Here is a 144,179-nt window from a genome sequence, read left to right on the forward strand (position 1 = left end):
GAATGATCGTCTCATGGCGCTTCCACGCGCACGGATGGAAGATTATGAAGACCACGTTTTCAATCCACAGCGTGAGAGACTGGCAGTTTAACACGCGTGAACGCGCTTAGGTGACGAAGACGACGACATTGCAAGCACAGCTCGGGAGCCTGGCAGTTCGAACATTCAGCCTGAGGACATCAGTATCATCAGTTCGAACACTCAGGATGTTAAGACTTCTGTTAAATGATTGTTCATCTGAGCGAAGTGTATAAACAGACCGACTTTAAACAGCACGAGACGGTCCGATCCTGTCCTGACTCAGAGGCTGACGGAGTTTCGGCTTGGTGCAGACTACGGCCTCTTTGAGAGAGAGAGGCAGATTTCTCGCTTGGTGGCCTGATTCTGCAGTGTTCAGTCTGTTCAGTGCCTTCAGATCATCGATTGTACTTCTTGTGCTGAACTCTTGAATAGTCGGAGGCTTACGGGGATACCGATTCGCGCGTATACTCCGGCCTGCTTGAGAGTTTGAGTTTGTAGCTTTTACTGGGAGCACCTGCCGACCACTTTGTAATATAACTGTAAATAAACGGGTACAGTTGAATACAGTGTTGTCTTATCTGCCCGTCACAACGTGTCGCCAGGTCAGCATTAAAAGCGGGAACATCATCAATGAAGAACATCAGCATGATTGTATCATTACCTCAGTACTTGTTACGGTGAATTTATTCGAACAAGAGATGCTTCCAATAATACTGATACGAGCTTTGCTCTCGCAGCACACCCAGCTCCCATTCAAGAAACCGAATGGCGAGAAGTATTGCATAGCCAGCTGCTTCGCTGGTTATGCAATAGCCAATTGGTGCCAACAACGAAGGGAATAACTATTAATTAGCATCCACTCAAGTGCACCCACCCAAGTGAACCCACACGGCTACATACGAACGCGTTGCAGCCTTCGTAAGAACTTCGCAGTCGACAAAAAAAATCCTCCCGTTAAAGAGCTAACGAGTAAAAAGTCAAATAATTAAAATCTACTCTACTCTGGGGATTCCCCCATTCGCACTGCACTACAAACAGTACAACCAGACTCCTCACTCTTATCTGGCATGATTGTGTTACCGACCGTGATAGCGATACAGGTCTTGCTTTAAAAGCAAGCGACCTGCAAGCGACCATACATCTTGTTGCTCAACTCAGAGCTAACACGGCCAATGTTGTTCCCCGGACCAGGAACTTCGCGAATATAAGTGCTCTGCCCTGATTCGCCCCAGCGTTTTTTTTTTACCTCACAGTCAGTCCTGATAACACACTCCTTGCTAGCACTTTGTGAATGCCACTGCCTTATCTCACCCTTCCGGAGATAAGGCTATGCGAGATAACAATAGCGGTGACACCGAGTTCCTGCCAGTCCCCTCGCATGCGGGCATAAAACAACGGCGCGAGGTCGCCAAACGCGAGATCTGCGAAGCATCAGATGCGTACTTTCCGAATGCAGTTGCAGCTCTGTCAGCGAAGGTGGGGACCCTAGAAAATGAGAGAGCCGTTAGGTTGAGACAACAAAGGAACTTATGTTGCCAACCTGAATTCTTTCTTAGCTAGTGCGCAAGTACTTTGTGAGGTTTGTTTCGTTCCCTTCAGGATACCTTCCAGAGCAGCGGCGGAAATCAGTTGAGTTCAGCTCAGTTTCAGTGTTTTCACTGTAGTCATCATCGCCGCAATCACAGCCATCGTAGTGAAGTCCATTGTGGTGTACAAGAACCTCTGCTGGTGTCGTGAATTGTAATTAAATCTAAAAACACAGCTAACTTCCGATATGGGCTCCCTAACAGCGACAGCCTTCGTCTTAAGCTTCAGTCAACTGTGCATAGGTGGCGCCATGTCCGCATACCTGGACAGATCTTCGAAGTTTCCTCACGGCGAATGTCTGCCAGATGCCACATCACCGAGCATCGGCGACCGAGCTGTGTGCAGGTTCTCAAGAGTCATCGACCACGACCCGCAAAGGATACCAAGTGACGTAGCGTTCGTGAGGTGCCGGTGTCCAGGTGTCCTGTGCAGCGCCGTGGGCGACTTCCGGTGTCAGGAGGTCAGGGAGTCGCTGCGGGTCGCCTATCGCGGAGGTGACGGGACGCTGAGGAACGGGACATTGGTGGTGTCCGTGTCATGCGTGTGCGCGGTGGCCCGCAGTGCCATGGCTAGCCAAGATGAGAAGATCACGACGGCGGACTTGGTCGAGGACGCGCGGGCGAATGGTCAATCTGGGAAACTCAGCGCGATTCCGGTACGCGGAAGCTCGCTGGGGCGTGTTCGAGCCAGACGGTGGAAATTCCCGCATGAGTCGAAGACGTGAGTCGAAGAACCTGCCGAAGACGTTTCGGCGCAGCTAAGTGAACGTGCACTCCAATGTCACCAGTGTTGTGGAATTGACACGAACATACCCAAGTGCCCATTTCTGCTCTTGTATTTAAATGTAATGCATCAATATACTGGTTATTTATTTTTATTGTTGCTGCCGCTGAGTGTTTTGAAGCTTCTTAACGTTGGAGGAGACAACATTGTTTTTTTTTTTGCGAAGTGGACCTTGGTTATTGTGTACTCTAAACACAAATACGCCTATGTGGGAATAAAAACAAAAGAGTAAGCTGGCTTGTAGCTGCACTGAACAGCTGAGGGTCACGGGAGATTCCTTAGCCGGCGTCTTTTCAGGCAGCCTCAACGCATCGACTACACAGAGAAAAATACAAGTGAAGATGAACCCGGTACACTGCATGCTGGGACAAAGAGTCGCAAAGGCACAGGCTCTGCGCACTGTTCGGAAGGTCACCAATAATACTCGGTCACGGTCACTAATGCATCTCGATCTTCTGCTCAAGAGAGGTCTGTCACCGGCTTGCGCCTTTTTGTCGGCATTCTTCTTCAGCCTGATGTATCATCATCATCACCATCATCCTGACTACGCCCGCTGCAGGCCAAAGGCCTCTTTCATGTCTCTCCAACTAACCCTGTCCTGTGCCAGCTGCGGCCCATTGGTTTGTTCATAGTCAATCTCCAATGAATATCAGCAGGCATCCAAATGCCACGCCTCCAAGCTACGGAAATACATAAAAAAACTGTGTCTGACCTCTTGTTTGAGATGATTGAGAGACTGGATAGATAATACACCGGCTTTTCCCACTTTCCGGCTGGGTAGAACTTACTCCTTTCGGGATGGTGGTCCAACCTTGTCTTCGGTTGCAAGCGACAGTTTCGAGCATGAACACGAATCTAAACAAAACGCTTCAAAATCTGGAATGATTGCTAAAGAGAGACTTTAAGACCAGCAGCTTTTTTTTTTGTCGGAATATGCGTATTCTTCGCGCTAAATTAAGACAGCAAAGGGAGCGTAGCATTTTTCCGGTATTAACGGGTTGCTCGCCAACAATAGCAGTGCAACCTCTACCTTATCGCTGCAATCCGATAACTGTGCTCAGCTTCCTCGTTGTCCTGTTCCGTGTCTTCCGAAGCCAAAGCTCAAAGTAGCGATAAGGGATAAGCACCGTTGCAGAGACGGCAGAAATAAAGCGGGTGATGGTCTATTTTTTCCCAGACTGCAAACAGGCTGCAGAAAAGTGGGTACTGGACCTTGTACTGGGATGGCTAAAATCAACTACGGATCAGCGAGGGGCCCTTCGGGTTGTTCGCTGTATGTAAGGCGTCAGGCTCCAGAGAATGACAGACCATGAGGAAGACTGCAGTAGAAGGCTACAGATCAATTTACACCATCTGGCGTTCTTTGCAGTGACATCGCTCAGCACACGAGCGTTTTGGTTTTCGTCTTCATTGAAATACGACCGTCGCGAACTTGATTTGAGTCCACGACCCATTTCTCCGCAGTGCGCCATCGCGGCAGGAAGGCTACACGAAATTGAAGAAAAACGCAGATTTGCTTGTTTACTTGGCTCGAGTGCGCGCGAATGAGTGTGCTACACTGGATAGAATTGGGCACTGTATCGTCGCACTGCTTCCATCGTGACTCCTGGTCTTCCTCTTCCTCCTCCTCTTCCTTCAGTTCTGACGGCGATGCGGTGGCTACGGAGCGCTTTCCAGTCTACTTGCCAGCTCGTATTTTAGTCCCAAATATGCTGTTGCGACGTACAACGCAATACGGAATTGGTATGTCGGTTGAACCTAGTATGTCCTTTCTGGGATGACCGTAGTATGCGTCGGCTACACTGTTTGCAGCGCACACGCATGGCGTGGTTAACGTGACGTAGCCCTCAGCAACCGAACCAGTGGTGATGTTGCAGTAATGGACGTAAAACGTGATCTTCTCTTCTCGGCACGTGTAGTCTCCTTAGGAATTGCAGGGGATGCCCAGGCAGAAGCATACGAAACTAGGCAACTTGACAGGTATTCCGTAGGGATCGAAGTCGACGTTCACCTGGTGGGGACAGATGGAGCGGAAACCCCAAATCCCTCGCCTTTAGTTGCGGTAAACGGTAGCTGGAAAGGGAGCTGTTCCCAGCCGATGCTTTAGAAGCCGAGTGCAATGTTTCTGTAACACGCAGAAGGAGGCATGCGAAAAGGTGTCGTCTGTGCGGCATGTTAAGTAGGAATTCGCACAGAGCCCTGTACTCTGCACTGTTGCTATACTGCACTGCGGAACTTGGTACTCGAGCAGGGGCAAATGTCACGTTATTTGCCTTTTTTACCGCAAACAACAGCCACTGGCGTGTTCTGTCCGCTGATCTCTTTCTCTTCGAGTTGCCGCCTCCGTGATGAGCACCGATGAATAGACGAATGCAAGAGCGCACTCGGGAATAGGCAGCGGTACCTCGGCGTCTTGCAGGCAGGGGGGTCGAAATTTTAGAAATATGGCTCCCGGCAGCTCTCTACACAAGAGGAAAGTACGCCAGCTCTTCTTTTCGAAACAGTTCGCTCCTGTATTCGACTTCACGTCACTGTTGTGAGCACACAGAAAACAGAATCACATAGTTTCGACAATCGTCAACGGCACGTGGAGCTGGGTGCGAGGTGAAGCCTTGTCGGAGATGGGGAGAGACAGTCCGAAAAGGGAACGATTTTCGGCACACCACACGAGATTCTGCAGCTTCTACCTTGCGGTAATCTTTTTAGTGTGAGCATTCAACGTTTCTTCTTTTAGGAGAGCGAGTTGACGGGCTAGTTGGTATTGCATGGTGTAGGAACAGCGCTAAGAACAGGACAGAAGTCAAACATGGAAGCACAGGGACCAGCGCCCGTTCCTGTGCTTCCATGTTTGACTTCTGTCCTGTTCTTAGCGCTGTTTCTTCTTTGTTGCGAACATAAACTGGCCCTACCCTACTCTGACGCAAGCTCTAGACCACGCTAGTTTGATGCCAACCTTCCACTGTCTCCTTATCATACGGGTTCTCCGGACGTTGGAGGGACGAGTGCTGCCTATTTATTCTGCAAATAGCATCTGACTTCGTGAGTTTGGATTGCTAACATTTCGGCAAGAAGAAGAGAGCGTTATTTCTTTGCACTCTCTTCCTCTCGCAGCAACCCCGCGAAAGGCAGTTCATTTTCTAGTCATGTTCCTGGTTCAACAGAGGTTTTAAAGATTAGTCGGCAAGACGGTCTGCGCCACAGTGTCACCATTGTTACACGTCGAAAATGATATCGGGAATGAATTGCGCGAAGAAAAACGAAAACAGGCACTTGATTTGCGGTACTCTCCTCGAAGCTTTCTGGATGGCCAGCTGCATGCCACGAACAGTACCTTATAGAGCCGCTGAACTTTTCCGAAGTCGTCGCAATGCAAATAAATCAATAATGCCCGACGCTGTCGCTCGCTGTATAGGGGATCCCCATGTGAGCCACATCAACGATGGTCGACCCTTTTGGCCGAATTTAACAAGCTGGCACATACTAAAATAGTGGGAATTTCATAACAGGTTAATTTACTCGCAATGCTTTTTCTTCGCCTATTGGTTCATTTCGTTCTAGTTGCTGAGAGGGACCGGTGTGCAAGGAGACTTGAAACCTAATCGCACGCACGTGTGCAAAAGTAAGAACTTTTTTTTTTCTTATGTCAATCAACTGACAAATATAAAATTCCAACCGCCCGCTCCCTTGCGAAAAGTGTAGGAGATTTTCTTGATCACCTTAGGTACTGTTATTTGGAGAACGAAAAGTTATAACTTTGATTTCGGGAACCCCGAGTTTCAGAAGCTCGCTTGCACTGTAAGCGAGAAAGCATTGAAAATGACACATTGTTCAGTTGATTTGTTAGCAACTGCGTTACCACAACCATTAAGGTCCGTTCACACTTGCGATTCGCAAAGGGCATGCGACCAGGCTGCAGCTCAACAACACCATTGTTCACAAAGTGTTCAATAAAGCGAGGCAAACCGGCTGGTTTGCGCTCCACTCTATGTTCAATCACGTTGAAACTCTTCTGTGTTGTATGGTGGAAATAGACATGCTTGTTTCCTTTATGTGAGAGTAAAAGTAAATGTTACCTGTATTACATTGAACATCAATTACTTTTCGTTAGGTAACGCGCCTGAAGCATTTGACAGCCGAAGCGTTGTCTATATTCTGTCCGCAACTGTACACCTTGTTAGCTATCGTCAAGGAAGCCTGGTCAGCTTGTCACTTCTTTTTCTGTTCCAAAGTACACCGAACGTTTCTAAACGAGGGTGAACCGTTCCTCGGGCTGACGAACTTCTCAGCGAGAAATCAGCTCCCTGTGAGCTTCGCTTTGAAGTTTACATTGTCCGGAACTTCCTGCACATTTAATCAACGGCGCAACTGTCAGTATTCTTCGTGATCGACCCGTGCTTACGAGCTACGCGATTCCAACAATTTACGCAAATGCTCCGTCGTACCTCTCCAAGATAAAGCACTCTGGAAAAGGCAGTCGAGAAAGTGGATACGCGACAGCCACATGAAACTCTAGTGCTGCGAAGTGAGTGTCTCTTGCTATGGCGATCTTACAGAGCGCACATGATAAGGGGAGTGTTTGTGACCTCCATGTTTCTTGCTTCTGGATTTCACGTTGCGCCTGATGTTCAAAGATGCGAATTTCCAAGCGTGCATTGGTCCAGAATACGCACCGCTGGGTCTGATAACACGACAGCCTTCACTGTGTGTGCGTTAGAGGACCAGAATCTCTGCCTTCAAAAGGTAGTTGTCAAGACGTCAAGCAGCCATGTGATCGAAGCGGTGGTTATTGTTCAAGTCACCCATTTTAAAAGCGTCGGTCGATCGAGCTTACCGGTGCAAGAAGTATTGAAGACCTTCAAGAGGTAGACTCTCTTGTCCTATGCAAAGGCTTTGGGGGAAAAGGGAGTGTTCAATGAAAACTCAAAGCATCCAGAGAAAGCTAGTAGCATAAAAAAATTTGAGTGTGTCGCGTACCGGAATAGCCAAGGCATACGGGACAGCGTGTCCATAATAATAATAACACTGTGCCTCAGTAAGCTGTTATTAATCGGGCGCAATGCGAAAGAAGACCTCAGAAAACCCGAGTTGTAACACTTTCCTCCAAGCTCAAGGTACGCTCTAAACACGAATACACATATATGGGAGTAAAAGGGAGTCATCTCTCTATCGCACTCCCTATTGTAAAGAAGAGTGTGCTGGAGGACAGATTACTCCCTTTTTTACTCCCTTCTGCCTAGAGTGTACGGACAGCACAACGGAGGCGAAGCAGGCGATGCTTTAGGTAAGTGCAAGTTTAAAATTTTGAAAATGTAAAAATCAAATTCGATTTATCAGTGCTTGAGGATGTAGTTAGGATCCTACCGGTGCAGCAGCAGCAGCAGATGAGAGCATGATTTGCTGCTTCAAAAATCTCGGGTATCGCAATAGAATCGCGAGATTCCGCCCTAACGATTGCGAAGCGATAATCCAACGCTCTCGCGAGCTAAAAGCGTAGACTTTTAATCACTATACACCTACAAGTTCGCACTTACGCTTTTCACTAAGCGGCGCTGCAACACGCACCGGGAACTCAAATAAATGCAGGTTTTTAACGTGGTAGCGTTAAGAACCTCGTGTAGCAGGAAATCTAGCGTCGTCGTCGGTGTCGCAGACAGTGAGCGATAAATGTACGAAAAATCTCTAGGAAGTAGGCAGGCCTCCTTGGTCACGTGACCTTGTGGCGTCATCCCAATCTGCTTGCCAGACTGTGAGCAAACTGACCGAAAAAAGCAATATTTTAAAAACAATGTCTAGGTTCACGTGGAGATAGGAGTGCCTATGCCATGCCATGCTGGTTTTAACTGTGCGTTCTAATTAGCTGCCAAGAGTACGGCTGTATCAAAAGTTCTCGAGAAATTCAGACTTACAGAAAATAAAGGGATTTAGATTGTTCTGCACTCTTTGACTGTCCTTTGCTACTTCAGCTACCGTCCAGTAGGGTTTGACGGAAATTCTTGAAATTTTTTTATGTCATCAGTGACCGAAGACTGACTCTGCTATATCCAACTATACTGCATGCCAAAAATAGCACATGAATGCCTCGGCAGCCTGCCTCGAAGTGACCTGTTTAAAGCAAACCTTCAGACCCAGGGCGAGTGGGATAACAGATTATTAAAAAAAACACTAACCAGCTAAATAGCTATGAAGTTTTTATCATCAACATCATCGTCATGACAATGATGATGATATCAAGAACTTCTTTGTGTCATTCTTCCTTGCAACATGTTTTCAAAGAAAATATAGCAACTGAAACCTGTCCTCTCATTGCTGTTTATTTCCACATCAAGCTGTTTTTTTTTCGTTAAGCAAGGAACTGCACAGCAAAAACGGGCACGTGATGAGCAGAAGGACAGAACTTGAAAAAAAAAATTGGCAGACAATTACGATACACGGTGATGATAAGTTTGAGCGCAGCTCTTGACCTGCCACCGCTGGCAGGCGTGGTGTTACGTTAGTAGCCACCTTCCGCGATCTTCCAGGTGGCGTTTCGCTCTGTTACTTGGACAGCCGGTTACGCCGACAACGCCGACGACGCGGAGCACACAAATAGGTGCATAAAAACTGCGTCCGAAAAAAAAAATATCACAGTGCGAATTCTTCGGTAGAAAAAACACAGCCCATGGATTAGTCTAGGTTGTGCAGCTTCAAAAGAAATGTTGCAACCCTAACATTCCGAGACAAGCCACCGCTCTTTTAATTTTGAATTCTCTTCTTTGGAATAAAACTGGTGCCGTGAATGTCTGTGACACAAGAGAAGCATGTCCTGGAGAAATACACGCCCAGCTGTCATTATGGTGGTAATAAAGGCACACACTGACCGCCGTTAGCAATGCAGTGGGTTCGTGCTGACGCCACACCTCTTCTTTGCATTGCTCGGAATTGTCATAGAATTTCTTGAAGTACCATCTGCTTTGGCGTTTAGGCTGGCGTCACAAGCCTCACTGGGTGTTACTGGGAGCACGAAACGTGGCTTCTGACTCACTGCACGAGCCGACTAGTGGCGTTCCTTGCCGTGCGCCTTACCAGAAGCCTGAGATCCAGAGCTTCCAGGCTCATCTAATGACTCAACTTCCTTCCTTCCTTTCTGCCCTTCTTGAACCTTGCCCAAGCTGGATCCTCCTTCTTCGTGATTGCCAAAGCGAACCGTATGTCCTGACCACCGAAGGACCAGCACCTGGTATCCTGGACTGCTTTGATCAGCTCACTCGCAGACGGAAACTTCATCGCGACGCGACCGTCCGATAGCAAGCCGATCATTTGCCCGGTGGGAAAGAAGGTGCCCAGCTTCTCCCTGCGGCGAAACTCCTCCGGCACGCCGTGCAGGTTCAGCGTGTCGTGCAAAAGCTGCGGAGAGCGTGTCGGATCACTCCAGCGGCCACCGCAGTGGTAGACGCGGAAGGGAGTACCCCTGAGCGTGGCCTTCTGGAGAGCATCCGCGGCTTCCACCACACTCTGCTCACTTTCGTACCGCGCAGTGCTGCGCAGGAGACTGCCGTCGTGGCTAAACTTGTGTTCAATCTGGACGGCGTCCTTGCAAAGCTCCTGCACCTCCTCGGTGGTGACGTCTAATGGTAAGTCGGTGAGCTTCAGGCTATGCTTGTCCATGGTCTTGTAGTCGTACACGAGCCACTCCGGGATGTGGTCCTGGAGCCGGATCCTCTAAGGAGCCGCGGAGCTGGGCTTGTCCGTTGCGGGCCGCTTGCGGGCAGTGAGATCTTCAACGGCACGCTTCCTCACCAGTGGCCCCCAGGAGACTCCTTGGTGTTCGGCCGTGTGCTGAATCGTCGAAGGGCCTGGCTTCGAGGGGTCTACAGCAGGCCCGCCCTTGTCATGGGATTCCTTGGCACTGTCTTCTTCTGCCTGGTCCATTTGTGGTTCACGACTCGGACGCTTTTAACCATCCATCACGTCCTCGCCTAAATGTTGTTGTTGTTGTTAGCCTATCAAGAGATGGCACATACCCACACTGGGGGATCGGCCAAGAATCGGGTGGCTGTTGACCTGAACGCAGGTAATGAAAAGGAAAAGCACGTGTGAGCGCAACACCGGTGAATTGTTCCTCATGAACAGAAAAGGGATGAGAGTTTTGATTTCAAAATTATAAGAATAACAATAAAGAGAGGGGTTCTTGTCTTTGTCTTCGTCGTCAAGGCAGGACCCATCTTTATCTTCATTCATTTGCACTGATCAGTATTCACCCCATAATGGCCATAGTAGGTATTAGTAATTTTGCCGCACTGTTTCCAGAACCCCCTATTTGGGAGAATAATTCAAGCCAATGAACTCTGCACATATTCAGCCTTTCTCTCATTTCGAAATAAAATATGCGTGAACTGTCTCCCGTAGTTGGTCTGCACTATATTCCTGGTGGTGTGCCTGACAATAATTGCGCATAATTGCAGTTCTGTGAAATATATGCACACATCACCACAAAATTCCTGTAGGCAATCATCGCGCATCGCAACATTTTCAGAGGTGTACGCAACTGTTCACCAGAGCCCCATACAAACAAAACTACTGCGAATGCGAAGATAGCAAGCATCCTGGAAAAATGAAAATTTGGCATTAACTAATTTATTTCCCAGCATGCTGCTGAAGTTTATTTTATGTCCTTCCTATATTTCTCCGATCGCCGGCACACGGTCACTGTTTTACATATATTAAGGAGCCTAAATTAAATTTGAAAGGAAAAGGTGTGAAGAAGACGACGTGGATTAACCGAAGAATAAAGATGAAGAACAAGCATTCGGTGAGGTGGAGAGAGATGATTGGTGGAGAAGCATTCGGTGAGGTGGAGAGAGATGATTGGTGGAGAAGAGAAGAAGAAGAAGAAGAAGACGACAAGGCTTACCTAGACTAACGCCAAGGCTATATAAGGGCGAGGGAGAGCGAGGCACGGGGGAAAGAACAGAGAAGCGGAGGCTCCGGCGGGTCAGGGACAATTTGGATGGAAGAGAGCGACGCCGGCTACTGCTCCGGTGAGCTCGCGTTCTACGACATTGCATCGTGGACTTCCTGCCGTGCCTGAGCCCGTTTCGGGGAGTCAACGGAGGACGCTGCCACCTGCTACGGCCAGGGGTGTCTCCAGCGCTGTTGCCACCCATCCGGGTGGTGCCCCCCGACGCCAACAACATCGGCATAACCTCCACGGGCGCTTGGACTGGGAGCTTGTACGACGCAGCCAGCGACGCCAGCCCAAGCACGTCTAACGCCGCCTCGACGCCGGCTACTGGATCCATCCATACAACGCCGCACCGAACCAACCGTGAGCACGAACGCCGACCACTAGTAGTAGAATGCTAGTAGTAGACGCTGGTGGCAGTGTGCCCGGGTTGTGTGTATTTATAGTCTTTGTGTTTTGTGTTAGTTTTGTTAGTTTTGTGTTCTAGTGTGTGTGTGTCACGTAGGGTGTATTAAATGTGCGTTTGTGTGGGTACACCTGTCGTCTAGTCCATTCTTTCGGTCCGAGTGTTATTCGGGGAGATCCGTGACACACTGTCGATTTCGTTTCGCAACGAAATTTAAGTGATGTATGCTGCGCGACAGGACTGCAGTTTGTAGCACTTCAACAGTGGTTCGGGAATGGTAATTAAGCTTTAGCTGGTCGTATACGGAGCGAAGCTTGTCTGTTTTTTGTACGGCTTGTTAGTGCCTTTGAAGCAGAGCACTTTTCTTCTTGCGGCGTTGGCAATTATTTAATTACTTCACGCACATCATCATCATCATCATCATCATCAGCCTTACTACGCCCACTGCAGGGCAAATTTTTCTCCAATGTCTCTCCAATTAACCGTGTCTTTTCCCAGTTGCGCCCACCTTATGCCCGCAATCTTCTTAATCCCATCTGCCCACCTAACTTTCTGCCGCCCCCTGCTACGCTTGCCTTCTCTTGGAGTCCACTCCGTTACCCTTAAGGGCCAGTGGTTACCTTGCCTTCGCAGTACATGCCCTGCCAGAGCCCATGTCTCCCTCTTGATTTCGACTACGATGTCACTGACCCGCGTTTGTTCCCTAACCCGACACTCCTTTCTGCGAAGAAGTACGGCTGTCACTTTTTGTCGCGGATGAGAACAAAAGATTGTTTTCTTTAAAGACGAATACCCCTACACCCTCTTTAATTTCCCGGCATACTAAAATTTAGTCCATCTCGTCGTCTAGACTACATATAAGCATAAAATGCATTGCAGGAAAGGTGTGGAGCATTCTAGGACGGCTCATAGATGGTGGTATCAGCTTGTAGTCTCTTGTAGCCTCCAGCTTCAGCCATGGACTGCCCTTTTCTGAGGTCTTCACAGTGAGCAACAGGGAGCTTGTCAGTGAGTTCCATGCCGTGATCGAAAATACTCTCAACTGAACAAAGAATTTTCTATCTCAGACCCTTCCTTGTAACAACTTGAAAACTCCGTGAATTTGGAAAAAACGAGGCAATTTGGGGTCCTGAAATATCCTGACACTGCGTAAAAACACCCTCTTCGCCAAATTTCACCCTTCAAATTCCCCGAAAAAGGAAAAATTCTCCTTATGAAACATTACTGGCGTCCGGCTGCAGTCACCATTTTTGGTGCGTGACAACCCGCGCGTCCAGCGCCGGCCACCGAAGAAGCGGAGGTTCGGACGCACGCGGTCTCATTCGCCGCAACCGGCGAGTGTTAGCGGCCGTTTTATTCGCAGAAGATATTTCCATTTCTCAAAAAAAGAGGGGTTCACTTTGCATTGTTTGTTTATTTGCCAGTCTGTTATGTAACGACGACATTAGCCCGACAGCATGGAAGCACACTAAGACAAATGTCGCCTGCGTGACAGACCACGAGCTTCCCAGGTAGACAAGTTGGTCGCTACGTCCACCCTAATGACCACCCTAATCCTTAAATCTGGCTTGCAGTTATCGTGTTTCAGGGCAGACTTTTAAAAATGTTTTTTTTTTTTTTGTGGGGGGTAAAAATATGGCTTTTGCGGCATAGCATTACCGGCGTTGGCAGACACCGGAAATCAGGTGAATTGTCTTAATTAGTGAGATGGTTAAATGAATGAATGAATGAATCAATGAGCTGTTTAGTTAGAAAGGGAGGCTCAAGGCCATTTGTTGGGGAATTGAATTGTTAAGGAAGTTTCCAGAAAAGTGGGGGTCTATTGATGCATGAAAGGACGGCATGGGTGGTCTAGCCCCGCTTTACGCTGCTTTGTAAAGGCCACTTAGCATATTTGCAACTAATCTCTGATTGCTAACTTTTTAACTGTCACAGATGGGCAACTGGTTGCAATTAGAGATCTGTAGCCGGTCGCTAGTAATAGCCATATCAATTTTTAGAATTTCGAAAACGCGATTACTCTCGCCGCTGTGGCTAGATAAAATCTGGCTGCATCGTGCGAAAATACATGCGATTACGAAAGCATGGAGCCAAGGGACGTAACTGGTCGAAAAAGCCAAATTTTGTTCAGCCGAGGATAATTGCGTTTTCGAAATTCTATAAGCCGATATGGCTATTATCAACGACTGGCTACAAATCACTAATTGCAACTAGGCGCCTAATTCTACACTTTAATACGTTAATTATTAAAAATTCACCGGTTTTCTGGTATCCGCCAACACAGGTAATACTTTGCCCCAAACGCCATTATTTCACCCCAAAAAGCCTATTTTTGAAAATTTTTGAAAGCGTACGCTGAAACACCTATAGTATACGCATATATGAAGAATCTCGCGATAACTGCAGTAAGTGCAATTAATTCTGATTGCACGACGCTTGCATTCTTCTTTATCCAAAGCTGCGCGCCTTGGCTGAGAATCATGAAAGTTTTTGAAAGTGAGGTGTAGATGGCAGCACTAACTCGCACTCCCGCTATTGTCAAGCGCTTGGCTGCTCGAGTACGGCTTGCTTGTGCTCCCTGGGTATGAAATCACTGTCATCGCGCTATTGGACGCATGGTGACGCACAGGTGAGAACTATAGTGTTGCAGAGGCATCGCACGCGATATTGTGCTCTGGTAGGCAGCCGCTGTTATTGAGCAAAGCAGACCTAGCGTTCTCCCGCGACTGCCGTACGAAGAGTAGGTGATGCCGCCTGTGAGCAGTCCGACCAACCAGAACCTCCACTCCTCAATAAAAAATGGCGGCTCATACCAGGGCGGGAAACACAAACACGGTGTACCTGGCTGCGACAGCAGCGATCGAAGGGTACTTAAGGGCGAGATTCCGTTCAGGAACGTGGCAGCCGCAGCGAATGGAAAGTTTGTGTTCGAAATATGCCCCGGAATGGAAGATGTGGAATCCCGAACGGCACTACGTAAACGCCGGGCCTCCACAGCACTAGCAGCATTACTGTGGAGACACTGGAATTGTTGGTTCGGGAGCCATCAGCGAGCCTCAAACTGCCATATGCCGCGAGTGGGGACGAAACACGTCAACAAGGACCCGACCCTATTTTGAAGGAAACTGCAAACTCACCGTAGTCTACGGAGGAAGGTCTGGAATCCACTCAGCCTCTGCGCACGTTCCTGCTGTGGCACTGCACACCCTGCAGACACATGGCAATGATCACACGCACACCCCGCCGCGGTGGCTCAGTGGTGAGGGCGTTCGGCTACTGATCCCGAGTTCCCGGGTTCGAACCCGACCGCGGCGGCTGCGTTTTTATGGAGGAAAAACGCTAAGGCGCCCGTGTGCTGTACAATGTCAGTGCACGTTAAAGATCCCCAGGTGGTCGAAATTATTCCGGAGCCCGCCACTACGGCACCTCTCTCTTCCTTTCTTCTTTCACTCCCTCCTTTATCCCTTCCCTTACGGCGCGGTTCAGGTGTTCATTGATATATGAGACAGATACTGCGCCATTTCCTTTCCCCAAAAACCACTTATCACACGCACACAAACTTGCGACCGACGGTGCGCTGGAACAATCGTGGCGCTGGTCAGGCCGGAAGTTGAAAAGACACTGTGCCATTGGCCTCTTCCCTCCACATCCTCTGCCCGGCGGACCCTCCCCCGCGCGGCCTAGAGGACCACAAGACCTGGGAGACCCTGCTGCGCTCGGAGGACCCGGCCGTGCAGACAATCGCCACCGGCCGGGCTGCCAGTGTTATGGACCTTAAGGACATAAACACTTGTGTGTAGTGGGGTCGTGCCCCGACTTCCTCTCCAACAATAAAGTTTTTCTCTCTCTCTCTGTTCCCAAGAACAGCGCGCTACCGTGAACGATGTGGAAGCTCAGAGCGCCTTTAGGAGCTGCCGACAGTCCTTGCAAGATGCACCGAAAGGATTCACGCTGTTGACACACCGGGAGGTTCTGCTGGCACCTGGAGCGTTCAGCTCTCTTGCCACTAAATAGCCCTGGGAGATTCCCGCCAAAAACACGCAGAAACAAAGAGACCAGCGAGTAACTGGCCACAGCGGTTCCAACACTTTCGGTGTCCACAGTAAAAAAGCAGAACAGCAACAGAGTCCGCCACCATGACTGGCTGAACCAGTGTGGGACGCACCGTAAGTTCCAGTGTACAGTCCGCCTTTTATAACTGCTTAATATTTAAAATTTGTTTTCTTTTGCGCACTACCTACAGATGCGGATTATACAGCATTTTCTTTTCTAGTTTCTTCGAGATTAGCATGAAATGTCCAACCTGATTCTAGGTACCGGCTACCGAAAGGAAGTACTCATAGAAAGCGTCAGATGGAAAGGCTCCTTCATTGGCTATAACGGCGTGGTTGTTCCTCTTCCACGTGGGTATACACGTCCGTATAGCATTAAGTGAGGGAATGGATGCTTCATAAAGCTTCATTTAAGCAGCAGAGGTAATCGACCCAATATTGGAGATATATTGGTAAAGGTCGGTCCTACAAAGGGCCAGCGTAAAACTATCCATTCCCAATATTGGGCCTATTATCTGTGCTGCTTGAGAAAGTGGTGGTTTCGGTAATGTCATGATTGAATAGCCACGCCACACACTGAATAAATAGACTCATCTACGGGTGCCTCCAAAACGTTTTATTTTTCTCTAAACAGCATTCAGGCCGTGTTTTCGTGCGAGATGGCCTGAAAAAAAGAAGGCACTTAGCTTTTCAGTCACCTGAAAACATAAGCACATAACGGCTAATTTAAGAAGTAAAAACGCTCGCAATAAAGGCGGCATGCGTGAAACATGTATCTTTTTTTTTAAAGAAGGCAGGAGCAAAACACTGCTACACAGGAATGTGCAGAACGTAGCAAGGCATCTCCGCGTTCAGGTGACTAAACTAGAGACCAGTATACAGACGCCATAAATGGCAAACTGCCTATACAGAGTTGAAACATACGTAAATGCTCATTTTCGATGTTGAAGACTAAGTCAGGAGACAAATATGAACTCAACAGAAGTTGTAAAAACATGCTCACCAAGAGTGCAACGCTACTGAGGCTATGGCTGCACATGTGCTTGTTGCTTTTTTTCGTAGCTCATCTGACTGCTTGCATGACTAAAATGCTGTAATGTGTTGCTAGGAGCCGAAATGCATACCGCTGAGATGATTGTTCCGAGCTATATTAAAGTTGACTCAAGTTTCCTATGCTTGACTAGGCTTAGGTGGTGCACTATAAGCACTCCTCTTTGGCGTCACACCTCCCAGTCCTACGCTCTAATAGAAAGGATTAAAACGGCAGTAAGCTGTACTCTAGGACACTCCCTTTAATGAAAGGGAGTGCTCTAGTGGACCGCTTACTCACTTTTTACTCCCATATAGACTTTACTGCCTTCGTGAACGTCACCCAGGTGTAAATAACTCGCACCTCAGGAAATGGCAGGCGAGAAAAAGCAGCTACAAGGCCTAACGCCTATTTTTTTTGTACCACAAGAAGTATCACCCTCAACCCACAGGCGCCCGCGCAACTATGCGTACATTGCTCAGGCAGATAAACGCTACCTATAAAAGCCACAAGACGCGATAAAAGCAAAGATTATACGCCGTGAAAACATATCTGCCAGCGATATGCCAGTCACAGCGGGTAAATGTAAACCTCCCCTGCGTAAACACTGTTTCGAGGACAGCAGATTCTATACCACTGTTTTAATTACCGCGGCAAAGAATGCTGAATCTCTCCTCTCGGACTCAGATATGCGTAAGAATCTTTCGTCTTTTGTAATACTTGGGCTCTCCGCAAAAATGACGCCGGCGAAATACAAACCCAACAGCGATTCCTAAACAACCGCTAAAAAATTTGCGTGTTCACAGAACACGCTACCTATCCGTGGACGTATGATTCATGCCACAACATAACCGTCCCTACTTTGAGCGTGTCCGTTGCGAAATGACGCAACATGGCGGATTCCAGTGCATTGGTGATGTACCTATACTACGAAAATAAAATCATTAGCCTTTATAACGGTGACTTCCTACTGATATGCACATCTGTAATCCTCATTTGCCGTGAATTTTGCTCTGTGTGTGCCAGTTTCTAATCGTTTTACCTCCCTGCAGCATCCTTGAGCGCCAAGACACCCACACTAGCGAATATTAAGCCGGTGAGTAACGATCAGTGAACAATGCGTGGCCAGTCCACTGTTTTTCAGCACATCAGGAGATATTCCAGCACCCGGCTTCTGCACCCAGAGCGTCCCAACACGACTACTCTTTGAAACTGCCGTAAGAAAGTTCGTAATGTCCATTCAATAATGCCATTTAACCCCATCAGACCATGCGCCTGAAGCATTTCAGAGAGCCGTTAGGCGCCCCTCGGCAGCATATCTGGACGCATTCAACTAGCAATGAAGCACTAGAAATCTACGATACGCTCTCGGGGTGAGCTCTACAAATTGTTCTTTCCTGTGAAGGCAGTTGGGAATAAAAAAAAACACGTGAACGCATGAGCGAACAAACCGCTAAAAGGCACTGCAAATAGAAATGCCGGCCAGGACTAAGCGCTTGTCACGAAAAGTATTCGCTAAGACAAGATTAAAAAAGATGTGGCGCTTCACTTGCGTTGTTCTGACTTCTTCGATAAGGCCTCGTCGGCTGTTATCACAACGGTATCACATTATGCGTGCGCACTTTGTACTACCTACGAGGCCCTGGCGCACGCTAAGTACGAAATTCTCGCTACAACGAACGCGGCGATTACGTTCTGAGAGCACAGCAAAGTATAGAACACGGCACTGGTGATGTGGTGTAAGGCGATTCGTGGACGCGCACTAGAAGGCATCGATTTGTTCGTGAACATGTGCGTCGCCGTTGGATGAGCTTGCAGGCGCGATGGGAAAAAAAAGAAAATTAACGCGTTTGCCACACCCAGTCACTGGTCGTTGCGTTGAACCGCCATTCAAGTCCTTGGTTCAGCGGCGCCGACCTAACACGTCGATCACTGTGCCCTTAATGGCGGAGCCTTCCTAACACCTCCGGACTTTTTGATCATTCTTTGAGTCGGGGGACACTAACACCAGCCACGGCTTAAAGAACTTCGTCAAGGCATACACTCGGAAGGCACATGAGCACTGTCCAAGACGTGTCGTTGCGTTGACTCAGTATTGCACAGCTTCGTCCGCCGCAAGTTATCCTTGGTCCTTCGGCATCAGTGAAACGAGGAAGCTCGTGTGTCACATTTGCAGCGATTTCGCACGACCGTATTTAGCTGTATAAATAACCGTGCTAGGAATCACCTTCCTGCGGTTCTAGACCTCTGGAAAGTTCTCGCCGGTGCCGCCACGTCCCTGGCGGCGCGCTTCGTGGAATGCGCGCTCTTGTGTTTGGAGATGTACTTTCTTATCTTCGCCTCCTGGATCTTCTTGACCCGCTCGTGGAACTCGAGCTCGGTGAGCGTGAGGCTCTGGCACAGGCTGCTGTGGTCCTTAGCCTTGAAGGCCACCACGTCCTTGCGCTTGTAGTAAGGAGACATCTTCTCCATCGACCCTTCGGCCATGACGCATCGGTCGTAGTACTCCCTCTGCGCGGCCCTCAGCTCTTCCACTTCCTCGGCCATCCGGTCTTCGCCGAACGCCTTGACCCTGTCGTCGAAGACCTTGGCGAAGTGCTCGTACAGCTGCCAGTCGACCGAGTTGAGATTCAGGATCCGCTGCTTGGTCTCGTTCGACAGCTTCTCCTTGTAGGCGCTGTACCTGCGCGAGACAGCAGACGAGCGTTCCGCAAGGTGCGGGTTACACAAATACCCCAGTCTTGTTCTGTACAGGATGAAAACAATCTGATCAAGATGCCGTTCATTTAATTCAGTCCGACGCTAACTGTACGTGCCCGATTCCACTGAGCTTATGGTCCTCCATCGTCATTATGTGACGTCATCTGCCATCGCCACCTTGACGGCTCCTTTCCATGTGCGAACACCCCACGATTCTGATAGACCACCTAACTACCGCTCTGTGCATTACGTGTTGTTCATCCTACTCTGTATCGTGTGTTAGTTCTGCACATGTCCCTACCTTATGTGCAATTACCTCACAGGGGTGGGCATCGGCCGCAGATGTAGGGTAATAACTTTCCTTGAGGGTAACGGAATTGGTTCCGAGAACGCAAGCGTAGCAGAGGGCGGCATAAGGTTAGGTGGGCTGATCAGATTAAGAAGTTGGCAGGCATAGGGTGGGCGCAGCTGGCAAAGGCAAGGGTTAATTGGAGAGACGTGGAGAGGCCTTTGTCCTGCAGTGGGTGCCATCAGGCTGATGATGACGAACTTTAGCGCATCCTTCCCTTTCTCTAGGCACTGTTAATTTCTTCGAGACTACACGCAACAAGCTAATGCAACGTTCGTTATAGGCGTACCTGGAGTTGATCTTCAGGGCCACCATGTCGGTGGTGTTCCAGCAAAGCAGGTGCTTGAGCAGAACGAGGGACTCGTCCAGCCTCTCGGCCAGCATGACGAGGTCGAAGGCAGAGTGGATCTCCCCGATGAACTTGTCCACAGCTTTCTGCGAGGTGAACGGCCCATTGAAGCCCAGGTCGAACGACATCTGGTTGAGGCCGATGCGCCTCTCAATCACGCGGTGCCGAGCCAGGTAGCCCGTCAGGTTTTGGTCACGGACGAATGTGGTCAGATTCCTCTTGAAGATGGTGTCCAGCTTGCAGTAGGAGTACAGAGACTCGAATAGGGCGTCTGGCCTCCTCAGGATAGTCACGTACACGGAGTCCGCCGGCATGAGCTCGTGCATCTCGCGGCCGTTGTAGCGAGTGTGGTGAGTGAGGATGTTGTAGCTCATGTTGTAGGCGGTGATGTTGGCGACGAGACGCCGGCTGAAGAGGTCCGGGTGGCCGAGGTAGTGGGTGAAGTGGGACTTGGGCAGCACGAAGTTGAGGCCGTGCTCGGTGCCGAAGCGAAGGAAGATGTTCATCACCGTCGAGCTGGCGCACTTGTGCGTCTTGAGGAAGACGATGTTGGTGCGCGGTTCGCACGAATCGTGAGACGAGGTGTTGTCGGTCAACGCCTGGGCGGAGGTGGCGTACTGCTGCTGGATGCGAGTCCTGCGAAGATGAACCAATGGTGGGGGGTTTATTCGTTGTGCAGTGACTCAGCCAAACACGCTGTAGTGAGATCTCAAGCACTTCGAATTGACAGTCGACAATCAGATCTGACGCAATTGAGTTTGAGTTTATTTTTTCCACAAACAAGGAGATACAAAGGTTGTGGGGGATACAAGGGGGAAAAGCTGCTCAGGGGCAGCTTGACTAGCCCCAAGTACCGTTACAGTGGCTGCAGCAGGGCGGAGCGAAGGCTTATGAATCGACTAGAGTTAAAACAAAGGGAAAACGAGAAACCAAAAAAGATACAATTCAAACCGTAAAAGAGAAAATAAGACAAAAAAATAAAAAACACCGTACACAGCTTATTACAGAACACAGACACGCGTACAAAAATATTTCAAGCAGGTTTCTTACAGAAGTTGGCACGTCGATGTTACACTAAGGTCATTAAGTTACTTCGGCAACCTGTAGCTTAACATTTGTTGACCATAATTAGCTCGCGGATGAGGAACACACCAAGTCTCCGGAGGTCGAATAGTCTAGCGGGCTACGCGTTTTGTGAGATTCTTTGCGTCTTTCCGATAGGATAAAACCTGCGGTGATTCAATAAGGCGGGAAGTGTCAGGGTTCTATGATCACGGAAAAGGGGAGCAAAATGAAAGTCGTGAGGCTTATTGCATATGACGCGGAGAAATTTGATCTGGATGACAAGCAGTCTGTGAATGTTTGTGCAAGTTGTCCCCCGTACAAGACAGCAGTAATTAAGATGACTGAGGAAAAGTGCGTTATACATTAAGGGTCTTACGGAAAAGGGAAGACATCTGGCAGAGCGGACTAGACCCAGCACCTGAGACAGTTTACCGGTGAGGAAATTCATATGAGAGTGCCAGGACATATTATGATCAAAGTGCGCGCCCAAACATTTGAATGTTCGTACAACTTCGATTTTAAAAGTTCGCACAGCTCCTGAAGTGCCACTCTTCCCTGTGTCACTGTTACAACTGTTAAGGCCGGGATACATGGAGCGTTTTCTGGGCGATTTTCGCCCGACGGCGCGCATTTGACGCCCGGCCTCGATAAAAACGCCCGCCGCCGCCCTTCTGGCCCCGCCAGATATTGACGCGCGGCGTCCGGCTTGACCGGAAGCGGCAGCCGAAGCAAGCCAATAGCAGCGCAGAAAGCCCGCTCTTCCGGTTTGGCCGCCTCCGCTGCCGCCGCTGCCAACATGGCCGCCATGGCCGACGGGCACTGCTGTGTTTATTGCACGGAAATGTTATTATCGTGAAAATAAACGCTTCACGAGACATGAAATGTCACTTTTTTTGGAGAACACCGCCGAATGTTGGATCGAAATGACCACTTTTCCTCCCTGAAGCGAAGGTGCCGAAGAAAACCGCAGCCGATGGTAGCCACGGCTGAGCGGGCATCGAAAGGTACGCGACCGCACGCATTCGAGCGCGCAAAACCTTGTAGATATCTATGCACGCGTGCTGCAATCAGTACAGTGGTGTCTAAATGAACAATTTCGTTAATCTGAATAAGGAGTCAGCGTCGCTGCTCTCAAAGAGCTGCTCGCTCAATGGTATTTGCCACTTGTTGATCACATTGCTTTCACGCTGAGATACGCGGCGGCGGGCTGCCGCTTTTTCGCTCCATGTATCTCCGGCCGGGCGTCGCGCCGCCACGACGTTTTCTGCCGCGCGAACATCGTCGGAAAAAACGTCGCATGTATCCCGGGCTTTATCGACAGTTTCCCACCGCACTGACCGCTGATGCCTTTAACTGACGCCATAGTGGCTGTACGTTTACGGGATGCGTTTCGATCAGAAATTCCTCCTGTGACGTCACTTCTTAATTTTAGTCTGAGCAAAAAGGGGTCGGGATATCAGCCAGAGTCTTCGGTCCGACTGAAAGCACTGGGTTTGGCTGGTGACACAATGGGTCAGGCGTCAGATCGACTCTTACAGAAGCAAGTTCTCATATCTCTCATCTAGATAGATGCAATGGAACAAATAGCGCGCCACACTGAAGTTGCCACACTTTGTGTGAGGTCGTCCGTCGGAGGCGTGGCGCTACCTGACACGGCATTTCTCGGTGATAGCTCTAGAGAGACGAGTTTATGGCGTCTGTCGTCGGCGCAGTGTATGAACTAGCGCGTTCGCCTGCTAGCCAATGAGAACGCTAACCTGGGCCCCTTGGTACAATTCCTCGTTGACTTCTAATGGTGCGTTCCAATCGCAAATTCGGAGCACTTCCGGATCAACTTTTTCTGCTCTTTTCGGAGCAAGTGTATTCCAATGGCAGATTTGGATCGCTTGTTCCAAACGCAGATTGGGAGCATTCGCCGAGCAAAGATGGCTCCGCGAAGCAGTGCGGCCTGATCCGCCAATGTCGGCGGATTCGACCGCAAGCCTGCGTCACTTCCGGCGCATGCTCCGTAGCAGACGACGCTCGCAGGAGGGCGCAATGAACGCTGGGTATTTTTTGCTGTCAGCCGCGCGTGAGCACCCCCGGGTTGCTCCGGCCGGAGCAACAGTGTTCCAAACGCAGGTTTGGAGCTGGTGCTCTCCGGCGGATACAAGTACTATGTCGCGAAGCGGGAGGACCGCTCTGTGCCTGTGACTAGAATTCCCATGAGCTCGCGATTATACTAAATGGTCCCGATGTGTCTTCAGATATAAAGCAGTATACCCTCCAATACAATACAATAAACGCGGCGCCGCGGAGTTCGGTAAAAATTTCGAGAACACTATGGAAGCTTAAAATACCATGACTGGCACAGCGGGTCAGACAGCACAGTCATTGCACCGATGTGCGAAATTTTCAAACCTAGGAGTTTTTATTAATTGTAATGGGACCGACAGGCGCAGCGCAGCGATGAAGCGGACGAGTTCAAGCGGGACAACGAAGAAGCAGACGAAGTGCAGCTGGGTTTTTCGAACGACGCCTGTGAGTGTGCCCGTCGTGTCGCCGGTCAACCAAGATCAACCGACCTGTGCTTCAAATAAACGCCTTGACACTTGGTGGAGGTGCCTCGGTTCCCGTCCCGGTCCTCATCCTGGAACTTCGAAGTGGAACGCTCCTCGTCTCCGCCACCATGCCGGAAGGTCCGAGCGAACCATCGCAGCCCATCCCTGCCACCGTACTCTGTCACGGGGTGCAGCGCCAGCGTGACCCGTCTCCATTTAGCGGCACCGATGACCAAGACGTCGACGATTGGCTGGCCTCCTATGAGCGCATCAGCACTTACAATCGGTGGGACGATTCCGTGAAACTTAGCAACGTCCTATTCTATCTAACGGACGTTGCCAATCTATGGTTTCGCAACCATGAGGCCGACCTTCCCACCTGGTCGTCCTTTAAAACGAGCTTCGCCGACGTTTTCGGCCGCCCCGCCGTCCGGAAGCTTCGCGCCGAGCAACGTCTTCGTGCTCGATCTCAGCTCCCTTCCGAGACGTTCACCAGCTACATCGAGGACATCGTTTACCTGTGCAAGCGTGTCAACCCCTCCATGTCCGAAGCGGATAAAGTCAACCACATACTTAAAGGCATAGCCGATGACGCTTTCCAGATGCTGCTGGCGAAGAACCCCACCTCCGTCGCTACCGTCATCCAGCTGTGCCAAAGCTTCGACGAACTCCGCAAGCAACGCGCATCTACGCGGCAGTCCGGCGCGCCTGCGGGGGGTCTTGCTGGCTTGGCCCTTGGTGGCTCGTCTGCTGAGCAGTCCCTGTTCATGCAGCAGGTTAAAGACTTCATCCGCGAAGAGATCGCTCGCCAGCTTTCTCTGCTGCATCACATTCCCGACCCCGTCTGCCCTCCGCACGACCTGGCGCCATCTCTCACTCCCACTATCCGTCGTGTTATTCAGGAGCAGGTCGCTGCAGTTCTGCCATCCAGTCCCCCACCGCCTCCTGTGGCAGCGCCGCTCACCTATGCTGAAGCAGTCACCGGTACACGGCGCTCGCCCACCTCTGCCGCCTACCCTAGCAGCCCGGCCTTTTATGCTCCACCGCCGTCTATACCCCCACCGCAGGCCCCGGTTCGTCAACCCCGCCGAAACCCTACGAACCCCTGGCGTACCGAGGACAATCGACCGATATGCTATTCCTGCGGTCTTCCGGGCCATGTCGCACGCTTTTGCCGTCAGCGATCTCCTCGTTCTGGCGATTTCATGCGCAATTTCCGCTACGATTCCGGGCCGCCCGTGCCTAATGTCTCTTCTGCCTCCTCTACACATCGCTCCCAGTACCCTACTCGCCGCTCGCCTTCCCCTCGTCGACGTTCCCTTTCTCCGATGCTCCGCCGCCCGGACCCTCTCCCAGAGGAAAACTGACTGCCGCAGTTCAGGAGGCAAGAACTGCGTGTTTTGCCAACTTTTTAAGTCCTCCGTGTTCTCCTGCTAACGTGATTGAGGTGTCTGTTGAAGGCGTCCCCGTTCTCGCGCTCGTCGACACGGGTGCTGCAGTGTCCGTAATTAGTGATGCTCTTCGCCGCAAACTTCGTAAGGTGACAACGCCGCTGTCTGACTTTTCACTACGTACGGCCACCTCTCAGCGCATCCACCCCATCGCAGCCTGCACGGTCCGCGTTTCTATAAACGACGTCGCCTATACCATCGAGTTTGTTGTGCTGACCGCCTGCTCTCACGATGTCATCCTCGGCTGCGATTTCCTCTCGACCCACCGTGCAGTGATTGATTGTGCCCGTGCGGAACTTCAGCTTTCTCCCCTGTGTGATGTTTCGTTGCGTGACCTACCTGTGCGCTCCGCTAAGCTTCTTGTAGCTGCCGACACCGACATACCTCCCTCCTCTTCAGCCCTCGTTCCGCTCCGCCCCGACTCTTTCCTCAGCGGCCCTGTTCTTTTCACACCTACCGCAGCAGCCACTCGCCATCAGCGCCTCCTCATTCCATTCGCCGTTGTCTCGATTTCCGATGGCCACTGCGCCATCTATGTCACCAACCCATTTTCTTGCCCGTCGTTTGTTCTTCGCGGCGAATGCCTCGGCTCTATTGAAGAACTGGACCCTGCTCTTGCTTCCGAGTTCTCCGATACCCGTGCCTGCTCCCCAGTTACTGCCTTAGCCTGTTGTGCGACAGCGCCCGATCCGATTTCCATCGACGTCTTTCGTCGTAACATCGCTCCCGACCTTCCGTCCGCTTACCGTGACCAAATCTTGGAACTTCTCTGCCGCTTCCGCAACTCTTTCGACCTTTCCCAGCCCTCCTTGGGGCGCGCATTGGCCGTCTCTCACACAATTGACACTGGTACCCACGCTCCCTTGCGTCAGCGACCGTACCGAGTCTCGCCGAGCGAGCGCCGCGTCATCCGTGACAATGTTGACGACATGCTTCGGCGCGGCATAATACAGCCTTCTCACAGCCCTTGGGCCTCTCCTGTTGTCTTGGTGACGAAAAAAGATGGCTCCATCAGGTTCTGTGTGGACTACCGCCGTCTCAACAAGATCACACGCAAGGATGTTTATCCTCTACCCCGAATCGACGACGCACTGGATTGCTTGCAGGGAGCGGAGTATTTTTCATCCCTCGACTTACGCTCCGGCTACTGGCAGGTCCCGATGGCAGCGAACGACAGGCCGAAAACCGCTTTCGTCACCCCAGACGGCTTGTATGAGTTCAATGTGATGCCATTCGGCCTCTGCAATGCTCCAGCCACATTCGAAAGGATGATGGACACTATTCTCAGTGGCCTCAAATGGGAAACTTGTCTGTGTTACCTAGATGACATTGTCGTTTTTTCCAAAGATTTTCCTTCCCATCTGCACCGCCTTCAGCGCGTACTCACTAGCCTTACTGACGCCGGCCTCCAACTAAACTTGAAAAAATGTTACTTCGGTGCAACGCAGCTCACAATATTAGGCCATGTCATCTCCAAAGACGGCGTTCTACCTGACCCAGCCAAACTTCGCGCCGTCGCTGACTTCCCCAAACCAACCACCTTAAAAGAACTTCGCAGTTTTATAGGCTTATGCTCATATTTTCGCCGCTTCATCCGAAATTTCGCCAGTATCATCGCCCCTTTAACGCAGCTTCTTGCCGGCAGCCCGAACCTTTCGTCTTGGTCCCCCGCCTGCGATACCGCGTTCAGCACTTTACGCCGCCTGCTGGTCTCTCCCCCCATCCTTCGCCATTTTGATCCCGCCTATCCGACAGAAGTTCACACTGACGCGAGCGGTGTGGGCTTGGGCGCAGTTCTTGCCCAGCGAAAGCCTGGGTATCCGGAATACGTCGTCGCTTACGCCAGCCGCGCCCTCACCAAGGCGGAATCAAACTATTCTGTCACAGAAAAAGAATGTCTCGCCATCATTTGGGCAATTGGCAAGTTCCGCCCTTACCTTTACGGCCGGCCCTTCAATGTCGTCACAGACCACCACGCCCTATGCTGGCTATCCTCCCTCAAAGATCCTTCTGGCCGACTCGCCCGCTGGGCTTTACGTCTACAGGAGTTTGATATACACGTCATTTATCGCTCCGGCCGCAAGCACTCGGACGCCGACGCCCTTTCTCGTTCACCACTCCCATGCGAGTCAACCTCTGCCCTCATCTGTGCCTACGAATTCTCTTCGTTCAACATCCCTGATATGCTCTCCGAACAACTGAAGGATCCTTGGATCACCTCGCTGCTAAACTTCCTGAACACTCCCTCGCCGCATCATTCGACCCGGACCCTTCGCCGCCAAGCCCACCACTTCGCCGTTCGTGATGGCCTCTTATACCGCCGTAATTACCTCCCCGACGGCCGGAAGTGGCTGTTGGTCATCCCTCGACACCTCCGTGCTACAATCTGTGCCTCTTTTCACGCCGCTCCACAATGCGGCCACGCCGGTGTACTGAAAACATATGCTCGCCTTCGTCAGCGATTCTACTGGCGAGGTATGTACCGCTACATACGTCAATACATTCGGTCATGCACCGCCTGCCAACGCCGCAAGAAACCTCCCCACCCCGCCGCCGCTCCTTTGCAGCCGTTACCTTGCCCTGGCCGTCCCTTTGACCGCGTCGGCATTGATCTTTATGGCCCGCTTCCAACTACTTCGACTTCGGCTAATAATCGGTGGATCATCGTTGCCGTTGACCATCTCACCCGTTACGTCGAAACGTCGGCTCTCAAATCTGCTGCCGCAAACGATGTCGCTCACTTCATTCTACACAGTCTTGTTCTTCGTCACGGCGCCCCGAAAGAACTTCTAAGTGACCGCGGCCGTGTTTTTCTCTCGGACGCCGTCGAGGCCCTGCTCAAGCAATGCCAAATCGTTCATCGCTACACCAGCGCCTATCACCCTCAGACCAACGGCATGACTGAGCGGTTCAACCGCACTCTGAGTGACATGCTCGCCATGTACGTTGACACCGCCCACTCCAACTGGGATCAAGTGCTCCCGTTCGTCACGTACGCGTATAACACAGCTACTCAGACAACAACGGGGTTTTCTCCTTTCTTCCTCTTATATGGCCGGGAGCCTACATCCACCATGGACACCATCCTTCCTTATCAGCCTGACCCTTCCGAGACCACCTTACTCTCCGAAGCTCACCTGTACGCCGAAGAATGCCGGCAACTTGCCCGCTCTTTCACCACACAGCAACAATGGGATCAGAAGCACCGTCGGGATTCCCCGGACCCTCCAGCGTCATACCCATCTGGCGCCCTCGTTTGGCTCTGGGTGCCTTCCTCCACTCCCGGCCTCGCCACGAAACTACTGTCTCGCTTTCACGGACCTTACCGGGTTGTCCACCAAACTTCTCCGGTGACTTATATCGTTGAGCCGCTCGTTCCTTCTTCGGACCACCGTCGCCGGGGCCGCGAAACTGTGCACGTTGAGCGCCTCAAGCCTTACTATGACCCGCCCATCCTCACCTCTCCGTAAGTCGCCAGGATGGCTCCTTTTTCGGAGGGAGAGTAATTGTAATGGGACCGACAGGCGCAGCGCAGCGATGAAGCGGACGAGTTCAAGCGGGACAACGAAGAAGCAGACGAAGTGCAGCTGGGTTTTTCGAACGACGCCTGTGAGTGTGCCCGTCGTGTCGCCGGTCAACCAAGATCAACCGACCTGTGCTTCAAATAAACGCCTTGACAATTATTTGTTTTTCCACCACCAGTAAGCTTGTGCAAATATTCAAAATATTCGAATAGCGAATTGAATATCTTTCCCTTAGATTCGCAAAACAAATCGAATGGTGCATGTTCAAAGTTATTTGAAACGAACCGAATGCGTTCTCAAGTTTTCGAATAACTCGCGCGCAGTTCGAATAGGCGACGCTGGAGTTTTTCTTTTCATTTTTTGTAAGGTCTGTTTAAGAAACAGAAGAGCGAATTAGAGCACTAGCGGATAGCTCACTCTCTTTTTACTCTCATATGGGCGTATCCCGTTAGATGAGACGTGCACTAACAACATCTTGGGCACCACTCCTGAGAAGAACACACGACACCAAGGATTTGGTGTCACTCTGTACGAGCACCTGCGCCGGGCCCGTACACCGGACGCCAACTGTCGGGACCGCATCGTCAGTCCGTTGTATCGCTTCAAAAAAAAAAAGCTAAGGACAACACCATCTAATCTTTTTTTCTCAGTAAAAATCGAATACACAACTCTTCCCGCCTACGCTGACGTCTGTCCAGCATCGAAAGACGCATTTATTGCCGAAAAATAAAACTAAGATTTAAATTTTCCCGCCCTCAGTTCAACCTTGTAACGTCAAAACCGAGGATGACTGCGGGATCACTGCACTGAAATAAACAGCGGTGCAGCCCTCACTCCAGACGGGAACGTCAACCAAAGGGAGAAAGGAAGGAGGAGGACAGACGGAACGTCAACCAAAGGGAGGAGGAGGAGGAGGACAGACGGGAACGTCAACCAAGGGGAGAAGGAGAGGAGGAGGACAGACGGGAACGTCAACTAAAGGGAGAAGGGGAGGAGGCCAGACGGGAACGTCAACCAAAGGGAGAAGGGGAGGAGGAGGACAGACGAGAACCTCAACCAAAGGAAACGCAAGAATAGACTGGGAGGTTCAAGAGGACGCGGAGATGTCCAACCTTGTGGTCACGAAGAGGATGCCGACGAGCGAGATGGACAGGAACACCATGCAGGTGGCCAGCACCCGTTGGAAGTGGCGCAGCATCTCGTCCGGACGGGAAGCCTGAAAAAGTGCACAGGAAGGAGAACGTGCTTTCAATTCTTTTTATTTTTGGGTCCACAATGAGCCCGTATACCAGCGGGCAGCATTGGCCTGCTCATGCGTGCATTGTTTTAATTTTAATACGACAGAATCGGAGTTGCACTCACGCCGAAACCCCGCCGATATTAGAGACGAAATCGGTCGATTGGTCGAGAGAGGTCACGTGAATGTATGACGTCATTAGAAGCTGCTTTCATGGGCCAACCCTGATTGGTCAAAAAGGTCACGTGATCTTGTGACGTCATCACAACCTGCCCACAGGATTGTGCGCAACCCATCAACATTGGCAGGTGCCAATTAAATTGATTATTCGAGAGGGGTCACCGTGACCTTGTGACGTCATCACAACCTGCCTACCGGGTTGTGAGCAACCTACTTTCAGGACAGCATCGTAGATAGAGAACCGAAATACAAAAAAGAATATATGCAAATGTCGGCACTGTAACAGCATAGCGCATACCTGCTACTGCAGCTAGGAGTCCGAATATGGCGGTTGGTGAACCGAGAGTGGCAAAGAAATTGACGCTGACAAAACATAGAAGTTGCAATAGAAGCTACAGCGACAAATGTGAAATTAAGTGCTATCGCATTCCACTCTTGGGATGACTTAAAGGCCGTCTGGTTTTTATTTTTTTACATTTTGAGTTGATAATTAAATCATATTCCCAGTCGCCGCGGTGGCTCAGTGGTTACGTCTCTCGGCTGCTGAGCCGAAAGACGCGGCTTCGATCCCGACCGCGGCTGTGGAATTTCGATGGAGGCGAAATTGCAGAGGCCCGTGTACTGTGCGATGTCAGTGCGCGTCGAACACTAGGTGGTCTGAATTTCCGGAGCCCTTCACTACGGCGTCTCTCATAGCCTGAGTCGCTTTGGGACGTTAAACCTCATAAACCATAAACCAAACCAAATCATATTCCTTAGTGTGCCCTCGCTCCGGTGCAATAAACCAGTTCACAAAATGCCAAGTAGAAGTATTTAATAACATCAAAAACCAGTAAACAGAAACCGCAACTTAGTTTCCGCCAAACGGATTGTCCTAGACGTCACAGATACAGTCACAAAACCTATGGTGTGCGCGTTGATTGGCTAAACTGGCGACTCTAAGTGAAGTTGGGCCATATGTCTAGAATGACAAAAAGCCGGCTCGAAATTTCATTCTTCAGCAAACACACAACGAATATCAACGGACGTGAGTCCAGTGACGTCACACAGGCAAGGTTGCCCGTAGAAATTGAGGCCAAGAAATTAGAGATTTTGAAATTCACTTCCACTGCAACGAAACAGCGCCTCGCTGAGATACTCACCACAAAGTACTAAAAAACTGCAAAGGACGTACCATGAAAATGTAAGTAAAATCAAAGGAATTCTAAAAAACGCCGAAATCATCCTTGAGTAAAGCTTCGGAGTAACTCGGGAAAGTTCGGAGGGGCGTCGCGCAAGCTGCAGCCAATGGGAAGAAAGCTCGGGTAACTTCGGAGGAGCGTCGCACGCATCCGTAGCCAATGGGAGGGTGACCTTGGCCAAATCTTGCATAGGAACTGTTCATGCAGAAATAACCGGCCAATCAGGTTGAACACATTCTTTTGCGCGTCTACTGTGTTCCAATGCGTTAAAAAAATACAAACTTTTTTCCGGTTGTTTTCATTCAGTGGCTTCGATCAGCCAGTGTCGCAGAAAAGCAATACGTTAAAAAATACAAACTTTTTCGGGTTGTTTTCATTCCGTGGCTTCCATCAGCCAATGTCGCAGAAAAGCAAAATCGCCCCAACGCTTCTCAAAGAGCCTCGGAAACGATCCAAATCAATCCACAGTATAGACGACTGCCGTATAGTGTTGCTATTACTGGGCCGCAAAAGGCCCGACCGAATCGATTCGAAAATCGTTATCAGAGGCTCTCCACGCTGGAATACCATAAAAACGTGATATATATTTCTCGCAACTTATAGTGAATGCGTTTGCGGATGCGCTGTCGGTAGTGTTTGTGGTGTTTTAACCTGCTAACGACAAGCTAGACGACTTGCCTAAACCAAGCCAGGTTGGTTGGACGGTTCAGTTTGAAGCTCAAAACCGTGCAATAAGAACCATGATATGCAAGATAATCCGCCCTCCTCAGAAATCGGACACAATACGGCGCGGTTAAGAGTGCAACGTAACTAGCTTTTTTTATTGGCCTATGCAACAACAAAAAAAAAATAAAAAAAATGTACGGCGCGGTAACTGCACATGCAGAGATTGAGCAAGTGAAACACAACTTCGAAAGAAGTTATATATGCCGTAACAGAAAATGCAGTAAATTAGACCCAAAAAATTTTATTTCACGCCCATTTTTTCCTACAGCAGCTTGAAAGCTCCGGAAATTTGAAGAAAAAAAGTGGAGCAGTTTAGTTTCTTAAAATTGTCACACTCCGTAAAAAATTCCCTTTTCGCCAAAGTTTGCCCCCTCAAATACCCTGAAAAAAAGGGACAATTCCGCGAACTGAACATCCCTTGTTCCAAGCTGAGGCACCGGTGATGGCGGCAGTCACACATTAGCGCCCGTAACGTCTGTCAATCGATTGCAGCCAGTTATTAACATGGCTGAGCTAAGCGCTCTGCCCTAACGTCCCGGCAAACGATCTAAACTTAGTTTGCGTAAACGTATACACTGGTTTCTTTAAAAACTGCGTAGTTTCACAGATTGCAGAGCCTGCTTTCGCCTGCCAAATCGAGTTTGAACAAAAAGTTTTCATCGCATTTACTGAAGGGTTCTTCACGTTCAAAGGCTCCTGACTTTTTTTTATTTGGATGCCTTGCAGCGGAAACGCTGAGCGGTAAGCACAAGTTTTCTCACTTTGGGAAACAAAACACGCCAGCGTCGCTTTTCATTTGTTTTCTCGTCATAAGCGCCCCGTCTGCCTCGCGCTGTTCCTGTAGGGGTGTTTCTACGTCAAGTCGTGACAACATTCCATGCGCTGCCAAATAGCGTAGACCAGGCTTCGCTCCGACTCGTGAGCGAGATCTGACGCTGATAACTACCGGACAGGAAAAAGGATATTCATGGCGAACAGTTGACGAATCAAGGCACGCCAGAAATTGCTCGACTCATCCGGAGACCAAACGACGCCGAAAGTGTCTTAAAGATTGCAGAGAAGATTTAATCCGCGGCAGCTAAAAACGTGCCAAACTGAGGCGAAAAGCAGAATCGTCTTCATTATCAATTCGAGAACTCGATATTCAAGCGCATTTGCTGTCAGTCTGTTTAGATTCTTCGGAATATCAAGCCCGGCAAGCTTTGACTTTCAGAAGGCCGAACAGGGCACATAACAGGGTTACAAAACACCGGCATGTTTCCCTCTGTAAGAGTTCACTACAGCGTAATACCACATGCCCCAAAAGCCTAAAATGTGCGTGGCGAACACAGTTAGGACCCTGATCGATAAAGTTTCTCAAAAAAATAAGGCAAGATGGCATCAGACGATCACTATGGGGTCATATGTGGGAATCACCCTTGTGTTAAGCCTCGGAGTAACTCGGGTAAGTTCGGAGCGTCACGCTTAACCTCAAGGTGGCATGACGAAGCCTCGCTGATGTCAAGGGGCCGAGCTTGATGGCAGCTCTGCACCGAGGAGAGCCCGAATTTAATAACAGGACCCACTCACGGTTCCTCGAGGCCCCGCTAGAACGCGCTGGTAGTACGCGAGGTCATGCACTCTCGTGTTCCCGCCAAGCGTGGTTAAGATGGTACGATACCGAGCTCGCATAATTTTCGCCACGTAAGCTCCAACATCAGAAGTACAAGAACCTAGTGGCGTCCGAACAACATTATTTGACGAGCAGGAAATGAAGCTGACTCACTTAAGGGTTGTTCACTCGACATTCTAGTATTCCTTGCTGACTGTCAGTGCATTTAACGCGTTTCGAATCAGATCGCAAATGTGACAGACACAAGTAGACGGTACAATGTTCTTGCTCTGTGGTTGAACTTGATTCGCTGCACCACGTTAAACACTAAACATCTGTTCAGTGTGCTGCGGAACACTAGACGTATTGAACAATATGGTCGAAGTTTTTTCTCTGTATATGTGCAAGTAAAAAACAACCAAAGAAATATCTTTAACAGGAAACACGCGTGCATTCCCAACCTAGATCGCGATTTCCGGAAAATTGTAAAGCTATGGTCCTTGGTCAACTGTTGTCAACCACGTATTGACACCTCCGACACTATAACAGCCAATTCAATTTCCCCAGATCTGAAAAAAGCTTTATAGAGTTTCACGACAATTTCTATCGACGTCCCTTTTGTCACTGGTTTAACATCAACACACAAGTCGTGAAAGCATGTCATCACGACAGGCCAGCAGAAAAAGAATCAAACTTCCAATTCATCTCAGCGACGTCAGGACAAGTTGGTTCCGACTACTTCCAGGTACTTTCGCGAACTAACGCGATGTACACCCGAGGCTGTAACCAATGCAATGCATTGAGCTAGGTTTCTTTTCTCAACAGAATTTGTTTGCGAAAAGAACCATTTTCTTCACTCTGTTTCACTTCGTGACTTCGGTTCGTCACAGGGCCCTCGGGAGCTAATCAAACAATTACCAAGATAACTTTAGAATAGTGCAACTGAAGCCTCGCTAAACTCTCCAGCTGAACAGAGCGCGGGCCGTAGAAAAAAAAAATTGAACACAAGACTACTGGACCAACCTGCAGTTCTCAGAAAGACCAGGGCCAGTCAGTCGGACTCAACGTCATGATGCCGCGCTGCAGTTTCCAAGTCGCAGGACATAATGATGTCAACTGCGGTAGTCTCTCCTTAGCGCCAGCGTCAAAACCGGCGCTCGCGGTGCAGGCAGCGGTCCGTGACTGCGGCGTCGGACCACAGTATAAGCGGTTTGCGCTGACGCTATTATAAAACGCGATACTTCAGTCCAAAAACGAGTGAATACTTCGAACGCCTCACACGAGCAAGCGCTTCGAAAATGCTTCAACAGCTCACAGGAACTCCCAAGGTAAACCGTCCGCACCGCCAGCTTGCAATGAACCGGAAGCACTTCTGAACTGCGTCAGCACACTCTTGTCGCGGCTTCCCAGCGTTTCGCAGATAAATGCACTGTCACCACGCGCTATCTTTTAAGCCGTGACGTCATCCGCTCAGCACGACGCCAGATTGGTCAGCCGCCAGCGGCGGTGCGTGCAACGCAGAGACCCACCGCAGGGTTACTACTTCACGCCACAGGGACCATGCGAAGCGCCAAGCGGACTGTCGTGACGTCACCAGTAGCGCCCAGCCAATTGAGCTTGTCTCGCCACTGTGTTGTCGCCGCCACCGTGAAACTAGAAGACGCGCAGATGCGGGACAGCGTCAAAATACATCAATCCACTTGCTCGACAACCGTTTCGATATTTCTTGATCGGCGTCACACGCCTCACGACCAGAAAGTTTGTATGCCGACAGCCGCGCGCGGTTATCCCTGCGATGGTGTCCCTATATAGATCAACAGTGCCGATAGCAACAATTGAGCCCCCGATCCGTACCTTACTGGTGAAGAGTTGATACGAGCGTACGCTGCGAAGCAACACAAATACATAAAGGCGCGTGCTCAGAACAGAGCCCCCCCCTTACTATTCTTTTTTTCGTTGTTCATTTTCCTTACGGTGGTCAGATCAGCACGTCGAATACCAACTAGCCGCATGCAGTACACTCGCACCTGGTTCCTTGCAAGCTTTCCATTTCCGGTGTCACCGCAGGGGAGAGGAGGCAAAGGCAGAGTGAAAGGGTCACATTTTAGCGCGTCCGTCTCCGCAGCGCTCGCGTGTGTCCGGCTATTTAGCCTTCATCGTCGGCGAGCTCCAATCTCGACGGCTACGGGTGAGCGCGCAGCCGGATCCGCTGGAGCAGAGGGGTCGCAATCCGCGTAGCATCGCGCGCGCCGTCGGCAGCCACGCGCCGCCCATACAAAAAGCCGGTCGCGATCGAAAGTGCCCCGTGTATAAGCCGGCCGACTGTTGGACGCACTGGGCGATTAATCCCACCGCTAGGGGCCCGTCACTAGTTCCCTGCAGCGTTGTGAGGCTTGAGCCCGGGCGTGTTGCGCGGCTCTCGGTCTTGCCAGCGATGCGGTTGTGCTGCGTAGTACGTCGTAACCCAAAAAGACGCCTGTTCCCCTGCGCCTCCGAGAATGAAATCCCTTTTTGTCACCATGTGATCAACCTGGACGGTAATGCGCACTGTAAACGAAAATACGCCCGTGTGGGAGTAAAAAAAAAAGGAGTAAGCTGTCCTCTATCGCGCATCCTTTCTATTTATAGTGTGGGTCGTTTGGGGGGGGTGTTCGCTCTGAAAAACTCCCGCATCCGTGATATCCTGGACGACATCCTGGAGGACCAGACGGTGACACTTGGATGACTAGGCGCATTCGCGTTGACAAGCTCGTAGACCTTGTAGTGGTATACATTATCATTGGTCGCAAGGTCATCACGCGACCGATAAATAATTACGTCGCTCAGTCTTCCGCTGAAAGCCGTGATCGATCACAGACGGAAGGGTTGCCCCGAATCATCATCCAGGAGAGTAGGCGGTTAAGAAGTAATAGTTTGTGCAACCGTATACCTGACAAACCACCTCGGACGGACGGGCAGACCAGGAGTGGAAAGGAGGGAATAATAATGAAGGATTTTATTACCACGGAGATAAGTACGAGTTAAGGTGACGAGAGGCGTTGAACTGAGATTGTGGCTTAACGCTTTCGGTCTCTCTGCTTATCTAGAAAGGCATGAACCTGGGCTCCAAATTTCACGCTACTGTGCACGCAACTAGATATAAACGGATGGGAGTGAAGACACGGCTGCGTGGCAACACGGGCCCTTCGTTGCAGGTCCTCACGGTTGCTGCACACAACTATTTTAGGCAACGGTGGCTTCCACGCGTTAGAAGATAGGCGAGCTACTCAGGTCGGCGCTGCTCCCATTCGTGTTGCCGGTCATGTGCCGACATGGCCCTGTTGGCACGGGTAGATTGGTGCAGTTACGGCACAATATCCGTAATGGTCCGCACTGAAGGAGGATCAGGTCGCTACGAAGGCATTAGTACAGGTCGGCGGCGACGCAGGATCGGGAACAGCGAATGCTAACGCCTCATAGATGAAAGCGAGGTCCCGCAAGCTGTTCATCTGACTGGGGCGTAGTCGCAAGCCCGCGGTTCGAAAATGATAATCAAATGATGCGGACAAAAGGCGTGCTTTTACTGAAACACTGCCTGTATCACTGCACGTGGCTACGATATGCGCAAAAGTAGCACGCCAGGGCAGAGGCGCCAAAAGTTAGTTCCGTGTTATTTCCTTGCACTGATGCGGAGCAGTCGTGACGTCACGACGGCGGATACACAATGTGGTTTATAATCACTTGATGCCGTTTTGAATCGCTCGAACTCTTCCAACAGCCGTCCGCAAGAGCCGGAATTACAGAAAGTGAACATACAGCTATTATATCCCGCTTTTTCGCGCCGAAGGTATCCGCAACCTTACTTGCGACGTCATAGTCAACGTTCGGCTTCTCAAACCGAAACTATATGCGAGAAAAAAAAAAGAATTCAATTTTATATATTGCCGCGAATATATCAAGTGTTTATTTGTTCATTCCACAAAGCTGCCGGCACGCCACTTTATCGCTTGGTTTGCGATGCAAGACACGACCAGGTGTATCCCGATTGATCGCATCCAGGCGGAGCCGATTCCAGAATGTTGTTAACTTTCCACACCGTGTCACGAAAGTTCGCTATCAGGTTTAAATTGAGCACGGCCGAGAGCGGCGGGCATGATGTTCAACGACCGCAGAGCCGGCTTGTTGCTACGCCGAGTCATTCAGTTCTTTGAGGGCGCAAGTCAGCCTAATAAAGAGTTTCGTTTTGGAAACCCTTTACGTCGGACTGCCGTCACTACTACGTGACAATATTTACCTAGTGGAAACTATTTCCTCGTGAAGGTCGCATAAATGTTTTAATGTCTTGTCCATCAATCAATCAAACGAACACGAAACGAAAAACTGGCGGATACTGTTTTAAATCTCTTCAAACCCAACGCGTACATGGGCATACGTGATTTGCTTGTTGGATGAGGTAACGCACCATGGAATTTATAGTAATAAGATAATGCATTCTAAGGTCGGTGATGACATCGTTACTAAGTAATTGATACTTCAATGTGTTCCAGGAAGCGCCATCTTGCTGTCGAGGATGTCACCACTAAACGGCGGTTTTCACGCGCGAATTTGGCACCCGCAATGCATAGTCATCCAATGAGCCCAAACACGTCACGCGGATTACGTAATCTTTACGTAACACACATAAAAACAATTATGTTACAATCTTTGATATTGTCTTTGAACGGTTAGCATATGCACGCTAATAAAATTGCCACAACTTAAGTAAAACAAGAAAGAGCACTTGTAGAGTTTCTGGCTACCCCTATACCGCACAACATCGTCGCACCGCAGAGCATTTCTCACAGCCCAGCATCACTTTACCACACAGCACCACTTCGTAGCGCAGCACTGCTTCACCGCACCGCACCTCTTCACCGCTTAGTACCGCTTCACCTCATAGCACCACTTCATTGCACAGCACTGCTTCGCCACAGAGCACCTCTTCAACGCTTAGTACCGCTTCACCGCATAGCACTACTTTACCCTGGCGAAGACTGCTTACAAACACCCACAAAGAGTGCGTGCCGCTGGGAGCAATTTGTTACAGAATCTTGGTACACCGAATTAAATGATCAAAATGTTAGCTAATAAATGGCACAAATAGGTTAAAAATGAATAAAGAGAAAACATGTTGGCCAAGCTAGTGCCATCAAGAAGCTGCTGGTAAACGCCGGTACAGCCTTTGTCACAAGATCAGAGCCCATGGGGTTTGCTTCTAGGTCGTCTAGCGGGGCTCCTGTAGCATTCGCGGAAGACCCACCCTTTTGAGGAGGTAGAGCCAAAAATCTTACCTGCAGAAAATTTCATTACAAGCCACACAGTGTGGCTCAGAAGCAAATACTCTGGGCTCTAAATTTATGACAAAAGAGGTATTAGTGTGAATGGATTGAAATGGCACACTACGGAGTGGCAAAAAGCGCATCTTCTTTCTTCCTTTCTCAGCAATCTTTGTATAAAGAGCGAGACTGCTCTCCTAGGAATCTCTTAACTAAAAGAGTTGGTGTAAAAAAGTTAGACAGTGTTATACGTTTTGTTTTTTTCTAACCGAGAAACAAGACATTAAAGTCGACCCAAGTTTAGCGCTTTTGCAGTGCGTTCGCCCGCATTGTTGAGTACAACAAAGAACTCCGTGATCGTTGAGCTACACCTTTCGGCGAAGCCGAACCCTCATCATGTTATGAAGGAAGACGCAGGCGGAGTGCAACCGTCTACTTCGATGACAACCATCCGACCACAGACACGAAGGGAACAAAGTTTTCTGCCGTTTACACATAACATTGGCAAGCGATCGCTGCTGCCAACACAGACGCGCGGTCGAGTCACGTGTATGCGGTAGTAACAAACACTTGTCAACTCTGGTGGTGGGCTCACGAATACGGGGACCTTGGACGCACGGATCCATTTTCTCTCCTTACCGCGTTTCTCGTGCTCGCACTTCTGAGCAATATAATAGTGAGTATACAACACTTCAAATGAAGGTTCTTGCCGCCTTACCGACGGGGCGTTAAGACGCTGGCATTCAGGTAGTGTACAAAGTCCTTGGGAAAATGAGGCACTTCGTGACCAGTAGGAAAGTTTATAATAGACCCTGCCTTTCTGTAGTTGTTGAACTCAAGTCTGCAATGAAACTTTTGCCAACATCCATGTTCGCGAACCTTTATTTACCAGCGGTGCGAAAACAGACTGTTGTCGCACTTTTTTCGTTACCTAAACAGAAAGCTGATCATATGATTAAATTTTAAGCGCAAGACTTTCAACCAAAATCCAGTAGCAAGGTGAACTTATAAGAGCAAGAATTTTAATGCCCTGACTCGTTTAGTAGAGTAGCAATAGTGCTCTTTTGTGCTTTGATTGTGTTGTGATAAGTCCAACCTCGTTAAAACGAGACGGTTTATAACAAAATGGATATAACGAAGAAAGGACGATTCCCTTTGGAAGCTCGGTCAACACGGGCAATAACGAAGCTACGGCTATAACTAAGTTAGAACTTCGATGCCCTGACTCGTTTAGCAGAGTAACATTGGTGCTGTTTTGTGATCTGATTGTATAATTATTGTATTGTATTGTTATAACGGAATAATACAGCGCACCGCGGGCCATGAGATGCTGCCGCCAGCTGCCGCCATTTTTGTAACATGTATCCTGCTATGGCTCATCTGGCTTCCGTCTCCCAGAAGGATCCACGCTGGCGGCTGGCCGCAATTCAAGGGCGCGGACTCCTCCATAGCATTTCAGCCATGCCAGCGGAGGGCGCCACCTCATGACCCGGGGGCATCCATCTCCGCGAATCAGCGGCTCCTCCCGGCGCTATGCCACTGCTTATGGGTAGTTGGTTGCGGTGCTGAAGAAGCCGAGATCCCAGAGATAAGGGGGGGGGGGGGGGGCAGCGGAGAGGGTTTTCGTCATGCGCATCATCACAGCAGAGGACGCTCCAACCCCCTCATCTACTCCCCCTGGAAACAGTGTCACGGTCGGGCGCGAGGTCACGGCTGCGCACAAGGCGTCGCGCTGTGCTTATCGGGTCGCCAGTCCCCGCGAAGATGAGAAGAGCAGATGAAACACCACACCACCGCCCCCCCCCCCCCCCCCCGCCTGCAATGCTTGAGTTCACTCTCTATGAGCAAGACCAGCGAGGGTGGGGGAGGGTGGGGGCTGTCACTCTTACACTGCGGTGTCGTCCGATCGCCACGATGGCATAGGGCACAGAGAACCCGCCGCATTTAGATGTGGAGAGAACACGTGGAAGACATCATTATGCGCAGTGCACACGTAACGTTGTGGTCATGGGGATGTTGCGTAGCATCATCAAAGAGCCGACTGTTCATTGGCCCAACTCGCGGCATCAAAGAAAGCCGTAAAGAGAGAACCCAACAGTGGAAGGTGCTGGATATGAGAATTCATCTGACGCGTTTGGAGAGGAGTCTTGCAGCTCAGCGGACTAAGGGTTGACACAAATATTTTTTTCTCTGACCCCTTCTATCAGCAGAGTATTCAGCGGTCAAGGCAGTTTCTTCCGACCTTTGCTCGTAGCACATCGGTTACACGGAGGTCAAATCCGTGCATTTTTTTTGTTCACAGTAAGAATCGATTCTCTGGTTCAGTAATGATTGAACCTCGTTATAACAAAGTTGAAGGAGCCAGGCGACTACTTCGTTATAGCAGTAGCTTCGTTATAGTCCGTATTGACCGAGCTTCCAAGGGGAGTCATCATTTCTTCGTTATATCCAATATTTCGTTATAGTAAACTCAAGACTATGTCTTTCGGACAATCGCCCTAACAGGATGTGTTTCACTTTCTGCGGTAAGGTGGAAAGCTGGAATGGCTGATTAGATTCATTGTGGAACTGAAGTGAGGGATGAGGATGGCAGGATGAACTACGACACGACACAAGGGGGCGCTTGACATATAGAGTCAGGTACCAGGAGATAGACACGTTGTGCATTGCGTGCGGAGAGGAGGAGGAAACGGCTGAACACTTGATACTTTTCTGTAAAGGGCTTCACCCTACAGTGGAAAGCAGCGGGGCTGATTTACCCAAGGCATTGGGGTTTAGGGATAGTGAAGGGAAAGTAGATTTTAAGCGGGTAGAAGTAACCAAGCGAAGGTTATCTGACTGGTGGCTAAAAGCAAGACAGGAGTAAAATTTCACAAGACATGGCTAGGTGGCTTGAGCCACCGCCCGATTCAAAGGGTTCAGCCGTATTCATCCATTAATCCTTCGCCTATTTTACTTCCTCTCAACTTCGCCCCAAGAATGCACGTGCGTGTTTTTATGGAGCTCAATTAGAGCTCGAACGCTATTTAGGACGTTATTGGTCGAGTCCTTTGCACCTGCGAGCTTCTGTTCGATGAAGATCCACAAGAGATTACCTTTACGCAAAAAAAAAAAAATTGTTCGCCATGCCGGTAAACGTGTACGTCAAAAAGGCGAAATAATTTGCTTCTATTCACGGAACACGTTGGCGTTTCACTGAGGCCATAGTATTCCGGAATTAACGTGGAATGTGAATTAATGGAAGAAATTCAAATGAAACGAACATGCGCGAGACAGACGCATAAGCGTTCGTCTTGTTTGTCACCTCACGCGGCCCCGAACTCGAACAAAACATCGTGCCCAGGTCATTTGGTTCCCGCGCAAAACAGTTCCTACCGGACACCTTTGGTCACGCGTGATGTGCCTCACTAATAACCGCCTCGGCCGAACTAATCACCCACGCCGTCACCGCTTCCCCATACGACGTCCGGAGCTGTTGCGTATAGTACGTGCATATCCGCTCTGGGCGTCGTTAGTGACGGCAGCATCGCGCAACCATAGTTGCGCAAATCACGAGTCCCATTAAGCGAACGGATTGAGGGGCGGAAAGTGATTTCCTCTCCTGGCGTCCTTTCGTCGAACTCATCAGAGGGGTTGATGTTCTGTTGCTGCCGGTGTGCGTGAGGAGGACGCATCCATCGGTGCGAGAGTTGGGATATATATATACGCGCGCGCGGTAATACAGGACGTGCTACGTCCACCGCTATGGACGATGGTGGCGCTGGTGAAAACTCTCAAGGTTTGCTTACACCAAATAAACATAAATATCCACGAGAGCAGCAGATTGGACAGCCGTCGCCGTAGCTCAGTTGGTAGAGAACCGGACGCGATATTCGGAGGTCGTGGGTTCGGATCCCACCGGCGGCATGGTTGTTTCTCCAGCTGCTTTAAAAAGTAATTTTCTTTAAGCGATATATTATTCGAAGTAATATTATCCCACTGCTCAGCACTACACATTAAAAAATTAAACATTCCCCTATGCACCTTGGTTTCTTTGACTGTTGGCTGCCTTCATAAGTTTGTCAAACGAGCCCCCCTCATTTCCTTTACCTTGTGTGCATATATATATATATATATATATATATATATATATATATATATATATATATATATATATATATATATATATATATATATATATATATATATATATATATATATATATATATATATATATATATATATATATATTAGGAATGCTTTCACGATTCGAGCACGGACTTTCAACCAAATGTGCATGCGTTGGGTAGATAACCGCACAGTTGACGCCACGCGACATGATAAAACAGCTGTACAAACAAGATGCACCTCTGCCTGCGGAAGCTTGCGGGGTCGTCAGTTTCAACTCTAGCCGCACTTGCCATAGCAAAAACTCAAGGAACACGTACCGTGCTGTAGTAGCGCTTTGGGCTAGATGACGAAATGTAGTAAAGGGCCCAAAACAGCACTACAGGAACAAGAACAAGGCACAGGAACAAAAACACGAGACGAGTACTCGTTCCGTGTCGCTGTTGCTGTGCCCTGTCCCTGCCACGCTGTGTGCCCGTTACTGCGTACTGTGCCCATGCGAAGCAGTGTACCAGCGATGCATATGGCACAGCTATCGGCTTCTCCCCTATAATCAAGAAGTAGAGGAACGTATAAGGAGATAACGCCCTCCTTGCATTTATAATTCTGCCAGTGCCTGCTGTACCAGGCAACTTCGCGCAAGTCAATTCCCAGGGAAGCACATGGGAAGGTGATATGCGATGTTATCTTCAATACGGCGGCTTTACGTCGGAAAGAAACATGCAAGAGTGCAGGCTTCGGTCGAGCTGAGGCATCCGTCCGACTGAAATATTCGCCGTCGCGGAAAACGTTAAACCGGAACATTTTTGCACGTGACAGAATAGCAGAACTGCCGGGATTGATTAAACATTCACTCCTTCGAGGTATTCGTTAGTCTGAAAAACAGCTCATGTAAGGGACACGTACACAGCGTTCTGTCCTGCAGCAAAAAAATACATTGAACGGTGGGAAAATTTACGTTCGGAAATCTTCCCGCCAGTCGATTCAGACTGATGACGTCATCACCGAAAAAGGACGGGTTGCGACCGTTCTGAAGTAAATGACGACGTAGCGTAGCCTCCGGGCCCGCACAGAATGATTGGTGTAGACGCACACACTTTACTTGAGAAATCGGCCAGAGATGGCGACACCTGTGTTTTGTTGTTTTTATCAGCTTGTAAAAGCTGTTTTGCTGCCCCGCCGCGGTGGCTCAGTGGTTAGGGCGCTCGACTACTGATCCGGAGTTCCCGCGTTCGAACCCGACCGCGGCGGCTGCGTTTTTATGGAGGAAAAACGCTAAGGCGCCCGTGTGCTGTGCGATGTCAGTGCACGTTAAAGATCCCCAGGTGGTCGAAATTATTCCGGAGCCCTCCACTACGGCACCTCTTCTTCCTTTCTTCTTTCACTCCATCCTTTATCCCTTCCCTTACGGCGCGGTTCAGGTGTCCAACGATATATGAGACAGATACTGCGCCATTTCCTTTCTTTCAAAAACCAATTATTATTATTACTGTTCCAGCTTATAAAAGCTTTTACCCCGCCTTACTCTACCACACAGCTCAACTTCTACTCGTCCTCAGTGTCTCTTTGAAGCATAGCTGCGCATTGGTAACGAGCAAAGTGCCACAGGGAAGCCGTACGCAAAAAGACGTAGGAAAGCGCCCGTCCTCGTGCCCTTCTCGTCCATGTTTGTATTATTTTGCGCAGTACCTTTACTCAACGATGTACGACCGATTCGCCCAACAACTTGCACTCCTGAAACTCGTTCCCTGTAGCTGCGCACTCTCTTCGACTACGAACCAAAACTGCCCCGAACCAAAGTATCAGTTGCGCAACCGCGGCCGTCCTTCCGCCGCGCACGTGTTTATATCATGCTCGGCAAACACTCGGCGCCTTGGCGGCCATCACTTTCTAGACTTCCTTCGTTTACGCGAAGACGCAAGGCCGACCTCGCCTATACGGTCGCCTCTCCACAGCATATACGCCCATGAAAGAAGGTGTATAAATGCCCGTTATTTTTGTCCGCATTGGTATACGCAGGGAGCACAGGTGCGAAAGAGTCTGCAAGTCCCACCGTTATCAAGGACAAACCAATTAGAACCGCCCCTCTCACAAATGGCGCTGGCGCAGGAAGTCAGGCGTTGTCGTGCTGTGGCTAACGACTCCATGATGGCAGCGGACGAAATAGTAATACAAAAAATGCACTCGGGAGCGACTAGGCGAGAATCGGAAGGCTGCGAATACGAGCCGCTTCTCTCCTCGATGAAAAGACGGACTCAAGGAAGGAAGGAACGTCGTCACGCGTGACAACAAGACGTGCTGAGAACAAATGCTCAGACTTTAAAAAAACAAAAGTGCAGTTAGTCGGCTCGGCGCGAGGTCACCCCCGTTTCGCTATCCGAGAAGGTCGTCATTTCACTCCGGCAGAGCTTGGCAAGGCTGACATTGACGTTGACACTTAAACGTAATTTCATTTTTAACAACTGCTTGCCGACGAAAAACAGCCGCAACAAAATTCATTTTTAACCTTCACCGCATGAGATTAAAGTCAAATGAGGAAGTCCGTCAGCGCATGAGGTTAGGCTAGTTGGTTTTCCATTGCTACACTTGTTACTACTCCCGTAGCCATAAATAACAATCGGTTTATGGGGGTTTAACGTCCCAAAGCTGCTCAGGCTATGAGGACCGCCGTAGTGAACGGCTCCGGAAACTTCGACCACCTAGGGTTCTTTAACGTGCACTGACATCGCCCAGTACACGGGCCTCTGGAATTTCACCTCAGTCGAAATGCGACCGCGCAGCGCCCTGGATCGAACCCAGGTCTTTCGGGTCTGCAGCCGAGCCCCATAACCACAGGAGTCACCGCGGCGGCATGCGGTTATCTGTACCCGTTATTTGACCCAGTCTTACAGTATCAATAGATAAATAAGTACATTTTAGTCTAAAAGCTACGCTAAGAGAGCTGCGATAATCACCGCAGAGGAGCGCTCCGGGGTAACCTTTGTATAATAATAATAATAATAATAATAATAATAATAATAATAATAATAATAATAATAATAATAATAATAATAATAATAATAATAATAATAATAATAATAACTGGTCTTGGGGGAAAGGAAATGGCGCAATATCTGTCTCACATCTTGAAGGACACCTGAACCGCGCCGTAAGGGAAGGGATAAAGGAGGGAGTGAAAAAAGAAAGGAAGAAAGAGGTGCCGTAGTGGAGGGCTCCGGTATAATTTCGACCACCTGGGGATCTTTAACGTGCACTGACATCGCACAGCACACGGGCGCCTTAGCGTTTTTCCTCCATAAAAACGCAGCCGCCGCGGTCGGGTTCGAACCCGGGAACTCCGGATCAGTAGTCGAGCGCCCTAACCACTGAGCCACCGCGGCGGGTTAACCTTTGTATATAATTCACTTTTTAGCGGGGTGTTTATTACTCTTCATCGACCCGTTTTCTTAGCCCCAAAATGTTAACGCACTCTCTTTTTTTTCATTTGCTCCATTTGTTTTTTTCGCGACAGAGGTGCAAAGCGATCGCGGGGGCCTGGAATCGAACCCGCGACCTCTTCCTCAGCGGCGCACAAAACGATACCCGTATCCGCACCTCCACTTTGTTTTCTTTATTACGTCTTGTCGCATCGAAGTTACTAAATAGAACTCTTGGAATCACACTACTATTGCATCTAGCGCGACTCGTGTGCCGATTAATCGTCACGCTCTCGTAGCCTCGACTCGAAGGAAACCTGCGCACTCAAGCGAAACTTCCGGCTTTAATTCACGAGCGTCACTTCCTCTGCATAAAGCTATACGTGGGGGGCGTGGGGGTGGGCAGACACGATGGACAAAATTAATCCGTAAATATATAACCAGCCGGAGTGTGCATTTGCGCCGTAGATGACTCACTTCGATCACGGCGGACGCAACTTCCCGGCTCAAGGACGCAGGAAGGCGACCAGACAGTAGCACTAATTATTGCCACTCGAAACGGCGGCGTCAGAGCGAGTAAATGAATGGGGATGTAGTATGTAGCTCTAGCCTACGTCCCCCTTCCTGTTTTGCCTTTGACACTCTGACCTTCAGCGAATGAAAACATTGCAAATAAAAAACACAAAACAAGCAGGCGTTGCTCCTGAAAAGTGCAAATGCTTCGAGATTGGCACATTTTTTATTTGTATATAGTGCACATTGCCGACCTACCCTTATCCTCTCTATCGCTTCGCCCTTTCTTTCCCTCTCTTTGTCCTTTTATTCCCGCTATTCGCAGCTCAGGTTCTTTAGGTTTCGATGGCTGACGCCGCGGCTAGCAACATCTTTTTCTTCCATTGTTATTTGGTTAATAAAAGAGTCAATAATAATAATAATAATAGTAATAATAATAATGAGATCGAGCGCCGGCACACAGGTTCCTAATAATGAATAATAATAATTGGTTTTTGGGGAAAGGAAATGGCGCAGTATCTGTCTCATATCGTTGGACACCTGAACCGCGCCGTAAGGGAAGAGATAAAGGAGGGAGTGAAAGAAGAAAGGAAGAGAGAGGTGCCGTAGTGGAGGGCTCCGGAATAGTTTCGACCACCTGGGGATCTTTAACGTGCACTGACATCGCACAGCACACGGGCGCCTTAGCGTTTTTCCTCCATAGAATCGCAGCCGCCGCGGTCGGGTTCGAACCCGGGAACTCCGGATCAGTAGTCGGGCGCTAGCTTTGTCTATACTATTCCTGCATTGAATACAAATAAAACAGCTCTGAAAGTAGTAATTAATAATTAATAAAACTACAACTCGTTTAAACAGAGGCTGACTTAGAATTCACTCTTCGAACTTAGTTTCGAGGGCTGTCAAGGTGCCCGACTCCGGTTGCCGTTGTCCGCTAAGTGCCCGCTAGTAAAGAGTAACTGCGCATGCCCACAACAAAAAAAAAAACTCGCGGCCTCCAATCGCCTTCCGTTCGCAACAAGGAATCGCGGAGCTGCTGACTGTTCCAGGCCGTCGAACTTCACTGTACAGTCGAGGCTTTGACGAAAGCTCGTCTGGCGAGGAAAACGCATTACGTCATCTGCTTCTAGTCTGTTTGTTTTGTTTGTTCTTTTTTTCATTGGGGTGAATGTCTGCTTTCTCGTACTGCCTGCCGAGATGCGTGCAGGGTTCCGCCTACTTTTCATAGAGAACCCTCAGGACAGACCGAAGTCCCAAGATAGTGGGAAGAGTTCTCAACTACGATAAGAGCGAAAACACGCGGCCTTCCTTTCCTTCCCTTTCTGTGCATTGGCGCAAATTCTCACGGCATTATTCGACCTTCGACGGGCAAATCTTCTATTGGAAAGCGCAAGCAAACATGCAGTAGCACCGCGGCGATGGCCTAGTGGTCTGAGCATCCACCTCTCATGCGGGAGGTGCGGGGTTCGATCCCCATTGCCACCGAGTACCCATTTATAATACAGTGGGTACAAGCTCTCCCGTGGCCTGTTGTTCGGCTGCTTTGGGGTGCAATCCTTGTAATGTGGGTCTTTGACCCCACCTTGAGTAGACGAAAAAACAAAAACTTGTGCCATGGCGCTCTTTGGCCACAGATGTCCTTGCGCGATAAAGATTCATCATCACCACTACCAGACACGCAATCGCCCTACGACGTGCTATAATGTGGATAGCATTTCCAAATGTGCAGTGGATTACGTTTCCAAATATAAAGATGACATTTTCGAACGTCGAAGGCGGGAGATTGTTGCGAAGGGCACACACTGCATGTGCGGGAGTAGATATCAGCGTGCCTTCTGGCCCTGCTAGAACCTGTCCTTGGATGAAAGGAAGAAAGAATTAGGCTCTTCCGCAGGCACAAAACCAAATAAGCTTTAGGCCGCGTGAAGGCGACGGAGCCCTTTACCTGAGTTCCCATTACCGGCCAGCACAAGAGTTCGCTAGGCCCAGCACTGAGCCGTAAAGCAGTGTTCGCAACAGCTGTGTAGGCGACGTCTACTTCTAACAACAAAAAAAGTCACGCGCACAGACCGCATTACCTCACGTCGCCTGGACGGCCGGACGTAGCCCGCCGTTATTCGAGTCTTTTGTTCTTTTATCGTATTGTTGATCTTCCCCCGGGAGCATTCGCAGTGTAGTCGTATTTGAACAGCGGCCGCTTTACGATGCGGTTGCATTCGCGACCGTGGATAGTATATATTACTCCCCCCATTCGGGCAATGGGCGCCCTGTCGCTGCTCGTGTTATCAACAGGCCTACCCTTCATTTCTCCTTCCCTCCCTTCTCCTGCCATCGTCCTTTCTTCTCCAGTCAGGGCCACAGTTCGCGTGACTCTCTATTTTGTCTCCGCCTATTACGCATGCGCGCATCCAAGGGCTGGAGTTGGAGGTCTCTCTTTATTTCGGTATCGCATGCGGCCGGCCTTTTGTGCGAAACGCACGCGATGCAATTAAGCGTTCGCTTCCTCTCGCGTACGGAGCTCACCGGCTCAGGGCTGCTTTCAGCACCGGCCGCGTTACAGGCGCAATCAGCCAGCTCGACCGCCGAAGCGAGTTGTTTCCACGTTATGCGACGCCGACGTAACAAAAGTTGGGGAAGTGAAGAACGTGTATACACTGACGTTTTCAGAGGGGATTCCGACCGGGTGACTTTTGTGCGAAAACAAAGCCGTTGAGCATGTACGTACGGTCGTCCACATATACCTGTCTAGAGCGCTCGAACTCCGTGCCGTCTGCGCTGGATGGACGGATGAATACGGCTGAGCCCTTTAAATCGGGCGGTGGCTCAAGGCACCTAGCCGTGTCTTGTGAAATTTTACTCCTGTCTTGCTTTAAGCCACCAGTCGTATAACCTTAGCCTGCGCTCCACAGCGCACACAGCGACGTCTAGCGGCAACGGCTGGTTCGAGACTACGCATCTTTCAGGGTCGTCTGAGCATCAGATATGCGCTATCTTGAACCAGCCGCTGCCGCTAGACGTCGCTTTGCGCGCTGCCACGAGCGCTGGCGGCACGGAGTTCGAGCGCTCTAGACAGGTTTGCTGCCGTCGAAAGGGTTTGGACACCGCTATTCTTAAACAGCATTTCTTTTTCGATGCAAGCGAGACAACCCTTACAAAAATAGTCTATAAAGGTCTCATGGACTCTATTTCCTCCCTATAGATATTTCTTTTTTGTGTATTCATAGTCTACAGACTGCCTATAGACTAAAGTCTACTAAAAGTGTACGGCCATAAATCTATAGATTGTCTATAGCATTTGTATTGCCTATAGACTGTTCTCTATGATTTCTCTACCCTCGCCCATTAACGCAGCAAAAGATCCTCGGTCCGTGGCCACAGCAGTCGACTGCCATCAAGGCATACAAGGCACTCTTTGCCTACTTGAGAGCGACTGGATTGAGTGACAAATTGTGACAGCGTTGTGCGTGCGTGTGTTATGCCTTTTTCCCCCTCTCTCTTCCTCCTTTTAGTCCCCTAACCCCTCTTCCCCAGTGCAGGGTAGCCAACCGGAACCCCTTTCCGGTTAACATCCCTGCCTTTCCCTCCTCCTCTTTATCTATCTATCTATAGACAGAAGTCTATGGTCAGTCTATGAAACGCGAGGGCCTCGAGCGGACGCTCCTCTCTGAGTTGTCACCACCGACACCGCAGATGCACTCGCTAAGCAGGTGGAGCACGTCCGACAGACCGAGACGTCCATAAACTATGCTCGAACTGCCCCACCGCTTAGCACGCGAGCTAGCAGCTGTCCGCGAAGAACAAGGCTCGTGACCGACGTCTTTCACGGCACCTGCGGAACAACAGCGCGTCGTCAGACGCCGCAGAAGCGTATACAGCGGCCGACATGGCCAGTCAACGCGCGAAAGTCGTGATCGCCCTGAGCTAATAGCGCACTTAACCGGCACTACGACACTTGCTCCCCCTCGCCACCGTACCTCTTTGCCCTCTCCACCAGCTGGAAGCCGTTGGAAGCGGGGAAGAGAGGGAGGTTTGTCCCGTAGTTAACGGCATATAATAACCATCCTCCAGTCTCCTCCTCCAGCTCTCTCTCTCTCTCTCTCTCTCTTTCCGTTCTTTGTGCAGGAGAAAATGCATGCGGCGCATTTTATGGCCCGCCCTGCTCGCGGTGGTCGCAGGTGCTCCAGTTCCTTATCTGGGGACTGCAAGGCTAACAGCGAACAAGGCGAGGAAGCCGCTGCGCGCACAACAGGACGAAGGAAACGGTAATGGCACGGCGCATCTACTCATGTGAATGCGCTTACGCAAATATGAGGTTGCGCGAACAGGTATGCGCGAACAGGTATGCGCAAGCGTGGTCATCATATATAAGAATTGGTTTTTGTGGAAAGTAAATGGCGCAGTATCTGTCTCATATATGGTTGGACACCTGAACCGCGCCCTAAGGGAAGGGATAAAGGAGGGAGTGAAAGAAGAAAGGAAGAAAGAGGAGCCGTAGTGGAGGGCTCCGGAATAATTTCGACCACCTGGGGATCTTTAATGTGCCCTGACATCGCACAGCACATGGGCGCCTTAGCGTTTTGTGAACATAAGAACATAGTGTGAACATAGTGTGAACATAAAATTTTAAGATACAGTTCCCTGTTTCCAGCACCCCAGTCCCATAAGAGGGACTACCGCCATTTTGTGGTGCATAGAGGCTGCAAGCATATCTAATCGGCTTATCGGCGCTGGTCCAACTTGCATTGTTTAAGCAGCGCGCTGTAGCGCAAAATGGCGCCCGGTCCTGTTGATATAATCGAACACAAGTAATAAAAGCCTTAATAATTGTGAGGACGATGTGTGTTGCCCGCTTCTTTTCCGTTTCGACTGTACATCCGGACCTTGTGAAAAGTTTGGCCTCGCCGCAGGCCAGCCTGAAACCATCGCCCAAACCAAACCTTCGCATATGCAAAGAGAATTGCGCCAAACTCGCCACAAGATGGCGCGGCACGTTCAGCACGCTAGGTGGCTTGAGCCACCGCCCGATGTAAAGGGTTCAGCCGTATCCATCCATCCATCCATCCATCCATCCATCCATCCATCCATCCATCCATCCATCCATCCATCCATCCATCCATCCATCCATCCATCCATCCATCCATCCATCCATCCATCCATCCATCCATCCATCCATCCATCCATCCATCCATCCATCCATCCATCCATCCATCCATCCATCCATCCATCCATCCATCCATCCATCCATCCATCCATCCATCCATCCATCCATCCATCCATCCATCCATCCATCCATCCATCCATCCATCCATCCATCCATCCATCCATCCATCCATCCATCCATCCATCCATCCATCCATCCATCCATCCATCCATCCATCCATCCATCCATCCATCCATCCATCCATCCATCCATCCATCCATCCATCCATCCATCCATCCATCCATCCATCCATCCATCCATCCATCCATCCATCCATCCATCCATCCATCCATCCATCCATCCATCCATCCATCCATCCATCCATCCATCCATCCATCCATCCATCCATCCATCCATCCATCCATCCATCCATCCATCCATCCATCCATCCATCCATCCATCCATCCATCCATCCATCCATCCATCCATCCATCCATCCATCCATCCATCCATCCATCCATCCATCCATCCATCCATCCATCCATCCATCCATCCATCCATCCATCCATCCATCCATCCATCCATCCATCCATCCATCCATCCATCCATCCATCCATCCATCCATCCATCCATCCATCCATCCATCCATCCATCCATCCATCCATCCATCCATCCATCCATCCATCCATCCATCCATCCATCCATCCATCCATCCATCCATCCATCCATCCATCCATCCATCCATCCATCCATCCATCCATCCATCCATCCATCCATCCATCCATCCATCCATCCATCCATCCATCCATCCATCCATCCATCCATCCATCCATCCATCCATCCATCCATCCATCCATCCATCCATCCATCCATCCATCCATCCATCCATCCATCCATCCATCCATCCATCCATCCATCCATCCATCCATCCATCCATCCATCCATCCATCCATCCATCCATCCATCCATCCATCCATCCATCCATCCATCCATCCATCCATCCATCCATCCATCCATCCATCCATCCATCCATCCATCCATCCATCCATCCATCCATCCATCCATCCATCCATCCATCCATCCATCCATCCATCCATCCATCCATCCATCCATCCATCCATCCATCCATCCATCCATCCATCCATCCATCCATCCATCCATCCATCCATCCATCCATCCATCCATCCATCCATCCATCCATCCATCCATCCATCCATCCATCCATCCATCCATCCATCCATCCATCCATCCATCCATCCATCCATCCATCCATCCATCCATCCATCCATCCATCCATCCATCCATCCATCCATCCATCCATCCATCCATCCATCCATCCATCCATCCATCCATCCATCCATCCATCCATCCATCCATCCATCCATCCATCCATCCATCCATCCATCCATCCATCCATCCATCCATCCATCCATCCATCCATCCATCCATCCATCCATCCATCCATCCATCCATCCATCCATCCATCCATCCATCCATCCATCCATCCATCCATCCATCCATCCATCCATCCATCCATCCATCCATCCATCCATCCATCCATCCATCCATCCATCCATCCATCCATCCATCCATCCATCCATCCATCCATCCATCCATCCATCCATCCATCCATCCATCCATCCATCCATCCATCCATCCATCCATCCATCCATCCATCCATCCATCCATCCATCCATCCATCCATCCATCCATCCATCCATCCATCCATCCATCCATCCATCCATCCATCCATCCATCCATCCATCCATCCATCCATCCATCCATCCATCCATCCATCCATCCATCCATCCATCCATCCATCCATCCATCCATCCATCCATCCATCCATCCATCCATCCATCCATCCATCCATCCATCCATCCATCCATCCATCCATCCATCCATCCATCCATCCATCCATCCATCCATCCATCCATCCATCCATCCATCCATCCATCCATCCATCCATCCATCCATCCATCCATCCATCCATCCATCCATCCATCCATCCATCCATCCATCCATCCATCCATCCATCCATCCATCCATCCATCCATCCATCCATCCATCCATCCATCCATCCATCCATCCATCCATCCATCCATCCATCCATCCATCCATCCATCCATCCATCCATCCATCCATCCATCCATCCATCCATCCATCCATCCATCCATCCATCCATCCATCCATCCATCCATCCATCCATCCATCCATCCATCCATCCATCCATCCATCCATCCATCCATCCATCCATCCATCCATCCATCCATCCATCCATCCATCCATCCATCCATCCATCCATCCATCCATCCATCCATCCATCCATCCATCCATCCATCCATCCATCCATCCATCCATCCATCCATCCATCCATCCATCCATCCATCCATCCATCCATCCATCCATCCATCCATCCATCCATCCATCCATCCATCCATCCATCCATCCATCCATCCATCCATCCATCCATCCATCCATCCATCCATCCATCCATCCATCCATCCATCCATCCATCCATCCATCCATCCATCCATCCATCCATCCATCCATCCATCCATCCATCCATCCATCCATGCATCCATCCATCCATCCGTCCGTCCGTCCGTCCGTCCGTCCGTCCGTCCGTCCGTCCGTCCGTCCGTCCGTCCGTCCATCCATCCATCCATCCATCCATCCATCCATCCAAAGTATAGAGGGATCTTAGGTAAGTATGGTGGCAGAGGCCGGCAACCCAATGTCAAAGATGAGTGATTCAGACAGCGAGATCGCTTACCGGTCGACCCACTGCGGAGTTTATTACGCGGTTATGAGATAATTTTTTCACCCAGTCGCGAGTTGTTTCTGCTAAAGTTCGGCTTCATGTTCGGCTTCAGGTTCACCACGGTTTCCGACGATGTTCGCCTCAATTTGCCTGGAATGGGATCTAAATTTTTTTCGTGTTTAAAAAGAAACAAACAGATAGGATCGTAGGCATGCACGTCTTACAGCTGAAATAAACATGAGTGAATTCACTATCAACGCGCGCCCGCATCGGACAGAGCCCTATGTCTAAAGACGCCGCACTAGGCTATCTAATGTAGCTCCCCTTCCCCTAAACCAGAGGCCACGGAAGTCGCACCGCCCCAGCGAACACAAGGCAACGATAAGATCTGACGCGTGTGTCAACTTCCGGCGCCGTGCCCTACTATATATACATGCGGCACATTGTTTCTTGTTTTGACCCAAATGCATATCACACACCCGGCGCCGAAAGTTGTGCAGGCCACGCGGATCGCCAAAACAGAAGAGAAATAAAACTTCCCACGAGCCACAAAACAAAGGACTCAAATAAGTGTTTAAGTTCCAGAGCACGTGTTCTTTTTCTGACGTCATGGATTTCTGTCAGCACCTTTTCACGTCATAACTTCTTGGCGCATTCATGCTACCACTGGGCTGTGGGTAGCAGCTGATCCCGAGGTAGCGGGGTCGAAAGCCGTGCTATGTGCGATGTCAGTGCAGTACGTAGAAAAACCACAAGCGGTCTCCGTTATCCCCTATGGCTCTCCACTACACGTCGTCACTGCATACCACAGCAGCTCACGAGGCATGTGCGCTAAAAGCGAAAACGTTACAGCGCTGTTAGTGAACTTCATGTCAGTCAGTGCTCATAGTGATGCGTGTGATTGTAGTCAAGCCTTCCGTAGCAGGCGATCTACGGGCCTTACCAGGGTCTGACCATAAAGTAAGTGAGAAAGCATACACAAATTTTCACTCGTTGTTGTTTTTTTCCTCACTAAAAGCTTTAAATCAGCCTCTAATGGTGTGCTGCAACTGTATTTCAGGGGCCAAGGGTTCCTCAAACCTTCACAGAAAGTGTTCATCACCCTTTGCACTTTTTTGAATGGAAGGAAGAATATCTGTGATTCTCGCCGCCACAGTGGCTCAGTGGATATGGCGCTCGGCTGCTGACCCGAAAGACGCAGGTTTGATCCCGGCCGCGGCGGTCGAATTTCGATGGAGGCAAAATGCTAGAGGCCCGTGTTCTGTGCGATGTCAGTGCACGTTAAAGAACACCAGGTGGTTTAAGTTTCCGGAGCCCTTCACTACGGCGTCGCTCATAGCCTGAGTCGCTTTGGGACGTTAAACTCCATAACTCCATAAGCCACTACCTTTGATCCTATTTGAAATCGAGTCGACTGCAGTAGGATACAACTTAAAAGCGGCAAACGCCCCTGCCGTGGTCCCTGTCAAGGCGACAACTTCGTCGGCTTTTTGATCGCGCTCACAGCATCACATTTACTTATTTATTTAGTTATTTAGTTATTTATTTATTTGATTTGGCTGGTTGATTAATTGATTGATTGATTGATTGATTGATTGATTCCCTGCAGCCAATGGCGTCGACTGATTTCCATACGATCGCGGCTGGTTCGCGGTTAACCCCCCTTCGCCTTCTTGAGTTGCGCTCGCGTTTCATCGTTGGGACGCTCATTGCACGTGCAGTTAATTCCAAGATGCGCACTTAGCCGCGGAAAATTTGTAATTTTTCGAGCCGCCCGTCTACTGTGAACTTTCGAAGCCGGGCGTATTCGCTCTTCAAAAGAACGGAACGAGACAAGCCGAGCGCACTGCCTTACAGTTGCCGTCGGCGCCGCGTGATGTAATGCCTTGACTGCAAACATTCACTTCACATCGCCTTGCAAATGAAAGCTTCGAGAGTGAATTCGTCCCACAAGAATGTTTCGTTTGCGTCTCACAAAGTATTTCTGCGAAACATGTTTACCTAGTTTGTTCGCGAGAACACTTGTGCGCTTGTCCGGTGTGCTTGCTGTGTGTATAGTTTCGGTCGATCAAATAATCGCGCGTCTTTTGACAAAGAATTTGCCTTTTCCTCTCGCGACTTCATTGCCGCAAGCAAAACGATAACTACTTCCCCATTCTTACCTGTCCAAACTTGTAACTATGCTTATTAAATTCATTGATCACTCTGCAGCTTTGCTTCCTGATAGAGATCATAAAACCGTCTCCCGACCACCGTCCGAGGGACAGTTTGTGAAGTATTTTTTTTTCTTTTGGCGAGACACATACGCCCGAAAGTTTTAAATACTGCCGCCAAAAGCAAGGAAAAATGACGTGGGCGTCTAACAAAATCAAGAGCAGGTCGAAAAACTACGGTTAGTTCAGAATTGTTTTTTTCTTTTGATTTTGGCGGCGCGGCTACTGTAGCCATGTGTGTGACCTGATTACGGCAGCTTTGATCACTTTATTGCATGCCGACCTGGTGTGCCGTGAATCGAAAAAAAAAGGGGGGGGGGGAGGGGGGGGGGGGTGTTTCACTCGATCAGCGAACAAAGCTCTGCACGGTAGCTTTGATCACTTTATTGCATGCCGACCTGGTGTACCGTGAATCGAAAAAAGGCTGGGGGGGGGGGGATGGGTGGGGGGTGTCTCACTCGATCAGCGAGCAAAGCTCTGCACGGTGATACGCCGGTGAGCAGCTTGCAAAAGCGACAGGTGCACGGCTTCCGCGAAGCGCAGCCTTCGTTCGATAACGCGGTTCGAGTAAGCGCCTCTAAAAGCGCGGATTGCTCAGCCCTGCTGCATTCCGCGCATGCGCGGAAAGGCGGAGACTGCTCACGGCACGCGAGTGCCACAACTGTTCCGGAAGTTCACGTAGCCGTGTCTGTCCGTAAAATGTGTGTACCGTTGATGTCGCTTATATTTTTACTTTCCCCAATTCCCTTGACACCTGTTTTTTATTATTTCCGCATAGCAGCCTTATTTAATAAAGCCGTTTAGTCAACAGCAGGCACATTCGATTTCGAGAACCGTTTGTGTGATGGCACCTATCGATCTGGCCGTGGACACGCGACACGCAAGGTTGAGGTTGAGGTGTTGAATGCTACAGGTGGGGTTAGCCTTGCTTTATCTGCCGGCAATTGCTCCACCGCAGCGTCCCTTTTATATTAACAATGTCGCATCTACCCCGCTATGCGCACAGTCTCTTATAATAGCACACATTCTCTCCCGCAGTCACCATCTATGCACACAATCAATCCACATAGTCTACATCACAGTTCACTCCAGAAGTCACCATCTATGCACATATTCAGTCACAGTAGAACATAGGCCATTGTAGTGCCACAATCCATGCACACATTCACTCACAGTATAACGTAGTCCACTCCGGAAGACACCATCTACGCACACATTCAATCACAGTAGGCCATAGTCCGTTCCTGCTGTCACCATTTAGAAACAAGATCCGTGTCCTGCAGAAATGTTAAAAGAAGGCGTGCAGCCTCCCTTCTGCATGCCTGGTTTCCTCTCGGGTAAACAATGTCCTGAACTGTGCTGTGACGGGTTCCTGTCTTCTTGAAGGAAGCGAACATATCGAACATTATATTATGTACTGCCCAGAGTACAACGCGGAAAGGCATGTGATGTTCGGGACACGCAAAGCACGGCCTTCTTATTAGAATTGCAATGAGCTCGTGAAGCCATTGCAGAGTGATCGAAATTAAAACTAGTTAGTCCTACGTAATCACATTGTTCACAGAACGAGGTGATGATGCAGGCGCCTCAGGGCCCAGAAGAATACGTGGTAATGCAATAGCTGTCGTCTGACTAACACGCATTACGCCGACTTCTACGGGTGCTGCTAATGCCATGACCGCCTTTAAGAGGAAAAGGACAGTTATTCATCACCGTTCCATTTGCATTGCACGTGCTTACCCTCTCGTTATGTGAAAACCATGACGTCACCGTGCAGTCGCGCTTTTTAGCAGAAATGTATTGCACACGCCTGCTCTAGAGGTGCAGAGCTAATGGCTATAACTGTACAGATAGTGAATGGCGGACCCAGCTCAAATTTTATCACTTACTAAGACTAAGATTATTTTTCTTGTAACTTTGTGAAATGACTATACTAGCGTTCAGCGAGAGACTCTGTGAGATTTCTCTTCACACCGTGAATTCTCTGCACAGGGCCTGATGGAAGTGAACGACTTGCTGGATCGTAATGACAGATCTGATAACGATAGTGATAATCCGTTGATATTCACGTCAAGCAGCAGTGAGGATGGCTGCCGATTAATTTCGCTCATCTAAAGTTCTTTAGCTTGCATCCAAATCTTAGTACAAGTGTGCGTTTGTATTGCGTGTCAGTCCAATGCGTCCGGGAATCGAACCCGCCACCTCGTGCACAACAGCAGGGCCGCCATAGACACCGCAGCAGGTATGATGCCAGAGCTAATGCGGCTACGTTATCCGCATGTAAATTGACAGCAACTAAATGATTCCCCATTTTACTAATGCCAGGCCGAAGTTGAAGCCCGCAAAAGCCTAAAATTTGAAGAAAAAAAAATAAACCCAGATTTAGCGGTTGCCTGGTACGGTACGGTACGGCCTTCGAATCGCATATTGAGACGACTTCATACGAAACCAGAGCACCAAATTTGAAAGTGTACGCGAAAATTGCGACAGCTTAAACAGGAACGCGATCATCATGTCGTTAGAATGCATGGTTTTTATTTATTTATTTTTGGCGAGGACTGCCATAATGCAAAGGCCGAAAAATAGGAAGCGGGAAAAAAGCTGGTCAGTTCAGAGGTGACCGATTTGTCCTTGCCGTGCAATTTATGCCACTTTTATACATTTTAGCCCGTATAGTAATACGGGGGCGTCTGGTAAGACACACGTCGGAAATATTTCGCTCAGAATGAAACGTGATACAGCTATTCACGCTCCGACCAGACTGCACAGACTCTACTGCTAGTTTAGATCTCGAGTGCAGGTAGGTTTACGAAGCACATGCACCACAGATACCTAGAAGCAATATATGTGGTTCAAATTCCTGGCGTATAATGGGCACAATCTTGTCGCATGCGGTCTCTTCTTAGTATTTCTGGGTGGAAAGTTCGAATTTATATTCGACTGAAAAACGCTTCACTGCCACGTCGTATTGCACCAGCGGCCGAATAGACATCACGACAGTTTCACATATAAATGTCCAACATTATTAGACAAAAATTTTCGAATATTGGAAAAATGTAAGGTACTGGTATAGAAATATTGAAGGTAATGGTCCATTCTTCCGATATGTAGCAAACTTTCTTTAGTGTTTCCATCGACCGCATCGAGCAGTTAAGACTGCCATAGAAAACCAATGCGGAACGCTTTTGACGTTAGCAAAACGTTAATAGCGAAAAAATTCAAGCCTGCCGATGGCAGATCTGTGGATATATTGATTGTTATAGTGGAACCTTACAATATAAGAAAAAATCACGCTCATAAACTCTTTCCCGTTCAAAAATGCTTTTGCCCAGAATTGTTGGGTATGGGGGAGAAATGAGCTTACCGAAACACCTTCTCGTCTCTTCTTAAAAGTAGGTTCCTCAGCTCTGCTCGCAAAGCCACGCCGCTAGACCACGACGGCAGGGTTTATTCCTAGCAGTTCGGCTTCACCTCACCACACCTCACACGTGCGAGACCGCTCCGGCTTGCGGCCCAACACCAAATAAAAACCACCACCGCCGCCGGCGAGAAGACAAACCGTGACACACAACACAAATCACTTCGCACTCAGCTTCTGACGTCGCAGCAATTCGTACAACTCGGTCGAACAAAAACAGAACAGCAGCGGAACGCGAACATTCCGAACACACGAAGCAGCAGCTGCTTTCATGCGCAACTGCTGCACACTCTGACACTCACTGCTCGGTGCAAACGAGAAACCACGGGAACCGAGCACGTGACGATGTGCAGGCGAGCCTAGGGCCTTCGGAGCATCGCTCGACACGCGGAGGACGATGTCCGGGAGGGATACGGAGAGAAGGAGTGCGATGTATGACGTAAGCACTCGGCGTCCACAGCTGGAGATTCAAATCCGGCTAGGTGGGCGGGGCATATCACGTGTGAGCAGTCACAGGTCGGCCGTTGGCGTTCGGGGCTATCTGGCGAGCGTCTACAGCTGAAGTGAAGTCGATGCTTGTGCAGTCACTGGAGTGGAATTCGTGGTTGAGACGCAAGTGGGCAATGCCGGAACCAAATGCAACGAGGGATCCTGACCAGACTAGAGCCGGCTCGGAACAACTGCCGTGCTCGTCTCCCGCAAGCGGCCAAGACCCACAGGGTGGGGGGTAGTAGGGGGAATGCCTCGGCGCGGTTTAAAATTAGCCGCCTCCGCCGCCGCCACCAGAGGGCGACCGACGCGAAACAAGGATAAACAAGTAGAGAGCGAATGCGCCCGCGGTGTGACCGACGAGCTCTGCTTTCTTCGAGCAGTGCTGCTGGCGAGGTCGCGAGGGAGTGGCGCTGAAAGAGATGCGGAGAGCTTTGCCTACCGCTTTCCGCGTATCGGGAGAGGAGGGCACAAAAGCAAGGGAGAAGCCAAGCCGCGCCCGGAGAGTATGCAAGCCCCCTCCCCTCCGCCTCGAGCAACGAGAGTACCAACGCGACCAAGACGCCGAACTAGCGTGGGCATGCAAAAGAAAATCTTCGGCGGGGGCGAACGGAGCCTCCCATTTGAGCGTAGTCACCAGCCGCGAGTCGCCGACGGACAACGAGTGAGTGGGATGTGGAGAGGGCGAGCGCACTCTTTACCCAGAAGCAGCAGAGGCCTCGCTCTTTCTCGTCGGGGGGCGAGTTCTGCTTTCAACCGCCGCCGCCGAAGGACAGGGATGCCCTCCTGTTGAGAGGGCGTTAAGTGGAGGAGAGTGACGTCAGCAGCCCCTTTCTCGATAGAGAAGAGAGGGCCGAGAAGGGGGAGGGCGCTATCGGTGCCTCGTTTGGGCCAAGTTGACGACGTGTGTACTGGCTGCCGGCGAAAGGGTGTGGTACTCTAAACAACGCCAGAAGCCGCGTTGAAATTAGGATGAAAAAGGGGCAGGACGCGGGGAGGCATACGGAGGCTGTTGTGAACTGAAATGCCTGCTATGATACAAGGATCAGTTACTTAGAACAAAGGTGAGACCCGGGGATGGGGGAGGGTAGAAGTTGGGGATTCCCTGGCCTCATGTGATGATGACGCACGAATGTTTTTTTTTTTTTGTTGGGTTGCACACGGATCGTGTTTGGTCGGCGCCCGGCGGGCATTTCCGGCTGCAATCGGTCAGCCAGAGGTCAACGGTGCTTGCGCAAGATTGCGAGTACGGGGGAAAGAAGAAAGCGAAAACGAAGAAATGTCTGAAAACGCCGCTCGTTGCGAAGCCAACTTGCCAAAGGCAGCGACAACATCTGCGAGCAGCAGCGGGGTTGGCCACGCGCTTCTAGAACTTCTCCTGTTCGGATAGTGGCTTCGAAAATTCCTTTATTGTTCCCCAAGAAATGAAAAACAGATCCCTAGGTGACGAACCCGACCGCGGCGGCTGCGTTTTTATGGAGGAAAAACGCTAAGGCGCCCGTGTGCTGTGCGATGTCAGTGCACGTTAAAGATCCCCAGGTGGTCGAAATTATTCCGGAGTCCTCCACTACGGCACCTCCAATTCTTCCTTTCTTCTTTCACTCCCTCCTTTATCCCTTCCCTTACGGCGCGGTTCAGGTGTCCAACGATATATGAGACAGATACTGCGCCATTTCCTTTCCCCTCCAAAACCTATTATTATTATTATTATTATTATTATTATTATTATTATTATTATTATTATTATTATTATTTCACTCCCTCCTTTATTCCTTCCCTTACGGCGCGGTTCAGGTGTCCAACGATATATGAGACAGATACTGCGCCATTTTCTTCCCCAAAAACCAATTATTATTATTAGGTGACTGTCAGTGGATATATAATCACCCAATGAGAATACAGTGAGTTTACACGAAAAACGCAGGGTCGGTAAAGACTTTGTGCGAGCGAGCTGGAGTTCATGTCACGCGTTGTTCTTGCGAGCGGCTTTGTTGCGACATAAAGAACATGCAGGAGAGTACGCACCAGCTACGTCGCCGCGACCATGACGCGTGACACCAGTCACACATTATTCTGCGACACCTGCCTAACAAGGCGCTTGAGCACGTTATTGGCCGAGTCGGTCGTTCATTATCGCAAGCAGAAACTGCGCAGCACGCACAAAGACAAGAAGGGTACACAACGAGCATTATTCACGCCCTTGTACGTGTTGCGCAGTTAGCTTTGCGATAACGAAGGCCAGCATCTAGCATGTGCCGATACTGTGGTGTACACGGAGATGTCATCAATTCTAATCTGTCCCCCAAGAGACCCGCGAATGAATTTAGAGCAGCCACAGACTGGTTCTGTTTATAACTAGCTAATAACACAGGGAAAAGGAAGCCGGCGGCCTTACGGAAAACACTCTGAGGAAAGTCGTCCTGGGAGCGGTCACGCGAGGTATGAAATTGACGTCGCGGACTGACTCGCGCTTGTTTTTTCGCGTCATTAAAGAAAATTACGCAACAACCTCCGCCGCTTAGCCCAGCTAGCTCCTTCTTCCTCAATCGCATCCTTGGAAGTGAGTAGAGAGCAAGCGCGACCTTCAAGCATGGCTTGGCGGGAGAGTTGGCGCTATAGTTGCCCGACACTTCTAAAAACAGCAGGAGGGGCGAATCAATTAAATATAACAACACAATGAGGCACAAAGCCTAATATTTATGCGGTAGTTATATTGCTCCGCTTAAACGCTCGTTTCTGTAACCTTTACTAGAATTACAGTCATGAGCTCTTGTCATTTGGCCGGCTAAGGTTAGGCGCCATAAGTGAGTGCTGGCCGCATATACAAATCGTAGCACGTTTTTATTTCCAGGGATACCGGCAGCGTCTGCCAACGGCACTTGGAGGTTTTCAGGCTCACTCCAACCCAATTTTTTCTCAAAATAGAAAGGAAAACAACCAAGACAAACATGTTTCGTCCTTACTAGCTCAATATTGACATGTTAAACTTGTTCTTCCACTCGTTCACGACCGAGTCGCGTGATCTTTTCCAAGTTTTGCCTCGATGCCACGTGCAAGACGAGGTGTTTCCTCTAAGCAGACGGTCCGTACGGAGCTTCCAGCAGACGACGCTCGCTCACAGCAGCAGACAATCTATATACTCCGATCTGCGGAGGCGCTGACGCCCCATTTTCAAACAAGCATCTTCCCGCCCTTCTTTGCAGAGAAGCCCACGATAAGACAAACCGCAGGCTTGAGCACGATCCACGCACGCCAAGAACAGATTGAGGGGCTATGCGGCTACCACGCTTGAGGAGCCACAAAGTAAAAAAAAACGAAGAAAAAAATGCAAAGCAGGGATGCCTTCTGCGAGCGAGATAGCGGTGCCGTAAAAGGAAGCCGTCTGGAAGATAGTACGCGTCTACGCAACGGCGTACTTAAGCTTCTGTCCTCGGTTCGCCGGCCACGGTGCTCGAGTGGGAAAAAAGAGCTTGCGGCTGTCCTTGTCGAGGCATTCGCTGCGCAGCACATATTTGACCGCGAACTTCGATTGTCGTAGCCACGGTGGTTTATTGTTTGCTTAGTCTCTAATAACCTCTGAATGTCCTGAGTATCTGCAGCATACACACTCCAGATAAATGTTGATAGGGTGGGCGCAGCTGGCAAAGGACAGGGTTAATTGGAGATGACTTTGCCCTGCAGTGGGTGTAGTAAGGATGATGATGATGATGATGAATTTTCGTTACCGCGCTAGAGAAAGAATACTAAATCTTCGCAATCACACACACCTTTTTTTTTTCTTAATGCAAACTGAAAGTATCCACTGTCAACGCTCCAGAATGCTGTAGGATCACTCATTGCGAAATCCAGAATTCCCGGATAAACTGAGGTTTCCGCAGACGGTTTGGTATATATCGGCACAGCTGGGCTGACTTTGAGCTTTTCTATTAATTTATTACTTTTGATTTTGCTACATCTGCTGCTGCATTGTTTTAGAATAAGATAAATTAATCAGCTGATTTCAATTCGCCTGCATTAATATATTTCATCCTCCATAAATGTAGCCGTTTTGCACATTTCTGCGACATGGGAGCCAGTAACGACGAAATGTTGGGATTTCGCAACTTTCATCATCCCACGTTTTCGTTCCTTGACTGTTGCAGTGCATTGCGCGAAAAACGAGAAAGCAGGTTGTGCATTGCATAGCAAATCAATAAAAGCAACATGCGCACAAACTTTACCCAAAAATTTCATCGGACAGACGCACGCAGAGAAGGCGAGCAGGACGCAGACGTGCATTCTTTCATCTTACTGCTCCCGGCCGCCTTTCAATCCTTTTGTTATCCAAACCGAAACAAAGATGTAAAAAAATTCCCAAATTTCTTCCACGTAAAGCCCTCGTCTCTCATTCAACTACTCATATATTTCGCAGAAATCAATTTGCTGTTGTTCTATTTTTCACGATGCGGTCACACATGCATTCATGATCCGCTTAAGCACTCACTCACTTAATATAAAGCCAGTCTTCTGCTGTAAGTTATGCGTGAGCGTGAGCGTCTCGCCGGCGGCTTAGTGCATGAGCAGCGCTACAATGTTGGTCTCCCCCGTGTCTTCATCAAGGGCACACACCTCCGGCCAATGGTCATACCCGTATGGACAGAGCGCCACTGTTCGAGAACAATGGAAGCCTTGACCTTCAGCTATGCATTCCATACGGCGACAGCGGCATGTACAGTCTTGTTCAAAAGCCTTAAGGCCACAGCGTTCAGCTGAAGCTCAATGAATGTTCCTGGAATTCTCCGTGTAGAGGATCATTCAAAACACAAGTCAGGCAGGAAGCTTCTCTACCGCAAGAAGAAACCTTCTGCTAGCATTTCAAGGTCATTCGGTCTTTGATAGTGCCGTAATGGCTCTGTTATGAGGCTGAAGAGAAAAACCTTTGGCCTTAAGACTTTTGACCAAGACTGTACATTTTCCAGAAAAATAATTGCTGGTGGTTTAGCTCTGGTTAAGCCTGGTCGAAAGCGAAAAGCTGCATCTCCCTGGCTACGTTTGTGGTCGAGCGACTGGCGGTCTCCACGGCAGGCGACGCATCCAACACAGTGTTAGACTGAACGCATCAAAGAGCACCGGTGTTTTATGCAGAACCCACTTTCATGAGCTGCGCATGCGATGCCGGTAGACGCTGTCCCGCTTGACCGAAGGTCAATGTCAAGGTCAAAGTCTATCTCAAGTTGGTGTAAAAGCCGCTGGTGGCGCTGCTGTAGCTGACGTCATGTTTCGAACCTGACTACCACCAGTTATGCTCATAGTTTGACCTCTAGCTGCATTCAAGGTCAAACTTGCGGCCCCGCTGACGGCTCGAAAAGCTGGCGTAGTGAAGCTTTTCGCTTCAAAAGGAGACATTGACGGCAGCGCTTCTTCGCGGGATAGTTAGTTGTACGGTATACTGTTAGCAACGAATGTCGCGCACTCTTCCCTCGTAATTGGCGGCATTTCACGCAAATCGTTCGCACGACTGCGCGGAAATAGTTTCTCTTACTCAAATCCGTACGCCGCAAACTTCTGCAGTCCATCGTACAGGGCGATCCACTCTTACGGTGAACACGGGAGTGGGAGCCGCGCTCTTAATTTGGAGAGCCAATGCGTTCGGCACGGCCGCGCATCGAAGAGAAGTGGCGCATGCGCAGAAGGAGCTGAAGGTGCACGGTGCTCCGCGTGGTCTGCCGCCAGAACGAACGCATTGGCGCTCCGGAGAGCGCGGCCGCACACTCCCGTGTTCACCGCGAGAGTGCATCACTCTGTACAGTCTCACGGAATTTCAGGGTCACCTTCAAATGACGTTTTTCGGCGTTTCTAATCGTTTCCAAAACACGACCTCCTGACCTTCTGCCTCCTCCTGAGACCCACCCCCAATCATAGTTGCACATGCCGCGGTAGCCGCCGTAGTATGACTGGTGCGAAGTGTAAAAATTTTTCAGTGCACGTTATCGCCCCAGAAATGGTTGAAAATAATCTAGAACCCTTCAATCCGAAACTCCTGTAGTCCTACAGTGCCACACCCTCCACGGTGGCTCGGTGACGTACAGTCTTGGTCAAAAGTCTTAAGGCCACAGCGTTCAGCTGCAGTGAAATGAATGTTCCTAGAATGCTCCGCGTAGCGGATCATTGAAAGCACAAGCCAGGCAGGAAGCTTCTCTACCGCAAGAAAAACCTTCTGATAGCATTTCAAGGTCATTCGGTCTTCGATAGTGCCGTAATGGCTCTGTTATGCGGCTGAACCGAAAAGTCGTTGGCCTTAAGACTTCTGGCCAAGACTGTATCTCGTTGTTCGGCTTATCAGCCTAAGTTCGCGGGACCGATTCTCGGCAATGGCGGACGCGTACTCATAAGGCTAACTCCAAAAGACACCTGTGTAGTGTGCGATGTCAGTGTGCACGTTAAGAACTCAAGGTCGTCTCCATGCCTTTGCCCTGCAGTGGGCGTAATCACGCTGATAATGATGATCAGGATGATGATATACTATGGCGTCCTTGGGGTATTATCACGTGACGTCACGGGCGCAGTTTTGTTGTCCACCGTGTAACTCCATCAGTGCGGGCCGGAACAGGAGGCGATAATCCCATTGGACACGCCCGCGGCTTTTCGCGTTGCTCCACGGACAACAAAATGGCGGCCGTTGTTCCGTCAGTGAATACTCCTCATAGCCCACGTGCAAAGCCGCCGGGATGCTAAACCATCACACCGCACCATATAGACCTATACAATATGCCATACCGCACCAAAACTTTGCTTTAGCACGTGAAACCCCATAAACGACTTAAGGGGCGCTCACATTAGCGGGAAAACGCGCAACGCCGGGCGTTTCCCGCGTGCCGCTTCCCGCCCAAGCCGGTTTTTCTCCCGCGGACAGCCTGCTCTCCCGTCCCGCGGAGCGATGGGTTCGGTACCTATTTTTCCCGTGCCGGTGATTAAGGACAGCCAATGGGCGCCGACCGTGAACCGTGACGTCGGTTTCAGCTCAGTGACCCCTTCGGCGGCGGCGGAGGCTGCGCGCGTCCGGCCGGCCGGGGCACTCGGCGGCTGCTTTGCCAGGGCGACGGGAGGGGAGCTAGCAGGGTGCGCTTTCCAGTCTTCTCTAGTGTCACGTGACTATCCCCTTCTCTTTCTGCTCGTTCGGGTCCTCCCTCAGCGCCTCCTCTCTCCACATTCCTAGACAACCGCAGCGAGAAAACGCGCGTAGTGTGAGCGTCATTCCGAGGAGCTGCGAGGCAGCGTCGACGTTGACGCTGTGCCGGCGCGGGAAGCTTCCCGCTAGTGTGAGCGCGCCTTTACACATGCACAAGCGCCTGGTGGCAACGATACGTCAGGATTATAGCCCAGCTTTGCGCAGCAACCACGACGGGCGCACACAAAAGCATTACGACGTTTTCCGAACAAAGTGTTGATACCGTCGAGGCGGCAGATTTACTGCTTACGCAACGGTCGACCTTGGCAGAAGCCGTGACCGCATATATGCGGTATGCCGTAATCGCTCCATCACCGTGCCTTGCGACAGTGCGTGCTGGAGGGGGCGATGCGCCTATTACGCCAGATAGTCGTCGCTCCCTGCTTTTCCTACGGCTGCGCTCAGTGCAGTGTGGAAATCGCGTTAAGCTCAGCCAGTGAAGCGGCAATAATCGATGGGGAGAAACCGAAACACCGCCCTCGAACTCAGTTCGAATATTGCGCTTATACACTGCGTGTATACCGCAGTAGACTCTGAGACTGGCGGCTGTCGTGGAAACCTTGAAGGTCGTCTACTTCGCGAGCTGCGAATCGCGGAGACCATCGGCCGTAAATCTTTCTTCGAATATACCATGGCCTCAGAGATCGCCAGCGGCGTGGGTGATCTAGGAGGCCATGAATATACTAGCGGGCTTGCCCGATTGCAAAGCGGAACGTCACGAACGTTGATCGGACGTTCGTGGCGGACTCCTTGTAATCTAGCAGCTCTAGCCACTCCAGCTCCGCCTTATCCTATTGGTCGACATCGAATCACGTGATGCCGTTCGATGACGAACAGTGCACGCTGCCGCTATAAGGTGACTAAGTGACCACACAAAGATGTTCTTGTGACCCGGAGTATCGTTTCCGGGCACCCGAGCTGGCTAGCGATTTCGTGTTGCATGCAACGCCTGTGTCATTTACGTTCCATACGCGGAAACGGCATCCGATTGGGCGCGCCGACAATAGCATTATAATGAGCGAGTCGCATTAGGCCACCTTCGTTACACACACCTGTCAGAGCGGAAGGGCGTTGCTGATACGTTCGCGGATCACGTGACAGCGTTCGGGAGCGCCGGCGAGAGTTCACGCATATGATTAACTTGGCGCAACTTTCTTCCCGAGCTGGTGAGGCATAAGCAAGGCGTGACGATGACGTACAGTGACGACAGTGAAGTGCACAGCGCGTTCCGCTACACGACAGCGCTCTATACATAGAAACGAAATCTCGAGCAGTATTTCGTTACAGTTTCGACAGCCTGTCGAGTCGTATTGCGTTATCGAGCACCCTATAGCTCTGATTCCTCGCAACCGAAGTCGCTTTGAACGCCCGCTTATAACGCAGGCGAGCGGATATACAGGGTGTGGCACGCATTAACGTTAATGACAATGTTTGGCAATGCATTTGTTCGATCGGCGCAGACTACGACGTTCTCACTGCGGCGTTAATCATGAAGGCAACGAGGGAATCGTCGTCGTTGCATGTGTATCGTCTGCCGGTGTCGGCGCGTACCGGCGTCCGATTTTGACGCTGTAGAATAATACCGCGCGTTGCTGCATGCATTTCCTTTGTTTGCTGCGAGACAACATGCTGCCCTGTATGCGGAATCCGCGGACCACGAACAACGATTGCGTGCAGCGTGCCAAGGACGTCAGTCGTCCGTGGAGCAGCGCGCGTGTTTCTATATATGCCGCTCTGGTGTATAGGGTTGAGAACAGGAGTGGAACAGACGACAGAAGGTCGTATGGTGGGATAAGAACAGTGCCGCTTACCAAGCGAAATGAGGCGTTCGATCAATAAATTATTGGACTAAATTACGCGGGTTTATATGAGGAATGTAACCGGAAATTCCAATTCTTTCGTTATATCGACATTTCTTCGCAGATGTTTCGTCAGTGGCAAGGTTTTGATTGGTCTGATTCCCGAGGGACAAAGAAATATGAGCGGGATATTTAGTGTTCACTCCAAGGCGTTTTATGGGGAGTAACGCGTTACAACCTATGGTCCCGTTACCAGTTACGGAGGCCCGCAGTTAAGACTTTCCTGCCCTTCTCTGACGGCCTGGCCGCATTGGGCTGGTCGGTTGCTCCTCGCGAGCGGTGAATGATGATGGCACGAAGGCCGGTGATCGAATATACGGCGGTTAGCGGTACGAAGAGCACTTCGGGTCTTCGTCCGCTCGTCCGGCGACACGTTGCCGGTTGGGGCAGCAGTTACAACTTAAGACAAAACTTAATTATTAAAAACGGGATCGAAATACAAGGCAGGTGAGAAAAAGGCAGTTAAAAAAAAAGGCTGTTTAAAAGCGCTCTACTTCCCACGGAGACGACTGCTTCCGGGAAAAGGGGGAAACGACCCACCGGCGCCATGGGCTTCTACCTTAAAGGGACTATGGAATAAATTAATTGAGATTACGTAAAGCAGACGAGGGATAGATATTTCATCACTCGTCACCCCAACGCAAGAATTTTTGAACTAGCATCAATAACAGCGAAGATATAGACGATTGAAAATTACGCTCCTCATCTCCCCCCTCAACTCGTACACGCGGGGCACCAGACAAAAATAAAGAAAACAGCTCTGGGGCTGGGCCCCGCCTATGAATAAGTCATTAGATGACGTTCCTTTTGCAACTTCCGGTTGTCGCTCCTAGCACCCTAGCAGCTGCGTCGGCGGCGTGATTGCGGCGAGCGTCGGGTTTCTTTGCTTGTCGTCTGATGGACCCGGACCTCGAGGCGCGACTGCTCGCTCTTACGGCCGCGATGGGCATCGAGCCCCATGCGCTCACGACGTACAGGCTGAACGCCAGCGACGACAGTAGCGACTCGGCGAGCCACTGCGAGTGGCTCCGGAACCGCAGACAGAAGGAGGCGGCAGCGGAAAATTGAAGCCATATGCGCGAAGGCAATGCCCTGGCTCGCGCTTGCCCTAGAGGGTCGCGCGGCGGCACGAGCAGACGATTTTCACGGCTACCGTAAGTGTGCCCGTGACGTCGTGGCTGCCGTGGCTCCAGCGAATGAGAGCGTGTGGTGGCCTGGTGACGTCATGGGTATAGTGACGTCCTTTTGCACGATTTTAGTTTCAAAATCGGTCACTACGAGCACACCAATCGGCCCGCGAATTAAAAAAAAAAACACGGTATTTAAAAATTCAGAATAAATTGCCGGCTCAGTTCCGAAGGCTCATACTTGGTGTGAATGCTTCTTAGCATCGTTTCTAAGCATGAAATAATAATAATAATAATAATAATAATAATTGGTTTTGGGGGAAAGGAAATGGCGCAGTATCTGTCTCATATATCGTTGGACACCTGAACCGCGCCGTAAGGGAAGGGACCGAGGAGGGAGTGAAAGAAGAAAGGAATAGAGAGCTGCCGTAGTGGAGGGCTCCGGAATAATTTCGACCACCTGGGGATCTTTAACGTGCGCTGACATCGCATAGCACACGGGCGCCTTAGCGTTTTTCCTCCATAAAAACGCAGCCGCCGCGGTCGGCATGAAAACATTTACAAGCGACTTTTTAGTCCCTCTAACGCCCGCTCTTAGAAAATTTTTTAGAGAGTCTATAGACTTTCTATACACTTCTGTCGATAAGGTCTATAGACTGTCTACGGACAAATCCTAGAGAACAGTCAATAGGAAATACAAATGCTGTATATAGTGGAAATCTATAGATTTATGGCCATACACTTTTAGCAGAATTTTGTCAGTAGATAGTCTATAGATTATGAATAGGCAAAAAAATATCTATAGGAAGGCAATATAGTCTATAGACTGTTTATAGACCATTTCTATAAGGGCGGTCACAAGTCGTGACCTAGGCCCAGACCAACCGCGCGGTTGTGGGCTCTGATCCCGCGGTGACAGCTGTGGCTTCCACAGAGCGCTACTCAGTGAAACAGTATAGATGTTTACTACAAAGAGCGAGTGAGAAAGAGAAGACAACAAAATAGGGGGAGGTTATCTATACGCTTACGTGGCCAATTGGGTGTACAACATGCGCGTGGGGAGGTAAAAAACAACGAAATATTGAAGGAAGGATTACCGCTCCTAGCTCCAGGTATCGTAAAAGTGCTTTTCTGTCTTCATGTGCCAAAGACAAGCAATCCCGCGGCCTCAAGCTCACATGATTACATGAATGCGATAGCAGCGCATCGTATCAACTTTCTGGGGTATCGCACTGATGTAAACGAGGATAATAAGCCAGGAAAGCTCGTCGCGCTAATCAGACAGGCGGTGGTACATCTAGAATGTCAAGTCGACTTCGATGTCGAAGATACACTAGGAAATGCGACGCGCTATGCTGGTGCATTCGTGTAAACGGCGTTATAAACAGCCGAGACTCCAAGAGGCTCAGTGCCGGCCGCGATACAAGAATCAAGGATTTGGACAAAGCGGAATGTCTTTGAACTAGAAGGGGCAGTAATAAAGCATTATCACGCGCCGGACCCGAAAAAGCAGCTTTGAGTTGTTGCGTTGGGTTTAATGGCGCATAAGCAACTAAGCTTATCATGCGCCAAGCTCAGGGTATAAGAAATTGTTTTCTGTAGATTTTTACAAAGGTATAAAAAATATGGCGGTGTAGAAAGCCTAGAAGGTTATACGTTTCTGCCCAGTATTGAGAGAAAAACAAGATTCGCAAATGGCCGATATTAAAGGTTTCAAAGGAGGCTGGGTACCCTCATCAGCCGTCCTTGGCTGGGCGAGGACTGGAGGCCACCAACCAATCAGGATAAAAGCCATAGTGGGAGGCTCGGCATTAATTTCTGCCACATCCATGGAGATCATAATATAGCATGCGAGAAATCTCAATACACTGGGCGTTTTTACACGTAGCGTACATCGAAATCCCACTGCCACGGCCGGAGTCGAACCTGCAACCTCGCGTTCGTAGCGGAACGCTGTATACAGCCACAAACGTCCACCAGGGCGGCGGTGCACAAATGAACGCAAGTACCGCAGCCCCTGGTATTTGCACGGGACTGCCACAAAATAACGTAGGACCCCGATTATCTAAACGCGATAACAATTTAAGGACATGTTGGTGAGACGGCTGGAGGAGGTACGAGAGGAGGAGGAGGAGGAGGAGGGGGAGGAGGAGGAAGGGGAGGAGGAGGAAAGTCAGGGAGGTTAACCGGAAGAATAACCGGTTTGCTATCCTGCACGGGGGGAAAGGATGGAAACGGGAAAGGGGGAGGCTTTTCGTTAACCAAGCTCACTGACGCGTCGACCAGCGCCGTAAGATTTCCATTGCCAACAGAGAATGAATTAGAAATTCTGCTCCGGCCCATGCCTAGAACGCCACTCAAAATTAGAGCACAGAAACTATAGCCACTGTCACGTCACACCATCTACCGTTGCCTGACGAAGGTGTTCTGTCGGCAGTCGAGAGAGTTGCGAGGTTGCTGAACGTGCACGGCGTGATTGGATATATATGAACCGTGCGTGAAAAGCGTCACTGCCCTCGGCTGTTTTTTCGCAGCTCAGGGTTCCCCGACGACTGCAGCGCTCGTTTCTTGAAGCAACTTCGCAGCAGAGTTCTCCATTCTAACAAGCCGACTTCCGCAACCCCTTATCGTTTTTCTGCATCTATTATAATCTCCCATTCACCTTTCCATACCTACATCAAAAACAAGCTGCAAGCGAGACCAGTGGTGCTGACGCTAAGAGTTTAAGTGGGCGGACTGAACGCGGTTCTCGTCTTTCCCCAAGCGAATCTTTCAGTCTGCAATCCGGCACCTTCTTCAAAAATTACAAATCGAAGAAAAACAAGAGATGCTGTTCTTGCAAGATGAATTGAAGGAGCAGTGACTGTGGCACTCTCGATTGATGTACACCTGAAAGATTGATTATCAGGAAACGAAAAAAAGCAGTAACTGACAACTTGCACAATATCGAGCGCCCTCTACAATTTTCCAACCGAAAATCCTCGTTCGCAGACGGCTATCTCAAATTGTTCTTCGAAAATGGAGGGAGGGGGGGTGATCTTCCTTATTTATATTTGAGGGTAGTTTTTGAAAGGACGCAATGGAGCAGGGGTGCGGGTGTGTGGAGCAGGTCCAGACAGGTACTCGTCAAGGGAATGCATAATTGTAACCTTTCGACAAGTTCTTTTCGCACACTATCTCGAAGGGTGACCGCCGGGGCTCCAGATCAACGCAGATTATGGGAAAGTCCCCCTCTCCTTTTCGAAGAATACAGTGGAGGGCTACTGACTCATCTCCCTCGCGCTCACACCTTCACTCAGCAGAGCAGGAAGTGAAAACGCGGTCTGCGAAGGAGGGTTTTTGGTTGTAAGGAACCTTCCTGTGAGTCACCTTTCCTGCAACTATGCAAGTTGACAACTCGTATAACTGCAGGAAAGGTTGGTGGACAGCCGTCACATGTTGGTGGACACCGGAACCGCGCCCCAAGGGAAGGTAGGAAGGTGGAAGTGAAAGAAGACAGGAAGAAAGCGGTGCCGCAGTGAAATGTTCCGGAATAACTTCGACCACCTGGGCATTTTTAGCGTGCACTGTCATCGCACCTTTTGCGTTTCGCCTTCGTCGAAATACGGCCGCCGCGACCGGGATCAGATCTCTCGACTTTGTAACGCAGGAACCGAATGCTCCAACCACACCGATCCACCGCTGCGAGTAACGAACAAAAACAACGGACGACGACGCGATTTCGCGTTCGGCTGCGCCGCGTGTCGTCGGGTCGCGTCGCGTTGCCGCTTTTAACACACCCGGTACGCACGCAGATCTATCTGCCCGGCGCTGCGCCTTCGTCGTGACACGCGTGCCTGCGCTTTGGCACCGCCGATTGCAGTAACCGAAGGGCGCACCCGTGCCCATGTGCACAGGCACGCCATGCACACGTGCATCCTACACGAACTACGTACACCTCCGTCCGCTTGCACGCGTGCAACTCCGTGTAACACTTTCCTGCGAAGCCTAATCAGCGAACGAAGTGCAGCTCGCTCCTCCTTCCTTCCCTCACTGGGGTGGCGACGGCGCCGACATCCGGTGACAAGCATACACCCCCCCCCCCCCCCCCCCTCTTCTTCTTGCAGTGAGCGGAAGAATTCGAGATAGCCGTCTCCGGATGGCGCGAAGCACGCCCACTGGCACCCGTGGTGGCGGCGGCAGAGCAGCCGGAGAGATCCTCGTAGAAGCAGCGTCGCCGCCTCACCGCGCCCGCGTGCGTGCGTGAGTGTGTCTGCGCGCGTGTGCGTGCGTGTTCGTGCGTGTGTGTGTGTGCGCGCGCGCGCGCGTGTGTGTTTGTGTGCGTGTAGTGCACCTCTCTATGCATGTGTGTGTATACAATGCGCAGACGCGACCCCGATGCGAGCAGCGGGCTAGGTGTACGCGGCGAGATTGGGACAGGGACAGACAGGCAGACAGATAGGCAGACGGCGTGCGGCCGCTGAGCCCGGCCAAGGTCGCGGGAGTGAATCCCGGCTGCGGCGGCTGCATTTCGATAGAGGATAAATGCAAAAAGGGAAGAAAACAGCCACGCAATATAGATAGACGTGATCGAAATTGCCTCCATCGAATTCGCCTGGACGTTGCCTTCACTAAATCCTATCTACATAAAATCTCTGTGCCCCACATGTGGTGTGCCCAAGGATCTGCCACTTTTGATCTCCCGCTGCCAGCTCTTCAACAATCATCGCAAGGCACTTTTAAGTGACAGAACGGCCCCGTGCACCTGGAGCATGCCCTTGGACACTGAAGGGACGTGGCTTCGGGCGTGCGCGGGACAAAAGCTTTTTTAGTGTTTCTAAGGGACACGGGTTTGGTGGACATTCTTTGACAATGTGTGTGTGTGTGTGTGTGTGTGTGTGTGTGTGTGTGTGTGTGTGTGTGTGTGTGTGTGTGTGTGTGTGTGTGTGTGTGTGTGTGTGTGTGTGTGTGTGTGTGTGTGTGTGTGTGTGTGTGTGTGTGTGTGTGTGTTTGTGAGTGCGTGAGTGTGCTTGATTTCACCATTCACCCTTTCTTTTCCTCTTCATTTTCCTTTCACCATCCTCTTCTCTAATCTTTTCTTCTTTCACTCTCACCTGGAGTATAGCCTGCCAGGCCGACAACCAGGCAGACCTCTCCCGTTCCATTAAAGTCCTCCTCCTCCTCAGACGAATAGACATGCAGAGCGCCTCATTTAAGAACAGGTTATCTTGAGAGAACTCGGCCAGTTCAGGGGGAGAGAACCCCGCCATCATGTGCGGGAGTGCTATTGGTTTTAATACCCCAATTATCTCCCCTACGCAGAGTATCATGTCAGCGTATATTCCCTCCGGCTAAAATCTCTGTTCTTCATTAAACAGCTCTCTCTCTCTCTCTCTAGGTTAGGGCGAGTTGATACAGCATCTGTGAGTCCCTGTTTTCGTGCCTTGTAACTCTCGCCCTCCGCGTTCCCTAAGAGTGTCAAGCGACCATTAAGACAAGCAAAAAGAGGAGAAAAAATCGTAATTATTGATTGTCTTGTCCTGTAGCTGCACACGTCTACAGGCTGATAGCAGGTGGAGATTTTTGTTGAAAACTTGCACGCTATCAACCAGACTGGTTTCTGGGTCGTGTGTCGGGGCACACTTTGCGTCACCATGGGCGCTCTGAATCTCTCGGGGGTGAGGGAATTATCGTCCTCATTCCTCCACAGACCACAGGAGGGCGCTGCTATACAGAACCAGACTACGGGCTCCGGATCAAATGACAGGCCGCAAGCAACGGTTGGGCTCGTGCACCAGCGCGTGAAGGCGATGCCGCTTGTCGCATTCCAGTGCCGCTGAAATGAGCCCGCACCGAAGGTACTCGAACCAGCAGCCTTTTGATTCTTATTGCGAAAGCACTACTTCACCTCATCAACACTCGAACCAGCAGCCCTTTGATTCTTATTGCGAAAGCACTACTTCACGTCATCAACACTCGCACAAGCCCTTTGATTCTTATTGCGAACGCACTACTTCACGTCATCAACACTCGAACCAGCAGCCCTTTGATTCTTATTGCGAAAGCGCTACTTCATGTTATCAACACTCGAACCAGGAGCTTTTTGATTCTTATTGCGAAAGCACTACTTCACGTCACTAACACTCGAACCAGCAGCCTTTTGATTCTTATTGCGAAAGCACTACTTCACGTCAACACTCGAACCAGCAGCCTTTTGACTCTTATTGCGAAAGCACTACTTCACGTCATCAACACTCGCACAAGCCCTTTGATTCTTATTGCGAACGCACTACTTCACGTCATCAACACTCGAACCAGCAGCCCTTTGATTCTTATTGCGAAAGCACTACTTCACGTCATCAACACCCGCACAAGCCTTTTGATTCTTATTGCGAAAGCACTACTTCACGTCACCAACACTCGAACCAGCAGCCTTTTGATTCTTATTGCGAAAGCACTACTTCACGTCAACACTCGAACCAGCAGCCTTTTGACTCTTATTGCGAACGCACTACTTCACGTCATCAACACTCGAACCAGCAGCCCTTTGATTCTTATTGCGAAAGCACTACTTCACGTCATCAACACCCGCACAAGCCTTTTGATTCTTATTGCGAAAGCACTACTTCACGTCACCAACACTCGAACCAGCAGCCTTTTGATTCTTATTGCGAAAGCACTACTTCACGTCAACACTCGAACCAGCAGCCTTTTGACTCTTATTGCGAACGCACTACTTCACGTCATCAACACTCGCACAAGCCTTTTGATTCTTATTGCGAACGCACTGCTCACGTCATCAACACTCGAACCAGCAGCCTTTTCATTCTTATTGCGAAAGCACTACTTCACCTCATCAACACTCGAACCAGCAGCCTTTTGATTCTTATTGAGAAATCAACTACTTCACGTCATCAACACTCGAACCAGCAGCCTTTTGATTCTTATTGCGAAAGCACTACTTCACGTCATCAACACTCGCACAAGCCTTTTGATTCTTATTGCGAACGCACTGCTTCACGTCATCAACACTCGAACCAGCAGCCTTTTCATTCTTATTGCGAAAGCACTACTTCACCTCATCAACACTCGAACCAGAAGCCTTTTGATTCTTATTGAGAAATCAACTACTTCACGTCATCAACACTCGAACCAGCAGCCTTTTGATTCTTATTGCGAAAGCACTACTTCACGTCATCAACACTCGAACAACAAGCCTTTTGATTCTTATTGCGAAAGCACTACTTCATGTTATCAACGCTCGAACCAGCAGCCTTTTGATTCCTATTGCGAAAGCACTACTTCACGTCATCAACACTCAAACCAGCAGCCATTTGATTCTTATTGCGAGAGCACTACTTCACGTCATCAAACCAAATCAATAATCACGTGGCATCCCAGAGCTTGCGGGTGGAGAAATAAAATAAATATTGCAGCGTCTGGCTATCGAACCCATGGCGGAGCGAACAGGTCAGCTTCGCTGGCCACTGCTCGAGAGCACTATGCTATCGCCGCAGCCAATCACGCCTCGTGTTAAACTGCAACACACTCCCGTGCTGAGCATTGCACATAGCCGTTTTCATCAACTTCCATCTGCGGCTCGAATAGACTGGATCACCTTAACCTCGATCAGAGCTTAACCTGAGTCTAATACCTGACGTACCAGCAACCCATCAAAGCAAAACTATGAGCTAATTAGGCTGAACACATGCTTTCGCACGTCTACTTGGTTCAACTACGTCGAAAACCCTACAACTTTTTTGGTGCACGTGGGTCCAAACATTCAGTTCGTGCGTTTTTATGGAGGAAAAACGCTAAGGCGCCCGTGTGCTGTGCGATGTCAGTGCACGTTAAAGATCCCCAGGTGGTCGAAATTGTTCCGGAGCCCTCCACTACGGCACCTCTTCTTCCTTTCTTCTTTCACTCCCTCCTTTATCCCTTCCCTTACGGCGCGGTTCAGGTGTCCAACGATATATGAGACAGATACTGCGCCATTTCCTTTCCCCCAAAAACCAATTATTATTACTATTATTATTATTATTATTATTATACATAAGAAGTTCGAGTTAACGTGATTCCTTTGTATACGCATTCAATACACTGGAGTCCGGCGTTTATACACAGAGAATCAGATTTGAATACGTAAAAATCCCTCCCATTGTTACTACTACTATATCACGAAGACCACACCGGCTCCGAACACGTACGGAACGTCCTTGCCATTGCCGAGAGTCGTAGTTTTCTATATTCACGTTGAAAGAAAAAAAGTGGCATTGCTACACAGATGGTGTCGTCACCAGAGTGACTACACTCAAAGAAAACGCGCAGGAAACACGGCTAAAGACACTTGGCAGACGAGAAAAAAAAGCACCTGCATTGCGCGACGAGAAAAGGGAAGGGTTCGGGTACGTAGCAAAGCGGAATGACAGCTCACGCTCCAAGTGCCATGTTAGCCGAAGTGAGGCAGCTACAAAGTGGCTGAGATTATTCAGCGCACTGGCACATATCTCCATACGCAAACGAGATAGTTGTTCGGGCGGGGGGGGGGGGGGGGAAGGAACGGTCGCCTTGGCAATCAGAGATAAAGTGCAGACGAGTTCTGAGTAACCATACACTTCCACCCGTTATCCTATGCGAACCTGAGTGGTGGGTACGAAACGGGCATTTCAAGGAACGAGAGATGTACGCAGGCAGTTGCAATGTGATATACGAAACAGTCAGTTTGCGCGCAACAACCATTTTCCCTCCATTATACTATACGGAGATGAGTTTAAGGGACAAAACGGTCGCTTCGAGGAACGAAATGTGTATACAGGCAGGAGCAGTGTGATACAGTAAACAGCTCAGTTTGCACAAAATAACCTTTTTTCACCTGTTATACTATACGGAGACGAGTTTCAGGGACAAAACGGTAGCTTCAAGTAACGAAACGTGTATACAGGCAGGAGCAGTGCGATATAGTAAACAGCTCAGTTTGCACAAAATAACCTTTTTTCACCTGTTATACTATACGGAGACGAGTTTAAGGGACAAAATGGTCGCTTCAAGGAACGAAAGGTGTAGACAGGCAGGAGAAGTGTGATATAGTAAACAGCTAAGTTGGCACAAAATAACCATTTTCGTCTGTTATACTATACGGAGGTGAGTTTTAAGGGCAAAACGGTCTCTTCACGGAATAATAGATGTATACTGGCAGCCGCAATGTGATAAAGCAAACATCTCAGCACACATTAACATACGAAGATGAGTTTTAGTGACAAAATGTCCCTTCATGGAGATGTATACAGGCGGCTGAAATGTTACACAGCAAAACTGCTCAGTTTGCATACAACAACCATTTTCGATGTTATTCTCGCACTGGCGCTCAAAATGCGTCGTCCGAGACTCTTCATTACTTGTCCACAGGAAAACAATTTAGAAAAAAAAAAGGATAAACTGCGCATGTCGCTTACAGTATAATGATAGAGTCATTCGTTAATGAGTAACCTGTACACGTCAGGGCTTCGTCCATTTAATAGTAATAATAATAATAAATGGTTTTTGGGGAAAGGGAATGGCGCAGTAAATGTCTCATATATCGTTGGAAACCTGAACCGCGCCGTAAGGGAAGGGATAAAGGACGGAATGCAAGAAGAAAGGAAGATAGAAGTGCCGTAGTTGAAGGCTCCGGAATAATTTCGACCACCAGGGGATCTTTAACGTGCACTGACATCGCACAGCACGCGGGCGCCTTAGCGTTTTGCCTCCATAAAAACGCAGCCGCCGCGGTCGGGTTCGAACCCGGGAACTCCGGATCAGTAGCCGAGCGCGCTAACCACTGAGCCACCGCGGCAGGTCTTCGTCCATTTGCCAACACGAGGAAGGGGATAATATTCACCTGGCTCGACGTCAGTCCCGTCCTTGTCGTCGAAAGCGCAGCTACACGGCCGGCTGCATAACGGTGTGGGGCTATTCCGACGATGCGCGCCCGACTGCGCACAGCCTTGAAGGGGCGATGCAAAAGACGAGATCAAGCCTCGGTGCGTGGTTCGTCGAGCTTGTACACTGTACGAGTGGTCTCAGAACTTCCAGGGAAAGTCTCGTCGCTGTAGACGACTCTGCATACCGGATCTGTGACGAGCCCAATAGCTATTTATCTTGTACTTTTTATGTTATTAGCGAGCAGATGCGCTTCGCTACGCAATGCCTCATATTCATGTGAAATGAGGTGCTGCTTAGTGCAGGACATATATTCATTGCACTCTTTTTTTCTAATTTTGTTTTATGCAGGATGTGCACCATATATGTATACACGAACTGCAGGTTCGAGTCGAGATCTCTTTTTACGTTGCGAGGACGACACGTTATCACTTTTTGTTCTTGTTATCTCGGTTGCTTTAACAGGATTTTGTGGCAAGCTGCGCACCATATACACAGACTTGCCCTGACGTACCTACACCGCTAAACGGGATGTTTTACGTAACTCGAACCAAGGATTTTAAAAAAGTGGCGTACCGCAGCTGGGTGATGCCAACGACATATTGTTTCCTGTCTTGTGGAGTTCCTCAGAGTATTCCTAAATTTCGCTTAATTAGCTAATAAGCTAAGATTAATTATGCAAGTTGGAAAATTGGTTTTCGGGGAAAGGAAACGGAGTAGTATCTGTCTCGCATATCGGCGGACACCTGAACCGCGCAGTAAGGGAATGGATAAAATATGAACTGAGAGAGGAAAATAAAAAAGAGGTGCCTTAGTGGAGCGCTCCGGAGTAATTTCGACCACCTGGGGATCTTCAACGTGCACTGACATCGCACGGCACACGGGCGCCTTTGCGTTTCGCCTCCATTGAAACGTGGTCGCCGCGGTCGGGTTCGAACCCGGGTACTCCGGATCAGTAGCTGAGCGCACTAACCACTGAGCCACCGCGGCGGGTACTAATATTCATTTTAGAGTCACGTGCGTTTCATTAAGTTGTAGAGGCTATTAAGAAAGAGCCGGTCCAGATTTTTTTGTACTAACTTACCTCCGACGTGGTCCTTTTCTGCAGGCATTTAAATAAAGTCCGCGAAAAAATGAACAGAATTTAAACAATAACAATATAAAAGCGGAAGCTACCTTGAAATACGCGACTTCGCTGCTTTTTTTTCTTTGTTTTGTCTGCGCGATGGCCCAGTAGAGACCCCATCTGAATTGGTGAACAGTGTCATGCCTAACACTTATCGCTCATCACAACGCGCTTTCCGTGTTCAGGAAAAAAATGTGCTGGCGCATCGTCAGGAATAGGCTGAGAGGGGCATCGAACCGCGCACTTCGAGACTGTGAGCACGCACGCTTCGTTCACTCAGGACGCGCGTGGCAGCGCTACAATACCGTAGCGCAAGCGCGCAATCACGTGTTTTTTTTTTTTTTTTCACATTTCACAGGTTCTCTTTAAATGCCGGAAAAAAGGACGACTTAAAAGATACATTGCTGCAAAAAACTGGATCGGCAGTTTCGTATTATTAATATGTACCCACCGCGGTGGCTCTGTGGTTAGAGCGCTCGGCTACTGATCCGGAGCTCCCGGGTTCGAACCCGACCGCAGCGGCTGCGTTTTTATGGAGGAAAAATGCTAATGCGCCCGTGTGCTGTGCGATGTCAGTGCACGTTAAAGATCCCCAGGTGGTCGAAATTATTCCGGAGCCCTCCACTACGGCACCTCTTTCTTCCTTTCTTCTTTCACTCCCTCCCTTATCCCTTCCCTTACGGCGCGGTTAAGGTGTCCGCCGATATGTGAGACAGATACTGCGCCATTTCCTTTCCCCAAAAACCAATTATTATTATTATTATTATTATTATTATTATTATTATTATTATTATTAGTTTCGTATTAACACCTCCACAGTTTAACGAAACGCAGGTGACCCTTAAGTGAATATTTTGAAACTATTGCATATTTAACTAATTAACCAAATAGGCTGAATTTAAAAATTACTCTGCGGAACGCCACGCGACGGGGAAGAACATGTCAGTTTCGCGCAGCTCCGGTGCGCCAATTTTTTGAGAAGTCCTTGGTTCAAGTTACCTGGAACACCCTGTAGGTGCAGCCTGTTGTATAGAGCTGAAAGAGGGACCTGTGGTCTAGTGTTGTCTTTCCTTTTTTTTTCTGTAATGCCGCAACCACGGCATCCGTTTCGAACAGGCAAATTCTAGCCTATGTGTACGCGTATATATACTGCACATACGCATATTGCATAGGTGATGGGTGCATGCGTCACACGGGTGGCGAGATGTGCCGGGATAAACAGGTGGTGCGCATACGTGATGGTATCTCTGCAGCTGCTGCTTCGGATCGTTTTTTAGCGACATAAGCATATGCGCTGTCGCTGCTTGCTGGGCTGCGAGACGTCTCTTAAGCGTGGAGCGCGGTACACTTTTAGGCTCCGCGTCTTCGATGCCGAAAACGCGGGAGACAATGCTTACTGCCTATACGCGCTCATGAGGCCGACGGCGATTTAGCGGCTAACGCGCTAAGGTTGCGACGAAAGATTGAAGCTGGGAAAGGATCCTAACAGGGTATGCGGCTCTAGTTACGGGCCGAATACTCGTTGATCGTCACAGTTTTCTCTGTAGCTCGCCAGATCTCTACTGAAGAAGATTAAAGGAACAAGTGGCCGCCAACGGTTCTCAGGTGATCAGGCATGGAATTTAAATTTCCCGCCGCCGAAAGAGTCCGCAGGTGAAACACCGACAATTATTTGATTTGAAAAGCAGCACTGTGTATTCAGATCAATTTATAGGGTATATAGACCAATAAAATATGTAGCTACTTGTAAATATACCTGTATTTATAAAAATCTAGTGAAATCTTTGCGCCTATAAATATGACAATTTATAGGCAGTGGAGCGCTGGAGAAACCTTCAGAGAACTCTCAGGCCGAAGTGCGCGCAGGCCTCGGTTCGTATATGTATGCTATTTAGCTATAGGAAGTTCTCGAGGGGTTCCCGGAGAGTTGTAGAGGAGAGAGAGAGAGAGAAAGAGGAGGAGGGAAAGGGAGGGATGTTAACCAGAAAGGGGTTCTGGTTGGCTACCCAACCGGAAGAAGTTTATTCCGCGTATTTGCAAATTCATTGGAGAAGCACACCCACTTAAAGCGTCTGCCTCCGTCTGGCGGGCCGGGCTCACAGTTCCTAGATCCCTAGTTGGGTAATCTATAGGTGTATTGGAATCGTGTCGAATTGGGGACTCGTCAGGAATCTGAAATCACTGGAACCCCCTACCTAAAGGTTGTATTCAAGTATTTTGTGAGAAGGACGACGACACTGGCAGTGTTACGTGACGGAGAGCTCCCGCTACGACCACTAGGTATTAATGCGTTCTTTCACAGTTCTCCGCCGTTTGATGCCAGTCAATACCATATACCGGCAATATCTATTCTCCTTATTAGGAACAAGTGACGTCTCTTGACAACAATTTTTGGTCTGGAGGAGTTAAAATCGTAACTGAGCCATGATCAGTGCATGAACTGTATAGTCAGATACCGTGCTGTACAACCTCTAAGAAAAAATACCGATTCCAGTTTATCGGCACAGGAAGTGATATACATGCACACATTCCGGTATATGACCCGTTAAGCGGGCGTGTATTAAAGGGAATTATTGATCTCTTTGACTTCGCGTCAAATCTGAGCCGTAATCATTGCTGGATTGGGTGTTCCTTCAGGCCGTTCTCCGTACAGGACAACCTCTGAAGAAAATATATAGGGGTCCATGGTAGAGAGAGGGAAAGAAGACGGGATCATTGACAGCACAGAGCGAAGTGAGCAACGGTTGAGGGGTCCTTCAATCTGCTTAGCCAATGTTCTGCTTCTCAGTCTGCTTAGCCAGTTTGGTAAGCCAGTTTGGTAAGCCAGTTTGCTTAGCCAGTTTGGTAAGCCAGTCTGCTTAGCCAGTTTGGTAAGCCAATTTGCTTAGCCAGTTTGGTAAGCCAGTTTGGTAAGCCAGTTTGCTTAGCCAGTTTGGTAAGCCAGTCTGCTTAGCCAGTTTGGTAAGCCAATTTGCTTAGCCAGTTTGCTAACGCAGTCTGCTTAGCCAGTCTGCTTAGCCAGTTTGCTTAGCCAGTTTGCCCAGCCCGTCTTCTCAGCCAGCCTTCCTAGCCAGTCTTCTTAGCCAGTCTGCTTAGCCAGTTTGGTGAGCCAATTTGCTTAGCCAGTTTGGTAAGCCAGTTTGGTAAGCCAGTTTGCTTAGCCAATTTGGTAAGCCAGTCTGCTTAGCCAGTTTGGTAAGCCAATTTGCTTAGCCAGTTTGCTAACGCAGTCTGCTTAGCCAGTCTGCTTAGCCAGTTTGCTTAGCCAGTTTGCCCAGCCCGTCTTCTCAGCCAGCCTTCCTAGCCAGTCTTCTTAGCCAGTCTGCTTAGCCAGTTTGGTAAGCCAATTTGCTTAGCCAGTTTGCATAGGCAGTCTGCTTAGCAAGTTTGCTCAGCCAGTCTTCTCAGCCAGCCTTCTTAGCCAGTTTGCTTACCCAGTTTGGTGAGCCAGTCTGCCTAGCCTGACAGCTTAGCCAGTTTGGTAAGCCAGTCTGCTTAGCCAGTTTTTAAGCCAATTTGCTTAGCCAGTTTGCATAGGCAGTCTGCTTAGCCAGTTTGCTTAGCCAGTTTGCTCAGCCAGTCTTCTCAGCCAGCCTCCTTAGCCATCCTCCTTAGCCAGTTTGCTTACCCAGTTTGGTGAGCCAGTCTGCTTAGCCAGTTTGGTAAGCCAATTTGCTTAGCCAGTTTGCATAGGCAGTCTGCTTAGCCAGTTTGCTCAGCCAGTCTTCTTAGCCAGTTTGCTTACCCAGTTTGGTGAGCCAGTCTGCCTAGCCAGGCAGCTTAGCCAGTTTGGTAAGCCAGTCTGCTTAGCCGGTTTGCTCAGCCAGTCTTCTGAGTCAGCCTTCTTAGCCAGTTTGCTCAGTCAGTTTGCTTAGCCAGTCAGCTTAGCCAGTTTGCTCATCCAGTCTTCTTTGCCAGTTTGCTTAACCAAGTCCTCTAGTCGAAACGTTGGCTAATCACACCGAGGCTACTCCATTCAACACTCGTTCACTTTGTTTTGTGTTGCCCGAACAAAACAAACATGCTAACAGGCATTTGACCGGTGCGCATGCTCTCAGCTGCGCTGCGGGACTAAACGCGTAGATTAAGAGCTTCATAGAGTGGGGACAACCCTGAGCCTTACGCTCTGTCAAGGCGTGTCAGAAGCGGCACAAACCCGCTAGGGTCACGTGAGAAGTTTTAAATAAAAGTGGTGTGCCGGCATCTTCAATGAGAAACAGGGAGTCGGGCATTCGTCGCGCTGGCCCGAACAACAGGCGGTTCATTAGATAATTTCCATAGCGGCAGGTGGCCCAACTTTTTACAGACACGGTATGTTTTTTTTTTTCATTCATTATTCACGGCTGGAGCGCATTATTCGCGCAAGCCGGAGCGCAATGAGTTCAGCCATATATCTTCGTCATCTCGAACAAGCAACGTGCCACTGTTATTTTTTTTGTTTGTTTCTAATGTGCGGGCCTGCCGAAAGCCTCGCGAAAGTACTTAAGCGTGATGCGTGACGTCACGCAAACTCGCGGCACAGCGCATGCCTCCTGCTTAGTCTCCTTCATTTATTTACTCCATGTCCAACATTTTTGGACAAAAAAATTTTGAAAATTTGAAAATTGTAAGATGCTGTTAGGAAAATATTGGAGGTAATGGTCCATTCTTCTGATACGCAGCAAGATCTTTCTTGAAAAGTGCTTCCATCGACCGCATCGAGCAATTAAGACTCCCTTAGCAAAGGAATGGGGAACGCTTTTGATGACAGCAAAAACTTTAATCGAAAACAAAATGCTAGCCCGCCCTCGGGCGATCTACGGATATATTGATTGCTATAGTGAAATCTTACAGTATACGAAAAAACTGAGTTAGTAAACGGTTTCCCGATCAAAATCCTTTTGTACAGAATTGATGGGTACGGTCGAACGTAACCTCCCAGCTAACAGGAAATAAAGTGGGGAGTGTACCAACGAATGTTAAGAGAAATACAGCGATATAGAAAAGACGGCATTTCGTCTCCACTCGAGTTCCCGCAGTTTTTCTCCGCCTCTGTCGCGTTCGGTGTGACTGCACGCCAGCGTCAAGCCTGGACTCCATGTACGCGAAAACTCATGCGAACGCGAAGGCGACGGCGGCAATCGACGAGCAACGCCGTCGCGCGAAGCAAAATGCATGTGTCGCTTGCCGTGTTGCTCAGATCTGCACCCACAGAAAATTTCGCTCGTCGCCCGGAAGTCCGCCACGCGACTGGCCAACCAGAGCCCCACAAAGCCGTTTCCGGTTTGTCTACGGTTTTCTCACGGGTACATCTCACGAAGCCCGCCCGTCGTCTTGGTCATCGCCACCGTCGAGAAAATATTTGGTTTTGTAGCTGAGAGGCAGACCCGCATGATTTAAATAATTAAAACAATCTATTTGTTGGGTGCGGAGGGCTAACAGCATTTGGAGCGGGCTACGTGAGCGGGCGTACTGCAGGGAGAGATGCGTGTCGAGCCGCGGTATACCGACGCTCGATCCACCGTGCCGCTGCGCTCCAACTGTGCAGAAACACTCGCGGCGCGCATTCTCACTGGTAAATTATAGTTTGCTCACTTACAATCAAACTGCGGTGACAGTTTATGGGAGTGTTTTTACTAAGCCGGAGTGCACAGGCACCGGACGAAAGCACACCTCCCCCGTGAACCCGTGATGTGACTTCGTCTCCGCAAGCACGCCGTTGGTTATCTCCGCTGCCGCTCCACCGCTGCCGTAGAGGAAATATCCCTTTGGCCCTGACTATGAGGCACACTCACAAAATTTTAAGAGAGAGAACAGGCTACGGGCGTGTTTCTAAGCTTGAGTGCGTAAAGCACGGAGTCCGCATCGCACGTCGCGGGTTCGCGTCGCCTGCCGCCTTCGCTTGCATGGAGGTTGCCCACAAGCGACGGAGCGAGCGTCGCCGTGCCGCCTTGTCGCGTCGCTCGCTCTTTCGCGCACATGGAGTCCAGGCTTAAATCGGCGAAGCATTCGCGTGCAGCTGCCGATGCCTTACGCCCTTCGTGCTTATTTGAGTCTAGGCAGGGCGACATTCGCGGGCGAAGTTTCCTGCGAAAATTACAGCAACGCTATCGGGTACTGTGTATGGATGGAGAGTTTGCGTAAGATCGTTCGGTGCAGGCGGAAAATAATTTCTGGCCTGCGCCCGCGCAACACACTAGGCATCCTTCGGTATCGAGTATCACCGCTTCGTCCATCCCTGACCGCCTGACGGGCGCTGCGAAGCTATCCAGTGGCACATCATCAGCCTACGTCCACTGCGGGACAAAGTTCTCTCCCGTATCTTCCCAACTAATCCTGTGCACTGCCAGCTGCGGCCACCATATCCCCGCAACCTTCTTAATCTCATGCGCCCACCTAACCTTTTGCCGCCCCCTGCTACGCTTGCCTTCTCTTGGAATCCACTCCGTTACTCTTAAGGACCAGCGGTTGTCTTGCCTTCGCATTACATGTCCTGTCAAGCCCTTTTATTCTTCTTCTTGAGTAAAAAAAACTGTCGTGTATCGACATGTCAGTGCACGTTGATGAGCACCGGGTGCCGAAATTAATCCAGAGACCTCAGCTACGCTGCGCCACATAACCCAAGCTGTTGCAGTGGCACATTTAACCAACTCATCACCATCAGTCTAACTACTCCCACTGCAGGACAAAGGCCTCTCCCATATCCCCCCCCCCCAATTAACTGTCCGATGAAACCCATTAACCGTAATTATTCCAGTGTAGGGCCCGATCCACCCTGACCGTGCTCCTAAATGACTCGACTTGGCCGACAAAGAGGCTTGGCTTGCCTTGATTTGACTTGAGTGGCAAACGGACAGGCACGCCGGGAATGCCGCAGCTGCAAGGCACGTTCACTCGCGTCAGCCATCCTCGTCAGAACAAAACCACCAGGGGGCTTTCCTGTCGGTGAAAAATGACCTCCCAGCCAGGGTGGCGGTGGGATGCGTGCCGCGCAAAAGCTTGTCAGCCCGCGAAGCCGGAACATCTGCGCTCCAGGTGAACTCACCAGCAGGGAGCAAAGCAAGACCGTAATTCACGCTTTCGCAATGCGTCAAGAGTGGAGGTTAGAAAAGAGGCACCAAATTACAAACTGCGCATACGCACTTCCGACCGACTTCGAAACGAGATTCGCACGGACAGGCGTCAAGGCTGCGTACATCGGAATAGCAAGGGGCCGGAATGCGGCTGCAACTTTAAAGGGACCTTAAGAGCTGCAGCTCTAATACCCCTGTCACACGGGACTTCTTCTCGGCCTTTGCTGTAAGTTGTCTTATTGCACTAAAGGAGGAAAACCGAAAAGGAGCAGCGACGCTGCTACACGGCAAATCCAAAGGAGCTAGAACGCGGCCTCCGTGAATGCCAAAAGTCACCGCTGTGTGTGAAGCGGCGCTAGTATCATTATGAAATTAAAGCAGACGGTAGCACTTCAGCTAAGAGTGCATTCGTTTATGTTGGAAAAAGTAGCTATCACGATAATAAACGAGCGTTCTGACGGTGAGAAACGGATATTTTGAAACAAAGTTTCTTTTTTTTTTTTTTTTCATCGTTCTCGGTCCGACCACGGTAGGCGCACTTTTCCGTTCGGCTCCTCGTCGTGTTCGAGAAGCGTGCTTTGTTGCTTGTGTCTTCGTGCACACAAGCAAACTCAAAACACACACACAACAAAGAGCAAACGAAGAAAAAACAGCAAAGCGAGATGCGCAAGCACGTGTGTGTCGATGCGGCTGCTGAAAAGCGTTCAAGTCCTTTCTTAGGAGTGTGGATGTCTTTAGTCATAGCCTCCTCTACGGTTAAGTGCACTGTAACGCAAAATTAACCATTGAATAAGATAAATTAGATATTTTTTTACGGTTTCAAAACTAAAAATTGAGTCAATTTTTTTTATTTTTTTTATTTTGGAGGAAAAACGCTAAGGCGCCCGTGTGCTGTGCGATGTCAGTGCACGTTAAAGATCCCCAGGTGGTCGAAATTATTCCGGTGCCATCCACTACGGCACCTATTCTTCCTTTCTTTCACTCCCTCCTTTATCCCTTCACTTACGGCGCGGTTCAAGTGTCCAAAGATATATGAGACAGATACTGCGCCATTTCCTTTCCCCAAAAACCAATTATTATTATTTTTTTATTCTTTGAGCTCGCTAGCTGGCGCTGCCGTCTGGGTTGCTCCTTTAAGCAACTTTAAGGCCGCTGACGGCCGCCTTTATTGCTACGGAACTTTATCGCAAAGGTCGCGACGCTTTGCCGTGTAGATGCGCGTCACGCGCCTTTGGGGCAAAGGACCTTAATTTCTAAGGCCTTACAAGTGCCCGTGTGACAGGGGTACAAAGAGAGTTTTTACGACGTAAGGCCCAAGCGCAGTGTTTTCCTGCGGAGGACGACAGCCTACAAAAGAAAAAAAAAACAGACGCCTTCACTCTATCCCAATTCGTGCTGGCACTGAAGCGGAAGCTATGGTATAGACTGCACCTGCTACTACAGCTTCCACCAGCAATTAAATCAGGGGCCGAATTCTCAACGACGTTTGATCCTATTGTAAAAAGGAGATTCGCCAAAGTTCATCACTACCCGCCGCGGTGGCTCAGTGGTTAGGGCGCTCGACTACTGATCCGGAGTTCCCGGGTTCGAACCCGACCGCGGCGGCTGCGTTTTTATGGAGGAAACACGCTAAGGCGCCCGTGTGCTGTGCGATGTCAGTGCACGTTAAAGATCCCCAGGTGGTCGAAATTATTCCGGAGCCCTCCACTACGGCACCTCTCTCTTCCTTTCTTCTTTCACTCCCTCCTTTATCCCTTCCCTTACGGCGCGGTTGAGGTGTCCAACAATATATGAGACAGATACTGCGCCATTTCCTTTCCCCAAAAAACCAATTATTATTATTATTATTCATCACTGGCCTACCAGCAGCCTATGCTTGAGATCGGCTTAGGTGGAGATTGAGGTGGTGGGAGTTTTGGGCAGTTGTTTCCATAGGCTCGCAAGTTCACTGCCATCATTCTTCCAAACCTGCTACTATCACTTAAGGACGGATACGACATATGGGACTTAACGACAGCAAACGCAATAGGGAGTATATGCACTGACGTCACAGTGACGGCCATTTTGTGGTGCATGTAGCACGGCGAAAAGGTGAAAGCATGTCGACCACCTGGCGATCTTTGCTCGATAAAGATCACCAGGTGGTCAAAATTATTCCGGAGCCCTCCGCTACGGCACCTTTTTCTTCCTTTCTTCTTTAACTCCCTCCTTTATCCCTTCCCTTACGGCGCAGTTCAGGTGTCCGCCGGTATGTGAGGCAGATACTGCGCCATTTCCTTTCCCCAAAAGCCAATTTTCAATTTTTCTAATTGGCTTACCGCCACCTGCTGCAGTTTCCACTGCTGAAGCTGCGCACCGTACCAAAAAATGGCGCGTGATCACCTCGGATACGGATAGTTGAGCTATACAGTTTAATCTCGTTATAACGAAGTTTAACCTAGGGTCCCGGCGATTACTTCGTTATATCAATGATTACCGAGCTTCCAACGGGAATCGTCATTCCTTCGTTATATTCATTATATCGTTGCAAAACGTTTCGTTATAACGGGGTTCGACTGTAGTTGGTAATTCATTGTAGAAAAAAAACACAACAAACAGAACGAAATGCGAAGCACGGACGCCACAAGCACTATCTCGCAACTTGCCTCGCAGTTGCGAGACAGCTCTTACGGAGCCCCCTTGCTTCCTGTTTCGTCTGTTTTCGCCAAACGCGTGCTGCGCATCCCAGGAGCGGTTGATACCGCCCGCGTGAGGTTGAGATAAGCCACCGACGCGGCCTGAGGAACGGCTTTTATTCTAGCTTCTAAGCCCAGTTAAAACGGATACGCTATATTTTTTCTCCGCTCCTGCCACGGACCGCCGCTTTTTAGCGCACCAGTGCACGCATTTCTCAACGCTGCCCCATAGTTCAACACCGAGCACTTGCGGGTAACGCGTTGTGGCAGGAAGGAGTGAAAAAAAATAACAAAAAAGGGCTTCGTCGAATTAATGCGCAAGTTCCGGCACTGTCAGCACTCCGACATGCTTGCCACTTGTTTCCTACGTAGATGAAACGGGGTTATAAAACTCCAGGCTTAAAATTCGCGGAAAACATGACAAGTCGCGGGGACAGAGGAGGCGAATGGATAAAATAAAAGGTAAATGAACGATTCGACCAGCCAAAATACAGACGTCTATGGCAATTTATTTCGCCGCTTCGCCCACACTTAGTTCCGGCGGTGTTTTAAGCTTGTACTAAAGCTGCCGCGCCCCTGAATGATCTTCGGCATAAGTGCTAAGCCACAAAATAAAGTGCGGTTTTAAGTGCCTCCAGCGCGACTTGATTGATTGATTGATTGATTGATTGATTGATTGATTGATTGATTGATTGATTGATTGATTGATTGATTGATTGATTGATTGTAAAACATTTATTGCGTCGAGAGCAGGTTGCAGGAGACACATACTAGACATGAAAGAACTCTGAATACGACTCCCTGTAACTTTTGTTTACGGTAAGATTGGATCGTGAGGCCTTTCGTGGTTCTTTTGACGTTAATTCTGAAGCAGAAGGCATATTCACGGCAGACAAATTTGCAGCCGAAATTAGAGTATTTTTTTTCTTTCTTCCGTCACTTGACTGAAACACGTGACGTGGAGGATGACGTTGAAACTGGCGTTAGAAACTCTGTGATCGCGGACCGAAAGTAGATATCGGTGTGTTCTTGCCTCAAATGAGCGCACAAAAAAAAATCATTTACAGGATCGCGACTCGTTCGTTTAGCACGTTAATTAATCTATATGGGCCAACTTCTCTTTATATGTCCCCAGTGTTCTCGTGAAGGTCGCTGAAATATGGTATAAATATTGCTGTAGAGTAGCCAGAATAGTTGATAGCGCGGTAGAACTTCAGGCCACGCATTTCTAAAGTGTGTGCGTGGGGGGGGGGGGGGGGGGGGGCGACATTCTCGAAAATAAAATTATGTGGAGGCTGAGGGACGACAGGCTCTAGCACAGGGTGACTTAGGGAACATTATATCAGTGTATAAATTACTACTGCTCTCTTAATGTCGTCTTGACCTGGGCCACTGAGGACAGCTAAAAACTGATTCTCAGGCTCTCTCTGGCTACGCTGACGTTTGTCCGGCAGCGCAACAGACGTTTATCGCCGAGACAATTTGATTGAAAAATCTCCCTGCCAATCGATTCAAACCCATGACGTCATTACAGAAAAGGACGGGTTGCCGCCGTATCGCATTTTACTTGTGAAACTGGCCGGTGGTGGCGACACCTACATTTCGTTTTTTGCATTTTCCTGGCTTATAAAAGCTCCGTTTTCGGGGAGAGTGGCCTCTTTACACTGTCTCGGTACACTGTACACTGCAGCGGTACACGGTACACGCGATACGCTGTCGCTATTGGCCAGCTTCAATCTGTCCCCAGTGTCCCTTGAACACGCTGACACTAGAGCGAAAACTACGACCGCACCTCAATGCAGACTCTGTCTGCACGTGTGCTAAGATGGTTGCAGTCATTATGGGAACGCCTCTTGACAGCCTACCGCTCTAATGCGGAACAAATGCACTTATACATCACAATGGCCACTGCACTGCCTTAAACCTCAAGCTTCACAAACAGAATTTCTACAAAATTGTGAATATCAGTATGCTTACAAGGACAAAAATATTTTTACCGCTTTTTGAAGCAGTGATCGAGTCGTTAATTTTACATCTCTAGTGCAAGTAATCTCCGCAACAGCATGCAGTTTAACGCAACCTCCTACATGTTGTAATTTCTAAACTCGTAATGTCTCGTCTCGTAATGTGCCATCTCCTTATGTCCCGTCTCGTAATGCCTCGTCTCCTAACGTCTGGTCTTGTAACGTCTCGCAAGGTGTAATCGCCTAATATCTCGTCTGGTAATGGCCAGTCTCGTAATGCCTCGCCTTCTAATGTCTCATCTCCTACTCTCTCATGTGGTATAACGCCTCGTCTCCTAAATGTCTCGTCTCGTAATGCCTTGCATCGCAACGTCATGTCCCGTAATATCTCGCCTCGTTATGTGTCATCTCTTAATGTCTCGCCTCTTAATGACTCGTACCGTAACGTCTCATCTCGCAGTGGGCACGGCGCAGCTTAGCGTGCCAGTACTAAGTACCGGCTGTTTGCTACTATGCCCCGCGCCCCTACACAGCTCAACCTGCACATGCAGCGAGCCCTGCGGCGCGTCAAAAACAATGCCAAGGGTGCGTGTGCGCGTTCGACCGTCGCATCGAGGGAGGGGGCAGGAAAAGAGGGTAACGCGCAGCTATCAACCGTGCAATGACGCGCCTCAACAGCTGCGCTCGGGCGTGATCATTGAATGTACGGGCGTTTAAAATAGCGCATTTGTCCTCTGCTTGCAAGCCTTCTGCGCGTTCATGTACAGTCGTGAGAAGCATGAGACGGAACAAGATTTCTGCTCGACAGTCCAGATTCTTTGGTTATTTCTGTACTAAAAATGAGAATGAATTTCGGATATCATACGCCAAGAGGAAAATTAGTTGGAAAATGAAAAGCTGGAGGGAACACTTAAGCTCCGCCTTAAGCGTATGACGCGATAGAGTTAATGGGTTAATGCCGCCGCGGTGGCTGAGTGGTTATGGCGCTCGGCTGCTGGCCCAAAAGACGCGGGCTCGATCCCGGCCGCGGCGGTCGAATTTCGATGGAGGCGAAATTCTAGAGGCCCGTGTACTGTGCGATGCCAGTGCACGTTAAAGAACCCCAGGTGGTCGAAATTCCCGGAGCCCTTCACTACGGCGTCTCTCATAGCCTGAGTCGTTTTGAGACGTTAAACCCCCATAAACCAAACCTAAACCATAAATCAAACCAGTTAATGGGTTAACGTCATTCTAGGCAGAATTTTTCATTCCCGAATTTATGTTCACAGATCCCTGGGAGTCCTCATACCCACCCTTGGCGCAGTAGTGCAGAGTTTAAGCGATGCGACATTGCCCTGCGATGGCAGGTGCTGCCACCGGTGGGCCTTGTGAGATCCTGGTAGCTCTGCCCAAGCAGCCTCTTTCCGATCAATCGTTAGTTTAACTGCCACCTGCTGGGTAGTTTGCTCACAATCCGCTGGGCAGGTGGCGATGCCTTCACAAGGCCATGTGACCTAGGTGGCCCACCTGGCCCCTAGGTTTCTTCTCTGGGGGATTTTTTTTTTGTTAATTACCCGCTCACGGTCAAGTACGCTGACGCGGACGACAACGCAGGCTGTTCTGCAACACGCCACCCTTAATTAAAAAATCCGGACTTGTGATACATAACTATGTAGTAATCAACAGATTAATGATAATAATAATAATTGGTTTTTTGGGGGAAAGGAAATGGCGCAGTATCTGTCTGATATATCGTCGGACACCTGAACCGCGCCGTAAGGGAAGGGATAAGGGAGGGGAGTGAAAGAAGGAAGGAAGAGAGAGGTGTCGTAGTGGAGGGCTCCGGAATAATTTCGACCGCCTGGGGATCTTTAACGTGCACTGACATCGCACAGCACACGGGCGCCTTAGCGTTTTTCCTCCATAGAAACGCAGCCGCCGCGGTCGGGTTCGAATCCGGGAACTCCGGATCAGTAGTCGAGCGCCCTAACCACTGAGCCACCGCGGCGGGGTACAGATTAATGCTCAAACCCTGTTGCCTCTCATATTGCTCCCGACTGCACATACTACACAGCTGGAAGCTGGAATCAAATACCAGCACTATTCCACAAACATGAATCTTTCATTTTGTACGTGAAGCCGTAGCGAGCAACTATAAGAGTTATTTACGTGTACAATAAAGGCTCCTGCATAGCGCATATTCATAGACCAGTTAGGCAACGATGTCACGCTCTAGACTGGAGAGATAACGTATGTCAGTTTCTACCGTCTAAATCAGGTTTGAAAACATATAGGCTTCAGTAGCTGTGCCGTATTCCGTGTGTACACGCAATTTGCAGTGTTGAGCACATTACGCAGTTAGGAGGACGATTATGCCAACATACTCGTCTTTACGTGCATGACGTTGGGCTATGGCACCTCGTAGGTAGGCGTTCCAGCAGGGACGGATATTTGGATGTCACCTGTATGCTGATTATGGGTGCTCAAAGGGTCTCGCAAATATAAATATTCTCCTTTCAGAACGGTTTTAATCACATTTCAATCACTTCAATCCAACGCTTAGAGTTGCGTTGCTGCTAATCGCAACTGCAACACGCGACTTGAAAGCTTTCCGCATTTTTTAAACCTTAACAGCGTCAACATTATGGAGCACTAACTGGCGTAAACAATTTGTTTTATACCGCTTAGAATTGTCGGGTTACTTACCTAGTAGCGTAAACTACTGCAAAGCACACTGATTCTAACTGTGGCGTCCCAATAGCAAAGGAATTCGGCTTCTTCACCAAATATCAGGACTTAATTCCTTTTCTTTTAATCTTTCTCGTTTTGTAACATGATTTCCTTCAAATATTTGTTAATCAAGCGAAGAGGGCGTATCAAAGTGCAGGTAACGTTTCTGACAACCCAAACGCAGCGTTGCCCGCAGAAACTGCCTCAACGAGGTTCGAAAAATATAAAATTGTTTTCTCTAAAAACTAAACTTCATATATGGGTGTCAATACTTTAATGCAGACAAGATTCGCAGCATAAATATACCGCACACTGAAGAGCACGAACAAACACGACAGCACAGTCCTGTCTTGTTTGTTCCTGGTTTTCTGTGTCCGTTTTATTTATGCTGCGAATCTTGTCTGCATTACGGATAGCAAACAACTAGCCCAATCCACCATAACCCGCCGCGGTGGCTCAGTGGTAAGAGCGCTCGACTACTGATCCGGAGTTCCCGGGTTCGAACCCGACCGCGGCGGCTGCGTTTTTATGGAGGAAAAACGCTAAAGCGCCCGTGTGCTGTGCGATGTCAGTGCACGTTAAAGATCCCCAGGTGGTCGAAATTATTCCGGAGCCCTCCACTACGGCACCTCTTCTTCCTTTTCTCTTTCACTCCCTCCTTTATCCCTTCCCGTACGGCGCGGTTCAGGTGTCCAACGATATATGAGACAGATACTGCGCCATTTCCTTTCCCCAAAAACCAATTATTATTATTGTTATTATTATTATTATCCACCATGCTACTGCGATTTAAGGAAGAAACGCTAAGGCGCCCGTGTGCTGTTCGATGTCAGTGCACGTTAAATATCCCCAAGTGGTCGAAATTATCCCGGAGCCCTCCACTACGGCACCTCCTTCTTCTTCCTCTCTTCTTTCACTCCCTCCGTTAACCCTTCCCTTACGGCGCGGTTCAGGTGTCCAACGATATATGAGACAGATACTGCGTCATTTCCTTCCCCAAAAACCAATTATTATTATTATTATTACAAAAATTATTATTATTATTAAGGAAAAGACGAGGCCAAAGGGAAGAATTAACCCACTGTGCACGTTCAATCCTTATATGCGACCGTCGTTAGAAGCCCCCAAAGTTGCCCTTTATTAATACATTTCCGTATTAATACAGAAGAAAAAATGAATTGGCTCTTGAGCTCAAGCCGTTTCCTTCCACACTGATTATACCTATACGTTTGCACAAGGCCGGTTTTGCATATCTACGAGGGACTTTGCGTGCATGCGAGTGCGCGCGCGCCTGCGTGCGTTGCAGGCCATCGCCCGTTGTCTTTGCATATGCCGCTCTTTTAACTATCAGTTTGTTTCCTCGTATTTGTCTCTAGACGCGGAGGGGCTGGCACGTTTTCTTTTTTTTTTCAGAGTATAGCTTCCTCTCACTGTTTATCGTTAGTTTTGTGTCAGGACTTGCACGCCGTTATTAACATCATTCTTCTTTCCACTCGCTTCCTGTTTCATCAATGAACTTGCCTCCCCGCCAGCTCCATCCCGCAAGCATCTGAATGATGATGATGATGATGATTATGATACAATTTTGTGCCGCAAGGGCATCTGTGGCCAAAGAGCGCCATAATAATAATAATAATAATAATAATAATAATAATAATAATAATAATAATAATAATAATAATAATAATAATAATAATTGGCTTTGAGGGAAACGAAATGGCGCAGTATCTGTCTTATATCGTTGGACACCTGAACCGCGCATGTAAGGGAAGGGATAAAGGAGGGAGTGAAAGAACGGACGAAAGCGGTGTCGTAGTGGAGGGCTCCGGAAAAAACTCGACCACCTTAGGTTCTTTAACGTGCACTGACATCGCACAGCACACGGGCGCCTTAGCGCTTTGTCTCCATAAAAAACGCAGCCGCCGCGGTCGGGTTCGAACCCGGGAACTCCGGATCAGTAGTCGAGCGCCCTAACCAAAAGAGCGCCACGCCAAAAGGTTTTTTCGACTTCTCAAGGTGGGGTCGAAGACCCAGTTCCCAAGCATCTCACCCTAAAGAAGCCGAGCACCAGACCAGCGGAAAGCTCGTACCCATTCTATCACCGGTGGGTACCCGCTGCACTGGGGATCGAGCCCCGTACCTCCCGCATGCGAAGAGGATGCTCAACAACTAGGTCACCGTTGCGGTGAAAGCACCTGAATGAAATCGGCACATATATGGTAAGTGGGGTTTATAACGTGCTGGTGCGACATGTGCGCTGTGAAGGACGCTCCAGTGGGGTGCTCCGGTTAAAATTAGACCACCTGTGATTATGTTTAATGTGTTCTGACATCCCACAGCGCACTGGCGTCTTTTGTGTTTCGCCTCTATCTAAACGCGGCCGCGGCGGTCGGGAATCGCTCCCGCGTCCTTGGGATTTGTCGCCGAACGTTACAGCCGCACAGCCACGGCGGCGGTTGGTGACTGAATGAATGAATGAATGAATGAGCTATTCATTTCGAAAGAGAGGCTAGGGGCTGTTTGTTGGGGAATTAGGTTCTTAAGGCGAATTCCTGAGCCAACTTGGTGATGAATCAAACTTATTAGAAGCCCAGTGCTCTGCGATGTGAGTAAATGGCAGCGGTGAGTTTCACAAGCGCAAAAAAAAACGCATTTGAATCCGTGTTGCGGACCCGCCGCCGTGGCTCAGTGGTTAGGGCGCTCGGCTACTGAGCCAGAGTACCCGGGTTCGAACACCACCGCGGCGGCCGCGTTTTAATTGAGGCGAAACGCAAAAGGCGCCCGTGTGCTGTGCGATGTCAGTGCATGTTAAAGATCCCCAGGTGGTCGAAATTATTCCGGAGCCCTCCACTAAGGCACCTATTTCTTCTTTTCCTCTTTCACTCCCTCCTTTATCCCTTCACCTACGGCGCGGTTCAGGTGTCCAACGATATACAAGACAGATACTGCGCCATTTCCTTTCCCCCCAAGAAAAACATTATTCAATATATATATAGTTTAGTTTAGTTTATGGGGGTTTAACGTCCCAAAGCAACTCGGGCTATGATGGACGCCGTAGTGAAGGGTCTCCGGAAATTTCGACCACCTGGGGTTCTTTAACGTGCACTGACATCGCACAGCACACGGGCCTCTAGAATTTCGCCTCCATCGAAATTCGACCGCCGCGGCCGGGATCGAACCATCGTCTTTCGTGTCAGCAGCCGAGCGCCATAACCACTGAGCGACGGCGGCGGGCATTATATATATATATATATATATATATATATATATATATATATATATATATATATATATATATATATATATATATATATATATATATATATATATATATATATATATATATATATATACTTTCCGTTTTTCATAAGTTCCTCCAACTTCGTAGCGCATACACTGACCGAGGCTTCATGTAACTGAGCCGCCTCTTCTCCTTTTTCTCTTCTCCGTCTATTCATACTCAAATATTAAAATAAAAGACTTAAGCTACAGTGGAAGCAATGTTTCTGCGACTTCAATTTGGAAAGATTTCACTAAACTAAAGGACAGCTTGTAAACACAATCATCCACACACTTAGCGCGCCTACTCATGTCCAATAGTAAAAACTTAAGCATCACCCATACAGTTCGCAGCATGATTTCAGGCAGTATTCCTAGGGGGTGTACGTCTTTGTCGATATGAATGTTCAATTTAAGGGGTGCGAATAACACTGGAGAGAAGCCTCCCCCTTCCTTTAGCTGACTTAATTGCTTATTTAGCTGGCGGCCATGCATTGTGCATTCTATAGGTGCGGCCGAGGTGGCTACTCATACTATACACCGTTTCAAACATCATGTGCAACGCTGTCAATGCTAGCGTTTTTGTTTACGCTGCCTGTATCCGCGACCAAAAACTAGTGCGTTATTAGTGGTAAGCGAAACATAGTAAATACTTTGCCTGTATAGGTTTAGCACATAACAGATTTCTCATGATCGTGATTAAATGCACTGTTATTGCTGATAACACGCTGTCGCTTTCTTGTGTCATAGACCGCTCGGGCACAGAACAAGCGCGGAGTAACACGGCTCCCTTTATTTTCCCCTCCGGACTACTTGCGTACCTTTCACAGCGTTGCACCTGATGAATGAAACGGATTATAGCACCACGGCGCTCTACATTTGCACCTGAGGTGTACTTGAAAGTAACCCCCGCCCGTGTCTGCCCACATTGTTTGGTTGTCAGTAAACTACCCTTTGTGTTCAGCGTCTTAAACCCGCCGCGGTGGCTCAGTGGTTAGGGCGCTCGGCTACTGATCCGGAGTTCCCGGGTTCGAACCCGACCGCGGCGGCTGCGTCTTTATGGAGGAAAAACGCTAAGGCGGTCCGTGTGATGTCAGTGCACTTTAAAGATCTCCAGGTGGTCGAAATTATTCCGGAGCCCTCCAATACGGCACCTCTCTCTTCGTTTCCTCTTCTTTATCGCCCTCCTTTATCCCTTCTCTTACGGCGCGGTTCAGGTGTCCGCCGATATATGAGACAGATACTGCGCATTTCCTTTTCCCCAAAACCTATTATTATTATTATTATTATTATTATTATTATTATTATTATTATTATTATTATTATTATTATTATTATTATTATTGCTGTTGTTGTTGTTGTTGTTGTTGTTCAGCGTCTTTCTCACTATTTTGCATGTTGTCGCGGCAGCTTTAAGGCCCCCCGTTCGGCGGGAAAGGTGCGCCGTCCCTTCGGCGCTGTGCAGCGAAGGTCACGCGAAATGTGACGTCACACCTGGGTCTGTGGAATGAAAGTGATTGAAAAACAAGATAGGTTTGGTTTGGTTTGGTTTGGTTTATGGGCGTTTAACGTCCCAAAGCGACTCAACTCAGGCTATGAGAGACGCCGTAGTGAAGGGCTCCGGGAATTTCGACCACTTGGGGTTCTTTAACGTGCACTGACATCGCACAGTACACGGTCCTCTAGAATTTCGCCTCCATCGACCGCCGCGGCCAGGATTGTCTTTCGGGCCAGCAGCCGAGCGCCATAACCGCTCAGCCACCGCGGCGGCTTGAAAAACAAGATAGGTAATTCTAATTCTGCTTAAAGAAAAAAAATGATGCCGCCACCGTCTGGAAGACGTTGAAGTAACGAGCGCTAGCTATTTTATTAAGTGACGTCACCAATCAGTCACCAACTGGATGCATCAGTGACGTCACCACTCAATCACCAATTGGGCTGCTGTTTATTTCCTACGGCGGCCGCCATCTTGGATTTATCGGTGAGGTAACCACTGAATAACCAATTCTATATACTAATGACGTCAGCAATCCATCACCAATTGCGTTACTATATCGATTGACTATGAGGGCCGCCATCTTGAATTCCTCGGACTTGGAAAATTTCCCGCCGAAGGGAGGTGGTAGCAGACCCCAATAAATCGAGAAACGTGATGAGTAAGAGCTAACGCTCTTAGTTTCAGGGGGGAACTTTGTTGATTTTAAGTGCGGTGAGGCGACAGACATGAGCGCGGTGCTGCTGCTTGTGTCACTCATGTGTGGTTAAGATCTTAATCAGTACACAATTATTTGTCAACGTTCGCTCTTCTTTATTCTCAGTAGGCTGAAACGCAGGTGCATTGTCTGCTGGGGCCTTGCGCATGCACAGTGCATTGACTTACAGTGAATTCCCAGTTGCGATATACTACATAAACCACTATTACTAATTAACTAATTACTAGCTACATTATTAACAAATCACTAATTAACTAGATGACCAATCACTAAATCACTGATTACTAAGTGTGCTTACTGCCCTATATGTATAGCTACAACATACTACGTCACTCTCTCTCTTCCTCCTTTTAGTCCCCTAATTCCTCTTCCCCAGTGCAGGGTAGCCAACCGGAACCCCTTTCTGGTTCACATCCCCGCCTTTCTTTCCTCCTCTTTATCTATCTATCTACTGCACTACTGATGACGTCATGAGTTTGACAGGTTTAGTGTGACATTTTCTGCGAACATCCCCGCTGGCGAGTCATGAGCCTATAAAAGGCTTTCGCCTTAAAATTCGAACAATTTTTGTCTGCACGCGAACCTGCATCCCTTGGATTAGGAGTGAGACACTCTGCTCCTACGCCACGCAGGCACGCTTGCACGGCTTGGGTACAAGCGGACTTTACATTGTTTATAATTCAAGTGGTGCGGTCTTTCGCGTAGAGTGGTACCTTGTGTATATGCGGATTGGTTTTTGGTTTTAAGGGGTTTAACGTTCCGAGGGGAACGTTCCGGACAATTTCGACCACATGGTAGGCTAACGAGTATGTGTAATTACGGTAGTAGTTAATTAAGTTAATTAATGAATTTCCGATATCATGCGCCAAGAGGAAAATTAGAAAATGAAAAGCTGGAGGGAACACTTAAGCTCCGCCTTAAGGGTATGACGCGATAGAGTTAATGGGTTAATGTCATTCTAGGCGGAATTTTTCATTCCCGAATTTATGTTCACAGATCCCTGGCAGTCCTCACACCCACCCTTGGCGCAGTAGTGCAGAGTTTAAGCGATGCGACATTGCCCTGCGATGGCAGGTGCTGCCACCGGTGGGCCTTGTGAGATCCTGGTAGCTCTGCCCAAGCAGCCTCTTTGCGATCATTCGTTAGTATAACTGCCACCTGCTGGGAAGTTTGCTCACAATCCGCTGGGCATGTTGCGATGCCGTCACAAGGCTATGTGACCTACGTGGCCCACATGGCCCTAGGTTTCTTCTCTGGGGGATTTTTTTGTGAATTTTTCGCCCACGGTCAAGTACGCTGACGCGGACGCCAACGCAGGCTGTACTGCAACACGCCACCCTTAATTAAAAAATCCGGACTTGTGATACATAACTATGTAGTAATCAACAGATTAATGATAATAATAATAATTGTTTTTTTTGGGGAAAGGAAATGGCGCAGTATCTGTCTCATATATCGTCGGACACCTGAACCGCGCCGTAAGGGAGGGATAAGGGAGGGGAGTGAAAGAAGGAAGGAAGAGAGAGGTGTCGTAGTGGAGGGCTCCGGAATAATTTCGACCGCCTGGGGATCTTTAACGTGCCCTGACATCGCACAGCACACGGGCGCCTTAGCGTTTCTCCTCCATAAAAACGCAGCCGCCGCGGTCGGGTTCGAAGCCGGGAACTCCGGATCAGTAGTCGAGCGCCCTAACCACTGAGCCACCGCGGCGGGGTACAGATTAATGCTCAAACCCTGTTGCCTCTCATATTGCTCCCGACTGCACATACTACACAGCTGGAAGCTGGAATCAAATTCCAGCACTATTCAACAAACATGAATCTTTCATTTTGTACGTGAAGCCGTAGCGAGCAACTATGAGTTATTTGCGTGTACAATAAAGGCTCCTGCATTGCGCATATTCATAGACCAGTTAGGCAACGATGTCACGCTCTAGACTGGAGGGATAAACGTATGGCAGTTTCTACCGTCTAAATCAGGTTTGAAAACATATAGGCTTCAGTAGCTGTGCCGTATTCCGTGTGGGCACGTAATTTGCAGTCTTGTGCACATTACACACTTAGGAGGACGATTATGCCAACATACTCGTCTTTACGTGCATGACGTTGGGCTATTGCACCTCGTAGGTTCCAGCAGGGACGGATCTTGGGATGTCACCTGTATGCTCATTATGGGTGATCAAAGGGTCTCGCAAATATCAGAACGGTTTTAATCCCATTTTAATCACTTCAATCCTGCGCTTAGTGTTGCGTTGCTGCATAACCGCAACTGCAACACGCGACTTGAAAGCACTCCGCATTTTTTAAACTAACACCGTCAACATTACGGAGCACTAACTGGCGTAAAAAATTTGTTTTATACCGCTTACTATTGTCGGGTTACTTAATTAGTAACGCAAACTACTGTAAAGAACACTGATTCTAACTGTAGCGTCCCAATAGCAAGGAATATCAGGACTTATTTCCTTTTTTAATCTTGTTTTGTAACATGATTTCCTTCAAATATTTGTTAAACAGTGTATCAAAGTGCAGGTAACGTTTCTGACAACACAAACGCAGCGTTGCCCGCAGAAACTGCCTCAACGGAGGTCTCGAAAAATATAAAATTGTTTTCTCTAGAAACTAAACCTCATATATGGGTGCCAATACTTTAACGCGGACAAGATTCGCAGCATAAATAAAGCGCACATAGAAGACCAGGAACAAACACGACAGCACAGTCCTGTCTTGTTTGTTCCTGCTCTTCTGTGTCCGATTTATTTATGCTGCGAATCTTGTCTGCATTATGGATAGCAACTAACTAGCCCAATCCACCATGCTACTGCGATTTAAGGAAGAAACGCTAAGGCGCCCGTGTGCTGTTCGATGTCAGTGCACGTTAAATATCCCCAAGTGGTCGAAATTATCCCGGAGCCCTCCACTACCGCACATCTTTCTTCCTTTCTTCTTTCACTCCCTCCTTTTCCCCTTCCCTTACGGTGCGGTTCAGGTGTCCAACGATATATGAGACAGATACTGCGTAATTTCCTTTCCCCAAAAACCAATTATTATTATTATTATTACTATTATTATTATTATTAAGGAAAAAACGAGGCCAAAGGAAAGAATTAACCCACTGTGCACGTTCAATCTTTATATGCGACCGTCGTTAGAAGCCCCCAATTTTGCCCTTTATTAATACATTTCCGTGCTCGATGCAGAAGTAAAAAATGAATCGGCTCTTGAGCTCAAGCCGTTTCCTTCCACACTGGTTCTACCTATACGTTTGCACAAGGCCGGTTTTGCATATCTACAAGGGACTTTGCGTGCATGCGAATGCGCGTGCGACTGCGTGCGTTGCAGGCCATCGTCCGTAGTCTTTGCATACGCCACTCTTTTTACTATCAGTTGTTTCTTCGTATTTGTCTCTAGACGCGGAGTCGCTGGCACGTTTTCTTTTTTTTTTCAGAGTATAGCTTCCTGTCACTGTTTTTCGTTAGTTTTGTGACAGGATTTGCACGCCGCTATTAAAACCATTCTTCTTTCCACTCGCTTCCTGTTTCATAAATGAACTTGCCTTCCCGTCAGCTCCATCCCGCAAGCATCTGAATGATGATGATGATATAATTTTATGGCGCAAGGACATCTGTGGCCAAAGAGCGCAATAATAATAATAATAATAATAATAATAATAATAATAATAATAATATAATAATAATAATAATAAGTGGTTTTGGGGGAAACGAAATGGCGCAGTATCTGTCTCATATCGTTGGACATCTGAACGGCGCACGTAAGGGAAGGGATAAAGGAGGGCGTTAAAGAAAAGGAAAGGAAGAGAGAGGTGTATGTGCCATATTACTTGAGGAGAAGAAGAAGAAGAAGAAGAAGAGAGAGGTGCCGTAGTGGAGGGCTCCGGAATAATTTCGACCACCTGGGGATCTTTAACGTGCACTGACATCGCACAGCACACGGGCGCCTCAGCGATTTGTCTCCATAAAAAACGCAGCCGCCGCGGTCGGGTTCGAACCCGGGAACTCCGGATCAGTAGTCGAGCGCCCTAACCAAAAGAGCGCCACGCCAAGAGGTTTTTTCGACTTCTCAAGGTGGGGTCGAAGACCCAGTTCCCAAGCATCTCACCCTAAAGAAGCCGAGCACCAGACCAGCGGAAAGCTCGTACCCATTCTATCACCGGTGGGTACCCGCTGCACTGGGGATCGAGCCCCGTACCTCCCGCATGCGAAGAGGATGCTCAACAACTAGGTCACCGTTGCGGTGAAAGCACCTGAATGAAATCGGCACATATATGGTAAGTGGGGTTTATAACGTGCTGGTGCGACATGTGCGCTGTGAAGGACGCTCTAGTGGGGTGCTCCGGTTAAAATTAGACTACCTGTGATTATGTTTAATGTGTTCTGACATCCCACAGCGCAGTGGCGTCTTTTGTGTTTCGCCTCTATCTAAACGCGGCCGCGGCAGTCGGGAATCGCTCCCGCGACCTTGGGATTTGACGCCGAACGTTAAAGCCGCACAGCCACGGCGGCGGTTGGTGACTCAATGAATGAATGAATGAATGAATGAATGAATGAATGAATGAATGAATGAATGAATGAATGAATGAATGAGCTATTCATTTCGAAAGGGAGGCTAGGGGCTGTTTGTTGGGGAATTAGGTTCTTAAGGCGAATTCATGAGCGAACTTGGTGACGAATCAAACTTATTAGAACCCCAGTGCTCTGCAATGTGAGTAAATGGCAGCGGTGAGTTTCAGAAGCGCAAAAAAACGCCTTTGAATCCGCGTTGCGGACCCGCCGCCGTGGCTCAGTGGTTAGGCGCTCGGCTACTGAGCCAGAGTACCCGGGTTCGAACACCACCGCGGCGGCCGCGTTTTGATGGAGGCGAAACGCAAAAGGCGCCCGTGTGCTGTGCACGATGTCAGTGCACGTCAAAGATCCCCAGGTGGTCGAAATTATTCCGGAGCCCTCCACTGCGGCACCTATTTCTTCTTTTCCTCTTTCACCCCCTCCTTTATCCCTTCACCTACGGCGCGGTTCAGGTGTCCAACGATATACGAGACAGATACTGCGCGATTTCCTTTCCCCCTCAAGAAAAAACATTATTCAATATATATATATATATATATATATATATATATATATATATATATATATATATATATATATATATATATATATATATATATATATATATATATATATATATATATATATATATATATATATATATATATATATAGTTTATGGGGGTTTCACGTCCCAAAGCAACTCGGGCTATGAGGGACGCCGTAGTGAAGGTCTCCGGAAATTTCGACCACCTGGGGTTCTTTAACGTGCACTGACATCGCACAGCACACGGGCCTCTAGAATTTCGCCTCCATCGAAATTCGACCGCCGCGGCCGAGATCGAACCATCGTCTTTCGGGTCAGCAGCCGAGCGCCATAACCACTGAGCCACGGGCGCGGCCATACATACATATATATATATATATATATATATATATATATATATATATATATATAGCAGACAAGTTAAAGGAAATGAGGGGCCCGTTTGACAAATTTTTTTTATATATATATATATATATATATATATATATATATATATATATATATATATATATATATATATATATATATATATATATATATATATATATATATATATATATATATATATATATATATATATATAAAGATCTTCACCAGCGCCACCCTCGCTCGAGGGTGGCGCTGGTGAACACTCTCAAGGTTCGCTTACACCCAGTAAACATAAATACCCACGAAAGCAGCAGATTGGACGGCCGTCGCCGTAGCTCAGTTGGTAAGAGCACCGGACGCGATATTCGGAGGTCGTGGGTTCGGATCCCAGCGGCGGCATGGTTGTTTCTTCTGCTGCTTTATAAGTAATTTTCTTTAAACCGATTGATTGGCACTACAAATTAAAAAAAAATACAAACATTCCCCTATGCACCTTGGTTTCGGTGACTGTTGGCTTCCTTAATGCATATATATATATATATATATATATATATATATATATATATATATATATATATATATATATATATTACATTTTCCGCGTAGTTCGTGTCCGCAGAGAAGGAGGCTTACTGCGCCTTTCCGTTTTTCATAAGTTCCTCCAACTTCGTAGCGCATACACTGACCGAGGCTTCATGTAACTGAGCCGCCTCTTCTCCTTTTTCTCTTCTCCGTCTATTCATACTCAAATATTAAAATAAAAGACTTAAGCTACAGTGGAAGCAATGTTTCTGCGACTTCAATTTGGAAAGATTTCACTAAACTAAAGGACAGCTTGTAAACACAATCATCCACACACTTAGCGCGCCTACTCATGTCCAATAGTAAAAACTTAAGCATCACCCATACAGTTCGCAGCTTGATTTCAGGCAGTATTCCTAGGGGGTGTATGTCTTTGTCGATATGAATGTTCAATTTAAGGGGTGCGAATAACACTGGAGAGAAGCCTCCCCCTTCCTTTAGCTGACTTAATTGCTTATTTAGCTGGCGGCCATGCATTGTGCATTCTATAGGTGCGGCCGAGGTGGCTACTCATACTATACACCGTTTCAAACATCATGTGCAACGCTGTCAATGCTAGCGTTTTTGTTTACGCTGCCTGTATCCGCGACCAAAAACTAGTGCGTTATTAGTGGTAAGCGAAACATAGTAAATACTTTGCCTGTAGGTTTAGCACATAACAGATTTGTCATGATCGTGATTAAATGCACTGTTATTGCTGAAAACACGCTGTCGCTTTCTTGTGTCATAGACCGCTCGGGCACAGAACAAGCGCGGAGTAACACGGCTCCCTTTATTTTCCCCTCCGGACTACTTGCGTACCTTTCACAGCGTTGCACCTGGTGAATGAAACGGATTATAGCACCACGGCGCTCTACATTTGCACCTGAGGTGTACTTGAAAGTAAACCCCGCCCGTGTCTGCCCACATTGTTTGGTTGTCAGTAAACTACCCTTTGTGTTCAGCGTCTTAAACCCGCCGCGGTGGCTCAGTGGTTAGGGCGCTCGGCTACTGATCCGGAGTTCCCGGGTTCGAACCCGACCGCGGCGGCTGCGTTTTTATGGAGGAAAAACGCTAAGGCGGTCCGTGTGATGTCAGTGCACTTTAAAGATCTCCAGGTGGTCGAAATTATTCCGGAGCCCTCCAATACGGCACCTCTCTCTTCGTTTCCTCTTCTTTATCGCCCTCCTTTATCCCTTCTCTTACGGCGCGGTTCAGGTGTCCGCCGATATATGAGACAGATACTGCGCATTTCCTTTTCCCCAAAACCTATTATTATTATTATTATTATTATTATTATTATTGTTATTGCTGTTGTTGTTGTTGTTGTTCAGCGTCTTTCTCACTATTTTGCATGTTGTCGCGGCAGCTTTAAGGCACCCCGTTCGGCGGGAAAGGTGCGCCGTCCCTTCGGCGCTGTGCAGCGAAGGTCACGCGAAATGTGACGTCACACCTGGGTCTGTGGAATGAAAGTGATTGAAAAACAAGATAGGTTTGGTTTGGTTTGGTTTATGGGCGTTTAACGTCCCAAAGCGACTCAGGCTATGAGAGACGCCGTAGTGAAGGGCTCCGGGAATTTCGACCACTTGGGGTTCTTTAACGTGCACTGACATCGCACAGTACACGGTCCTCTAGAATTTCGCCTCCATCGACCGCCGCGGCCAGGATTGTCTTTCGGGCCAGCAGCCGAGCGCCATAACCACTCAGCCACCGCGGCGGCTTGAAAAACAAGATAGGTAATTCTAATTCTGCTTAAAGAAAAAAAAAAGATGCCGCCACCGTCTGTAAGACGTTGAAGTAACGAGCGCTAGCTATTTTATTAAGTGACGTCACCAATCAGTCACCAACTGGATGCATCAGTGACGTCACCACTCAATCACCAATTGGGCTGCTGTTTATTTCCTACGGCGGCCGCCATCTTGGATTTATCGGTGAGGTAACCACTGAATAACCAATTCTATATACTAATGACGTCAGAAATCCATCACCAATTGCGTTACTATATCGATTGACTATGAGGGCCGCCATCTTGAATTCCTCGGACTTGGAAAATTTCCCGCCGAAGGGAGGTGGTAGCAGACCTCAATAAATCGAGAAACGTGATGAGTAAGAGCTAACGCTTTTAGTTTCAGGGGGGAACTTTGTTGATTTTAAGTGCGGTGAGGCGACAGACTTGAGCGCGGTGCTGCTGCTTGTGTCACTCATGTGTGGTTAAGATCTTAATCAGTACACAATTATTTGTCAATGTTCGCTCTTCTTTATTCTCAGTAGGCTGAAACGCAGGTGCATTGTCTGCTGGGGCCTTGCGCATGCACAGTGCATTATCTTACCGTGAATTCCCAGTTGCGATATACTACATAAACCACTATTACTAATTAACTAATTACTAACTGCCTTATTAAATAGTCACTAATTTTTTTTAAATTGGTTTTTGGGAAAGGAAATGGCGCAGTATCTATCTCATATATCGTTGGACACCTGAACCGCGCTATAAGGGAAGGGACAAGGGAGGGAGTGAAAGAAGAAGGGAAGAAGGAGGTGTCGTAGTGGAGGGCTCCGGAATAATTTCGACCACCTGGGGATCTTTAACGTGCACTGACATCACACAGCACACGGGCGCCTTAGCATTTTTTTCCTCCATAAAAACGCAGCCGCCGCGGTCGGGTTCGAACCCGGGACCAATTACTAATTGACTGATTACTAAGTGTAGTTACTGCCCTATATGTATAGATACAACATACTACACCACTCTCTCTCTCTTCCTCCTTTGAGTCCCCTAATTCCTCTTCCCCAGTGCAGGGTAGCCAACCGGAACCCCTTTCTGGTTAACATCCCTGCCTTTCTTTCCTCCTTTTTATCTATCTATCTACAACACTACTGATGATGTCATCAGTTTGACAGGTTTAGTGTGCCATTTTCTGCGAACATCCCCGCTGGGCGACCCGCCGCGGTGGCTCAGTGGTTAGGGCGCTCGACTACTGATCCGGAGTTCCCGGGCTCGAACCCGACCGCGGCGGCTGCGTTTTTATGGAGGAAAAACGCTAAGGCGCCCGTGTGCTGTGCGATGTCAGTGCACGTCAAAGATCCCTAGGTGGTCGAAATTATTCCGGGGCCCTCCACTACGGCACCTCTCTCTTCCTTTCTTCTTTCACTCCCCTCTTTATCCCTTCCCTTACGGTGTGGTTCAGGTGTCCAACGATATATGAGACAGATACTGCGCCATTTCCTTTCCCCCAAACCAATTATTATTATTATTCCCCGCTGGGCGAGGCATGAGCCTATAAAAGGCTTTCGCCTTAAAATTCGAACAATTTTTGTCTGCATGCGAACCTGCATCCCTTGGATTAGGAGTGACACACTCTGCTCCTACGCCACGCAGGCACGCTTGCACGGCTCGGGCTCAAGCGGGCTTTATATTATTTATAATGCAAGTGGTGCTGTATTCCACGTAGAGTGGTACCTTGTGTATATGCTGATTGATTTTGGTTTTAAGGGGTTTAACGTTCCGAGGGGAACGTTCCGGACAATTTCGACCATATGGTAGGCTAACGAGTATGTGTAATTAGAGGTTCTAATTACGGTAGTAGTTAAGCCAGCGGCAAAGTGCACGTTGGTGTTTAATACCATCATTGCTTGACGCGGCATAGTGGGCGCCGACATGCAGTGGCACCCGAAAAACCACCTTGATCTCATGGTGGTCGAAATTATTCCTACGGCACCTCTTCCTCTATTCATTCACTCCCTTCTTTATCCCTTCCCTTTCGGCGCGGTTCTGGTGTCCAACGATATGAGACAGATACTGCGCCATTTACTTCCCCAAAAACCAATTATTATTATTATTATTATTATTATTATTATTATTATTATTATTATTATTATTATTATTATTATTATTATTATTATTATTATTATTATTACTGCGAAGTCCACCAAGAGACTAGGCCTATCACGCAGAAGACAAGACAATGGCGCAGAGATCGTTCGGGCTCGAACTCGAGAACCGGGCGGATTAGCTCGCCTCAGTCGCCCGTCTAAGCCCTCAATAAACCCCCGCTTGTAACAACATAAAAGTTATTACGCTACTTTTATAACACTTTGGCAACGTCCGAGTAGGCTGTGTGCTGGGCCCGTCATTTCCGGGATGCGACTGCGGCGGCGTCCTGTCTGGGCAGCGATGAGCCATCGGCGTGGCGTCGGCGCAGGGCCGGAACCCAAGGCCGTGATAAATAAGCTGTACGGAATCTTCGCTTCGGATAAATGTACTACAGCGGTCCTTCTGTTCCGGTCGGCAGAATTTGCAATGGGCGTTCCCAGTTCTCCCGGCAAGACTTAATTTACTGCTCGCCACAGCATGGTACATATTTTCCGGCGCTAATAGTAATAATCATCACCACCAAAACCCTTTATACTAATTTTTTTCTCAAATGAGCAGGCTAGCCAGTAACAAAACAGCGCAGATCTGTTGGACGACAAAGTTGTGCGTTCGAGTTTTGTCATTTCAAGGCGGCATTTCTAAGGCGATGAAACGCAGTACTGTCGCACGAACACTATAGAAACACGCGAGGGGTGTTCGAAAAGCATCGCACCTTGTGATGTGTACCTTTCTTTTTAAGCGGTGGAATAGAGTGATATCACAGCTGGATCAAAGTTAGTAGCAACACGTGCTGTTGGGCTTATTGTTTCGCCGCACTTAGGACAACCAGCGCCGAAAACTCAACGGACACAAGACGAAACGGACAGAGGCGTTGAACTCGCAACGTTTCTTTTCGTACTACCACGGTAACCGTTTTGCTCGGCTTTTGAGGGGCACGTGACCAAGGCAATGAAGGGGAGGGGGAAGAAGGGAGGAGAAACGCGCTTTTTAACACGCAATTATTAAAAATACAAAAACGAAACTGAAAGTAAAGAGCATAAAAATTGTAAGAAGCATGGAACAAGCCAGGTAAAAGGACCATGACACACAATAGCAGAAACGTTCAGCGCATACGTCCTGTTCGTCTCGTTATAGTCCGTCGCGTTTTTTTTTTCTTTCTGGACCGGTTCCTAAAACTTTGGGTTGTATACGCTACACAAAGGGTTCATCACTGTTCTGTGCAGTCCCACCAGTGGCGTTAAACGTTCACCACCCGTGTACTGACCTCCGCATGACATCAACGGAGCATTGCTCCTCCTGGCAGAGGCCGTTCCAAAACTTCGTTTCGCTGTTGAAACACCTTTAATCCCACGACTTCATAAACAAGATAACAGAACAGCGGGAGAAGCTTATAAACACCCCTCGTAGGAATCGGTACTTTGGAAACTATAACCCAGCTTTCCAAAGCCAGTCGATTGTCGCGTTGTTGTTTCGGCAAGTTAGAAACCTTCAAAGGATCACACGTCACGCTTCCAGTCCAGCTCGGGCACAGCTTGCGAAAGATTAAAAGAGAACTGATCTAATGGAATTGAGCGCTTCGCATGCGTGCCATACTCACAGCATTGGGAGGGAACGACGCTCTAAGGACGAGGCTTCCGCTGCGCTGACGGCTCCCGCACGCGATTTGTCATCGCCACTCTCGCTTCGGCTCGTTTAGCCGCTCCCAATTGGCGACGGCCACTTGACAGCGACCCCGGGGCGAAAGCCTTCCCCTTCTTCGGGGTCGGTTCACAATTCACTATAGCGATGCGCCGGGCGCTGCTTGCAAACTCTTCCAACCACAACTCAGCAAAACTTCTCCAACCAGAAAGCAGCTTTACTGGCCTCTCACGTGAGAAGCCCGAAGCGAGGGAACCGGAGTGGTTGGGGCCGATGCGACGGTGCTGGGTCGTAGATGAGGCAGAGGCAGGAGGAGCAAGGGAAAACAAGGAACACACTCGCACTGCACGTGAGTCGTACCGCGACGGAGGGAGGCCCGGCTAGAACGTACGAGTTCGGGGCCGGTGGCGATCGAGCCGGTCGTTGAAACGTGGAGCCAGTAGCAACAGTTGCTGGCGTCCAATGCACGACGCGCGCACCGCCGACGGGAAGCAACACGCCGTCGTCGCTCGTGCCAGTGGTGGTGGCGCACAAAACGCGAGTTTGTCGCACGCGCCCAGCCAGCGCCGCTTCCAAAGCGACCCCCTTCTTTCTCGCCGCGTCCGTTGCCGCGCCGCGCCTTCTCTCACTCGCCCCGCGGGGGCGCCGGTTTGGCTTGGCTTCTGGCTTGGCTGAACTTGGCCGGCCCTACGAGGAGGAAGAGATAGCAGGGCTGGGGAGAGAAAGAGGCGTCCTCCTGTTGCTCTCCGCCGCGTCTCCTTCCTTCTTACGCGCTCTAACTTTTTTTACTTTCTTTCGCTTCCTCTCTCTCTCTCCTTTACTCTTTCATCACTCTGTCCCGTGGCGCGCGTATTTCGAAGGCTTTTCCTTCGTTCTATCGCGCGTTTTCACTCTCCTATCGGCTCGGCGCCCGGCCTGTCCCGACGCTCGCGTTACTGTTTTCTTAATAATCGCCCTTTCCCCTCTCGTACTTACTTCCTCTTCAAATTCCCCCTCTCCCTCCGTGTTTACTTTTTTCTTTCCCTTTCCGCTTGGCCCGTTCCTTCCGCGGCATCTGTTTTGCATCGTTCTCGTCTTTCGGAAATGGGTTCGAGGGGCGTGCTGTGAGTTTGTATTACATTCTTGCAGGCTGCCGCTGGTCGGGCGACCGCCTCATTCTCCGGGGCGGGTGGGTGGGCCCACTAGCAGCACAAAGAAAAGGATTCTGGGAGGAGGTACAAGAAAAGTTTGTCTAATCCGTGCTACCCTTGGATTAACCTCTTGCACTAACGCATACGTGCTGCGCCGTATTTTGTCAGGTGTGCATCAAGAGTATCGCATTGCCCTGTCTGGTAATCTGGGCTGACGTATGGACAGGGCGCTCCGCAGTGAAAATTTAGACTCAGCAGTGCAGGGAGTTTTTGGGCTACGCGTCCTTGTGCTAAGCCAACGCGGGACTGAATCCTGGGCGCGGCGGCTGTGTTTCGATGAAGGCGAAAAATGAAGACGTTGTGGCGGTGTGCGATGTCAGTGCAAGATAAAAAATTTCCACGTGGTCTGAATAAATCCAGAGTTCTCCATTTCCACAACTTCCTCTGTGCCTTCTTTCAAACCCTGCTTCGACACTTCCGGCAATGAAAGCTGGATAAGTCTCCCCCGAAGTTGCAGAGGAAGCTGCCACTGCCCTCGCTACTGTCAACACAAAAGCCAGGTATGTTTAATGAGATCCATAAACTGGAATCCGAAATTTCGCGCGAGGTCAAGTCCGCGTTCCTGCTTTTTACATACTGAACTCGCCTGCTGCACCCCGCCCCGTCAGGTGAAGCTGATTTGGGTGCCCGCACACTCCAGGAATCCTGGAAACGAGGTCGCCAAAATCTTAGCCATATGTTCTTTAAACCAGGCTCTGGAGACCTCCCACCCGGCATTCCCAAAGGAGCGTGCCCACACTTTCAGCTAGACCTTGGAAGCCTGCGTAAGCTACACCCCCACCGCACAAGTCCCTCAGCAATCGACAGGCAGCCATATGGGGCAAATTACAAACACTCTCTCCCCTCCCTCTTTCTTGCTATCAACCCATTTTCCTCACTTAATGCCGTGATTTTATGTCCTAAACTTCTCGCTTCTCCTCTCCATCTCCTTTTTCACTGCCCGGTGGATCCTCCCCCGAGCGGCCTAGAGCCCCTCAAGACCTGGGAGGACTGGGAGACTTTGCTGCGCTGCGAAGACCCGGTTGGGCCCACCATGGCTACCGAGCGGGCTGCCAGCGGTATGGACGTCAGGAATCTAAACACTTGAGTGCAGTGGGGCCGTGCGGGGGGCCCAGGAGCCTACGCGCTCCAAGCTCCTCAGTTGGTTAATAAAGTTGTTGATGGTGATGATCTCCCCCTCGGGGTACACCTCAACCACGCCGTTAGAGAAGTCAACCACGCCGTTAGGGAAGGGATGAAGCAGAGACAGGGGCACCTCAGGGCAGCGATTGTCCGGACCCGTAGAGTATCTGTTACGGGTCCAAGTTGGACTTATTTTTGGAAATGTGGCGGAGAGTTTGAAGGATGCTTCACTCCCGCCACCGGTTGGCCCGGTATTGCACTACCTTCGGGATCGGCCTTGTCTTTAGCGCGTCTTTACTATCCTGTCTTTCTATCCCATCTTTGAACTCTCCTACTATCAGTACGTGGTAGCGTTTGTGGCTCGTCTTGAGTCAGTGAGCAGGCCTGTGCACTTTCCTTTTCTTTCTTCCTGGCAGCAACAGACAGACAGACAGACAGACGCCTCAGTGGGGTGTTAAGAAGTAATTTTGGCCCCCGGGGATTTTTAATGTATTCCGATATCGCACTGCACGCGGGCATCCTTTGCATTTCGCCTGCATCGAAACACGACGGCAGCGGCCGGAATTTAATTCTCCTCACGTCCTCACACTATACCCTCCCTCGCCCTGCCCAGCTTATCTGCGCACCGGCTCACACCTCCCTGGTAACGAGGCGGCCCGTGCCATAGCCAGAGGCCTTACAGACATGGCGGATGGGCTCCCTCAAACCCCCTGACCAGGAGCTCCGTTCCGTTAGGGACCGCGTGGTCTTACCACGAAGACCCAATACCATTGTCTGGCGAGATATTTCTCAACCGCCAACAGGAGGTCATATTGAGGAAGATCGAGACCCACCCCCTACCAAACCCTAGCCGCGCCCGATACGCAGCCATGTACCGGGGCTGCACACTCTCCCCTGTGCAAACGGTATGGCGCCCAAGCCAACATACCAAATGTTTTATAGGACTGCCCAGCATATTCCCCACTCACAGACTGATCTTGAGCAGAGGGATACCGCGTTGCTTAGCTCAGACCCGCTCGTGCAGCGCCTGGCCGCGAAGCTAGCCATCAAGGTCGTCAGGGCCCAAGAGTTCCTCACCACCTGACCGCCTCATGCCACGAAGGCCTCTACCTCTTCTGAATTAAAGAAAAAATGTGGCGGTCGCAAAATGCGCCCGTGTGCTGTGCGATGTCTGTGCACGTTATAGATCCCCAGGGGGTCGAAATTATTCCGGAGCGCTCCACTACGGCACCTCTTCCTTTCTTCTTTCACTCCCTCATTTATCCCTTCCCTTAGGGCGTGGTTCAGGTGTCCAACGATATATGAGACAGATACTGCGCCATTTCCTTTCCCCCAAAAAACCAATTATTATTTGGATTTGCCCGAAGGCTTTGATCGCGTTGACCATAAGGCGATCATGACGACCCTCTTCCCTCTTCATATAGGTGTACGTATGTACGCACACCTTCATCGGAGCTCTCCTTACCAATCGCACGACTGAGGTCCGCTTTGGCCTGCACGCATCACCTCCTTACTCCCTCAGAGGAGTCCTCTATACCCTTCCTTTTCAATGCGACCATGATCCCTCTGGCCACACCCTTAGCGCAATACCACGACGACATCACGCTGTGGGCCACCCTCGGCAGTGATGGCGACATAGTGGACACGCTACAGCATCGGAGTCCGAGCTCCTCATCCTCCAAACCAACACTCGTAACTGTCCCACCACACCCATAATCGTTGCTCTGGACAATCGCCCCATCCCGGAGGTGGACACTGTCCGGGTCCTGGGCTTTCTTATCGAAGGCAACGGTAGGAATAGCCTCACCATACAGAAACTCGACCAGGTGACGGGTCCGATCACTCCCCTCGTCCGCAGAGTTTAGGGCCACCATGGGGGCATGAAGGAGCACGACCCATGTCGTCTCGTTCACGCCTTTATCTTCAGCCGATTTCTATACACGCTGCCGTACCCCATACTTAGAGTTGAGGAGACCTCCACCTTGGACGAGATGCTCCGCATCGAGTTCAAGACGGCCCTTCACCTCCACAGAGAAACTCCTCCTGCTGGGTCTCCACAGTACTGTTGGGGAGCTTGTGGAGGCCCGCCGACAGTATATCCGATTAACAGACTATCACCGGATGCCACATCCTCAACCATCTCGGCATTCACATCAGAGCTAACAACCCTAGACTCCACTCCATCCCATCCCACGCGCTATCCACTAAAACCATGCTATATATATATATATATATATATATATATATATATATATATATATATATATATATATATATATATATATATATATATATATATAGCAGACAATATGAAGGAAATGAGGGGCTCGTTTGATAAACTTATGATGGGAGCCAGCACTCACGGAAACCAAGGTGCATAGGGGAATGTTTATTTTTTTATTTAATTTAACACACACACACACACACACATATATATATATAGCAGACAATATGAAGGAAATGAGGGGCTCGTTTGAAAAACTTATGAAGGGAGCCAGCACTCACGGAAACCAAGGTGCATAGGGGAATGTTTATTTTTTTTTAATTTGTAGTGCTGATCAGTGAGAGAATAATACTTCGATTAATCTGTCGCTTAAAGAAAATTCCTTATAAAGCAGCAGGAAAAACAACCATGCCGCCAGTCGGATCCGAACCCACGACCTCCGAATATCCGAGCGCAATATTCGGTGGTCATGAGTTCGGATCACACACACACACACACACACACACACACACACACACACACACACACACACACACACACACACACACACACACACACACACACACACACACACACACACACACACACACACACACACACACACACACACATATATATATATATATATATATATATATATATATATATATATATATATATATATATATATATATATATATAAAGAGATCGTTTCAGGTGTTCTGGAAGGGTCAGAACCTCATCAGAAACATTCCAGAACATTCGGAATTCGCGCGGCGACCTTGAGGAAGTCAGCGCCACGATGCATGCAGTGGTAGCTGTGCAAGCTAAAAACGTTCGTACAGATTTCCTGGGCTTGTACGACCAAATCCATCCTACCCCGGCTAATCTGTGCATCAAATTGTTATTAAAGGGAACTTTTATCTTTAGCACCTTTTCCGTGTTTAATTTTGACGCAACTGTGAGATCGTGACGGTAGCTTTGAAATCAGCGGAGAAATTTTGACCTGACTTAGTTAAAATGCAGTTCACAGAACAATCTTTGAGCATTGGCGTCAGAGACAGGTGGACGTCGACACTGACGACCATTAATTGCCGATCATGGAGTCCGTACGGTGCCTACGAATAACCTATTTCTTACTTTGCCTAATTCCCGCACGAAGTGCTGCACAGTATCATTAGATAAGATGTTTTTGAACGAACATTCTTTCCCGAAGCCCGAATGTACGCTGCAGGACTCAGAACTTCTGCGCTATCTCAGTTACTGTGGCTTGAGGAAAATGTGAAAAGCTTCATCAGATAAGGCAGCGATGCTAGTGACGGATCACTCGATACAGGAATGCATTAATTGGACGCCGTCAGTGGTGCAATCAGAGCAAGAAATAAAGCCTATATTTTTTTCGTGGGAACCATATGACGTTATTAAAAAGGGAACTTGCAGCTTTACCTAAAAGCGTGACGTCATTTCTATCTATCAATCGTGTACCCCTTAACGAAGGGGCTATCCGTGCCAGACTCAGCTATTCGTTAATGGGTACACGTAAACTTGGAATTCAGTTACAGTACATTGAACTGCCGGCCAGAGTACAGTTTCGTGATTTTTTTTCCATCGCACCAGGTGAGAAATTCCTGAATAAGAGACGAAGCAGATATCACGCGGTTTCCCAGTGACGTAAGGGCGGCCCCGACGTTAGCGCCTAGCGCCCTTGGTATAGCGCAGCCGTGTGGAACCGCTACGAATGACTACGAAAGACACGCCCGGCTTTCGAAGTAAACATAATCGGGGTTCATTTCGACAACGCTGACCTTACTTTCACCCGTGATGCACTGCGAGCACTTTGAGAGACATCCTCAACTTCATTCATGCATGTATAAGCCGATACTTTCTACGTAGTACATGGACGTGATCAGCATTTTCAAGAAGACTGACCCCTCTCCGACCTTTTAGCTACAACTACTAGAGCCGTGGTTAACACGTAAACCGACAAGTTTGGTCCGTAAACGTTCGTGAACGCAAGGCATGCAAATTTAAATTAGGTGTCATATGGTTGTGAAGCTGAAAATAAATACAATGCATATGTATTTATAAAACACATTACGGTTGAGTACCTTATTAATAATAATAATAATAATTGGTTTTTTGGGGAAAGGAAATGGAGCAATATCTGTCTCATATATCGTTGGACACCTGAACCGCGCCGTAAGGGAAGGGACAAAGGAGGGAGTGAAAGATGAAAGGAAGAAAGAAAAGACTTGAGTGCCTTGCGAGAATATATATAATTATAATTGGTTTTTGGGGAAAGGAAATGGCGCAGTATCTGTCTCATATATCGTTGGACACCTGAACCGCGCCGTAAGGGAAGGGATAAGGAAATGAGTGAAAGAAGAAAGGAAGAAGGAGGCGCCGTAGTGGAGGGCTCCGGAATAATTTCGACCACCTGGGGATCTTTAACGTGCGCTGACATCGCACAGCACACGGGCGCCTTAGCGTTTTTCCTCCATAAAAACGCAGCCGCCGCGGTCGAGTTCGAACCCGGGAACTCCGGGTTCGAACCCGACCGCGAGAATCAGATTTCGTTTTTAATTCAAACATGTGGTGCGTAATTCATTCATTCATTCATTTATTCATTCATTCATTCATTCATTCGTTCATTCGTTCATTCATTCATTCATTCATTCATTCATTCATTCGTTCGTTCGTTCGTTCGTTCGTTCGTTCGTTCGTTCGTTCGTTCGTTCGTTCGTTGGTTCATTTATTCATTTCGGCACTTTCAAAGCTGAGGGGACGTCACAGCAAAGAAAGAGCTATGTGGAACGCAAACGTTGAAAAGGATATCAAAATGCAGCACACAGGATTAATGTTAACACTGTCATCGCTGAAGACCCCTCATATAATAAAGTGCAGAAAGCACCGCGGTTCAACTGCCCGTTAAGCTTAACGTAGGATAAGCCCGCCTTGCTATCGTATTGTTTTCCGCGCTGTATATTTTCAAATAAGTAGGATAAAAAAACTGACTTGCTAAGGCGGTTGCGACTCCTCAATGCTTTACGGTATAACTAGGCAAAGTATGTGTATCTGCGAATCGAGCACTTAACGCCTTCAGAACGGGTGTCGTCATCCGCAAATTTAAAGAGCAATAACGCGAAAGTTGCTCAATCTCAGACGTTAACGCTTTTCAATGGGGCGTCTTGGCTTCGCGACAGCACAGCTCTGTATACCGCGCTTGCATATAGTATATGCTCCCTGAAGACTTATGTTTTTTGCTTTATCCAGTCCCCACTGCGAGGCCCGTACACCGCATCCACGCTCCATCACACAAATACCGCGCAGTGCCGTATGAGCTGCAGGTGGCTTGAGCTGACTTCACTCCGGTTTTCGCTGTTACAAACTCTAAAGAGGAGGGTTTTTTTTTACACACATACAGAGAACTGAGCGAATTGCCACCAATAATTTATAAACCTAACGGCTAATTAAATGAACTCGATTTTCCTTCTCTTTGAGACCAAAGTGTTTTGAGCTATTCCAGTGCTCTTATTTTTGTCCCTTTTTCGTAATTTTCATTGCATCCTCAGTTCTGCTTTCTCTATCTCTTTCTCTCAGCGAGCGAACGCCCAAACTGCGTAGGTCAAACTACTGGCCTGTAATACTGTTAATTAAATAGGATAAACAGAAAAATTCTAACCACGGGCTTAATTAAAAAATCACGTCTCCAAAAGTGACTTGGAAGCAGTCGACACCTCGGCTGTTGTGTCGATGGCAAGCCTATGCAATTGAGGTTTGGCGCAGACTACCCTGGAAGTCATTGTGACAGGCCTTTGTTCTGCAACGTACACTGTACTCTGCTGACGATAATTATTATTATTATTCTGGTGGTACTGTAGTAGGCAGTAGTAAGTGGTTTATTAAACTAATATTAAAAAGGAAGGATCAGATTCTTGCCAGCCCCGGCATCTGCCATCGATAATGAAGCACCCGAGCTGGGATAGCGGAAATAATAAAGGATGACAGGCAGAATGGAGAAATGAAATGAAAGAGGTGAGGGAACAGGAAGAGAGAATAGGGGGGAGAGGTAATAATCGCAAAAACTATTTTCATAATAATAAATATACGTGCAGGTAGCGCGCGTGATTAGTTCAGTGATTAGTTCATGATTTTGCGCAATCAGGCAGGCTATAACACTGAGGTTAGTAAGCTTGCAGGCATTAAGTGGCCGTATAGCTGAAGCGACGCAGATGTGATTGCTGGAGATGGGGATTCGACTTCTGAGTGATGATCAGGATAGTAATGACAATAACACTTTCTAACAACTTGCGAGTGCCCCTAGGTTCGCGAATACTCACGGTCCCTTCTTGTGCGTGACTCCTGCCCTTTAGCTTCGAACAACACTGCATCGTTCTACGTATACCCATCGCTACAGACGGAAAAGATATACAGCGCCGCGGGAGACCTCAGCAAAAGCGAATCGCGCCGGGGATGTGGCCGTGCCGTGGTTGAGATCGTGCTCGGCATGTCGATCGCTCTCCGCGCGCGACCCGCACGCCTCCAGCTCTGGGGAAACCATCGCCACGGCTATACCGCGCACGCCTTGCACATATGAGGGCCGGGTACTCCCTTCGCCGTTTTATTACGGCGCACAGTGATCTGAGCTACGCTAAGCGCTGATTCAGTGACCCCCCTCAGCCTTTCTTTCACGAGCGCTGACTATTCAAACAAGCCCTTCCGCGGCTGCCTGCCCGCGCTGGAGTGTATGCGATCAGCTGATAACGGGCCGAGTCAGCGCGCCATCCGTGACGTGACTGTATAGGCTGTATACATACGGGAAGCGGCGCTTTCACGCGGTCGTGCACTGGGTGTAATGAAGGCGTTGTGGGTGAAAAAAAAAACGAAGCACCGCCGGTAATGTGTGCTTACGGAGCCCATACAGGCAGCCTTTGTTGCCGATGATAGCTGCGTCAAGCCAGGAGTTGCATTTGTTTTGTCGTTTGATTCAATTCTTTATCGCCTATAGCTTTGCGAATTTAACAGCAGGTGAAGCTTAAAAAAAAAAGGGGGGGGGGGTTAAAGCGTTTTAGAGCTTCGTTATACAAATTCCATTGGACGGTTGCTGCGCCTTTGCTAAGCGCGCATGCGCAATGAGTTCCTCGTAGGTGTGGCTAATGGAAAGCTCAAATGTTCCGTCAATTTTTTTTTTTTAACTCTCCTCATCTGCTGTGCTGCTCGCGAGCAAAATTCTTGCAGGAGGATCTGGTTTAAGTTGCGAGCAAGTTACAAAGGCCTCTGTCTGCATTTTGGCTCTTGTTCGAAACGCGGGGCAGGTGTCGAACCTGCAACCCCGTCGTGTTTTGCTACGGGCGTATCGATGCGAGGTATACATTGACAGAACGGTCTTCATCGCAAGAGCGGGCTGAGTTGGTTTTCTAACCTTTTAATGAGAACGGCCTTAAGTACGTTACTTGCCTCATGCATTAAAGAAGATGGAGCGGTCAGCCCCTCCAAGCTTGGGGTCAGGGTTATCGGTTTAAGTGAGGGAAAGTGATTCATCTTCATGGAAGGCGATGTCAGCGAGTCTACAATGGTTCGAAGCATATTCGCGCCTTCGTTACTTTTATAGATTACGCCCTATCGCTCCATCGATAGATTCTCTGGTTCAACGGTGGACTACAGTGGTCTAGAATGCATCACAGCCGGACAGATTCCGACAGTTCCTCGAAATCAACAAGTCTTGGCAGCAACACGCGAGGCCGCCAGAGGATGGAGGGGGGGGTCACAGACTCGACTCTGTCTCTTATCTAAGGCCTAGTCCTTACGACATCCGTCCGGCGAGTTTTATAGCAGCGGCCAGAGGCACTAAGATGACAACCACCGGAGGGAGAAAAAAAAGACAAAGCATAGCAAGCTTGGCAAGGACTCTTCTCGAAGGACAAAGTCGACGTTTAAGGAAGCCGAGCGACAGCCATGAAACCAAATTACGCTGTTTTGGGGAGGGGGAAAAATGCCGGAAAACTTTAGGAGCGCATATAATGCCCCAGTCAGCGACAGCTCCAACTCTCCTGCCAGGTCGCCTATATGTGGGCCCCAACGAGGAAAACTTCCTCCGCCCTTTGCTTGTGGCTGTGTGTTTGACTTAATTCCATTGCTGAATTAGATTAACGATAACAGAGCTTGTATAGCGTGAGCTCTGTTGATAACAACCCCCCCCCCCCCCCTCCCCAAGACCCATTACCGCGTCCAGCACCTCGACGCGATATACATTGGCCCCGCTGAATTTTTCATCAGCAGCTGACAACACAAACGGCCGTCCATTCTCCGCTGACGAGTGCCAGAAGTCTGGTCTGCCGCTAGATACGTGACATGACTGACTGCTGATGGCACATGGAGAACAAAACAGTTCACGATCCAATTAGAGTACGTAGTAGAGATACAACAGCTGCCGCGTACGCCAAGTTATACGGCTCCTTGTACACAGCCACCGTTCCAGTAGATTTGACCTACGTCGTGGACAATGTCGAGCTCTGGGCCCCCGGAGAGAGCGTATGCGCGTACATATGAGGGGCGGCAATCAGTAGCGTGTCAAGAGCCACTTAAATCGACACGACGCCGCCTGGTACTTGTTTATTCATTTATTTACGCGACGAGAAGGCGGCGAAGGCTAAATAACAAATAACTCACGCTGAGCACGCCGAGGGTATACAGTTTCCGTGAGTGCATGCGTGCGGTCCATCCTGTCGGGTCCCTGTGGTCCATAAACAAAGCCCACACGGGGTGTGCTTATGCGGCCTCGTTGCCTGCAGATGCATGCTAGTGCGGCACGCCAGAGGGGGCTTTCTTCTGCGCGCGACTATCCGCTACACGTGTGTATATATATACACACGCGCCATGGATGGATGAAAGAGTACTTCGAGGCGTGACATAAATATGGGGGCTGCATGGATCGATGTTCGCGCACTCGCGAAGCGTTGTCAGGCGCTTCTGCACGCAAAAGAGACCTCATCGTCTGCGCAGGTTTTCAACCTCACTTCCGTTCTTTTCACTTTTTTATTTCCCTTTATTTTTTTAGTTTTCTTTTTCCAGATTCTTAAAAGGAAATGTGTAGGGAAGGGGGCAAAGGAATATTATAGTCACCGACGGCAAGGCGCGCGTAAACGAAGCGATGTGTCTGCGTGTGAGCGTTCATAAGTAATAATAATAATAATAATAATAATAATAATAATAATAATAATAATAATATTATTAATAATAATAATAATAATAATAATAATAATAATAATAATAATAACTGGCTTTGGGGGAAAGGAAATGGCGCAGTATCTGTCTCGTATATCTTTGGACACCTGAACTGCACAGTAAGGGAAGAGATAAAGGAGGGACTAAAAGAAGAAACGAATAAGGGGGTGCCGTAGTGGGTTGCCCCGCCGCGGTGGCTCAGTGGTTAGGGCGCTCGACTACTGATCCGGAGTTCCCGGGTTCGAACCCGACCGTGGCGGCTGCGCTTTTAGGGAGGAAAAACGCTAAGGCGCCCGTGTGCTGTGCGATGTCAGTGCACGTTAAAGATCCCCAGGTGGTCGAAACTATTCCGGAGCCCTCCACTACGGCACCTCTTTCTTCCTTTCTTCTTTCACTCCCTCTCTTATCCCTTCCCTTACGGCGCGGTTCAGGTGTCCAACGATATATGAGACAGATACTGCGTCATATCCTTTCCCCAAAAAACAATTATTATTATTATTAGTGCCGTAGTGGAGGGCTCCGGGATAATTTCGACCACCTGAGGTCTTTAACGATATTTAACGTGCACTGACTTCGGACAGCACACGGGCGCCTTAGCATTTTTCCTCCATAAGAACGCAGCCCGTTTGGTTTTCACGACCGCGTTGCGTTTAGAGAACTGCTTATGAAGGCCTTCTTTTGGAAGCCTGTTTACTTGTATTAGCGGCGCTAAAATTAGGTATGCCATCGGCACAGATATACTCTTGAATAATGATAATTACAAACATTCCAAACTTTATAGTGACGCATCGTGCTTCTACAACTTATCAGTCCTCGGTGCAACCCCGCCGTACTAGTGATTTACTCCTTCATACTGCTGCATTCTGTGCCGCTTTTCGCTAAATGCGCTGTTGCGAGTTTGCGCTTTGTGAACTCTGAAAGGGTGCAACAGCTGTCATAAATACTCTCTTTAATTACACATGTGATCATCGCGGTATTTGTAGTAATGGCGGGGGGGGGGGGGTGCAGGAAGAGTCTTAAATGAACCTTCGTACTGCGTGCATGAAATTTTATTGAATGTTGATGAACACATGTGACTTGCATTCATCCTTCATGGTTTCTACTCTTCAGCTCTCTCTTTTTTGGATGGCCCGCAAATTGCACGACGATTTGTGCCTCTAGCGTGAACTTCAGCTAATTGTAAAAGAAAATTCGCTTGTTAATCTGTGCTACGCCTTCATTACCCTGCAGCTTAAGTGCAGAGGGAATTCCTCTATTGTAGTAAGGTGTCTTTTCGCAATTTTCTTCACGCTTCTCTTACGGGAGTTGCCGTATATTCTTCGAAGTTATCTCGTTCGTCTGCTACTTTTTCTCTTTCTTCATCTTCTTCCCCCAAGCTCACCTCAATTAAATAAATAGTCATTTTTTCTAACCAAGTGTGCAGATACCATGTGTGCAGTGTATACAGTCGTGATCAATATGGAAGAGAACAAACATTTTGCATAAACAACGAATTTTCGGGTTATTTCTCCTGTAAATTTGAGAAATACTCGCGGAGTTTACACTCCAAAAGGAATACTAGTTGGAACTGAGAAAAAAAAATGGCTGGCAGTTTAGCATTGCTAAGCACGAAATATTGTGCGAATGCAGGTTCTTGCACGTGGACACCATCTCCACGTGCCTGAAAGCGCGTTTCCTTTCCTTTCGTGACTTGCGCACAGATGGAAGTTGATGAAGACGACGGCGTGCAATGCACAGCGAGAGAGTGTGTTGCAATTTAACACATCGTCATCATCATCAACACGAGGCATGATCGGCAGCGGCGATAGCATAGTCTTTTTTCTTTATTGCATGGAAATAGTGCCGAAAAGAAAAGTCTAAGCACGCTTACGCCACAAAACACCAGGCCACCATATCCCTGCACGACCCCTCCTTCCGAAACATCAAAACTCTGGGAGGCACACACATGCATCCAGATAATACTCCCGCACCAAAGCGCGTTGTTCACGAAACAAAGATTTCGACGACCGTGGTGATGCGGCGTGGTGGTCCATCATGCGGCTCTTCCAGAGACTAAATACTTCCAGCAACATAAATAGACCATGTGGTACAACACAGTTTTTCTCCACAGGGAAGAAGCGGATACTGTAGGGTGTGATGTCAATGTCCTTCGTAATTGTTCGTTGTAATATATTCCAGAAGAACACTAGATCAATTCACAGTATAAAACAATGGTCAACTGTCTCTGGGGTACTGCACAGGTGGCAGTTCACCGACCATGGCCCAAGCATCTCCTTAGCATGAAGCCATACCTTCGCAGGCAGCGTAGATGTGTGCATTTTAAAGACGAATGTTTCTGCAGCAGAAGAAATGCACATTCGCCTGCGATATCAAAGTGCTCTCGAGCAGTGAGTAGCGAAGCTTATCTGTTCGCGCCGTCGCGGGTTCGTATCCCTTAGCCGCATCAATATTTATTTTATTTCTGCAGGTTAGCCAAGGCCACCCTCATTCAAAGTCTCGTTTATTTCTCGCCCTGCGTCCCGTGACTAACTTCACAGGCTTCACCAAACACCGGCATTTTCAGGGTTAGGAGGCCAATAGTGCTTTCGTAATAAAACTGCTTGACACATACGATTATGAACTACTCAGTAAATGAATGCTCGAAATAAAATCCCTCTCATATTGCTCACTACTGTGCAGTAGGCGTGATATTGTGTACACTGTGTGCTTGCAAACATGTGGCTGGAATTTATTGTTGTCCCTGTCCTTACGCAGAAGGACAGAACGAGAAATAAACCCATACAAAAAAGTCCTATGGGCGTCTATGGAAAAAGCTATGTCCGTCTATGGCCTTTTATGAACGTCTATAAGCACACGCAGAGGTGCTTATTGCCAGCTATTGACAAATCTATGCCACTAAAGCTATAGCTTTGGAACGATACAACTGTCTTAAGCTCTCTATAGAAAAATATATCAGCCTGTATAGACAGCTATAGACAGAAATAGCAAAGGTCTATAGCTATTTGGGCCAAAATTCTATAGCCGGCCATAGGAAATTTTTGTACGGGAAACTCTGCGAACGCAGGAAAGTGAAGATTCGCGCATTTCGCGCGTAAGTTATCAGCCGAAAATTAAACCGTTAGGCTTCTCCTGGGAACATCCCACGGCACGAGTCTCGCGCAGGACGACGCACGCGAGTTCGTCGACATAGGCAACATCCTCATTACTGCTCTGGGCGCCGTTCCCCGTTTGTTTGTTGCTTGATTACGGGGACGGCTCGCCCGGCTGCATTGTTTCAACGCACCACGCCGTCAGACCTGAGCAATCGCTGATCGACAGCTGCATGGCGCCGTACGCTGCCTCCCATTGTCTGAGACCGCACGCCGCGTTCTGGTCGAGCGAGACCACTGCGCTCTCAAAATATATCGTACGCACTATGCGTAACCTTCAGCTAGTAAGCCTGCTCATGGCTTCAGAAGTTGTTCATTTATTAATGCATTCAAAATAAATGCCGAAGACACAGTGATCTGTGTAAAGAAATGCGGTATAGGTAAACACTGAGAGAGTGGGAACCAACTCGAGTTAATCACACCTGTATATTCGAAATAATAATAATTGGTTTTGGGGGGAAAGGAAATGGCGCAGTATCTGTCTCATATATCGTTGGACACCTGAACCGCGCCGTAAGGGAAGGGTAAAGGAGGGAGTGAAAGAAGAAAGGAAGAGAGAGGTGCCGTAGTAGAGGGCTTCGGAATAATTTCGACCACCTGGGGATCTTTAACGTGCACTGACATCGCACAGCACATGGGCGCTTTATCGTTTTTCCTCCATAAAAACGCAGCCGCCGCGGTCGGGTTCGAACCCGGGAACTCCGGATCAGTAGTCGAGCGCCCTAACCACTGAGCCACCGCGGCGGGGTATATTCGAAATCAAGAGGAAGAAAAGGGATTGGGTAGGCCAATGGTCACCTACTTTTAAAACTGAATACTGCGCGTCAGCGATGATTGTTCGCGGTGGCGTGAAATGGTTTAACGCGTACAGTATACATACACTCTATCTGTAGTGTCAGACGCTGAACTCCTGCACTATAGCCGGGGCTCCCGCGGCATCTTTCAGAGTGGGACGTGGTAGCGGCGAAGCCTATTCATACGTGCCGTCGCGAATGTGAGGAGGCTTCACCGCACAAACTATAAACAGCTCGTGACGAGCGCCCAGTTCCGGCATGCCGGAGGAACGGATGTGTCGCGCGGAGTGAAGTGAGGGAGGCGGTACACTTGCGCTGAAATGGCAGGACGCCTTCAAAAAAGGAACAAAAAGAAATAATATAGCGACAAGTCTATGTAGGAAACGTTCTTTCTTCCTAAATTCTACTAGCGTGCTTAACCTTCGGGCACTGAGACTCTACTGGACGTCCACTGGACGTCCGCAGGACGTCTCAGATATCCCCAGGACGTCCAAGGGAGTTTAAGTGGCCGTTTGGCGCGGGCGCTCAGTTGTGAGCTGGCTGGCTGGCTGCCTGTTGCACGAGCGATAGCCGCCGTCACCACAGACTGGCGGCGAAGCTCCAAAAACAAAACTACGCTGCCGGTTTGTTTCTCGACATAGCGGCGGTGGCATGCCGATCATCGTCCCGCTTCCGCTGCGCGCATGTCATAGGTATGCGGTGATCAATGTACTATGCAATTCAGCCCGTGGTCGTAACAGGATAGAGTGCCTTTTCGGGAGTCCGCCTGAATTAACCGGCGCAAGCCGAATAGCGTCAGATTTGCCGAACGTCCGATGCCGCACACTTCCAAATGCGTTGGGGTGCGACCTCGGCGGTTGTCCTAATAGTCCGACTTTTCAAATTCACCACCTTGCGCTGTAAGCCACGCACCCTATAGGGACATGGACACAAGTGGAAAACCCGTAATGCCCACAGCAGGCGTATAGACATGGCGTTGCTACATACTGAGTAGTCGGAATGTGATCACGGGCTGTGGTCTGAAACGGGTTAACACCACCCATCGGGCTTCGTCGTCGGCGTCGGCATTGCGAGCAAAAAATCCCCATAGAAGCAACATAGGTGGGCCACTTAGGTCACGTGATCTTGTGGCGTCATCACAACGTGCCCACCGGATGGTGCGCAAACTGACCACCGTGGCAGGTGACACTTAAATTGATGATTGGTGGCGAGACGTTGCTCGAGAAGAACAAACTTGGTCGCACATGCCCCAGGTGGCAGCACCTGTCATCTTAGGGCCGTGGCGCATCACTTAACCGCTAAACCACTGCGCCGGAAGTGGTATGCGTTTGGGTTTGGGTTTATGGGGGTTCAACGTCCCAAGGCGACTCAGGCTATGAGGGACGCCGTAGCGGAGAGCTCCGGATAATTTCGACCACCTGGGCAGGGATCGCAACGGCCACCTCCGAGATGTAGCTCGAGATCGCCACGGAATGGGGGCCGCGGCTGGGATCGAACCCGCGTCTCTTGGATCAGCAGCTGAGAGTCATAACCACTGAGCCACAGCGGGAGAGATACGAGGACTCTCAGGCATCTACGAATGTGAAGTCGATGATGACCAATTCCACATATGTGATAATTAGCCCATTAACGCTATCGTGTCATATTCTTAAGGCCGAGCTTAAATGTCGCTTCCACGTTTTATGATACACTCGCCATCGGTGAAGTAAACTTTGTAAAGCCTGCACGACGCATTCATTTTTTGTCAAACTCTTGCGTGAACCTGCCCGAAATTGGTATGCATTTAAGTTGAAAAGAAACACATGTAGTTTTTATGTGAAATTGAAACAACAGTTTCCTTCTTTTTTTGAAGACGCAAGGTCGCGAACGTTCAGCTGGCTGAGAGAGCTTCATAATCGAGAGGAAAGATCAGGTAAACTAGCAGAAACTAAAAAATGCATTCACCACACCTGTTGCTTTGGAAGAATGTGAATTAAAACGTGGAAGGTACACGTGAAAGCAACAACAATGTTCCATGTCTAAAGCGGAACCACGCATAACTCACTTTGAAAGCGTTCCCTGTGGCTTTCCGACAACCAAGAAAAAAGTGAAAGCGTTCTCCTGGCATAGCGGTTAGCTTGTAGAGACACCGACCCAACTGCTATGAGTTGTGTTCTAGGCCTGCCAGTAGCGTTATCTTTCCAGCCTCATAGGTCTTTGTGTGACGCCAGGCGAGCAAGGACACCATAATCCCGTGCGCAATCATCATCATCATCACCATCATCATCAGAAGCCTGAACTACGCCCACTGTAGGGCAAAGGCCTATTCCCATGTCTCTCTAATTAACCCTGTCCTTTGCCAGGTGCGTGCACCCTATACCTGCAAAATGCTTAATCTCATCCGCCCACCTAACCTTCTGTCGCCTCCCGCTACACTTGCCTTCTCTTGGAATCCACTCCGTTACCCTTAAAGACCAGTTGTTATCTTGCCTTCGCATTACATACCCTGCCCAAGCCCATTTCTTCCTCTTGGTTTCGACTAGGATGTCATTAACCCGCGTTTGTTCCCTCACCCACTCCGCTCGCTTCCTATCTCTTAAGGTTACACCTATCATTTTTCTTATCATTGCTCGCTGTGTTGTTCTTAACTTGAGCTGAACCCTTTTCGTTAGCCTCCACGTTTCTGCCCCTAGGTGCGTACCGGTAAGATACAGCTTACCTTACTATTGTACAAATCGTTTCCCAAATTTTGAAAATAATAAAGGCCTTCATCACTGAATCCTCTTTAAGAATAACGAATAAGACGCAATTTGCGCGGGCGCGCATGCGCTGCCGCCTTCTGACCTGCCCTCATCCGTCACTACCGCGAGACAGTCTGGCGGCGTGCAGAGCCGCAGCCGTATCCTTTTCACAACAATGGCTCCGGAAAGAGCGGATGCATCTTTTCGGTCTCGGACGAGAAGTGGGGTATGACGGATCACCCGCACACCTCTCGAGCTGCCTCGTTAGCCTGTTTCTAAGGGACAAAGCGCCGATCATTGGGCTCTCCAACCGACGGCCGGGCGCTGTTCTTAGCGAAACTGTCGCCTCAAAACACAGCGCCGTGCTATCCTCGCTGTTTCAAAGAGACACCGAGACCGGATCCCACCGGGAAAAGGAGCTGGAAAAGAGGCGGAGGGGGGGTTACAGTTGTTTTACGTACAAGCCTTGTCAAAAATAGCTTGAACGTGTGCCATGATGTGTGGGTTCTGAACTTCAAGCAGCACCCCAGCGTGTTAAGAGTGGACGCAATGTTCAGTAAAAATGTTTTTATTTTTGATGTATTTACCTGAAATTTTCTGCGCATAATAGAAGTAGTTTTATGACTATTTTCACAAAAAAAGTTTTGTTACATCGCTAGAACATTGTTTTCTACGATATATTTTCCCCTTGAATTTTGTGAACAGGCTGCAAATTTAAGAAAATGTGGCAGAAGGCTGGTTCAACATTCACTGCATTCCTGCACGAGTACTACAGGTGAAGACATTCTTACAATTTTTTTGGCGAAGCCCTAACTTTGTTTTTGAATTTTTACGATACAGTGTCCGTTAACGTATCTAGAGTGAGGATAAATTTCAATTCAACAAATTTAAAATGTAAAAACTTGAAAAACAAAGACTGTCTTGACCTGCACTATTTTCCTAGGAATGCAACAAAACCAACTGGGTCAAATAAGATAAAACACTTGTGAAGAAATCTGTTCCACAAGGTTAATTTCTAAGCAGAAAGCAAATGCGCCTGCTAGTCATGCGAGTTCAGCGAGATTCGTTAACAAATAGCGCCTCGTATTTGAATAGGCCATTGTAGACCTGGAAAATCAACTTTTTAGAACTATAGGTTCGGCGCCTGATAAAGACTGCGCTGTCATAACCTTGCAAGCGTTCCATTACGGCGAAGAACATTCCTCTTCCCAGGTTATTGACCCGCCGCGGTGGCTCATTGGTTAGGGTGCTCGTCTACTGAGCCGGAGTACCTGGGTTCGAACCCGACCGCGTCGGCCGCGTTTCGATGGAGGCGAAACGCAAAAGGCGCCCGTGTGCTGCGCGATGTCAGTGCACGTTAAAGATGCCCAGGTGGTCGAAATTATTCCGGAGCCCTCCAATAAGGCACCTCATTCTTCCTTTCTTCTTTCACTCCCTCCTTTATTCCTTCCTTTACGGTGCTGTTCGGGTGTCCACCGGGATATGTAAGACAGTTACTGCGTCATTCCCTTTCCCCAAAATCAAATGTTCACTTTCAATTTTCTCAGCTTATTGGCGTGCTGAAGACCCCAGAAAACTTACAAAATGGCGCTTCAAGCTCGTTATCGCGGAAACGCCCTTGCTACAGTGCTTCTAAGATTTTACCGCAGAACTCACAACAACGTCTCAATGTGCAGGCGAATCACTTACGCAACGGAGCAGACGAAGCGGTTGCGCCCACACCGATGCTCCGTTGATTAGTTGGCAGCGTCGCCGCAGCGTGGCGTCGATTTTGTGAAAATCGCCAACAGGTTCGAATTCTGAGACCAAAGCTAACCCGCCGATCTTCCAATGCGCACGGCCAGCTAGTCGGCTTTCCCAGAGGTGACCTTCTTTGAATATTTATCAGCGATCGACCGACTCAGTGAGTGAGGGCCGAAAAAGAAACGACCTGAAGCTCTTCGCCAAACTTCCGCCTCGCTCTGAAAAAGCAGTGCGTTCGATACACTGAGGCACAAACTGGCGCACACAAGAAAAAAGCAAAAAAAAAGAAGGAAAAGGATCTTAGCCGAAGCGTACTAATAAAGCAAATGTCGCTTTGAACGTGCGGGGTCACCTTGAGAAACAACAGCATAAAAGCCAGAATCACCGATTTTCCAAAGATAGGCCGTCCTGTCGAAGACCCGTACAGCTGCCCCCACCTGCCTCACGTGAGTTGGGATTCTGTTCGATTGTTTTTTCCGCCGTGAATTCCCATCGACTCCCGCCCTTCTTCTCCTGCTTTTTTTTTTCGCGATCTTTTATTCTGCGACGAGTAGAAACGGTTGTTCACAGGGGGCTATATAACTGAACCTGTATCATAGCGTTGTATGATGCCGGCGACGAAATTATCACCGATCGAAAGTGAAAACCAATAACCTGAAAAGGGGACTAATGCTGCATTACCCTGAATTTAAGCACATTTTTTCTTTAACCACCCGGATCCTTAATTCGAGATTCAGGACTTAAAATGAACCAGTGCTTTCATTCGCAGAACACCGCTCACTGATATTTTGTGTTTGAGACTCTAGATGTACAGAGCTTATATAAGCTACAAAGACCGGGAAACAAAACCCACGCGTCGCAATCACCGTCTGATTCCGCAAGCAAAACGTCAATTTTCGTCTGCGTTTTCTTTTTTTTTTTTGCTGATCTCAGAGGCTGTTCTACACTTCTGTTAATTTGAAAACAGTGTTAACCCGTGTTTTACGTTAATAAAGCTGATTTTCTCGTCGATAAACGCGTATTTAGCGTCTTTTGGCACAAATAAAGAACTGAAGAGCTCTTAATTCATGCTAGTTGCGAAAATCCGCTTCATAATGTGACTAATCCCGGTGGCCGCTTTGCGTTGGCTTAAGGATGGTGGCGTCATCTTCAAATGACCATTAAACTTATCGCTATTTGTCGTCGCTATTATCCAGAGCTAAAGTTTCTTTTCTTCCCTTAGCTATTATTTATTTCTCGGACTGGCATATTTGCGCATTTTTGTTGCTACATCTGTTTAACTGATTTCGTTGCCAGGTGCTGGTGCATTTACCAACAGTCTCTGAATTTTTAAACTTCAGTGCAGTATGCATTATTAGCCACGGGCGTTGGGACAATCCGCTACCCTCCGAGTTTTGGCGCAATCAGACCACCGGATTTTAATACGTGGAGCTTATGATGAGTTTCACAGCTCACATGATCTAAGAACTGGTGTATGCAAGGCCACGCATAGCATACGCATCATTTACCCAAGTGACCTTGGGAGAAGCGGAAGGTCATTAAAAAATGACGGAGAAATGTACGGACTCGCGGCCTGGGTAATGTGAGGCACCCTACTCTCGCAATGTCACTATGCCTTTTCGACTAATAGTTCTGTTTGGGCCAGTTGGGTCATACTTGAATCATAAGTGGGCTGCGCAAAAGAAGACACGGAACACAGAAGAAACACCGAAGACAGGACGTCTTGTCTTCAGTGTTTCTTCTGTGGCGTTTTTTGCTCTGCCTACCTATGAGTCACTGCATCGACTGGCTGTAAACACGTTTACAGCTCACACACGTGGACAGGATGTGTAACGCAGTGGACAGCCTTTGCATGGATGGCAGAGGTGATCGTTAAGGCCGTAAAGAGATAAGATAAGGGAAAGCCGTTCTTAGAAGGAAAGGGTTATGAGCAAAGTCCCCCTTAACCAAGCGGCTTTCGGTGTGACAAAACTATACGACATGCTAGGCCTCGCATTCTTAACCATATAATGCTCATGGTCGCAAAATTGTGACACACTGTTTGCACAACGTTTACTCACTCCTACACAGAACTGGGACACAAAATTTGATTGCACGTTTTCGGCAGCCAGAGCTTTCTGTTTGTCCTCACTGTGGCCAAGGTGTGTAAAGAAAAAGTGGGCGGGAATTACTTCCAGGCAGCTCCCACCGTTGTCTCGTTTCTCGTTTTCTGACGACTCTTGCAGCAAAAACAGGAAGACATTTGCTAGATTCTGAATTATTTACTGTCTCTTGCCGTTCCTGCTTGTTTGTGCATATGGACAAAATGATAATTGTTTCTGATTGGCTACACAACGATTGCTCAGATTCTAGTGGCGCTAACAATTTTTGACATTGCGTTGTAAATGTAGGTGCTTACCTAGAATGTTGTTGAGGTTATAATTTATTTTCTTTGATTCCTTCACAACAAGTCCATTGAGCTGTTAGAAAATCTACTTCGCATTCGATGCATGAATGGAGATGTGGCGAATCGCAAGCTGCTGCTTTCGTTAATGAGCAGAAGGGACGGGCAACAAGCTTACACACAGCAATAGTCAGATGCCACTCAAGGGCAAACGCCGCGCAATGGAGGCCTTCCAGCCAATGGCGTCGACCGACCGTCATGACTTATCTTCGGTTAATGCGCTAACGGTGTCTAATTTCAAATCAACGGCATAGATGATGAACACTCTTTTACAATGAGGAAATGAAAACGCTAGAAGCGAAATTTTTCGCATTAAGCACTGTTGCTTGCCCAATCAAGCTAGAAAAGTTTGCCAGACGCTGTAACTCTAGTTTTAACTGATAAAGCTGATATCTATTGCGTCATTTTCATACATATTATCAACGGGCTACTCACAACATAATTATATATTTCTAACCGTGTGCGCAAGTGGAAAGCAAGAACAGTGACGTCACATCGGGAGCCTTTTTATTTAATGTTCAGTGAGGCTCGTTTGAGAAAGTAAAGGTCTGTATGAAGTGTTGAAATTAAATAAGCAGGCACGAACCCCCAACACGTGCAGCACTGTTTACTCTCCACATATGTCATTCCCGTTGTTTGTGTCGTTCCCGGTACCTTGGGAGTCAATGTCAGGCTCATCAGCCCGACTCATGAGCCCTTAAGTTCTTGCCTTGCGCGGCACTCTAATTAAGGCCTTGAATAGCTCCGTGCACAGTGGCTGACAGTGATCCAGGAGGACTTTGGTTTGAGCTAGTTGGTGAAGAGACATAGCTAATGAAATGCAACGGCGCAAGAACGAACAGACGCCAAATAGCAACCTTGGTAGTTGGCGCCTGTCCTGTGTATTGTGAGTTCTCGCCCATGTTTTCTTGCGCCGTTGTATTCCATGAGCTGATGATGTATTCCCTAATTTTCGAAAGCAGTACTTTAACACACGCGTGATGATGAGGTAGCCAGACGTGCGCTAAGTAGATCAAATTTAGAGTCGAAATTTCTGTACGAAACATTCTCTCTGTGTTCCAAGCTTCCACCGTTGTTTACTATGCCCCGGTTTCACGCAATAAAGCATTCGCCTGATCAAATTCTGCGGCTGCGAGTTTAAATGTGGGAAATTTATTCGCTTTGAGCGCCGTTAGAGAGAAAGAGCTACTGAGAAACAGTACCGAAAAATCTCTAAAACAATTAAAACAGCGTAAAAGAGAACAATGTTGTGACATCACGAAACTTTTTTTTCGCGTGTACAAAATACTGTCTTCCGCCATATAAGGTAGTTTGTGGTAACTGGGCGTAAGTTATCAGGCAGATTATGCTTCGTTGAGTCTGACAAAGGCAGACGATACAGAGAGAAAGATGGAGCAGTTTTAGTCCCCTAATCCCTCTTCCCCAGTGCAGGGTAGCCAACCGGAACCCCTTTCTGGTTAAGATCCCTGCATTTCCCTCCTCCTCTCTATCTATCTATCTATCTATCTATCTATCTATCTGTCTGTCTGTCTGTCTGTCTGTCTGTCTGTCTGTCTGTCTGTCTGTCTGTCTGTCTGTCCGTCCGTCCGTCCGTCCGTCCGTCCGTCCGTCCGTCCGTCTGTCTGTCTGTCTGTCTGTCTGTCTGTCCGTCTGTCCGTCTGTCCGTCTGTCCGTCCGTCCGTCCGTCCGTCCGTCCGTCCGTCCGTCCGTCCGTCCGTCCGTCCGTCCGTCCGTCCGTCCGTCCGTCCGTCCGTCTGTCTGTCTGTCTGTCTGTCTGTCTGTCTGTCTGTCTATCTATCTATCTATCTATCTATCTATCTATCTATCTATCTATCTATCTATCTATCTATCTATCTATCTATCTATCTATCTATCTATCTATCTATCTATCTATCTATCTATCTATCTATCTATCTATCTATCTATCTATCTATCTATCTATCTATCTATCTATCTATCTATCTATCTATCTATCTATCTATCTATCTATCTATCTATCTATCTATCTATCTATCTATCTATCTATCTATCTATCTATCTATCTATCTATCTATCTATCTATCTATCTATCTATCTATCTATCTATCTATCTATCTATCTATCTATCTATCTATCTATCTATCTATCTATCTATCTATCTATCTATCTATCTATCTATCTATCTATCTATCTATCTATCTATCTATCTATCTATCTATCTATCTATCTATCTATCTATCTATCTATCTATCTATCTATCTATCTATCTATCTATCTATCTATCTATCTATCTATCTATCTATCTATCTATCTATCTATCTATCTATCTATCTATCTATCTATCTATCTATCTATCTATCTATCTATCTATCTATCTATCTATCTATCTATCTATCTATCTATCTATCTATCTATCTATCTATCTATCTATCTATCTATCTATCTATCTATCTATCTATCTATCTATCTATCTATCTATCTATCTATCTATCTATCTATCTATCTATCTATCTATCTATCTATCTATCTATCTATCTATCTATCTATCTATCTATCTATCTATCTATCTATCTATCTATCTATCTATCTATCTATCTATCTATCTATCTATCTATCTATCTATCTATCTATCTATCTATCTATCTATCTATCTATCTATCTATCTATCTATCTATCTATCTATCTATCTATCTATCTATCTATCTATCTATCTATCTATCTATCTATCTATCTATCTATCTATCTATCTATCTATCTATCTATCTATCTATCTATCTATCTATCTATCTATCTATCTATCTATCTATCTATCTATCTATCTATCTATCTATCTATCTATCTATCTATCTATCTATCTATCTATCTATCTATCTACGGCGTATTCCAATGACTCCGCTTCTCTCTCGTGCAATGACAGGGAGTAAGATACCAAAAAAGGAGCAAGAAAGGAGTAAACGCTCCAGCAGTGAAAAGGCAGGGTGCAAAAAAGGGAGTAAAGAAGTAAAAGAAAAGAGTACGCGCTTGAGACTATCCACATCACCCACATAGGTCACTTCTAGGCTCGGGCCATTGGCTGCAGGCGCGACTCAGCTATGGCAGGAAGGCGTAAAAACAAAAACAAAAAGCGAGGTGGTCTTCTTTCTCGTGCTGGATAGATGCAGGACATAGTTCAGGCATTGCAGTAGCGTGGTGCAATAACAAAAGATGAATAATAAAGTGGCTCTCTTCACAATTGTTTACGCCCTTCTATTCACAAAAAAAAAATGAAAAGGATCAATTTCAACTCTCAGACGCTTCATATGTGTGCTAGAAAGAGTCGCTCCGCAAACAGAAAAATTCGAAATTACTGTCTTCTCTCGTCTGCTTGCATAAAGGCATGTAAGCCTTGTACATAGAGCCTGTGCCCTCATTTCCTCTCTTCAAACATGCAACGCAAACTTCACTCCACTCTTCTCGAAGATCTCTCACTTCCGACTGACGGACTGAAAAGTAATGACTGCTGTGACCAAGCAATCAATGTCGTCATGACGACCGTTTTCCTCTGTAAAAAAAGCGATGAAAATAAAGATAAAAGCAGATGAACAGTAGGCTGCATAAGATGTAGTTTTCATCGGTCTCGACGCGTTGCTTCTTTTGCCACTGTGAGTCCGAGTGCATTTGCATGAAGAAGACATCAAACATGCGCCCGCTTCTCTCGCTATCGCGGCACGGAAGCATATTCAGCATTGAGCGTCCGGAGCGGGGGTGGCCATGAACACTCGTGGAGCCAGCAAGTATAGCACATCGACCTCTACAGTTCGCGCACAGCCATTAGTTCGATCCGAGTGCAGATGGCGGTCTGGCTCCGCAATGCAATTTTCTTTCATTTTTAGCGTCTATAGAAAACTACTTCCTGGTGTAGAATCGAAGTGCCTGCTTCCGTGCCGCTCTAGTAGGGTGGCTTCAAGCGAGACAATATTTATTAGACGTCAACAATGATCGCCACAGCTTGAGCGCCACTTGAGCGAAGTTGATCACGATAAAAATAAAACGCCTTAAAACTTTCCAATGTGTGATGAGAGTCATTAGTGTTGCAGCGCATAGAAGCACTACGCGCGAAAAAAAAATCGAATAATTAATATTTCAACAAATAGGCTGCAACAAAATAACAAAATCTCACGGCTATTTTCATTTCATTACTGTTGAGGTGCTTTATCTTTCTGAATAACTTACCGCAAATTGTCCACACGAGAAATATTTAAGCCCTCCAATAAAGAGCTAAACCTACAGCCTTACTTTTTTCTGATCGCCTGCGGTAGCGTCAGATAATTTAGAGAAAAATAGCTGTGAAGTTTCGGCGGAAACAGCAAAAATACTGTCTCTGGAGTGTACAACAAGATTTGTATAAATGCAAGGTATGTGCAATAATATTTTCTGCAGCTGCACCTGAAAGGGACACTATAGGGCCTGTAATTCACGCAAGAGGCGTATTCTGGGCATACATAAGGACTTTTATTCATTATAGCACTCGTCTTTTGATGATGATTTGATGTGATTTTGATGGTGCAAAAACAGTTTGGCCAAAGAGCTCAATGGCTAGCATGCTTTGTGCGCACAGAACCGCCCCTAATAAGGTTGGGCAATAAGACAGAGCAAAGCTCGTACCCACTGGTGAACGCGTGGGCCCCCAGTGGCACCGGGGATCGAAATAAGCACCTTATGCCTCCCTTCCTATTTTATTTCCCTGCTCTTCATCTTCCAAATCCAACACACTGTGATTGTGCTGTACTGAGACTGACCATCAGGATAGTGCAAAGGATAGCCCTGTAAATGATAAGCTTTCATAATGGAGCGGGTGAACAGTGGGGGAGTAGAGAGTGAACGCTGGAGTTTTCGGCGTCGACGTACTACGCCTAACGGGACAGAGCGGCCGTTTATAGACCGTTATACGTACAACCATCGAAGAGAGACTTCAGGTTCTTCCCCTTTGAAGCGTGCATCACCGCGCACAGGCCTGTACTGCAGAAAAGCCACTCAATACGTCCAAACGGTCCGAAGTATGTGGTAAAGTGGTTGACTCACATTTCCATGTGCTTTTACATTCTTGTATTCCTCTTACAGGATGAGTGTGAACAGGGTTTCGCGCTGTCATCTTACGATGTAATTAACACAGTAAATGTGTACGTCGAGTGCGCTGATGGTCGATCTCGGGAGGGTCATCAAATCCTCCGCCGTTCTTCGGTACTTCAGGTTCTTTGTCGCGCAGCGTTTCAAACACATAGACAATGTCATTAGGGGACGTATTAAAGCAGATGACCAGTCTTCAATAGTTCACACCACAAAATGCAGCCGTCCAGCGATTGTACGTCCCCGCCAGCTATTACTTCGGATTCGACTGGTACTCACACACTCATACACCCAAGCGTTGGATGAATGCTATTAGTGTGATGGCTGAATAAAAGCCAGTGGCGGCGCAGACGTCCAACGTGTACTTTATAAACACCGCGAAGAACCTATGGGGTGCAATTCGTCTTTCGTTTTTCTGCACGCCACTCTTTTTTGTTTATTCTAGAAGTGTGCCATGAGACATAAGTTCTTCCTGTGGAATCGTTGATACCTGTTACCTGTGCCGCTGCCCGCTGCCATGGACATGCGCGCTCTTATTTTTTATAAGCCATAAATCTAACCCGCCGTGGTTGCTCAGAGGTGAGAGCGCTCGGCTACTAAGCCAGAGTACCCGAGTCCGAACCCAACCGCGGCGGTGGCGTTTCGATAGAGACGAAACACTAAGGCGCCCGAGTGCTGTGCGATGTCAGTGCACGTTAAAGATCCCCAGGTGGTCGAAATTATTCCGGAGCCCTCCACTACGGTACCTATTTCTCTCTTTCTTCTCTCAGTCCCTCCTATATCCCTTCCCTTACGGCGCGGTTGAGGCTTCCGCCGAGAAGTGTAACAGATACTGCGCCATCGCCTTTCCTCGAAAAACCACTCCACCATAAATTTATAAAATGCCTACAGATAGTCTGTCAACCTGTGTCTGCTAGACCAATATATGTTTATCTATAGGCTGTCTAAAGACAATTCTAAAAAAGTGTACGACCATAAATGTATAGATTGGCTATAGACTGTCTATAGACTTGCGTCTGATTTTCAATAGACTTTCGTTCATAGACTGTAAACAAAAATCTATAAAGGTCACAAAACTATAAATTATCTGCAGATTACTCTATAGGATTTCTCTATATAAATTCTGCGGACTTTACTTGTAGATAATAGACAGTCTATGCCCTGTGTAAAGAAATTTTTGCTAGGAGAATTTCTCTGGTCCCGCAACTGTTTTGAGTTAGTTGAGACACAGCTAAGAAATTGGATACAATAAAGTAAAGGAAAAAATTGGAGGAGACACTCAAGCTCCACCTTAAGGGTGTGACGCGGTAGCTTAATCGCTTCATGAATGCCCACACATGCGGAATTAGTCATTCTAGACCTCGCACTCATAGATCCCTGGGAGTCATCATTCCGCTTCCTGCAGAGTGGGGGAGCGGTTGTGCGATCCAGGATGCTCTTCCCGAGCAACCAGTCATTAATTTAACTGCCACTTATTCACAATCCTGTGAGTAGTGGTAGGTTGGGCTGACGCCACAAGGTCACGTGACCTGGATGGCCTACCTGATTGCTCCTCGGGGATTTTTCGCTCACAACGCCGACAACATCGACGACGACGCCGACGCCATATTTTCTACAGAATGCGAGCCTTAACACTATAGCGTTAAAACATTCTCTGCGCTGTTAACAACGGGTGACTCCGAAACACACAGAAAAAAACAAAAACATGTAAATTGCCTCGCTAGCGTTCGCATGTGCCATAGTAACGGTAACTTAAACTGAAGCTGGGTAACTTGAGTTTGGAGCACTTCACCGAAACACCCAGTTAAAAGAAGGATGAGAATATCGCTCATTTAGGCGCATTAAACTTGGTAATTTTTTTCGATAGGGCAAAACTGTCACCTCTGCAACGGTCGATATCAAACACATTCAAACACATTCAAACCATCTCGCTGAAGTGAGGGCTGGGCTAAATGATGTGCTTTTATCACCTCTAATAAGCCAAGGCCTCTTGAAGAGGGCACTGCAATCTCCTCTAGCATAAACAAATGTCAAGAAACCACGAAATATACTCACACTGCAGCTAACTCACAGTGATACAACTTCCTTGAACGGCCTCAAGGGTCATATTAGAGTGCGGACAGATAAGAGGAAGCAGAACCTCGGGGCAGCAAAAGGCAGCGCTACAATCTAGTCATTCATGCACTGCTTTCCACATTTCTGATGAGATATAGCATTAGAGTTCACGTCAGGAGCAAAATCCGCCGTCAGGTGTCATGAAATTGTCTGATTGCTCGAGAGAGATCACGTGGCTTTGTGACATCATCACAACCTGCCCACCGTGGCACGTGGCAACTTGGAAACCGGACTGTGGGTAACCTTCGCACCGTGGCAGGTGGCAATTAATGATTGGTCGAGAGAGATCACATGACTTTGTGATATCATCGCGCCCTGCCCACTGGGTTGTGAACAACCTCCTCCTTCTATTCCGGGATGAAAATGTCGACGCCATGCATCAGAGCACAGCGGATGCCTGCTACTGCAGCCAGCAATCCGAATATGGCGGTTGATGAACCGACAGTTACAAAGAAGCTGATGCAAGCGCACACAGAAGTTGCAGCAAAAGCTGCAACAGTAGTGAAATCTAAATTCCTCTCATAAGGTGATTACAGCGTCACCCCGGATTTTGTGGCCCGTCAGGTGGGATAAATAGAAGACTATCTTGCATTCGTTTGCAACTGAACTTGTTTTTATTGGGCACTTTCAAAGCGTATGCACAAAGTTTGCTGCGACCGTGAGAACAAAA

General features: G+C 48.7%; 2 protein-coding genes and 1 non-coding gene across 4 annotated transcripts in view; 1 reads left to right on the forward strand and 2 right to left on the reverse strand.

Moving 5' to 3' along the window:
- Positions 1-17,836: 17,836 nt before the first annotated feature.
- Positions 17,837-114,348, reverse strand: LOC144107614 (galactose-3-O-sulfotransferase 2-like). 2 transcript variants are annotated; one of them, XM_077640716.1, is made up of 4 exons: positions 113,681-114,348; positions 29,911-30,014; positions 20,159-20,854; positions 17,837-19,503 (listed from the first exon to the last, which is right to left on the reverse strand). In XM_077640716.1, exons 2-4 carry the CDS (start codon positions 29,994-29,996, stop codon positions 19,044-19,046), a joined length of 1,242 nt encoding a protein of 413 aa, XP_077496842.1. In that variant the 5' UTR covers positions 29,997-30,014; positions 113,681-114,348; the 3' UTR covers positions 17,837-19,043. The 2 variants fall into 2 exon arrangements, with proteins under 2 accessions (XP_077496842.1, XP_077496843.1); XM_077640717.1 differs by lacking the exon at positions 113,681-114,348 and adding an exon at positions 60,522-61,473.
- TRNAS-ACU (transfer RNA serine (anticodon ACU)) lies at positions 97,126-97,197 on the forward strand. The gene has a single exon. It is a non-coding gene; the product is annotated as a tRNA-Ser (tRNA).
- A 28,923-nt stretch (positions 114,349-143,271) lies between the features above and the next one.
- The window catches only part of LOC144108136 (uncharacterized), an 8,232-nt gene continuing 7,324 nt past the window's right edge, over positions 143,272-144,179 (reverse strand). The window contains exon 4 of the mRNA XM_077641414.1: positions 143,272-143,277. Coding sequence (XP_077497540.1) covers positions 143,272-143,277 — 6 coding nt within the window. The remainder of the gene's footprint in view (positions 143,278-144,179) is intronic.

This window comes from Amblyomma americanum, chromosome 10 (assembly GCF_052857255.1).
Source record: "Amblyomma americanum isolate KBUSLIRL-KWMA chromosome 10, ASM5285725v1, whole genome shotgun sequence".
NCBI classification, from domain to species: Eukaryota; Metazoa; Arthropoda; class Arachnida; order Ixodida; family Ixodidae; genus Amblyomma; species Amblyomma americanum.

Excerpts from the sequence above, each read along its gene's own strand:
- LOC144107614 (XM_077640716.1), bottom strand. The coding sequence starts at position 29,996 with ATGCTGCGCCACTTCCAACGGGTGCTGGCCACCTGCATGGTGTTCCTG. Across the intron at positions 20,855-29,910 it reads ATCCTCTTCGTGACCACAAG|GACTCGCATCCAGCAGCAGT; the intron begins GTTGGACATCTC and ends TCATCTTCGCAG. Across the intron at positions 19,504-20,158 it reads GCCCTGAAGATCAACTCCAG|GTACAGCGCCTACAAGGAGA; the intron begins GTACGCCTATAA and ends TGTCTCGCGCAG.